This window comes from Dama dama, chromosome 6 (genome assembly GCF_033118175.1).
Source record: "Dama dama isolate Ldn47 chromosome 6, ASM3311817v1, whole genome shotgun sequence".
NCBI lineage: Eukaryota > Metazoa > Chordata > Mammalia > Artiodactyla > Cervidae > Dama > Dama dama.
Genome location: NC_083686.1, coordinates 8,596,148 through 8,740,326, shown reverse-complemented (window position 1 = coordinate 8,740,326; position 144,179 = coordinate 8,596,148). Strand labels below are relative to the sequence as shown.

The 144,179-nt window shown below is 38.8% G+C and overlaps 1 protein-coding gene across 2 annotated transcripts; it reads right to left on the bottom strand.

Moving 5' to 3' along the window:
* Positions 1-26,254: 26,254 nt before the first annotated feature.
* On the bottom strand, positions 26,255-114,847 carry RAB28 (RAB28, member RAS oncogene family). 2 transcript variants are annotated; one of them, XM_061145505.1, is made up of 7 exons: positions 114,559-114,847; positions 109,903-109,999; positions 104,762-104,850; positions 91,511-91,640; positions 41,600-41,703; positions 36,514-36,591; positions 26,255-27,196 (listed from the first exon to the last, which is right to left on the bottom strand). In XM_061145505.1, exons 1-7 carry the CDS (start codon positions 114,631-114,633, stop codon positions 27,104-27,106), a joined length of 666 nt encoding a protein of 221 aa, XP_061001488.1. In that variant the 5' UTR covers positions 114,634-114,847; the 3' UTR covers positions 26,255-27,103. The 2 variants fall into 2 exon arrangements, with proteins under 2 accessions (XP_061001488.1, XP_061001489.1); XM_061145506.1 differs by lacking the exon at positions 26,255-27,196 and adding an exon at positions 28,441-28,545.
* Positions 114,848-144,179: the final 29,332 nt, after the last annotated feature.

Genomic DNA, 144,179 nt, shown 5'->3' with positions numbered 1-144,179 from the left:
TTTATTTAATAGAATAAATAACAAATATAATTTATATTATTTATATATAATATATATTTAATTATGATACATAAATTATACACTATAGCTGCTTTTTAAAAAGTATATATAAAAGTATATATATAGGGCTTCCCTGATAGCTCAGTTGGTAAAGGATCCACCTGCAATGCAGGAGACTTCAGTTCAATTCCTGGGTGGGAAGATCCCCTGGAGAAGGGATAGACTACCCACTCCAGCATTCTTGGGCTTCCCTTGTGGCTTAGCTGGTAAAGAATCCACCTGCAATGCAGGAGACCTAGGTTCAATCCCTGTGTTGGGAAGATCCCCTGGAAAAGGGAAAGGCTAGAGGGTCGCAAAGAGTCATACATGACTGAGCAACTTTCACTTTCACTTTATATATATATATATATATAAGTTCATATATACACATATATGAACAGAGAAAAATATTTTAAGATTAAAATTCCCAAATACATGGGCAAATTCTGATTGGAGGGATGAAATGTAGATCTTGCAATTTGAAGCACGGAGATACCATTGTGCTAGAATCATCTCCAGAGGAAAACGAGTGAATGAATAACTGAGCCAAAATACAGTGTTTTTCTCTTCGAAACAATGTAATGGGGTCCCAGTCTGAGCCTCACCTGTGCCTACCCTGAGTTTTACTCACAGCTGGCAAGGGGGACCCCGTGAGACTTATTTTCATAAGGGAGAGTGAGAAGAGTACCCTGGCGGGGAAAATCTTGAGTTCCTTACATGAGCTTGACCACAGAGCAATGTACCCTCAGCCGTGGTGGGTCTGGGTACAGCTCACACTGTGGATCAGACAGCCCTGAGGTCCTGTACACAGCATCTGAGTCTGACTTGTGATCAGGGGCCGTCATACGAAAGCAAATACAATTTAGAAGAATGGGACATGCTACTTGTAAGGTACCCGCAACTCTGAAGCCAGCAGCTGAGGCATCATTTGGTCAAGGTGTGTTTGAGGCCAGTTTCATCAGCCTCAAGCAGGCACTGGCAGGTACCTTTGACAAGCTTTGACAAGCGAAGCCCGGAAACCATATTGCCGTCGAGATCAAGACTGGGAGAGGAATGAAGTTAAAGCCACACAACTCCAAAAGGGCGAGTTCTTAGAGGACAGAAGATGGACTGCCTTCTCGGGATCCTCAGAACCCTGTGGAAGGCTTTGAGGGTCCCTGGAGGCTGGAGGTTCTCCCCACTCCACTCCCACCCTGCCCTGACCCCTGCAGTGAGACTGAGATTCTCTGTTTTTTTATGTTCTATAGCATTCTGTACAGAGAGCCACCCACTTTCTCCAAGATGATATGGCTTGGGCAGCAAAAGTGCCAGCGAGGTAGGCTAGATGGCTCTTTGCCCGACAGTGGTCAGAAGATAATTAGAACATGGACTTCCTGGGTTCTTCCATTTCAGGCCCTCTGCCCAAGTTGACATTATAGATTCAAACTGGACCAGAGGCCAAGTTTCCAACTCTCCTTTCTCTAGATTCCCCCTTTCTAAAACAATGCAACACCGTTAGCATGGATGCCTTTGAATGGAAATATCCAGTGATTGTCAAGGTGATGAAATGAGATTGGAATATCCCAGAGACAAATCTACATGAATGACGCTTGAAAATTCATTCACCTGAGATGAGGGAAGGAGGGGCAGACCCGTTAACCAGGGACTGACTCTAAATATCACAGTTCACTGCTCCCTGGTCTGTTATCCAAAAATCTGTACGACTCAACAACAGAATCCAAACAACTTGGTTTAAAAGGGGGCAAAGGATATGAATTGGTATTTTCCCCAAAGAAGACACACAAATAGCCAATGAGCCCATGAAAAGATGCTCAACATCACTGATCATTAGGGAAATGCACATCAAAACCACAATGGGATACCATTTCATAGCAGATGGATGGATAAACAAAATAGGGTATATCAATGGAATATCATTTGACCAGAAAAAAAGGAATGAAATTCTGATGCATATTATAACAGAGATGAAACTTAAAGACACTGCATGTGTGCTAAGACGCTTCAGTCATGTCCGACTCTGTGTGACTCAATGGACCGTAGCCCGCCAGGCTTCACCATCCATGAAATTCTCCAGGCAAGAATACTAGAGTGGATTGCCAAGCTTTCCTCCAGGGGATTTTCCTGACCCAGGGGTTGAATGCACGTCTTTCACATCTCCTGCATCGGCAGACAGGTTCCTTACCACTAGCACAGCCTGGGAAACCCACTTGAAGACATTGTGTTGCGTGAAATGTCAGATACTGAAGGACAAATAGTGCATGACTCCACTTCTACAAGATCCTGAGGGTGGTCAGATTCATAGAAATAGGAGGAGAATGGTGGTGGCCAGAGGTTGAGGTGGGGCAGGGAAACAGAGAACTATTGTTATTTTTTGTTGCTTGTTTACCTGCTTTTTTTTAAATTTCTTTTTAATTGAAGCATAATTGTTTTACAATGCTGTGTTGGTTTCTGCCATACAACAATGTGAATCAGCCATAAGTATACATATGTCCCCTCACTCTTGAAGCTCCCTCCCACCCCCTACCCTTCTAAGTTATCTTAGAGCACAGAGTCAAGCTGCCTGTGTGAAACAGCAATTTCCCGCTATCTATTTTCACCCCTGGAGAAGGAAATGGCAAGGAGTAACATAAGGAAGGACTGACGTTGAAGCTGAAATTCGAGTACTTTGGCCACCTGATGTGAAGAGCTGACTCATTGGAAAAGACCCTGATGCTGGGAAAGATTGAGGGCAGGAGGAGAAGGGGACAACAGAGGATGAGGTGGTTGGATGGCATCACCGACTCAATGGACATGAGTTTGGGTTAGCTACAGGAGTTGGTGATGGACAGGGAGGCCTGGCGTGCGGAGGTTCATGGGGTCGCAAAGAGTCATGACTGAGCGACTGAACTGAACTGAACTGAACTGAATGTATATGCTTCAGTGCTGCTCTCTCAAGGCGTCCCACCCTCTCCCTCCCCTCTGGGTCCGTAAGGCTGTTTTCTATGTCTGTGTCTCTATTCCTGCCCTGCAAATAGGTTCATCAGTAACATCTTTCTAGATTCCATATACATGCATTAATATGTGATATTTGTTTTTCTCTTTCTGACTTCACTCTGTATAGCAGGCTCTAGGTTCCTCCCCCTCACTTCTAGAAAGGAGAACTATGGTTTAATGGGAACAGAGTTTCCTTTCGGGAAACTAGGAAAGTTCTGAAGATGGATGGTCATGATAGCTGAACAACACTATCAATAGACTCTTTGCCACTGAACTGTGTACTTAAAAATGATTAGCATGGTCAATTTTACGTTGTGGATGTTTAACCACAATTTTTAAAAAAGCGAGTCTGTCCTCGCCACACTCTCCAATGTCTCTGAATAAAGCTCACGCATTCAGGTTGAGCGTCTCTGGCTCTCGCTGGCCCCACACCATTTGCTAAGACGGATGCCCTGTCACCAGGGAGAGGCTTCAATCACCGCACTGAACAAATCTGACTCACTGAAAGCTCCCATTGCTGACGTGTCTAAGTGGATTCACGAGATCCTGGGGACATGCGTTTGTGTGAACTCCAGGAGTTGGTGATGGACAGGGAAGCCTGGCGTGCTGCAGTCCATGGGGTCGCAAAGGGTCGGACACGACTGAGCAACTGAGCTGAACTGGGCGACCCAGGCTACCCCCGCGTGGCAGAGGACAAAGGACAAAGACAAATTGGACCTCGGGGTCCAAACGGTAAACTCCCGATGTCTCAAATGGCTGGAGGAGCCCTAAGAGGCACGGAGCCCGTGGCAGGGGCCCGCGTGTCCTCAGCCCCCTCCCGGGGAGGCTGGCTTCGTTTCTGTAGCACATGCGGTTTACAGAAGGAGAAACAGCAGCACCCAAACCACACCGCTCCATATGCATGCGAAGCCCTTGTTTAGGGAGGCTCAAAAGGGAAGTTCTCAGTCTATAATATCTCTTCCCTGCAAATTCCTTCCGGGCCTCCTGCGGGCTCAGCACTATATAGAGATGTCAAGTGTTTATCCAAGTGGCCTCCTGCTTTCTGTGGCTCAGCCTATCTTTCTGAATGTGGCTTCTCCCTTCCCTGCCCCCTCTGAATGTTCTGGCTTCCCCTGGAAGCCCATAGCTGATTTTCTAGCTTTTCTCTTGCTCGCTCGTTCTTCTGGTTTTCAAATCGATCCTTATTTCACCTGCTTGGCCAAAGGAAGCATCTGTTGCTCCTACTTAAGTCACATCTGACTCTCTGTGACTCCATGGGCTGTAGCCTGCCAGGCTCCTCTGTCCATGGGATTCTCCAGGCAACGATATACTGGAGTGGGTTGGATGCCTTCCTCCAAGGGATCTTTCTGACCCAGGGATCGAACTCCAGTCTCTTGCATTAGCAGGCGGATTCTTTACCACTGAGCCACCAGGGAAGCTCCCACATACATGCATAAAGGTCAGCAAAATGACACAATCAGGACTGAGGAAGAAAGGGAGAGAGAAAATACTTAAGATGTATGAGTTAACACTGCCTCCGTAGCTGAGCTTCAGAGAGAGGGATGCATTCTTATACCAGTTCTCGGTGCCAAGACGAAGATGCCTAGAAGTTTCTAAGGGAAACAGTGCTTTTGAAGACAGTCAGTTCTGAAATGTCTTACTTTACGAAAGGGGCACTGAGAGAATTCCCCGGCACTCTAGTGGTTAGGACTTCGCACTGTCACTGCCAAGGGCCCAGGTTCGATCCCTGGTCAGGGAACTGAAATTACACAAGCCACGTGGCCAAGGAAAAGGGACATCGACTTAGTGAGACATGGTCAGCACTTTCCTGCGATATGAAGATTTCCATTTGGCTTTGCTGTGCTGCCACGCTTACTGCTTCTCTATTGGTGGGGAGAATAGAAGCCGTTTTCTCTTGGCTTCTGTTCTGTTTGCAGTTCTTCCAGGGGACTTCCCTGATGGTCCGGTGGCTAAGGATCTGGGCTCCTGATGCAGGGACCAGGGTTCAATCTCTGGTCAGGGAACTAGATCCCACATGCCACAATTAGGACTCAGCACAGCCAAATTAATTAATTTAACAGAGTCCCTCCACAAATTTGAGTCAGTGCTAATTAGGTGGTTGGACCTAGAGTTTATTACCCAGAGTGAAGTTAAGTCAGAAAGAGAAAAATAACGTATATTAATGCATATATATATAATATATATATATATTACCTTTAATATGGTAAGCCCACCAACAACCAATTTAGGATAGTACTCTATTTAAAAAAAAAAAAAATTCCATTGAGTCAAGGGAGACTGCGAGGTGTCCTACCCCCTGAACAGAACCATCTGGGTATTTGCTGGTCATCTCCCCGTGTGGCAGACAACATTGGTTGGCCGTCACATTCCAATGGTCACTTCCAGTCCCTTACTGCCTTATCCTGGAGAAGGAAATCACAACCCACTCCAGTAATTCTTGCCTGGAGAATCCCCTGGACGGAAGAGACTCAAGGGCTGCAGTCCATGGGGTCGCAAAGAGTCAGACACTACTGAGTGACTAGGCAACTGCCTTATCCACATTTTCTGGCCTGCCTTGAACTAGGGATGCCCTTGGGACAGTCCAGCTGTGGCCAGCAGGTGATAGGAAATTGTCCCTGGGGAAGGTGTATAGGGTAGACATAAAAATGGTCCCCAAAGTCATTCATGTCCTGAACACTGGGACTTGTGAATGCTTCCTCCTCTGGCAAAAAAATAGATTTTTCAGATGAGATTAAGGCAAGGATTTTGAAATGGGGTAATTATTCAGGATTATCCAATAGGCCCAATGCTACTGCAAGGGTCCTTACAAGTGAGAGAGGGAGGCATAGAATCAGAGAAGGAGATGTGACAACATCAGAGGCAGAGTGACATGATGAGGGACACACCAGGCCCTGCTAGAGGGGTTCACAAGCCAGGGGATGCAGGTCGCCTCAAGGAGCTGGAAGAATCCAGGAAACAGATTCTCCCCCAGAGTCTCCAGAAAAAAAAAGAATGCAGCCCTGCCCAGACTTTGACCTTGGCCCACTGGGAATCCTTTTGGAATTCTGGTCTCTAAACTTGTGCTGTTTTAACCATTGCTATTTTGGTGTTAAGTTTGTGACAGTTTGTTACAGCAATAATTCGGAACTATATAGTGTCTCTTCACAAACATGCTTCACTCTCTCCTTCCCCCTTCTTGCTCCATGGGATGTGGATACGGGGTCCGGTGGGATGGCAGCCTTCCTGTAGTCTTGCAGTAACATCCATGAGGATGAAGGTCTCATGCTTGGGCCAGCAGAGTCTAGGTCTCCGAAGGCTTCACCAAGCCACCAGCCCTGGGCTGCCCACCCCTAAACTTCATGTCACATTAAGACAAACAAAATACGACATGTTTAAGTCACTATAGTAGGACTTTGTGTGCTGGAGCTGACTTAACCAGCTCCTGAGAGGGAATTATTAAATATTTTACAAGTCTTTAAGTATTTTTGCAATATTTTAAATATTGTACAAGTTTTAGGGGCTTCGCTGATAGCTCAGTTGGTAAAGAATCCGCCTGCAATGCAGGAGACCCCAGTTCGATTCCTGGGTCAGGAAGATCTGCTGGAGAAGGAATAGGCTACCCACTCCAGTATTCTTGGGCTTCCCTGGTGGCTAGGCTGGTAAAGAATCCACCTGCAATGTGGGAGACCTGGGTTGGATCCCTGGGTTGGGAAGATCCCCTGGAGAAGGGAAAGGGTACCCACTCTAGTATTCTGGCCTGGAGAATTCCATGGATTGTATAGTCCATGGGGTTGCAAAGAGTCAGACATAGCTGAATGACTTTCACTCACTTAAAGTTTTACTACTCTCTATGCTCCTGAGACTATATCCCTCTGTTTATCTCGCAATTCTATATTATATACACAGTATATACTGTACTAGATACTATAAATCTTCACAACTCCATACCAAGTTCCATCACACTGGTAGCTTAAAATCAGCCTTGGTGGGTGTATTTCCACTATGAAAAACAGCAAACACTACAAATTGGGGTTTCACTTTTTCCCAGAGTCAATTGTTAGTCATATACTGATCTGCCACTGGTTTTGTGTCTCTGCAGCCAAATACATTTCCAATTGATGTGTCCCTAAGGGTTTTTAATGCTGCTTGTCCTAAAAGAAGAGCTACCACTTGTCAGCTCAAATTATATTTGTAGGAAACTGGATTCTCCTTTTAAATAAAGATTTAGGTACCAGGCACTGTGCTAGACAGGCTCTTTCTCACTCTACCTTATATAATCTTTCTCGTATCCCTGAAAAGTAGATCTTATAAGCCCATTTCACACACGAGGAGACCAAAGCTCAAGGGAAGAAGGGATTTGACAAGGATCCTTGTCCAGTGAGGGGCCGAGAGAGGATTTGAACACCCTTTCGAGTGACCCAGAATCTGTATTCATCATTCTACAGCTCAGTGTGGTTCAAACATAGCAGACACTGAATAAATATTTGTTGAATTATTGAAACAAGTGTTAATTCTTCCTTCCAGATAGGTGGGGACCCAAGATGCTGGACTCACGTGTAAGGCGGCTTTCACATCATATGTGCAAAAGACATTGGCACCAGGAAACTTTTCCTGAACATCAAAGAGAGCCCTGAAACACTTATGGTTAGAAGATTGAGTTTCAGGAAAGTATTAAATTTATGTTTTTTCGAACAGCATCACCGGGGGAGGCACCAGTGGTTACAGCTCCCTCATCTTGAAATAGACACAGAGTAATTTCCTCCTTTGCTGGTTGTCAGCCTGGCTCCCAATCATTGCCCCCAGAGCTGGCAGAATTTCAATGACTCTAAAATTAATCTGTGGGGCAGAGAGATTGTCCCATGCCTTGAAATTCTGGGAGCTTTGCTGTGGTCTTAAAGTCAGGGCCTGGGATGGAAAGTCAGCAGGTCAAAGGTGAAATTTCAGTTCTTGGCCAAGCTGGGCACTTTGGACAATCCTGTGGACACATTTTTCCTCCAGCCCCAGAAATTCTTCTGAGCCAGGCTGATCGAGTAACTAACATAGAATTGCTAGGCACATACATGGGATTTTTAACTTAATTTTTTTCAACATTTATTTCAATTCCTATGGTAGACATATGTGAACAGATAAAACAATGGGATGTGGAGTGGGAAAGACATGGACAGACTGGTATGATTGCACAGAACCCAGGGTGTCGAAGTACAGTGAGGTGGGGAGGGAGAGATCAGGAAAGGTTTTTTGAGGTACTGATGCCTGAGGTTAGGTTTAAAGAACAAATGGAACTAGGTAAGTGAGAAATCAGCATAGGGGACCACAAGCACGGGGAGTCATGCACCTAAAAAACAAGGCGGCTAAACTACAAGCAGCTCAGAGCTCGAAAGCAAGATACGGAATGGCAGAGAAACAGGGTGAGCAAGCTTGCCAGGACACACGGGATATCACACGGATATCTGTAGAGTATCTGCAGTCTACTCCAGACACCAGAAGCCCTGGAAGTTTTAACCAGAGAGTGATATAACCCTGTTTGTGTTCAGGAGCAATCTTAAAGGCCCCAGGATTCATGAAAAGCTTCTTGCAAAAGAATCAGTAGGGGATGAGCTCCAAGGGTGGAGCCATGCTGAGAAAGCAGACGGTCAGCATAAAGGTTCAGAAACATTCATCGAAAAAAATCACAGGACATAGAGACTGAGGTTAGAGCTAGTCCAGGAAAACCCCTGAGGTTCTAGCCAGAGCAACTAGCTGGATGATAACACCCTAAACTAAACACAGGCACCAGAGCAGGTGTGGGTCAGAGAGTGAGTTATAGCCTGAGTTCAGTATGAGTTGTGCGTGTGTTATCCAAGTTGAGTTGTCCAACAGCCAATGTCTTCGAAGAACAGTGGGCTTTATTCATCTATGAATCCAATGTAGGGCAAATCCTGGCATGCATAAAACTCTTGACATGTATTTGTAAATGGAAAGGATGGAAACCTAAATGAAGCTTAGGAGAGGAGTTTAACATAGGAATAGAGGTTTGATTCCCCAATGGTGCTAGTGGTAAAGAATTCCCCTGCCAGTGCAGGAGACACGAGATCCACAGGTTCAGTCCTTGGATTGGGAAGATCCCCTGGAGAAGGAAATGGCAACCTACACCAGTATTCTTGCCTAGAAAATTCCATGGGCAGAGGAGTCTGGTGGACTGCAAAGAGTAGGACATGGCTGTGAATGCATGCACACACACCCAAAGAGGTTTGATGGGGTTAGCAACTTACTGAGAGTGGTTTAAACTGAGAAATAATGAAATTCCAGAGAATGAAAGAGCTTCTAAAGTGATAAGAGGAGAAGGCCAAGAATGAGATCCTTGGGAGCTCCAAGAAGCAAAGGATGAGCAAGACAGACGAGTGCAAGCAGATGGAGACTGGGGGATGCAGAGAGTTTGCAGGGGGGAAGGAGACAGACATCCTGGAGGCCAAGGAAGTCAGGAGGACACGCAAGGTCATAAAGATACACCCTGAGAAAGGTCCATGGGATTCATGTGGGGGCCTCTGCAAGGGCAACTACCAAAGACTGAGAACAAGACAGGATAATGGGGGAGGAAGAGGGTAATTAAAGGTCAATGAATCAGCCTCTTAAAAACTTCCAGAAGTTGACCATGACCCTGGTGAAAGATGGGACCGACCACTCAGGTATAAATGGGGCTTGAGACAAAAATCAAGTTCATTGTAGAAAAACACAAAGGTATAAATACGTCTTGCATTCCTGAGTTTGTGCCATGAACATTATCTGCTAATTTGGGTGAGAAGGTAGTAGTTGAGTCAGCTGGCAAGTGTGGAAGGAGATGACAAGACAAACCTTCTGTCCCATTTCTGGTCTGATAATCTCGTTTTAAAACCAGTCAACAGAGGCCCGGAGAGATGAAACAAATCATTCACAGAAGACCAGAACTCAGGTCTTCTAAGTCTCAGACCCACACGGCCTCCTGAAAGTTTGGTTACGGTTTCACCAAAAACAACAGAATAGGAAGGCTGTGTTCTGGGTTAGAATTGCTGACTAAAAAGTAAAGTCACAACCTGAAAGTAGAAAGTTATTTTATTTGGTGGGAATGTTTAGGCCAGGAGGCAGCATCCCAGGAGCTCTGAGAAAGCTGCTCCAAGGAGACTGGAGGGGGAGTCAGGCTGTATACAAGTTTGCAACAAAGGGAGCAGGCAGTCTGAGCATCAGAGGTCAGGGAACAAGCTAAGGAATTCAGCATTCTCTGTATAGGAAGGTGCAAGCCTCTGGGCTCACTGAATCCATTCCTTTCACATGCTGCTCAGCTATCTGGGGCCAATCCTGCCTGTTTCCTTGTTCACCTTGCTTCTTGCATTTCCCAAGCTCCTCAGCAATCACCATCAGGGGTGGCAGCATCTGCTGGATTACAGTTTGGGGAGTTCTCATTCACATTTGGAGGCCAGAAATCGCTGATGGCTGAGACATTTCTTGTTTATTGATATGGCAGGAGATAATTTCATTTCACAGACTGAACCAAAGTGTTGAAGCTGAGCCATTTTCCCAACATGCAGTTGCTTGAGGGAAGAGTCATCATGCAAAAGGCAAAACCAAGTCTCCACATTTCATCTGAATCCTTAGTTATGTCTGATGACACATAACCAGTGTCTCCTAACTGGTTGGCCTGAGAGATGTCCATCTAGAGAGTAGCCTTATATCAGCTCTGGCTCAAGCCGCAAGGTCCCAGGCTGAGACAATCAACTAATAGCTTCAGCCCTGTGGCCACTCCAAAATCTTCAACAAGGCTCATTCTTTTTTTGGTTATTGTTTTGTTGTTTTTGATAATCTGAATGACCAAGTATATATTTCTTTTTTATAAAAATTCTATTGGAGTATAGTTTATTTACAATGTTGCATTAGCTTCAGGTTCAACAGAGCTCATTTTTAAGGTGGGATAGCCTGTGAGAATCTCTGCCAATAAGCCTACCTGGAACCTTTGATCCGAGTGACATGGGGTCATTGTCTAATCTAACTTATTGTGTTGCTTTAAAACTTCTTTGGCTTCAGGTGACTGAAACGGACCTTGAACCAGGCATGTATGCACGTTTCTTATAAGGATGCTAGGTCTCATGCAAGCACAGTATTTGGATTCCAGGACATACCGAAACCAGGGGTTTGAATGCCATTAAAAATCCTGCCTCCATCTTTTATTCCTGAGCCACTGTGCCATTCCTAAATTCAGGAATCCTAAAGAAGGAACTCACTGGTCTGTCTGGTCTGTCCAGGACCTCACCGCTGAGACTGACTTGGCTAGAAAAGGTGAGTCCCAATAGTATCTCTGCCTCAGCTTCCATTTAAGGAGGAAAAGACGGGCACCAAATATGGCTCTCGTGGTAAAGAATCTGCCTGCCAATGCAGGAGACTTAAGAGACGTGGGTTCAGTCTGTAGGTTGGCAAGATCCCCTGGGGGAAGGCGTGGCAACCCACTCCAGTATTCTTGCCTGGAGAATCCCATGGACAGAGGAGCCTGGCGGGCTATGGCCCACAGGGTCACAAAGAGGTGGACATGACTGAAGTGACTTAGCACACAGGCATGCAAGTGCTGGTCTCAGTATTTGGTAAGTGCAGGGCTCTCTACTAGGTTCTCGGAGAGACGAAGCAAGGTCAACGAAGAGCTGGAGAAGAACCAGATTTCTCCATAAGGAGCCTCCCACTCTGGAAGGGAAAATGAGGTAAGACAGCCTAGGCACCGCCTCTGTCATGCTGCCCGAGAGAATGGAGTTCCATCCTGCACAGGACTTGGGTTCTGAAGTTAGCAAGCCTGGCAAGAGAGGTCTACAGTCAAACACATGGGCCCTAGTTCCTTGAATCACACCCAACACAGTAAGATGCACGTGGCACAGGGGATAAGCAGACCAACACTGACTTAGACAACTCAGATCCGTATTGCCTACCTCTCACTCCAGGGTACGTGCTCACTGTGTAGACGGGCAGGCAGAATCACCCGCGTTGTAGATCACCATCTCCCTTCTTCACCGGCTCTTTTACCAAGTTTGTGGAGTTATATCTATGGAGGTTAAGCTCCCATAGGATGTGATTCAGCAGCTTACTGGAACCACACGGCATCCAGCTGAGAAGCAGGAGCCAAGCCCAGTGTCCTCTGAGTATTCAGCCCACGATCGCATCCTTACACCAGGAAAACTCCTAGAATTACTTCATCCCCATTCTCTGAGCCTTTAAAAACAATGGAGGTCCACACCTTCTCCTTGGAGAGCCCTTGTCCCCAGTGGAAAAGCACAGAGCTCTGCTTATTTGGGTCCACGTGTGTAGGATTGGGTTGGGGTCAGCTGGGCTGGGTCAGCTGGGCTGGGAGGTCATCTGGATAAGCACAGGGGTACACTGATCCCAGGGCTGCTGGTGGAAAGCCATTCATTTTCCCAGTTGTATATGCTCTAACGGGCTTATCAAAGAGACGTTTACAAATGGGGAGCCTTGCCATTTCTAACAGATTAACTGTAATATATTGATTCAGTGACCTGACAACCCATTTCCATGAAATGCCGGTTTACACTTGACTCTTTTCCTGGCCGGTAGGCAGATAAAGAGGCCACCAGGTTGACAGGGAGGAGGCTGGACAGGCCCAGAGCTCCCATTAAGCAGTTAGGCCTGGGCTCTGCAGCCTCTGATATGCCTCGGATCCAGCCAGAACTCACACCTCACTCTTTCCTACGTGGTCTCCGAAACCTTCCACCCAACTCTGCCTAGGGCACCGTTCTGACCCACTCTGTGCCAAGCCTCTGATCCAAACAACACAGAGGAACATTGCTCTTGTTGCTTTGGTCAAGTATTCAGGTCACAACCACGTTGGACAGGCCAAAAGGGCCCCGGGGTGGGGCCCGTTATATTTTCTGGTCTGGAAAAGGAAAATCTGGCCTCCGGGGACATTAGCCAGCATGTACTGAGCCCTCACCTGTTTCAGTAGTTCTCACCGCCTGGCCGTCTTGTAACCTCAAAACTTCTCCAAGAGGTCAGTAGTATTCTCTTCATTGTCTGGGTAATGAGACTCAGAGAGATGAAGCTAATTAAACTGATGCAAATTGCAAGTGGTAGAATTGGAGTTCTCCGGTCTGTCAGATTGTATTTTTTTCTAATACCATGTGGCCTCATCCAGATATTCTGCCTGGACCTGTGTTGGCAGATGCATTTGGACATCTACCGCAGTCCCATTTCCAGAACTGAAGTTGGCTCAGATGTCCTATGACCGTGTGCTTCACTGAAGACCAGGATGCTCTGTCCCACAGGGAGAGACCTGGAGAGTCTGAGCCAATGATTCTCAACCCTAGGTGTTTATCAGAGCTCTTTGGAATGCACACATACACACACACATACACACAATGTGTGTGTGCACAACAGGGCCCCAACTGAGCCCAATTAAATCAGTCTCCAAGTGTAGAACCTGAACATCTGTTTATCTTGATATTTTAAAGGCTCCCCAACTCAATCTCAGCCAGAGTTGAGAATCACTGGCCTGAACCGTTCCCCTTAGCACTGGTCTGGGATGAGTGTCTGGTAATAACTCTAGCCAACAAAGGGGATGAGAAATAGTCTGGAAGGCTGAGCTTTGAGAAAATTTTTCTTCTTTATTTAAAAGGGGCATGTGGGTCAATAGGTCCCCTTTGCGCTTTCTGACCTTTGGATTTTGTGCTGTAAAGCTGTGATACCTGGTGTTATTGCAGCCATTTTGTGACCACAAGGGAGCCAGCCTAACAGACAATAGGCTGAGAATGGCTAAGAAGAAAGGTAAGAATTTGAGAACTCAGTGGCAACTTTCAGCAACTTAAATAACCTCAGGATCACCTAGCCCTGAGAATTCTTATTGTGAGAGGTGACCACTATTCTTAATTTTTATGACACTTTTAAATTGTATATTCTGTTGCATGTATGCATGAGTGCTAAGTCACTTTAGTTGTGTCCAGCTCTGTGCAAACCTATGGACTGCAGCCCACCGAGCTCCTCTGTCCATGAGATTCTCTAGGCAAGAATAATGGAGTGGGTTGCCATGCCCTTCTCCAGGGGATCTTCCAGATCCAGGGATGCAACCTGTGTCTCTTATGTCTACCTGCATTGGCAGGTGGGTTCTTTACCACTCGTGCCACCTGGGAAGCCAGGATATTCTGTTGCTTGCAGCCAAAAGGATCTCAACAGATAACACCCACTAATGAGCTTCACTTGCCTACTGCCTGACCTATTTCTAACAGGGGCAGAAGTACCTCAGCAGCTGGGGTCCATCAGACAGTAAGGCCTAAACTCAGTCTTGCCGCCCAAAGGACTAATAACTGGAGTGAGTGCTGGGCGTGTCATTAAACAGTTAGTTACCATGAGAGCCGTTCCAATAATAACCATGACATTTATTACGCACTTACTTCATGCCAGGAACTGTGCAAAGTGCTATAAGTATGTCATCTCATTCCATCCTTAAAATTACCCAGCGAGATAAGTTTTGTTATCTGTGTTTTACACATTAAGAGCCAGAGACCCAGAGAAGCTGAGGAATTTGACCAAGTTTGCATAGCCAGAGAGTGGCAGAGACAGGCTGCTAACCCCAATCTGTCAGGCTCTCAAGATTTCCCTTCGTTCCAGGAGACCATGTTGTTTCATTTCCCTGTGACTTATGATGTTCTGTGTGCTCACACATTCACTGAAGTGCTTAACGATGCGAATAAAAGGCATTCATCATTGTAATCCCTAATGGAGATAACAGAAATATTAGCAAAGGCTGAAGTGAAAACAGTTCAAGTGAGGCCTAATTTTTTACAAGGCCAAGGAATAATTTACTTTATCACGGCAAAGAATTTTATTTGACAAATGCACACTTTATCATCTCTGGTCTGCTGAAAATGTAAGTTTACATTTTTCCTAGCCATAAAATTAAAATAATTTTGGCTCCAAAAACTTAAGACGAAATCCCATTCTAGGTTCAAGCATTTCCCTGGAAATTTAAGTGCTAAACATGGAGCATGAATAAGCACCCATTCCCGTCAGGCAGGGCAGAGCCTGGAGTCAATGCCCCACGCAGGGTTCAAATCCTGGTTCTGCCTCCTGCTGATGGGTAATATTGGACTACACACGTCACTTTTCCATCTCAGCTTTCTCACCTGGAAGGTGAGGATCACAACTCCCACTGCAGGCCTGAGACAAGGGCTAAATTAGACGCCCTAAAGACCCCGATGCTGGGAAAGATTGAGGGCGGGAGGAGAAGGGGACGACAGAGGATGAGGTAATTGGATGGCATCACCAGCTCAATGGACATGAGTTTGGGTGGACTCCGGGAGTTGGTGATGGACAGGGAGGCCTGACATGCTGCAGTCCATGGGGTCGCAAAGAGTCTGACATGACTGAGCGACTGAACTGAACTGAAGAAACTGTGCGGCAAAGGAGATGTGCTGTAAAGCTCAGCTGTTATGAAAACATGTACAGAGTGGCCGAGGATGGGACCCGGGACGGAGTCGCCTCTCAATGACTCTTTGTTGCCTTCGCTCTGTCTTCCTGCTCTTGCTTCTCATCAACAGCACTCTTCAGGGGCAGGCCTTCAGAGAGAGCACGAGAAAAACTAGACCGGGTCCCCTCTGTTCCTGGTGGCGGGAGGGGTAGTGAGATGGTACCCACGTCTTGGTCCACTCAGCTTCTTGTCAGCATTTACAGCATCATCCCTACACCCTGACCCCAACACAGGGCAGCCAGCCAACCTGGGAGTGGGCCACCTGCCAACTTGGAAGACAAATCTGAGAAAGTGTCAGAGGATTGGGATATGGGACAGAACAGGGGATAGAGGCGCAATGAGAGGGAATGGGTAAGTTAGCTCAAGAGCCAAGAGTTTGGGGGAAGCTGGAAAGAGATGATCCCCTGCCCTCAAGAGAGGAACAAATGGTGGTGGAGGCGGGGGCCGGATTTCAAGAGAATCTGGACTCCCAGTGGGACAAGCAAAACAGGGGCCTCAGCAAGACATTACCTAACTTGGGGGTTTTTATTGTTGTTTAGTTGCTAAGTCGTGTCCAACTCTTTGCAACCCCATGGACTGTAGCCCAGCAGGCTTCTCTGTCCATGGGATTTCCCAGGCAAGAATACTGGAGTGGGTTTCCATTTCCTTCTCCAGAGCATCTTCCCGACCCAGGGATCAAACCCGGGTCTCCCACGTTGCAGGCAAATTCTTTTACCAACTGAGCCACCAGGGAAGCCCCAGGTTTGGCTATATCCAAAACCGGACCCCAAGTCACACTGAGAAAAGCAGACAGAAGAGGCCAATAGTTCATGCACATGTTTGGCACTGTTATAAGTTTTTGAGGTCTGTCCCCCCCATAATTAGAGTCTTGTTTCAGCCCCATGGAGTTAGTTCTCAGGGCACTTTCCGTGGTTATCATCCCCATTTTACAGATCTGCAAACAGAAGCCTCAAAGCTGGCAATATGTCACCTAAGGGAGAAGCAGATACACAGAGAGAAGTGTGTGTGCATGCTCAGTCACTTGTTGCGACCCCATGGACTGTAGCCCACCAGGCTCCTCTATCCATGGGATTTTCCAGGCAAGAATACTGGAATGGGTTGCCATTTCCTCCTCCAGGGCCCTGCATTGGGGGGGTGGAGCCCCCAAATTAGTATTTTTTTTTTTTAAACTTTCCAGGTGACTCTGATGACAACAGGCTTGGAAACCACTGATCGCATCTCACAAATTCACTTCAGATAAAGAAACGGAGCCTGACAGAGGAGAGGAATTAGCCCACGGTCACACAGCGAAGTCGGTTGCAGAGACAAAGTCAGTCTCTGGGTCGGCAGTCTCCAGGACAGAGCTCCTCCCAGCTCACCCACTGGGTTGTTTCGTTGCTCATGACAACCTACAACAGAGATAGGTTTCATTCATTCAATAAACCTTTATTGAGTGCTTCTTCAGCGCCAGGCGCCAGGGAGAGACAAACAACAGGAGTCTTGGCCTCAGAATCCTGGGTGGCCTGGGGGTGCCATGAGCTCAGAGCTGGTGCTTCTAGCGCAGGGGCTCCGGTGTAGCTACGGTCAGATGGATTCATGTCCACGTCCAAGCAAAAGGCACAAGACGGCTTGGCAACTGCTGCTTGGTGGGGGGCTAGGAGGGCGGAGGGAGTTGCAGGGGGAAGGCGTGAGGCTTCAGACAGAGGAAGAGAGAGAAAAATAAGGAAAACAAAGGCTCCTTTTATGGAAGGTGGGTTACTTTTGTTTTAATAAGCCACTTGTGTGCTGTGACTTTATTCAAGTTAGAATAAACGATGGTGAACTCAAGATTTCTAAGGTTATTTACTGGGCGTATAAGAAGCAATGTGACATGACTGAAATATGTTAAGACCAAAATAGAGGCACCAGGAAAACATCTCTGCAGGACGAGTCTTCACGACCACAGAGATGGCGCATCTGCCATGGCTCACGGCTGTTGGTGAAAATCGGTCCACAGCAGGGCCAGGCAGAGGGCTGAACAGGTCAGCGAAATCCCTACATCTGCACGAGGAATTTACTATCTCTAATGCTGCCAAGGCCACGGGGAGGTGAACACTTTCATTCGCCATCAACAGGATAAAGTGGTACAATATTTCTGAAGTGCGGTTTGGCAAATTTAAAAAATATATACATAAAATACCTTCAAACTACCCTTTGAACCAGCTATTCTACTTCTAGGAATTTACCTCAAGGATAAATATATAAAGGAAAACATTGAAAAGGCTGTTCGACAAAGCATACATTATAAAAATAGTGAAAATTTTGGGGGAAAATGCCCATAGATTGCAGAAGGACTAGATAATCAATATCCACAATCTATGGCTATTTCCCCTGCCCCACGTTTTCACTATTATTAAGGCTTCCCTGGTGGCTCAGATGGTAAAGAATCTGCCTGCAATGTGGGAGACCCGGGTTGAACCCCTACATGGGGAAGATCCCCTGGAGAAGGGAATGGCTACCCACTCCAGTATTCTTGCCCGGGAAATCCCATGGACAGAGAAGCCTGGTAGGCTACAGTCCACGGGGTCACGAAGAGTCAGATATAACTGAGCAATTTCCATTTTCTTCTTTTCTACACTTGAAAACTCTGAAGCCATTAAAAATGACGATGTCCATTTGTTTATGGATTTGGAAAATGTCTGTTATCACTTTTATTGAGAAAAGCAAATTTCAAAATGAATTAATATAGTGCATTTTAAATATAGCTCCTGAACATGTGCATTTATGCATATTCGGAAGATTATTTTTCACCAAAATGTCAACAATAATGAGCAGGGTGGGGGTGATTTTAATTTCTTTATTTTCCTCTGCATTAAGTATTTTATAATGTTTCTACAGTAAGAACAATTGATAGAGCTATTTTCGTTTGGAGATTAAAACATTTGAAGAAACTAGGCTAATTCCAACTTGATTTAATAGAGATTGCAAATATTCATTCATTCTTTATTTTTACAGGCTCCTCTCTGTTAATATACATTCATGTAATTTGTTTATATATTCAGGCATGAAAACAGTTTGTTCATTCACTTGAAACTGTTTAATAAGCAACTATTACGAATGGGGGTACAGGGCTGGTATAATACTGAATGAGGGGGATAACATGACCTGGGTTTGGATCGCTGTTCCACCACTCCCCAGGTATACAGCCTTAGGATATTAACCTGCCCTGAGTCCCAGTTTCCCTGTCTATCAGAGGTAACACAAGTACCCATGGTATTAGTCACCTATTACTATAAAGCAAACTACTCCAAGACTTAGTGGCTTAAAACAACAATAATGATTTATTATCTCACAGTTTCTACAGACCAGGAACTTGGGGGGACTTCGGCTGGGTGCTTCTAGCTGGAGGTATCTGCCAAAGTTGCAGTCAGATAAAGCCAGAGGGTTCGCTTCCGAGCCGACCGCATCCGAGGGCTGGCAAATTGATGGCGAGGATCACAGGGGCCGTCTTGAAGGCTGAGTAACCCATCCATCAAAGGTGGAGATGTTTATAAAGGGCTCGGTGTATCTTCACTGCGTTCTTTATAAGCCAGAGTGACGATAACCGGACATATAACTGTACTCCCAAAGGAGCCCTGCGAACCGGCCCAGAGACTTTAAGCGGTTTGACCAGTCATACAGGCAGTGGGTTTCTGAGCCAGGAGAAGCAGCACGTTTTCTAACTCATCTTTGCTAGGGTTTCTAACTCTTTCCCTACAGGAAATCCCAGTGGAGCCACAGCAGTGAGCAACCACTTGCTGTAACAGAACAAAGCTGGTTACCAGGGTTGAAGATGAACAGACGTCTCAGAAGGAAGGACACGGAAGCTGCGAGAGGATTCTGAGTATCTAGCTGAGGAAGTCATTTTCCTTTGATGGAAAAGGTCACGAGGAGCCATGGGGAGTTTGGAACAAGAGTGACTTAACTCAAGCCCCTGCGTCAAGTTCAGCAGCCTGTTGGAACATTCCCGGCATCGGGGGATGAAGGCAGCAGTGGCAAAGGGTGCCCACGAGACACCGTGGCCAGGTGTCCTATCCACGTGCAACCTGTGGATGCAGGTTAAGGAAGGATGAAGGAGGCCGGCTCACAAGGCTGAGGTGAGATGGCTCCTGAGCCAGTGCATGCACATGGCGACAATAAACGCCTCCCTCACCCTCATCACCCGCCCTGCCTCTGCTTTAATCCACAGCGCTGGAGGCCGAAGAACATTCAGCACGATCTGGAAGCAGGGTTTTAAAGCAAAGAGTCTTTCCTCTCATTTCTGGCTCTCCAAAGTGGCAAACTGACAAAATGAAGGACCAGACAGGATGCGATGAATGTGGTTCCGAGTTCGGCCCCGAGGCCCTGCTCTACTGAAAGGCTGGCTTCCCAGGGATGGAGGTGCTGAAAGAGTTGTCAGTTGTCTCCCTCAAGGCCGTGCGGCTGAGCATCACTTCCCTGTGCAATCTGTCTGAGCACCCCCTCACCCGGCCTGGAGGAAGAGAGCTGCTCTCAGCACCCTGCCCACCATTTACCATGATGGACCCTCTCCTGAGACCCGGGAGGGTGCCCTGCTAACCTGAGGGCGGAGACCGCATCCCTAGGCATCTCAGTCCCTAGGGCCTCAGTCCCTAGGGCCTGAACACCGCTTCAGCTCCCTGAGAAAGCTTGACAAGTAATTTTTTCTCCCAATTTCATCAGCTTCACATCCAGACACTGAGGGTGTGATCCCAAGGGCTGAATCCCCCCATCAATAGGGCTGCCATTCATCTTACAGGTCTTACAGATTCAATCATCCATTTTCTAGGATAATAAAGTGATCTGTTCTAACAAAACAGTGTGACAATCTTCTAAAGGAGGGAAATAAAGTCATGTGAGAAAGGAACATTTTTTTCTAGTTGGCGCAATGATTCTACACCCACTGGCAATGGTCTTATCCATACACAGGTTTTATTTGGCCAATGTAACTTTAAAAATGGGATTGGGGTGGTTCTAGATGGGCACATGCTCTCCAAATCATCTCCCACTCCCTACTGTCTTCTACTCTTAACTGCTTTGTATTACTTATCTACTAGCCCCTGATGCCATATGCATTTGCAATGCTGAAACATGATATAACACTTCATAATGCATAAAGCAGATGTTTGCAAAGTTCTTTCTTGTGCTGGATCAAAATCCTTTCTATAGCTTCTAACTACCTCTCCTATATCTAGAGTCCTATACGTTCCATATTGGAAGTTAAACCTTTTCCTAAAGCAGTTATTTCATCAATTTGGAAACCATCAGCAGAGTCTCTGAGGCCTTCTCTTTTCCATGGTAAGCCCACTGTCTTTCTTCATCTGTTTCTTAGGACACCATAATCATAAAGCACCTTCTTAAAGAGGGGCTTCCCAGGTGGCGCAATGGTAAAGAACCTGCCTGCCAATCAATGCAAGATGATGCAGGAGACGTGGGTTCGATCCCTGGGTTGGAAAGAGCCCCTGGAGAAGGAAATGGCAACCCACTCTAGTATTCTTGCCTGGAAAATCCCATGGACAGAGGAGCCTGGCGGGCTACACTCCATGGGGTTGCAAAGAGTCAGACACGACTGAACATGCATGCATCTGAAAAGAGGGGCACTCATAAGAGGAAAAAAAGTAACGCAGGCATGCTCTCATCTCTTGCAATCCAAAAACCAGCTTCAGCACTAGGATCACTTGGCAGCTTGTTACAGACGCAGAGCCTCAAATTCTGCCCTAGACTTACTGAATCAGTATTCTTCAGCTGATGTGCACAGACAGGCTCGGAGAACAGAGCCTCTTTCTGAATTGACATAGCCTAAGATCACATGGGTCAGCGTATGGACACCAGTGGGGAAGGAAGGGTGGGGTGAGTCGGAAGGTGGGGACTGACATATCCACACTGCTGTGTGTAAAATGGGTGACTAATGAGACGCTGCTGCAGGGCACAGGGGACTCTGTCTGCTCAGCGCTCTGCGGGGCCTGAACGGGAAGGAAGTCCAACAACAAGGGGACACACGGACACAGACAGATGATTCACTTTGCTGTACAGCGGAAAGCAACACAACATCGTAAAGCAACTCGACTGCAATAGAAATTAGTAAAAAGGAGATCCGTCCTGAGTGTTCATCGGAAGGACTGATGTTGAAGCTGAATCTCCAATACGTTGGCCACCTGATGCGAAGAGCTGACTTATTCAAAAAGGCCACCTGAGGCTGGGAAGGATTGAGGGCAGGAGGAGAAGGGGACGACAGAGGATGAGATGGTTGGATGGCATCACCGACTCGATGGACATGAGTTTGGGTAGGCTCTGGGAGTTGGTGATGGACAGAGAGGCCTGGTGTGCTGCGGTCCATGGGGTTGCAAAGAGTCAGACACAATTGAGTGACTGAACTGAACTGAAAAAGATTACATGATTCAATCTTTCAAAAGGCAGTTATATTGTTGACCCTGAGTCCTGTTATCTGAAATCCAATTTTTTCACTCACTAAGCCGTATCTTCCTATGTATTAACAGTTTTATAGAAGCATTTAACAGTCTAATTACATGTTGATGAGTTATACATGTGCCTAGATGAAGATCTTAAGGAACAAACACAGATCACGTTCATCTTTGTTGCTTTTGTCAAGCGAGTGTACTCTCCTCGGTCGTGGCTTGTCTCAACAAAAATTTGAAGCGACAGACATTAAAGCCCTTGGTGCGTCACAGCTCTGGGACAGTGTTATAGCTCCCTCAGTTTTATTTAGAAAATAAAGGAAAATACATCCTTAAGGCGTGGGGGCATGCCAACCCAAAAGATGTGAAGAGGAGAGAGAGAGAGAGTGCGCGCAGGCATGCAGGAAAGAGAGAGAGACAGACCCCTGGCCCGTTGGTTCCTCTTTATATGTTTTTCCTCCCCCTGGGCCTGCTCTATGTAAATTGGGCCAGCCAGGAGTGCTGTTTGTTCTACCCGAGGTCCTCAGTCTGCTCCTCGGACCTTCCTTTGTTCTATCTTCACAGGCTTTTCCCTTCCTTGTCCATTGACCCACCGCCATTTTGGACTCCCGTTTCCTATTCTAACTACCTAACACTTTTACGTAAGAAGTAACAGAAAAAATGAACTAACATTGCCCCAAGAAGGACAAAGGAAACGCTTCGTGGCATGGCGTGACCTGGAGCTCAGTGTGGGGGCCTGGGGCGCTCCCCACTTCTCACCTCGCCCCCTCAGCCCTGCACTTGGGCAGGGTCACCCTTTGTATCCTCCAGACGGCTGTCAGCGTGGCTCAGGGGCTACAGCTTTCTCCTTCGAGCCCAGCGGGCAAAGCGTCGTGTGCAGACTTCAGGCAATGAAAGCTTTCTTGTTTCTCTTTTGTTTTTCAGAAACTTCAGCAAAGTCCTCTCCAGTTTCATTAGCTCTGATGGAATTAACCACTCACTTCTGGGCCAATCACTGAGGCCAAGAGAAATGAATATCCTAATAGGGTTAGGCCAACGAGAAGGCACTCCCTAGGGCCCTGGGAACTGAAAATGGAGGAGGGGCTCCACCAGAAAACGAGAAGTGGATGCTGGGGAGGCGGCCGACAGATGTCGGCCACGATGCTCCATGGATCTGCATTTCCATTTCCTCTGAGTCCTGCGAGCGTTTTCTCAGGATGTCCAGCACTGCAGCCATCACCAGCATGGGTTATGGCCAGAAAACGTTTCTATTTCTAAACGACACACACACATTATTATGCCCCATCACATTGTTTCAGTGATCAACTTTAAAGGGCCCTGGCTTACCTCCTCCTGGAATAATAAAGCAGTCACAGGAGGGGCTCTTTGGGCCACTCCAAAAACCACTCCGGAGTGGTTTGCCACACATAATAGAGGGTGCACTTGAAAGACAGCATCCAATGACCGGTTCTGGCTGAAAACTTTTGTGTTTTCAAAAAGTTCAATAAGCACCAGAAGTGACCACAATGTGTTTGAAACTTTATAGCATGCGTCTTAAGGAGACAAAGTGCCTAAAACTAGATGGAAAGACTTGTAATTTTTTAAATTAAAAAGTGTGGACAGGAGAGGTAACAGTCAAAGTAAAATAAGCATCAATTCAATGTTTCTGTTTCAAAAATAAAACCCGAGGTATGGGGAAAATTGTAATATGGAATTCAGAAATCTGCTTTGGCCCTGTATTCTATGGCATGTTCACTGTGCCTGCTCTCCTTGAGCCAAACGGGTCTCACTTAGGCTTAGAGGGGAGAGACAGAAGACCAAGGAGATCAAATGCAGGGAAGGCATTTTTCCGTCCTCACCTCAGTGATCAGAGGGCAAATATACCCACTAGCCTCAAACCAGTCAATCCTAAAGGAAATCAACCTTGAATATTCATTGGAAAGGTTGATGCTCAAGTTGAAGCTCCAGTACTCTGGCCACTGACACGAAGAACCAACTCATTGGAAAAGACCCTGATGCTGGGAAAGTTTGAAAGCAAAAGAAGAGGGAGGCAGAGGATGAGATGGTTAGATGGCCTCATCGACTCAATGGCCATGAACTTGAAAGCAAACTTCAGGAGACAGTGGAGGACAAGGAAGCCTGGCATGCTGCAGTCCATGGGGTGGCAGAGTTGGACACAACTTAGGAACTGATTATCAGCCTCTCTCGACATGCATTGCTTGAAGGTCTAGATGGTCAGTGTGAGAAAGTGGGGGGACCAGCGTTGGCCATCACCACTTCTCCAAAGAGCAACATAACACCCAGGCCTGGTCAAGCCCCAGGAAGGCCAGCTGCGTGATCTTTGCCAATGGAAGGTAACCTAGTTTGGTACTTGGCCTGGTCCAACCTACCTCAGAAATGGTTTGTGTGGATCCTGACCCTAACACTTACTGGAGGAGGGGCTTGGTATAATCACTCACTCCCCACTTCCACATCCTCACATGCACAAAAGGAACTGTGATACCCCTTCTCATGACTGGTGTGCAAATAAAACAGCTCCTGTGACAAGTTATTGGATGTGTACCAGACAGAGCAAGCCCACGAAGGCCATTCAGTCCCATTCAGTGCTCTGACTTTAAAACACACAACTCAAGTATTTTGGTCTGATCACGGATCTTTTGTCTTTTCTGTCTCCTCCAGATGCCTGCACCATCACATATGATTGTTAAGTCACACATTTTAGTACTACACTAATTGAGACTAAAAAAGAAAAAAAAACCCACTTTTGTAAATCCTCAAATTTTTCACATAGGTATATAAATAACATGAAATGATCAAAAGGGCGTGGTCTCACCCTTTACTGAATGTAAAGCCTTGGGCAAGTTTAGTTCAATAGTAGACTTCAATCAGTCGTAGCTTTAAAACAGTAGCAATGACAACAAACATCTCTCCTATTAGATGGTAAGGTCCCTGAGGGTTGAAATCTTTTATCTGACTTCATATTCTCCTGAAGGTCCTAGCAGACTGACCGGAATATATTAGATGCTGAAAGGAAGGATAAATTGAACTGTCTTTAAGGGCATGCCACCTTGAAAAAGAGCTTCAAAGATTGTTTAGTTGCTATAAAATGAATACAGAAACTAGAGAAAAAGTGAACTCACTGCCTAATAAATACAGCAGTCACAATTTTTACATTTCATAAATTTCCAACCACTCTTGAAAAAGTGTCTCCCCAGCTGAGAGACAGAAGATCTCCTATGGAATCTACCTCTGTGAGTCCATGACTTCTGGCAAGTTCCTTTTCTTTTTCTTAAATATGATTATACTGGAGCAGCCCCCACACGGAGGGCTGGGGCGGCAAGGAACATCAGAAGCAGTCCTGCTCGCCCAGCGCCAGAATCCACAGGGGCTTCCCCACCTCTGGCAGGTTTCTTTTTCTTTCCAGACTTTAGTTTCTTTAGCCACACAAGATGGAAGTAACACGTTTTCTAAAACCTGTTAGTTGTAAAATCAGATGTCCAAAATTTCTCCACACCCCTCTGGCAGGTCTCCTATGAGTAAGGTGCCCTGACAGGCTCTCCTGAAGGATGTGAGACCAAAAGAGAGATCTGTTCTCCAATAAGCTTATGGCCTATGAACAATAGAACACAAGGACACAAAAAACCGTGACCCCAGGCAGGAAGGGGGTAATGGCCGTCCGGGAGGTGCTCACATGGAATTTGCAGCTGTGGGCACAGCAATGGTTTTGCAGAGGGGCAGCGTTCATGCTGTTTCGATGTGGCCAACACAGAGCACCCACATGCCAGGCACTGTGCCCGAGCACAAAAAACACGAGTGTTACCAGGCCACCTGCCTTCACAGTGCCTGAAGGCTGACGGCAGAGGGAGACACTCGGAGAGGGTGGGGGAATTCCAGGCAGACAGGAAGGCAGCGTGTCCCAAAGCACCCAGGTGTGGCCGTGCCTCCGCGGGCACAGTGGGAGGCTGTGCCGGAAGAGCAGCCTGAGCAAAGCAGGGGGAGGGTGCGGCTGGCATGGAGCCCCTGAGCGTCAGGCTTTGGGGTCTGGACGTTCATCACGTCAGCTAAGCCCCCTAACAGCGCTACCCACCTACCAACTGAACGTGGGTCGTGTGCCCAGTCATGTCCGACTCTCTGCGACCCCTCTGTCCGTGGGGTTCTCCAGGCAAGAACACTGGAGCGGGGTGCCATTTCTTCCTCCAGGGGATCCTCCCTGGCCCAGACTGAACCCCTGTCTCCCGTGTCTCCTGCGTTGCAGCTGGATTCTTTACCCGCTGAGCCACTGGGGAAGTCCTAACCAACTCTAAGTGACTGAATGTTTATTAAACTTCACACAACCATTGAGTTGTATCCAACTATACTTTTTCTGTAACGAAAGGGAACGTGGCTGAAAGAAAATTCTCCCCCGAAGGTAATTTAAATAAATTTATTTGCAAGAGAAAAGTATCTGCCTGTCAGGTGCATTGTGCAATGATCCACAAAGATCCAACAACAGTCACAGCTCATTCTGGGAGGACTCTCACACAGCCTGTAGGAGCAAGTCCGCATTGGAGCATCAGAATCACAAAACCATCTAACCAGAGTATTACACAAGACATAATGACCATGATACAATAATAAAAATACACTATCAAATACTCACTACTTCGTGAGCTACAGCTAAAATATAAACAAGTTAGGCTCTTTCTTAAAAAAAATGAAGAAAATATTTCTATTACAGCTTTATTTCAAGATTTTCAGTTAGATACTGCTTTATATATTTTCACTCACAAGAGATAGCAAAAGAATCCTTTCTTAAGTATCGGTAGATAAAATATATGACTCGTTCAGATGTCTGCACTCTGAAGCGTACTTTGCCAGGTATGAGTTCAGATAAGAGAATGGAACTGTGCTGCAGCAAAATCCTGGCTGATGATCAAGACCCGGATAGTCTTCATATTTGTTTAAAAAAAAATTTACATACGGACAAAAGAAGTGAGGCCATAAGACAGCCAACATTATTCTTTCTCGATGGAGCAGTCTGATTCCAGAGAATGGGCTTTCCAAGCTGAATTCAAAGTGTGTGGTCCCGAAGTTGAATTCTTTCCAGTCCAAGGAGCTGCCGGTGGCTGAAGCAACACGCAATGATGAAGCGAGTTGAGCAGAAAGTGTTTAACTGAACTACAGAGATGGTCACTGATAAAACAAGTTCCTAGAGGTCCTTGGGGCCCACACAGAGGTGAAGGGCAGTCAGAACTATCAATACAAAAGAAAAACGTGCTCACTGAACTGCACACATAGAGCTTCTAGTAGGGTTAACAGTTCTTGACATGGGTTCCTGGTTGTAGTTTACAATATCTGCCTTCACCACTCTCTGTCATAAAAGAAAACAGAGTTATTATCAGGACATCAGAACATTTAGAAAGAGCTCCTTAAAGTATATTTTTATTTTCTGAACTTTTGTGAACTCCTGATGATAGACATCATAAATGAAGCAGAAGCTGATATTAAAAGAATCAGCCAGAACCAACTCATGTCAAGCTGGGATTTTCTTTTTTTGGGGGGGGTGGGGGGGGGGGAAGCGGAGGGAGGGTTGGCTTTGTTAAGGATGTAATAGCAATTTTTTTACTTAGTCTCTCTGGTTTTATGACATCTATGAAGTTATCACAAGTCTAATAAAAAAACTGGCAAATCAATATGAAAAACTAAATCTCGGTTATAATTTAAAGCAAAGGATTTAAAATTAATCATTACAAGTTTTGATTCATAGATAAGGCCTCATCATTTCAAAGTAAAAAATATTATTTATTAATATTTCCATATACTATTATACTCAGGCATAACTGTTTTAAAAATGTTTATCAATTTGTGAGTTAGTGAGAAGAAATAAAAATGTTAAAAAGAAGTCACATATAAAGAAGAAATGTTTTGAGCAGAACTTTTCCAATTTTTAAAACTTTTCTCCCAAATCCCTGACTTACTTCCAAATTGCTCACTATTGGGTCATGAATAACGACTCTAACAAAATATAGAATAATGAGAAACTTATATTACCTCACATTCATGTGTTTAAAATAATTTAAATCAAAAGACACTTTTAACTCTTCCTTCCTTCCCTCTAATACAAACTTCAAAGAATATTTTAAACAATGAATTTAGCGACATGCCCTAACAATCTTCTTTAAGTAATAATTTAAGGGAAAACAAATCCTGAACTGTTTTCAACTCTTACTAAGTCTGCACACATAAGCAGACAAAGAAGGGTAATTCAAGGCAAACTTTAAAAATACTCTTTCAATTACCAGGCTATTTCAGGAGAAAACAGTAAGGAGAGAATAATGAAATAACTGCTTCAATTCTCCACTTCACTGCACATGTAATAAACACAACCATAAAGACAAATACATTTGAAAGTAAATGAAATGTTATTTTAATTTGTTTCCAATTCCTTAAGTCGTAAGTCTGGCAAAGGATCAATTTTTCAAAGTTCCAGAATAGGACTCATGCAATATTAATTCCCAAGAATGTACAATAAATCTTTGAATTTTTTATTCATAAAGAACAAGATAACATTCACCATTTCTCCCCACCCTCCTCCCCCAAATTGCAATAGTTGATCGATTAATACCTGCACTACTGTACTGAACAGATTCTGCTCTGAGCAGAGTTGGTATGTTGGTTATCTTCTTCCGAGTACTTCACTATTTCTGCCCTGACAATACGCTGTCAATTCCGTATAACATAAACAAGATGCAGAAGAAAGGGGGGGGGGGGGGGAAGAAAAAAGTGGAAAGTGTGTTCAATGACTGAAAATAGATGGGAACACCAAAGTAGAAAAAGAAATACGCACATAAATTTAAACAAGCCACAAAAGAAATAGCAGAATATATGCATATAAAAGGAAAGAAAACGAACAAAGATTCAAGAAACATTACAATTCTATTTAATTATTGAAATGGACATGTCTACTGAGCCTCACAGAAAAGCTGTGGGCTCTATTTTTGATATCACAATTACATGTAATACATATAATGCCCAGTATTTCAGCGAAGAATTTGGGGGCTTTTCTCTACTAACGTGCAGCAGAAGTACTCATTCAATTTCCTTTTACAAACATTACCGAGCATCTACCATGGGCCAGTCACTCTACACTGGGAACAAATAGTGAACTGCACAGGATTTGTTCATAAGTTGCTGTGGGAAGGGAACATGCACACAGCTAACCATCATACCAGGTAAGAAATTTACTAGTGGATTTATAATATGTGTGGGAACAAAGAGTGGTTCATTTTCTTTGAAGGTAGGGAGAGGATGCACAAATCAGAGGAAGCTGCATGTCATTTAGGGTTTTTATATCTAATCATATTCATTATTGTCAAAGACTTCCTTTTGATGGTCACTTCCCCAGCTCTCACAGCCCTAACCTCCATGTTTTGAAATTTCATACAGAAAAAAGATCAAAATATATTTTTTATAGTTAAAAAACATACCATATTTTAAGCATGACAGCTGATGTTTTCAAATAAAGAATTCTGCTAAGTAACAGATCAAAACTAGTTAGATTTTTTGATTACTATAACCCTTAAGATGAGAAGACCACACAAAATAAATATGACAGAGATAACTACACTCCCCAAATTTTTTAGACTTGGAACTATACCCACTTTTAATGAGTTCAAATATTTTATTTTGGAAAGATCTTCCTTCATCATAGCATCTATTAATTAGCACATAGAGAAAAACATATTAATCAGGCTGCTGCTTGTGATAATGTTTATAAAGCCTGGATAAACAACTGAAAGTAAATGAACAGGACACTAAGGTGTATTAGCCTTGGACAGGCTCTGCTCCAGTTCTCCAGCAAGCAGTATTAACTTCTGGACAAGACTCATGATTTACTAGGCACTCAGCCTGATGCTATCACAGGAGCGTTGCCAACTGCCACATGACGTATGAGGGGGGTGCATCAGTGGCCGGTTGAACACCATCATCTGGCCTCCCCAAACCTAACTGCTTCATGCCAAACTATGGGTTACAATAAAGAGAAGGGATTTTCATAATCAGCAAGCAACTCATTAATCCTCCAAAATGATGGTTTAAACCCTATCTTATAAACACAACCAGGTCACTGACCTGTGGTCAAGACACTCTGGTCAAAGTACTGACTAGCATAAACGACTTGGATTTTCACCACTGATTCTCATCAAATTAATTAAGAGCTAACAAGGCAACATCTTTCTTGAGGGCCTTGGTTGTTTGACATAAAGCTCTGTACAAAATTTCTGAACTGGAAGCCAGAATCAAAGTGCTACATGTTCAGGGCTTTGCTTTCTCTGAGTAAGTAAAGCATAGTTTCTATGATATAAACTTCATGGTAGGGGACTTCACAGTAGTTGCTTGTTTACAAATCATTCAATCGTTGATGTTTTCAGAGAAAAGTGTTACCTACAAAACACCAGTCTTTCTGTTTGGAGCTACAGAGTAAACTCAATTGTTCTCTGCTATTAGTCAAGTGAACGAAAACAATGCAGTGGCCCTAAGCGAAAGGGAGCTGTGTGGTTGAACACCAGCTTAACCCCTGTTTTGTCAGAGTTGTCAGAGTCAGATACTAGAGCTGAAAGTGATAGCTCTCCATTAGGGTAAGCAAGAAAGCAACTTAGGAGTTGAAGTGGTAAGGTATAAGCAGTAGAGATGGACTCGGGAAAGATAAATCTGGTTAATTCTGCAACTGTGCTCTAATCCAGATAGTAGAAACATATAAACTTATAAAAGTCAGAGTTGTTCACCCTCAGGATAGAGAGAAAACATACTCTGACAGCTAAAACACCTGTCACTATCACTCATTCAAAGCAAACCACTATTCCAGGTACTAGAAACATTCCAACAAACAATCATGATCTCTCTTTTTTTTGAGATGCATTAAGAGTCTAGCAAGGAAAACAAATGCATAAATTATTAAAGAATACTATGATTGATACAAATTCAATGTGAATTCAACAAATTCAAGATTATAGGTTACCACTCAAAGCACAGATATAGCATTTTTTAAAAGCATGGTACCGTGCACACAGTAGGAGCTTAAAGAAAGCGACTCTCCTTTTCCTTCCATGTAATGGCATACACATACACTGTATAATATGTCATCATAGGCTGTCAGTAACAGTCGCAACTCTGGGCAAGTTACTTCACCTCTTTGGTCTTCACTCTCCTAATCTATAAAACACAAGGTTTATCTATGTGGCCGCTAAGATCCCACTTGGTTTTGAAACTATATGAAAAAAAAAATTTAAAAAGTGAATAGAAAAAGAAAAAAAATGGAATATGATCTGACATAGGGCTTAACAATATTTTTTTGGAACTTTCTCCTCAGGCAAGGGAAGCAACCATCAACAAAATGGGTGATGGTTATGAAACCCAGTGAAAGGCCACATTAAATAATCATTAACTGATGAAAAGGCCCCCTGCAGAATGAGAGAAGACATTTGCAGACAATACAATGAAGAGTTAACACACAAACATATAAAGAATGCATACAGCTCAGCGTCAAACACAAAACAACAGAGAAACAATTAAAAATGTTCAGAGAACTGAAACAGGCATTTTTTCCACATAAGACATACAGATGGCCAAAAAACACATGAAAAAGATGCTCAACACTTCTAACCATTGAGAAAATACAAATCAAAACCACAATGAGGTATCACTTCATACTTGTTAGAGTAACTACTGTCAAAAAGACGAGAAATAACACGTGTTGGCAAGAATGTGTAGAGAAAGGAGCCCTCCTAGACTGCTGTGGGAATGCAAACTGGCGCACCCACTATGGGGAACACTGTGGAGGCTCCCCAAAAAACTAAAAATAGAAATACTATATAATCCAGTAATTCCATTCCTGGGTATATATCTGAGGAAAACAAAAACACTAATCTGAAAAGATATATGCACCCCAATGTTCATAGCAGTATTAATTATAATAAACAAGATACGGAAGTCATGTGTGGTCATCAGCACAAAATGGGTAAGAAAGACGTGATACACACACACAATGGAATATACTCAGCCATAAAAAGAGTGAAATGTTGCCGTTTGCAACAACAGGGACAGACTTGGAGGTTGTTATGTTTCGGGAAATAAGTCAGATAGAGGAAAAATAAATAGTGTGTCTTCAGTTATACGCAGAATCTAAAAAATAAAACAAATAAAGTAATTAAATATAACAAAACAGAAACAGCTTCACAGATATGGAGAACAAACTAGTGGTTACCAGCGGGTAGAGAGAAGAGAAAAAGGGAAAGATAGGGGAAGCGGATTAAGAGGTACAACCTACTAGGGATAAAATAAATAAAATACAAGGATATAAAGTACAGCTACCATTTTTAAGAACTTTATATGAAGTATAATCTATAAAAATATAGGATCACTAAAACTAACACATACCTAGTTCAAAGCAAACAAAGTCATAATTTTATTAACTGGCCAGTGAAAATGTCACTAATAGGGAATTATAAAAAATGGACCTAGAGCATACTCGACCTATCGGTCTGCCCTCACGCAATCTGGGAGCTCCCTGCGCTCCTCCCTCGGGATAAGGACTGTAACTTACTCATCTCTGTCTCCCCAGATTCTAGTGCCCTGGCACAAAGATCCTCAAGACACATCTGCTGTCTTTGTAAACTGCATTCCTTCTTTCTTCCTTGAACAGCTTGTAAAATGTGTTGATAACTCATTTTATATGACTCTCAAATGGGAATAATATAGGTTAAAACTAAAATAGCAGAATCTCTTTAAATAATCAGTGAATGGAACTAAGACTAAGGCCTTATTATAAATATTTGTCACAAACAAATTACTATAGCATCAATTTCCATATGACTGTTGAGTCTACAATCTAGCTTCTTCTGTATAAAATAATACAAAACACTTTATCACCCTGTGACACTGAGTTCCTTCAGGACTCTTTCGAATGACGTAAAACCACAGAACGCTGGTGCACAGGCTCTCTCTCTCCCCCTTCCTTTCTACCCTACTCCTCCACTTTCTGTATATAAATAATATATAGAAGCAAAGAAGTTCAGATTACCTCAACTACTTTGCTTTTAAATGAACTTTCAGAGACATCAAATGGCCAATAGGTACATGAAAAGATGCTCAACATCACTAATCAACAAATTAAAACTACAATGAGATATCACCTCCCACCTGTTAAAATGGCTGTCCTCAAGAATATAAGAGATGCTGGAGAGGATGTGGAAAAAAGGAGACCCGTATGCACCAAAAGAGAATGTAAATTAGCGCAGCCCCTGGAAACCAGTGTGGAGTTTCCTCAAAAAGTTAAAACCAGAACTACCATACCATCCAGCAATTCCATTCCTGAGTATTTATCTGAAGATATATTGTATGCCCATTCATGTTCATTACAGTGTTATTTACAATAAGCAAAATATGGCAACAGCAAAGTGCCTGCTGATAGGTGAATAAAGAAAATGTGGAATATAAATATATGTACACACACACACAATGTGATATTATTCAGCCATGAGAAATAACAGTCTGCCATTTGTGAGAATATGGATGGACTTCAAGTACATTGTGCAAAATGAGATGAAGCAGACAGAAAATGGCAAGAAGTGTATGATACTACTTACACATGAAATTTTAAAAAGCCAGAATTGCAAAAAAAAAAAAAAAAAAAGAATAAAATGGTTGTTCCCAGAGGATGAGGGGATAGGAAAGATGTCTTTTAAAGGGTACAAACTTACCATTATTAGGAAATAAGTCCTAGAAATAATGCACAGTACAGTGAATACAGAAAGCAATATTGTTTTATAATCATCAAACTTGCTAAGGGATTATAACTTAATTATTTCAACTACTAACAAAGATACTTATGTAACATGATAGAGATACTAATTACTGCTATAATGGCAAAATCATATTACTATATATAAGATATCAAATTAACATGTTATATACTTTAAATTTACATGTTTTGTGCCAAATACATTTCAATAAAAAATAATACTGTGCTCAAGATAGCTTGCCAGTATGTTCTCAGAAACATCTTTTAAAAATAATGAACTTTCAAAAATGTTTCCTCCCACTGAGAAAACTGTGAAATACATAATTAATTGGCAAAGGCACCAAATTCACTGGTCTAAGAAATGGAGAATGAGGTTTCCCAACACAAAGGCTCTGACAGACACAGTGAAGGAGGGCTTAGCAGCTTGAATTCATCTTCAAATGAATGCATTCAAAGTAAAGACCAACAAGTTGAAAAGAGAACTAAACTTCATGGCTGAAGAAGCTGGGGTGCACTTACAAACAATGTGGGGTGCACAGGGAGGGTGAGGAGGTCTGGAGTTAACACATCTGACACGGATTTAGTTAAAACGTGCCTAGCTGTTAAGTCCATCTCTAAAAGTCCAAATAGTAACTTTCTGTCTCTTGTGACTAAGAGTGAGCTAAAAAATGAACAAAGCGTCCCTAGAGTTCTGCCTTTTAGCAGTGCCCCAGTCACTCCACCTCCCTGGAGACACCCTAGAACCTGGGCACTGCTGGGGGCTCGGCGAGCACAGACCCCCCTGTCCGCGGGGCCGTCAGCGCTGCACCGCACACCTTCTCCTCTAGAGGCGCTCACCACTGGGTCTCCCGATTTCCATGCCTCCAGTTGAGAAACCACAACGTGATCTGGGATGACTTCTCCCTTTTATACTGATTCTTCTGTGAAATGTCTCTTACATCCATCCCTTCCCTTCCACCCGATTCCGGTCCTTATTACACGAGGGCAGTAACCCAGTCTCCGTGCTTCAACCTCTCTGGCACCCATCCACACACACACACAAATCCCATTAGATTAATTCCATCTAAAAACCACTTTTGTTTATTTCCCTGCTTAAAATTATTTTCCACTGTCAATATGTGAGATTAAAATTTATCAACTTGGCATTCGTAAGTCTCCATAATCTTTCCTCAAATTTCCTTCACACTCCAACACAAATTGGTCATTTATTTTAACCAAACAGCTCTTCTCTTCCCAAAACACAATCTAAACTTTTCAACTTGTTTGTGCCAGCTTCTTTTTCAACTCCGCACTCCAAACCACCCCGTAAATCTTTGCCCAGTATGGTACAGTGGAAACATTAGGGGCACTGCCATCAGACAGACCTGAATTCAAATCCTGGGTCCACCACTGCCCAGCTGCAGATAAGCAGATCGAGTTACTTAACCTCTCTGCAGTCTCAGTTTTCCAACCATAAAATGATGAAGTGCTACCTGCCCCAGAGTTATTGTAAGGATTAAATGATATAACAGTAGCTGGCACGTTTATTAATTTTCTTCACTGCATCTTAAACTCTTAAATCTCCTCTGGATCCACCAGTAAACCACACTTGTATGATCAATTAATCACTTATGATCATCTGAAAATCATTTACGGACTACCTAGTTAACCAGGCACAAACATCATTTAGAAAGCGAAGCTACAAAGCAGAGGAATCATGTAACTTCTTGGATCTGCCAAGTTCTGTACAGTCAAGCAAATCAGTGATTTCTCTTCTTGTATCCATCCTCCTAGGCCAAAATCAAGTAACTACTTTGTGTCTGGGAACAATTTATAAGGCACAAATAGTTAAACACTGTGTCTGGCCACAGTAAGTGCTGAAATGTTTTTTGAATAGTGAGAAGTAAAGGTAGATTTCCAGGGTTCCAAATATTTTAATGAAGCTCTAGAAACAGCCATATCAGCATAACAATTTTCAATTGATATTTGCTCAAATTGTCTAAAAACATGCACACATGCACACACAAAGAGTGACCATGAAAAGAAGACACAGAATTAACTCAAAAAGAATTAAAGAAAAATTTAAGGATGGAGAAAGATCATTATACCTTTGTAACTTCACAAAGCAGGGAAAAAGTGGAGGGGGTCGAGGGAAAATGTAATTTATCAATATATGTTGCTTCTAAGCAAACCACTTTTGAAGTCTGATTTTAAACTACAGGCTCTTGCTCTGATTTTTTATTCAATCGAACATGTGAAGTAGTATGCTACTGTATCTTTAAACAGCTGACTATTGGTATTCATGTTTATTTCTTAGTCTAACAGAACTGCCTAGGAATAGCGGAAGAATTCAGAAATCCTCAATAATTAATACCATTATTAAGTTAACAACAAAATAACATCAAGAATTAATATTACAATGCAGGATATTTTACAGAAGAACAGAGAGCAACACTTTTTTTTTATACTGTTTCACCAAAGCAAATATAGAAAATGCCAAATAGGGTAAACTCTTACTACTTAAGACTAAAATTTAATAAATAGTTGGGATTTTATATAAAACATAAAAAGGATATTATACAGTAATCATGGAAGAAGAACTTAAATAAAGAAATACAAAATAATATGGTCAGTTCCTTAGGCATTATTTAACTGCTGATGAAATTTTTATTACATTAATCTCATTTTTCCAACAAAAAAGGACAAAATGAGGTTTCAAGGGTATCATCATTTGGCAAAAAGTTAACATCCTCCATCTTCTGCAATAAACACTGACTCATACACACAATCTATTTTTAAGGCTGTTAAGGATATGTACATAGAATGCATAAATGTAAAACGATTTGGAGTGAAAATTAATGTCTATTAAGAAATAAATTATTTTTTTAAAGTATACAGTTCAATATAATCACCTGTGACTGTTCTATTTCTGCTTTGTTTAACTTGATTCCAAGGATTTCAGCAGCAACTTTCTGAAAACACAGGAAGACCTGCATAACAAAAACAGGTTTAAATGATTTAAAACAGGCATGCCTAAGTTACCTTCAAACAAATTGAACTTTCTAAAAAATGATAAACAGCAAGAGCTGCAAAAAATACGATGTACCAGGTTATTCCAAAAATAGCTCTATTTGTCAAATACAGCAACATTTTAAGTATAATACTTTTTTAAATGATTAAACCATAATTTGAAAATTCATACACTTCACTGAACTGGTCTAAATTTATATATTTATCCTGAAAAACGTACACTTTTAAAGAGTTAACATAATTAATTACAGCTACCACATTAAAAAAAAAAGACTCCTAGCCAAATAATAAAGTGCTGTAAGTCCTGAAGAAAATGAAAGTGATATACTTTATTACCTGGGTAAAGTTTTTCACTGCCAATTTTACACTGATCTTTTCATATGGCATTAGCCTATATTGAAAGGTCTTACTTTCCACTCTTTCATCATCTCTAAGGTTATGATCAATTTTAATAAATTCTCTCTGGAGCAAAAAACTTAGTAGCCTTTACTGTATTTTGTCAAACAGAAAAGTAGCAGTATAGGGCTTCCCTGATAGCCTGCAATGCAGGAGATCCCAGTTTGATTCCTGGATCAGGATGATCCACTGGAGAAGGGACAGGCTACCCACTCCAGTATTCTTGGGCTTCCCTTGTGGCTCATCCGGTAAAGAATCCACCTGCAATGTGGGAGACCTGGGTGCAATCCCTTGGTTGGGAAGATCCCCTAGAGAAGGGAGAGGCTACCTACTTCAGTATTCTGGCCTGGAGAATTCCATGGACTGAACCATACAGTCCACGAGGTCACAGAGTCGGACACTACTGAGTGACCTTTGACTTTGACTTTCACTTTCATAATCCAGTATCATGAAACAAAAATCTGCAAAGACTTCTAACATCCTTTCATATATAGATAGCTTATACGGGGTCCACTATGATTCCTGGAGCTCCAATCCAATCTTTCCTTGTCTTCATATCTTGTCTTTGCTCCCTAAATATCCTAGTTTATTCTGACCCCTACTTACTGGCTTTTGTCATTTGTACCCCAAAGGGCATTACATATTATAGTTCACTGATGGTCAATGTTCAAGGAGAAACAGGAAAGCTAGTGTGGTGAAATGGACAGAAAAGGAGGGCTGTAAAAGAAAAACAGCAGAGAGACTCAGTTCAGTTCAGTTCAGTTCAGTTGCAGAGTGACTAAGAGTATACAAATCAGGTAAGATCTGGTGGGCTCTCATGGGGAGGACTTTGGCTTTCATTCACTCTGAGTGAAACGGAGGGTAGCTTGATGTGACTTCTGTTTTAACAAGGTCAATCTGCTTGTTGTACTGAATATTCACTATAGAAGATCAGGGGTGAAAAAGAGAAACTGGCAAGAACACGAAGGAAAGAGATGATGGAGGCCTGAAACAAAGTGGCAGCAGTGGCAGGAAGAGTCGCCAGGTTCCGGCACATTGGGAAAGCAGAGCCAACAGGGCTTGGTGAGAGCTGCGGTGTGTCAAAGACGGGCGTCAAGGACGACTGCAAAATTCTCCTGGTCTCAGCAACCGGTAGGGAATCTACCATTTATTGAGGTGGAGAAGACTGAAAAAGATTTGAGGAAGAAATAACAAGAGTTCAGTTCTGGACGTGAATCTTGAATTAAACTGGGACTGATTCTTAAGACACTTAAGTAGGAGTGCTGGGGTATATGAGTCTGCAGTTCAGGGAAGAGGTCTGGCCAAAGCCAAGAGACTAGAGGAGGTCACAAAGGGAATTAAGTTTAAAAAAAGAGAACTATCCAAGGACTGTGCCTAGGGCAATTCAATGAAGGAATCAGCAAAGGCGATAAGAGAGTAGTTAGCAAGGTAGGAGGGAAACCAGAAGATGTAGTATTCTGGAAACTAAGTGAACAAAGTTATTTCAAAGAGGAGCGAGTGATCAACTATTTTATATGCTGCAACTAAATCAAGTAAGATGAGGACTAAGAACTGGACACCGAATTTAGCAAAAAGGAGGCCACTGATGATCTTAATAAGAGCATTTTGGGGTGAAATATTAGGGACAAAAGTCTGACTGGAACCATTCAAGCCAAACCAGGAGGACAGAACTGGAGATAGTTCTTTGGAAACATTCCACTGGTAAGTAGCTTGTGTAAGTAAGAAAAGAGCTAAGGATGTGGGATCAAGCATTTTCTTGTATTTAAGAGAAGTCATAACATTTCATGTCCTGATAGAATAATCCAGTACATGCAGAAAAAACGATGCAGGAGTGAGAATTCTAGGCCGTGTTTGTTACTAGGCAAAGAGACATGGGACTAATGCACAATGGAAGAGTTGAGCCTAGCTACGAGCAGAGACCGCTCAACCCACAGGAATCTCAGAGGAGACAGAGACATGGGAATGGACAGTGGGTGGGAAGGAAAGTTGGGGCAGACGAGGTGGCAAGAGTATGTGAAAGTTGTCTTCCCTTTGTTTCAATATTTTTTTATAAAATAAGAAACAAGGGAATCAGCGAAGAGAATGGATGATAAAGGTTTGAAGATTTGAGAAGATAAGCTATTGTAACAAGCATCTAGGTGAAGGAGAGAGACCATGGCCTAAGGACATAATTACTAAGCAGCATTAAGGCCCACTTGAGGTGAGTTGACTGTGGACTCTAAGTGAAACCTCCAACATGCCTCTGGGCTTTTTTCTGTCATGTTCAAATACATGAGTGCAATCACATGAAGGGGTGTGGTCAAGGTTTAGTCAAATAAGTCAGATAAAGTGACTGAGGGGAAAGGGAATTGACAGAGTATTGCATGGTAATGATTTTGACTGACCATGAGTAAGGAAGAAAGGAAAATGAGGACATGAAAGGTCAGGGGCAAGTGTTAGGATCAATGTCATGCAGGCCCTGCTGGGGCTGCAGACTGACTGGACTAGGGCATTCCAGCTGGTCAGTGATTAGCATGCCTGATACTGAGATATGAGATGACAGAAGGGCTACAGTAATCTGTAATGACAGAGCATGGCGGTGCATGGCTGAGGCGGGGTGGTGAGCAAAGATACTGACACCACTAAGAATTATGACAAAGGTAGTATCAGAGAAAGTACAGTAAGACCGGAGATCAACTTCTCAAGCAGTGAAGGGAAGTAACCTGTGATCGGAGATGACATAAAGTGATTTCACAAGAACAAACCATTTCAAAATTACATTTAAAAAGAAAACAATGAGGATTTTTAAAGGTCGTTCAACATAAGTACACAAAAAAGACTAAGTGGTTAAACACAAGCTAAAATACTGGAAGTTAAAATAATTCTAAAATGACAAAGAGACCCTCAGGAAGATAAGTGACAGGAAAAGCCCAATCCATGGATGGGTTTATCAAGGAGTACTGACACTGTATACATTTTTAAAGTAAGTAGGTGTCCCACATTAGCATTATCCTGGGTAAAGGGTTCTAATACATCACATTTTTAAATAAGTTTGATTCCTCAAAAGATTAAATACCTTTTATATTATTCAGTATTTACCCTAAGCATAAAAACCATCAGTGAAATCATACAGAAAAAACATCAAAAAGATTAAACCACAGAAAAATTCAAACATCCTTTGGTTGAAAATGTCAAGAAAATTAACGATCAAACAAAAATCTGGGCAGTGGAAAGAGAATATTTGCAAAAATTATGACAAATGGCTGTTATGTTATCCCTAACACAAAAATGGTCATAGAAAATTTTAAAAAGCAATAAAAACATAATAAACAGGTAATAAGCAGAAAATTAACAATAAATAAATTTATAAAAGTATATAATAAATATTACAAACAGATAATAAGCAGAAAGTAGGTAATAAAATTTTAAAAATTTTAACCTCAATAGCAGTCAAAGAAATTTAAATTTAAATAGTAAAATACCTTTTAATCTCTTGTCTACCAAACTGACAAAGATTTAAAAATAAATAAATAAATTCTGAATGTTAAAAAAGATTATAGTGATATGGCACTCATACAATGCTGATAGTGTAAATTAACTTAGGCTTTCTGGTGGTAATTTGGCAAATGGTTTCAATTGTCTTCCAAGGAAATAATCAAAACTTACAAAATTTTACATTAGAAATTTTGCAAAATTTTACAATGTCCTGAACTTGGAAATAATCTATATATCCAACAATAGGGACCCAGTTGAATAAATCTATAAACATTTATTTAATGGATTATTAAATCTAGTGGGTTTTTAATCTACATAGTAATATTAAGTGACATGAGAAAATTTTCTACAGATAAACATATTAAATAAAAAAATAAAAAATTATTTCTATATTATGATCTCAATTTTTAAAAAAATAAACATTTAGCATGGTATATGGTGAACCTTGGAATGTCAATCCTTAGGTTTACAAATCCTACCTCCACCACTTATTCTGTGTACCCTGAACCCCCGCAATATAACCTAAGATTATTCTATAAAACAGAGATAATTACTTATGATTGCTGGAAAATAAATCTGACTTATATGTGAAGATATTTTGGACTAATTTAAAAATATTTTAACATTATTCTAACCTTATTTAAATGGTTATGGTGATTTACAGAATAAGCATCCAATCAAATACAAAATAATTAATTAATTAACAACTAAACAGAGATAATCAAAGTAGTACATGCCCTTCACAAAGTAGGCACTCAGTAAACGCAGCCCACTAGCTGTGGTAGCAGCAGCATCAGAAAACGAAACTATCCTGTGAGGTTATGACTGATCATCTCTGGATGCTGAGATTATGAGTGATTTATATTCTTTTTAGCTTTTGTATTTTAATTCCCTAAAAGAACCATGAAATTATGTTAAATAAATTATAAGAGGAGTATCAATAGAATAAGCATGTTGTATATAACCTAAGATATTTTATGTCTTCAATAGGAATTAATTTAATCTAAAAGTTAAGTAATGGAAGTATACTTCCTATGAATATTAGTAAATAAAAGTAAAGCATCACTTATAATATTCAGCATTCATTATCTTACTTACAGAGTCTCCTGTCTTTGCTGAGACAAAGTGGCTAGTAAAACCATTTTCCTGGCAAAATTTCAAGTGTTTTTCAGGTTTTACTGTTCTCATATGTTCCAAATCAACTAGAAAGGTGAACAAAAACAGAGAACAAAATTCAATAATAAAGTCAATCAATAAATATTTAACAAGTTTAAATGTGACTTTTTTTCTGATATTATACCCCAGCTTAGACACTAGCTGTGTAATTTGGGGCAAGTCTTTTAATCTCTTTATGCTTCAGTGTCTAAATCTAAAAGCTGGGAAAAACAAATGGACCTATCATATACAAAGTTCTTTGGGAATTAATCCATGTTTAGTGCACAATGGGGCTTCCCTGGTGGCTCAGCTGGTAAAGAATCCAACTGCAATGCAGGAGACCTGGGTTTGATCCCTGGGTTGGGAAGATCCCCCTGGAGAAGGGAAAGGCTACCCACTCCAGTATTCTGGCCTGGAGAATTCCACGGACTGTATAGTCAATGGGGTCACAAAGAGTCAGACACTACTGAGCAACTTTCACTTTCACACACAATGACTAGCACATGTTAAGTGCCAGAAAACTAAAAGCTATCATTCCTATTATCTATATAGTTTGAGGCACATTTGATGATACTCAAAAATATGCATTAGCATAATGCATTTAAACATAATGATTAATTGTAACATATACTTACCACAGCATATTTGGTTTGAAAGTTTAATTACTTTAATATATTAATTACAATAGTTCTGGAATCTCTATAAACTTTAATGTTACAAGCACATTATTAATTTTCTGCCGAAAATTATCAATATTTCATTGTCTACTTACTTTATTTACAGTTACAGCTTAATTTCACAAAGACATAGCTCATTTGCCTTCCAATTCTAAAAGTATCCATTTTGAAAGCAGTAATGGGCCAGGATATATTTTCTTGAATAGTGGTAGGTGCTTTAAAGCAAAGCACAGTACTCATATCCAATACTGGTTTTATCTAACACAGTCTAATTTTTTCAAATGTGATCTTTTATTGAACAGTTTCTCTTTTTACAACACTACAAACCCTATAAGGGTGTTGATTCAATGCCGTCAAATTATAAGGCAAATATATTCACAGGATTTAAGGACAACTAGGCTCTTTGAGTCAATATAGGAAAAAAAACCTTAAACTGATTTCCTGAGGAAGGGACCCAACTGACTTGTAAAAACTTGTAAATTTGCAAATCTAGTAAGCTTACATAATAGTGGCAATTGATTATCAACTAAAAAATGTTCTCATACTACGTAAAAGGCTTTATTTGAAATTACATTGAAGGTCTTTAGTTTGTAAGCTCAAGAAATCTTTCTCTAGGAGATTTTTGATCTACTGGGGGATTCCTAAGCCCCATTTATACTGCTTAGCTTGAATAATATGCACCTTTTTTCTTTTCTGGCCACAACTTGCTGTTCCTTAAACATCACTGAGACTTTATTTATAAGAAGAGGCCAAAAAATGTCCAGATACCACAGGCATCAATTTGTTGACGACTAAAATACTAAGCTATTAGCACTGACATCTGAACATCTAGTTTACCATAATATTGAAGTTAGAATACTTTCCTAATTCAACAAGAGTAAGAACAAATCATGTCACTAGGAAAATTCCCCAGTGAAATCACTGTCCAATTAAAAAAATAAAGTCTGTCATTCAACATGTATGTGCATTTTGTCTTTTCTAATGGAACAGTCTGCCACAGTTGTGTCTTTTCTTCCTTTCTTTCTTCTCTCCCTTCTCCACCTGCCCTACCAGATAACTCCTCAACTATTTACGTAGATAAACTACTATAAATTTATCTATATAGCACTGGGGGATTTACTAGCCAAAAGGTTTCTTCCTAACAAAGATAATCATTAGAGACTAATAATTATCACTAATCAATTGATAAAAAAATTATTCAATAAATATTTATTGAGTATTTATTATATACCAAGCACTATGGTAGGCAGTGAGAACCCAAAGAGGAAAAAGATACAATCCAGGTTCTAAAAAAATTACCACCACTATTGGGAATATAAAAGACTGTTAAGAAACATAAAAGTTATTTTAAATAACCAAGATTCTGAGAATGACACAGCAGATATAGAAAAGGCCCTCGCAGAATTTGACCATTGTTTTCCTCTGCTGTGTTAGAATTTAGTGAGCAAAATTTAAAAGGCCTTAATTACTAGAGTTTGTTGTTGTTGTTCAGTCACTAAGCTGTATCTGACTCTTCTGCAACCCCAAGGACTGTAGCCTCCAGGCTCCTCTGTCCATGGGATTACCCCGGCAACCATACTGGACTGGGTTGCCATTTCCTTCTCCAGGGGATCTTCCTGACCCAAGGATCAAACCCACGTCTCCTGCACTGGCAGGTGGATTCTTTATTGCTAAGCCACCAGGAAAGCCCTAGTTACTAGAGTACTTCATTCTAAATAATCCACAAATAAATAAATTCTGACAATGCAACTACAGTGAGATACTGGTAAATTCTTTCATTTCTTCAATTTCTGAAAGCATCATTAAAATTATTATCCAGTATTCATCTAGCATACATGTGGTAACAATCTTACTGCTATGATTTAATTTCCCTTATATCCTCAGTGCAGGGGTCCCCAACCTTTTTGGCACTAGGGACCAGTTTCTTGGAAGACAGTTTTTCCATGACCAATTCAAGCGCAGTAGGGTTCTCACTCCTATGAGAATTTAATGCCCGTCGCTCATCTGACAGGAGGTAATGCAAGCAACGGGGAATGGCTGTAAAGCCAGATGAAGCTTCGCTCGCTCAGCGGCTTGCTGCTCATCTCCTGCTGTACGGCCCGGTTGCTAACAGGCCAAAGACTGGTACCAGTCCATGGCCCAGGGGCTGGGGACCCTGCTTCAGTGAACCAGTGTTTTATTTTTTTTTAATAAAATACTTCCTCTTATTATTTTTTTATTTTAATACAGCTAGTTCCTGTATTTTATTTTTGAAAACGGAATTAAAAATCTCCCAATAGCATTAATACATAAAGATTTCTCAAACATTCAGAAAAATAATTATCAAAAGGACATAAAAAATGTCACTAACCAGAGACAACTACTGTTAACATTTTGGTGTATATCCTTCCAGTATCTAAACAACTGAAGGACATGGGCATTCACATTCCAATATGCAACTTCCTTTCAGCGCTACCATACTATACCCTGCTTAAAGTATGCTTAACAATTTCAATGGATAACCAGTTTACTCATTCAATGAGTATTTGAGTGCCTACTATGGTTAAGCACAGAGAAAGAAACGGCAACCCACTCCAGTATTCCTGCCTGGAGAATTCCATGGACAGAGGAGCCTGGCGGGCTACAGTCTATGGGGTCGCAAAGAGTCGGACACGACTGAGCGACTGACACACACACAGACACGGCTAGGCGCTGTCCTAAGAGCTGCACACGTAACAGTGACCTTACATCTTAATTCAGAGACACAGACCAACAAGTAAATTACAGAGTATTGCAAATGTTGATATATCTGATTGAAAAAAAAATAAAGCATGCATGAGAGGAATTACTCTTTCAAACAGGTAGGTCAAAGACCCTTAAGGTGAAGACCACACCACATTCAAAGAAAAGCCAGGAGGCCAGAGTGGCTGATAAGTTAGCAAGAGATGGAAACGGCAGGAAATGAAGTTTAAAAAGCCAGGAACTCTATAGGTCACTGAAAGAGAGGTGCAAAGCTAGTGTGAGGTTTGTAAGGGAAAAAAATTTTAAAGATGCACTCTGACTTATAGTTTAAAAGGCTGGGGCTGCTGAATAAACTGTTGTTTGTTGTTTTAGTCACCAAGTCCTGTCCAACTCTTTCACGACCCCATGGACTGACCATCAGGTTCCGCTGTCCATGGGATTTCTCAGGCTAGAATACGGGAGTGGGTTGCCATTTCCTTCTCCAGGGGATCTTTTCAGCCCAAGGATCAAACCTGCATCACCTGCACTGCAGGTGGATTCTTCACTGCTGAGCTACTGGGGAATAAACTGTAATTAAATGTAAAGCAGAGAAGCCACTGAGAAGATTATAGTAAAAATCTAGGAAAGAGAAGATGGTAGTTTGGACAAGGGTGGGACCAAGAAAGATGGTAAAAAGTAGGGCAGATTCTTAACATATTTTTGGGAATAAAAAGTGAGAAAGTACTAATGGATTTGACATGGATGTATAAGATAAAGAGAAATCACTTGAAGATAGCTTAACCTGGATTTTAAATGAAACAGTGTATTGTAGGTGTTGTTCCAGGCACACCCAGCTGCATGGATGGAGGTGCTGAGCAGATAAAGATTTGCAGTTAAGTAGTGCTGGAGTTTTCCCAATCATGTACAATTACTGAAAAGAAGGGCAGGTAATTGAAGATAAAAAATGTTAAGGAGTAGATTATATTAAAAAGAACATGGAATTTAAGTTAGGTAAGAAGGGGGATCAGGAAAATGAAAATTGATAAGATCAAGCAATGTTAAAGTCTTAAGTGGGTTTAAAAGTTACTGGAATTGGGTTACCAAAGATGAGAGATAACAGACAAACTGGAACACATGAAACTGATAATTGATATTATGGAGACAGTAAGTCTTCAGAATAACTATGTATACCTATGGATGATTCATGTTGAGGTGGGACAGAAAACAACAAAACTCTGTAAAGCAATTATCCTTCAACAAAAAAATAAATTAAAAAAAAAAACTATGTTAGTGTTGGTAGGTGGCAACATTATAGCAAATGATGAATTCAAGGAACTGAGAGACCAAAGTATTAAAAGGATAATCTGTATGCAATTAAAATTGCTAATCAGGATAGCAGTAGTAATGAACCAACATCTTTAAGAATTCAAGGTAGTGAGTGATTCAGGGTTTGGCTGATAATGCCAACAAATATAAGTAGCAGGATGTATAATCATATAGCTTGATAGTCAAATCTAAGGGTTTTTAGGCAAGATGAAGAAGAATGATCTGGAAAGAGCAATAACAAGAAGGTCACTACCCACCCTCCAGTACTAGTGATAAGGCAGATACAGGAGGGGATGCCAACATTTGAAAGAGTTTCAGGAGATGGCAGCACTGTCCTTACAGGAGAGCTAAGTGACAGAAGTAGTTTAAAAACTTCAGTTCAAGAGAGGTGTTGAGAGTATAGGAATTTTACTGATATCTTATTTGTAAGTTCCTGAAGACCCAATAGAAGAATCTCAGAAGTTAAGAAAGGGCAGAAACTGGGGTCTGAAAAGTGAAGGACAGGACTGTATAGGATAAGAATGGAGGAAGTAAATCAATAATTACAATGTCAAAGGCTTTCTTGTGTAGCTGACATAAATGGAGATTAAACAAACGAGAGGAAAAAATTCCAAGACGGTGTCAGACAGACAAGAAAATCCAAATTTTTCACTGTCAAAACCAACTGTTCCCTGCCGCCACCCCCTCCCAAAATCCCTTAGCTCACTCACCTTAACCTGGAAATTAAAATGGAAAGAAAGAAAATAAGCTATCAAGATACTAAATCTATCTGCCATATTCTTAAAAATCACATGGTACATGAGATGGAAATCTTAGAAGCCAATTGACTTTGGCTAACAATAATAATTTGGATAAGAAGTTGGAAAGCTGTTTGAAAAATTAATATGTACAGTTTTTACTATAATTCATGGCAAATTGATGGGGAAACAGGGCCTGACTTTATTTTTGGGGGCTCCAAAATCACTGCAGATGGTGACTGCAGCCATTAAATTAAAAGATGTTTACTCCTTGGAAGCAAAGTTATGACCAACCTAGAGAGCATATTAAAAAGCTGAGACATTACTTTGCCAACAAAGGTCCGTCTAGTCAAGGCTACGGTCTTTCCAGTGGTCATGTATGGATGTTAGAGTTGGACTATAAAGAAAGTTGAGCACTGAAGAATTGATGCTTTTGAACTGTGGTGTTGGAGAAGACTCTTGAGAGTCCCTTGGACTGCAAGGAGATCCAACCAGTCCATCCCAAAGCAGATGAGTCCTGGGTGTTCATTGGAAGGACTGATGTTGAAGCTGAAACTCCAATACTTTGGCCACCTGATGCAAAGAGCTGACTCATTTGAAAAGATCCTGATGCTGGGAAAGATTGAGGGCAGGAGGAGAAGGGGACAACAGAGGATGAGATGATTGGATGGCATCACTGACTCAATGGACATGAGTTTGGGTGGGCTCCAGAAGTTGGTGATGGACAGGGAGGCCTGGTGTACTACAGTCCATGGGGTTGCAAAGAGTCGGACATGACTGAGTGACTGAACTAAGCTGAACTGATCACTACCAGTCTTGACCCCTAGTGTGATAGTCCTTACTTTCCTTTTTCACAGTATCCTATGAAGCCATCTGTTGAAAACGGCAGTTTCAGAAAAATGGAAGGAGTCTGGGTTTCTGAAAGGGAGATGAGCCACTGATAAGCAGTACCAGGGTTTGGGCTTTATGTAAGTAAGAAATATATTGTTATTGTGTTAAGATATTGAAACTCCAGGGACTGTCTGTTATAGCATTTAGCATTACCTTAACTAATACAGACTGTTGGTTGGAGGTGTTTAGTTGCTGAGTCATATCCAACTCTTTTGCTGTAGCCCTCCAGGCTCTTCTGTCCATGGAATTTCCCAGGCAAGAATACTGGAATGGGCTGCCATTTCCTTCTCCAGGGGATCTTCCCGACTCAGGGATTGAACAGATTCTTTACCACTAATTACCTTAACTAATATAAAATGTAGATTTTCATCACTCTTGTTAACAATAAATCTCTTCCTGAGTATATATTGGGTCTTGAGTTATTAACTAATGAAAATTTGAAGTTATAATTAGTGAGATCAGCACTCACTAATTATACCCAGCATTACAATCGTCTCTTAGATTCTGGTTATGTCATATTCAACTAAATAGTTTAAAATTACATTAAACTTAATTATAAATTGAAAGGCAATTACATTTTTAGTTACCACGGAAACAAATACAAACCAAACATAAATCACTGGAGAAATGTTCCTTCTTCTGCCATTAAATGGTTCAAGTAATACGTACATGGAAAACAGTATGAAAACAAAAGTGCATTCTCCTTTTGCTAATATAATACATTTTGCTGGAAGATACAAAATATCTGAAAAATTATCAAGTCATGACCAATCTTGTTTCATTCATATCCACGTTCTTAGGTTATTTTAAAGCAAATCAAAGCCATGTCATTTCAACCATAAATATTTTATGGTAAATTCTTAAGGTGCTTTCTTTTGGTTTTACTGAAGAACAAAGCTTTGATTTAGAAGCAACACATGAGAATTCTGAATCTAAAGCTGTCACTTTCATCCTTCATTTGGTCCTGCTGATTCCAATGGGACACTAATCCCCTAAACTGATGTGATGGTTCAAAATTTACTTATTTAGATAACTTTCAGGATAAAGTGGCCTTTATATTAGGATACAGAAACAGATTTTGATGAGTAACAGAAAGTGAATGGTGTTTAATAAACAATACACAGTCTTGATAAAAATGACATTATGTCAAATATCATCATAAAGTAAGTGTCATTACAGCAATATTTTTCATATCCCAATAGATGATCTTTGTTACTATTTTACTATCTGGAGTGGTAGATTATATATAAACATTAGTCTCAATAAAAGAAATAACTTTTCTGAACTTCTCAAATGTTTGCAATATGGCAAAAATAGAAGAAACCATGGTTCTTCAATAATTCACGGTTTACTTGGAAAGGATGTAGGATATGGTAGTAAAGAATACAGTCTGCAGAGCCAAACTGCCTGGGCTTGATGCCTGGTTCTGTTTCTGTTTGCGGAACCTTGAACAACCAATCTCTCTCAGGTGGCTCATGCAACGGCAACAACAATAGTACCTACCACATAATATTAATACGTAACAGATAAAATGACTAAATACATATAAAGCACATAGAACAATGACTGGTACATAGCAAGGTACACAGTATGTGAAGTGAAGTTAAAGTCAGTCAGTCGTGTCCAACTCTTTGCGGCCCCAAGGACTGTAGCCTGCCAGGCTCCTCTGTCCATGGGATTCTCCAGGCAATGATACTGGAGTGGGTATCCATTTCCTTCTCCAGGGGATCTTCCTGACCCAGGGGTCAAACCCAAGTCTCCTGCATTGCAGGCAGACTCTTTACTGTCTGAGCTACAAACTGGCATATAGTAAGTACTACTGTCATTAATCTATTTATTCATGAACTATTTATCCAGGGCCTTCCAAGTGCTAACTGCTAGGAAGGCTGAGAGGAACACATGCGGAAAGATATTATACAATGAAATTCTAAGACCAAGAGAACAACAGTGGTCTGTATAAATAAGGTACAACAGGAGTAATAGAGAACAGTTCTAAGATTGCACAGGGGGACAAGAAAGATTTCACAAGAGATGATGGTGCTTCAGATAACTCCTGAAGGATGAGGAAAAATTACCCAGACAACCTTGGAAACAGAGGAGACACACATTCTTTACCAAGGAATGTGTGCAAAAGCATCTGAAGAACCTGGCTTCCAAGAGATGGTAAAATCAGCAGGGCTGGGGCATAAGGGTCTTCTATAGGATACTAAGAGGTTCATATATGTGTAGATAACAAATATACCACTACACTTTCATTTATCTTACCTCAAGTATTCCAGTCGACGTGAGCAAAAATATAAGCAATGAAAGGAAATCCTACAGGTGATGATATACACTGGAAAACCTTCAACTCTCCCTTGCTGGACTCAAAATATTTCTATTAACTACACAGTAACAACTTTTATTTCTAATTTCAGAGACTATTCAAAAGAAAATTGCAAATGATAAGTTTTAACTCCTACAGATTTCCAGAATATGACATGTTTTTTTCTGTTCAGGCATCTTGTATACATAAATAGTTGCCATTATCATGTTATAACTTTAAAAATAGAAGATGGCAAAGTTTATACTTATACACAGAGTCGTTAGTAATTACACTGCATATTAATCAACCTAAAGATGATTCAGATTATCTATGCAGTTGTAAAAATCACAGGCTACCAAAAAAATAGTTCAAGTACTCCTTTAAAAGAAAACAACACCTTACAATTCATTTACCTATTATGTCAAGTATTATGCCAAGTGTAAGCAATAAATTAGAGAACAAAATAGACACTATCCTTATTCTCACATTCAGGAGGGAGAAAGACTGAAACAAGTAAACAAATACATAAACAAGTCAACGTAACAATTATAATCAGAAATTGTGTGTGGGGAGGTGGGGTTGTTGAGCGGATAGAGAGTAACAGAGTGACAAGAAGCAAGACAGCAACTATGACCATTTTATAAGGTTGCCATGAAAGATCTCTTTGGCCTGGATCTGAAAGATAAGAATAAGCCAACCAGGTTAGGAGGAAGTTGGGAGAAAAAAATGTTTCTGTCACTGGGACACAATGTAAAAGAGGAAAATGAGCACAACCGATAAGAATAAGCCAACCAGGTTAGGAGGAAGTTGGGAGAAAAAAATGTTTCTGTCACTGGGACACAATGTAAAAGAGGAAAATGAGCACAACCGAGGCAAACAAGCATACTGAGCGCATGTGGGTATGTGTGGTGTAGCACATAGACATCACTCAGACACGGCAAAGCAAAGGCCCTGGAGGGCTGGACGCAAGGGTACAACGTGATCTCTGCATTTCAGAAACATTTACTCTGGCTACTAAGAGGAGAAGGGAGTCGGAAGGGCAAAACAGATGCAGAGAAACAACTTCAGGAGACTTCTGAAGAACCTCAAATCCATTTCAAAATTTACAGAATGCTTAGGGGCCCCGTAACAATCTTGACAGACAGGTAAAGCATTAACTAACTTCACACACAAGACACTGAGGTTCAGAGTGACTGAACCAAAGTCCCATTGCTAGTCATCTGTAGCACGAGAGAGAACCAAACCATCCCGTTCCAAATCCAGTCAGTGTCTCACAAAGAAGAAGGAACCTCAGTTTTGGGGATGATCATGTAACAGGCTTTTATTCAGAGTTTTAACTAAAAGAATAAAGGCATCAAACTTTAAACGCTCACTACAGTAAAAATGTGAACTATTATATACCTGGTTATTGCTTATTAGTACTTTAAAAGTATTCATTAATAACAGTAAATCATAAAACTGATCCCATTAGCATTATAAAATAAGACACTCTGCCTTAGCACTTGATTATATAAAGTCCTTTACAAAGTACTTGCAGCTGTACACACAAGTTGTGAAATTACATAATGTTTAAAAATGATCCATCATGATTAGCCCACACATGACAAGTAAAATACCCTTAATAATTTATTAAATTTGATTTACATGTGCTTAAAATTATGTATATATTTTGACTTCTAATATACACACACTAATGCTAATAAGCCAAGTATATGACAACTTCTCTTTTTTAGTCCTATTTGTTTACTGGCATCCAGGCATCCACGTTCAGGATCTCCACTGCATCTACTTACAGGATTGTTGATGTAATGAACAGAAGAGCCTCCCAAGATACAGTCCCAAATGTAACAAATAGCCTAAAAACTATATATCAAATGTACAATAATCAGAGCTACTAATCAAACTAAATCATATAAAACTTTAAGCAAAATTTTAAAATCACAAGTTTCTATATTGCTTTATATTGGCCTAAGATATTTCTATTTTCCTAAATACTCACTGTTCAACATCCTGTAAGAACATATTCTATAATGAATATGACTTTTTCATTCAAACCAGAATGTATTACTTCATGTTTTTTAAAAAAGTGAAAGTACTGTATGATGCTAACTTATTACATTATTGTCTGTTCCCTATTAATAGAAAGAAAGCATTAAAAGCATAAACTATTTATGCTTCTTAGTCCATATACAATGGCAAAAACAATATTCTCTGTGAAGTTATTGCAAAATATGTTGCTTCCTAACTTGAAGAAGCAAAATACAGATACAGCACTTGTATGGATTTTCACAGTAATTTTTAGGTTATCAAGGAAACATCTAGAGTGTTGATCTGGTTATACTCAATTCAAACAAACTACTTGTCACATTAACTACCTCCAGGAAGTTACTCCAAACACAAAATAAACTGTTTATGCCCCTACTCAGATAGATAACATGACAGATTGTTATTAGTTGAAGACAGATGAAATACATTAATTTGATTGTGAGCATATGTTTAATTTTACCCTGCCATGCACACTCTCTAATGCTGTCTTTCTGTGATGACATAGTAAATCATACTGTATTAGAAGAATTGCTAACACAAGAAAATAAAAAATTACCAGAATTTGACTTTGGAGATTCTTAAACCAAACTTCTTAAAAAATGTAACTGCCTGAAACTGGGTTCCACAAATACATAAAGAAAAAAGGTGTCATCAAAGAAATTAATTTTTACTATAAATAGTAAAAAAAGACCTCAATGCAGTTTAACATTTTTCTTACATACTACTTTTTATAATTTCTTTGTGAAATGCCTCTTCCCTCCCTTCCCCATTTCTACTGTTTATAATGTTTATCCTATTAATGTGTGTGTTTTCTATAAGAAGGACATCTGCTATATTTTTTCCAGTGTTTGTTTCCCTTAGGTTAGGATTTTCCTTTTCATGATGCATTAGATTCACAGAAATTAGGATTTTATGAAATCAAATACACCGAGAAAATAAGCTCATTATTACTTAAGCTACCTTTCTTGGTTCTTTTATAAGCAGCTAAAAACAAAAATAAATTTTTTTAAAAAGCACAGAACTCAATAGCCACTCAAAAATATTTGTTGAATAAAGATAAATATTTTGGGGGCTCTCCTGGTGGCTCAGTGGTAAAGAATCTGCCTGCCAAGGCAGGAGACACCAATCGCATCCCTGATCCAGGAAGATCCTGCATGCGCCCAAGCCCGTGGCCCACAGCCACCCAGCCTGTGCTCCGGAGCCCAGGCGCCGCGCAGCGGAGGCCACACGCCGCGACTCCCGGGGCCCGTGCTCCGCAACAGGAGCCACCACGACGAGAGGCTCGTGCCCCGAACCAGGGAGCAGCCCCCGCGCGCCACAACCAGAGAAAAGTCCGCAGAGCAACAAGCACCCAGCACGACGAAAAATCCACAAACGGTTTTTTAAAAAAAAGAAAAAACAAAAACATTTTTAGACTTTTTAAAACAAATACAAAATATCAAAGGTGTCTAAACTAGTATGTATTCTTCCATTTTATAGGAATACTATACAGGACTGAAAAGCCGAGCTAGAGTCTCACACCACAATTAATAATGAGTATCACAAATGTGTTGAGCAAAACAGAAAGACATTAAGAAATACACATAAATGACAACATTCATGTGAAATTTTAAAATGAAAAAATTAGCTATCAGTGAAGAATACACAGACGATGAAACTAAGAAGAACAGCACGGAAAACGTTAGGACAAAGGATAGTAGTTAACTCTGAAGGAAGAGAAAGGACTGATAAAGGCACCTGGTTGGCTTCTAGGGTGCTTGGCAATGTTCTACTTCATGACCCAGGAACAGCTAGTCTTTAAACTACACATATATATATATATATACTTTTCTGTATGTATATATTCATTATATTAAAAAGTCTAATAAAATTACACTAATATGACAATCTTCTCTTCAAACTGAATTTTTCATATTATCATAAAGAAGGGTCACTGCTGCAAAAATATTCATGGTTTTCACAATTTTCCTTTATTGTGAAATAATAAAGGACTTCTTTAGTCCCTTAGTTATCAAATCATACTCTTTCAACCTCTCTATATATGTCATGAATCTTGTGGATTTTCTCTTCAATAATTTATTACCTGACTCCTCCAGATCCTTCAGTTGTCAATTATTTTTGATTCTAGTAATTCTCTAATATTTTTATAGATTCTCTATATTGCTATAAGATTTGCCTAATTACTTTGCATTGTATTTCTATTGTATAGTCACATACATATCTACAACCAGACCTACAAGGACTCTTAGGGGATAATGATAAATACCACTTACTCTGTAGAGTCACCAGAACACTAATAGCAGGCAGAATCGAGAGGGCAGGAAGGAGAGTATGTAAAAATTCATATTATTTCAACTTTAGTATCAAATTTAGTATTTCAAATTTAGTATCATTAACTGAACTAGCTAAATTCTCTCTGGTAATGGGTAATGGATAACCACCTCTCCTCTGACTTCAGGTTAAAATGTAATAATAGGTCTAAATGGGAACATAATACCATGGAGTAAGCAACTCTTTCTGTATTTGTGACGGTTTATAACTTTTATTGCCCATTGACTCTTCTTATTTTGAGTCATGTTTCAGGCAGTCTCCATAGTAATTCTTACTGCAGAATCTTATACTGGCCAGTATTACATAGGTTTATTTGCAAAGATCAACATGATAGCTAAATAGTATAGCAAGGTCCCAGTTCACTTATGTCTTTCATTTAAAAAAAAAAAAATGCACTTCTTTTTTTGCATGAAAAAAAAAAAAAAAAGTGTATTTGTCTTTCCTAGATACCAGTATAGCCTGGGATCTTGCAAGAATCAGAGGAAATAGTAAGAACTGCTTCAATTGGCAATTATACTACGGTTATTTAATTATTTCTTATATTTTCCTCTCTTTTCTAACTGCCCTCAATGACCATGTATTAGATCCACTGGGAGAGGGGGAATGATAAAACATGACTTAAAATCACAACAAAAAGTAAACAGTAAAGACAAAACTGCCCAATAGCAACAGAATCCAGAGTAATAAGAATAGTTAACATTTATATAGCACCAAAGTGTTTTACAGGCACATTACACATATTAAATTATTTAATCCTCACAGTAACCACTAGCTGACAGATGAGAAAATAACGCATAGAGAGGATAAATGACTTATATAAGGACACATTTTCAGGAAGGAGAGGAGCCAGAACTTAAGGCCCTCGCACTCCATCTCCAGAGTGTGCATTCTTAACTCAGCTTTCTCCTCAGGCAGGACAATCTTCTACAACTGTCGTTTTCCCCATGACGCTGTTTCATTCATGTTATCCCAGGTGGAACACTTCATTCACTTTCATTGCCATATAACATATCTTTGTATGAACATACCACAATTTATATATCTTTTCTCCAAGTGGACACTCAAATTGCTTCCAATTACTAGCTATTATTGACAGTGAAGCAGCATGACACCTGATACATATGTATAGCAGTCTGTTTAAGATATAAAACTGTTGAATCCTAGGGTCTATGAATGTTCAACTTTACAGAATAATGGCAAATAATTTTCAAAGTCATTGTATCAATTTACAATCCACCCAGCAATGAACATGAATTCCTGCAGATTCATATTATGTTTCTGTCACTTCTTAGGCTTTTTGATGTGTACGTTATTACTTATGGGGCTTCCCTGGGGGCACAAGAGGTAAAGAATCTGGCTGCAATGCAGGAAACCCAGGTTCAATCCCTGGGTCAGGAAGATCCCCTGGAAAAGGGAATGATAACCCACTCCAGTATTCTTGTCTAGAGAATCCCATGGACAGAGCAGCCTGGCAGGCTACAGTCCATGGGGTCGCAAAGAGTCGGACACGACCGAGTGACTTCACACACACACACACACACACACACACACATTACTTACCTGTAGTCTTATTTTGCATTTCCTTGATTAGTGATTATTTTCAAATGTCTTTGGGCCGATTTTTCCTAGGGAATTTCTCCTCATGTTTTATGTCCCTTTTTCTACTAAGTTGTCTTTCTTATAGATTTGCAAAAGTATATTAATATTTTTTTCAGTTATTTGGGGTACACATACCTTGTCCCAGTTTGTGATCTTTTTGAATTATTTAATGTGTCACTTGATAGAAACAAACATGTTTATCTTATGTGGTTGATATAGTCAACATTTAAATTTAGCAAAAAATCTTTCCACATCCCAAGGTATGAAAGATATTCTTTCATTTTTTTCTTCTAAAAAAGTTGTGAGATTTATATTACAGTCTTTAACCTGTTTGGAACTGTGTATGAGAGTAATATACGCACCGTTTTCTTTTTCTCCATAAAAACAAACTATTCCAGGACTACTTACTAAATATATCAACCTTTTAAATGATCAAACTAGTCAATCCTGAAGGATTGACTGAATATTCATTGGAAGGACTGATGTTGAAGACCCAATACTTTGGCCAGCCAGTGCAAAGAGCCAACTCATTGGAAAAGACCCTGATGCTGCGAAAGATTGAGGGCAGGAGGAGACTGGAGCGACAAAGGATGAGATGGTTGGATGGCACGGCACCGACTCAATGCACGAGTTTGAGCAGACTCTGGGAGACAGTGAAGGGAAGTCTGGTGTGGTGCAGTTTATCGGGTCACAAAGAGTCGGACATGACTTAGCGACTGAACAATAAATCCTTTCAGAAGATATTCAATATCACTTCCATTATAATATCAAAGTTCTCTTTACATGAGAGTTTGTTTCTAGCATTTCCAGTCTATTTTCTTGAGTGAATTTCTCAATGTATTTACTACAAGCTGTCTATAAAAATTTTTATCACAACATAGCAAAGGGTCCTCACTTTGTAATTCAGGAACATATTAACTATCCTTGGCCCTTTTTTCCACCCATATACACATTAGAGTCATTTAGTTTAAATACCACACATAAATAGCATTGGGTTTTAAAATTATGCTGAATCAGTAAACCAATTTGAGATGAAATGTTAGTTTTATAATATTGAGTCTTTGTATCCTTGAACACGGGAGTTATCTTTTATTTGGGTCTTATATCTACACCTTATATTAAAATGTATACTTTTCTCAACACAGGGATTTCTGAAGTAGTTATTCATATTATCTTAGAATTTTGCAGTTTTATTTCTTCCTTTTTAATCTGTATGTCATATATCTTTTTTTTTTTTTTTTACTGTTTTACAATAGCTAGGACTTCAAGAAGGATGTTGAATATGGTGAACAGTGAAAGTGAACATCCTTGCCTTGCACCTGGTCTTAGTAGGAAAGAATTCAATCATTTGCTATCAAGTATGATGTAACTGTAGGTTTTTCATAGATGCCATTTATCAGGTTGAAGAAGTCAATCCTCATGCCTAGTTTGCTCATTTTTTTTTAATACCATGAATGGATGTTAAATTTCATCAAATGCTTTTTATGCATTTATTGAGATCATTATATGCCTTTTCTTCTTAAGCCTATTGATATAGTAAATTATATTAATTGATTCTGAATGCTAAAATAGCCTTGTATTTCTATGATAAATACCACTCTGTCGTGATGTAGTATCCTTTTTATATACTGCTAAATTCAATTCATTAATGTTTTGTTAAGAATTTTCTATGTCTATGTCCATGAGGGATATTACTCTGCAGTCACTTTGTCTTTTCCTGGGCTTAGTATCAGATTAACACTGCTGTCACAAAATGAGTTCAGAAGCGTTCCATCCTCTTTGGTATTCTGATAGGGTTTACATACAATTGGCATTATTTCTTTTATGTGTGTTTGGCAGAATTCACTAGTAAAACCATCTGGGCCTGTAGTTTTCTTTGTAGGAACATTTTAAATTATGGATTCAGTTTTGTTTTGTTTTTCATAAATATAATATTCAGGTTATCTATTTCTTCTTGAGTAAACTCTGGTAATTTATATCTTTTTTTTTCCATTTATTTTTATTAGTTGGAGGCTAATTACTTTACAATATTGTAGTGGTTTTTGCCATACATTGACATGAATCAGCCACGGATTTACATGTATTCCCCATCCTGCTCCCCCCTCCCACCTCCCTCTCTACCTGATCCCTCTGTGTCTTCCCAGTGCACCAGCCCTGAGCACTTGTCTCATACATCCAACCTGGGCTGGTGATCTGTTTCACCCTTGACAGTATACTTGTTTCAATGCTGTTCTCTCTGACCATCCCACCCTCGCCTTCTCCCACAGAGTCTAACAGTCTGTTCTGTACATCTGTGTCTCTTTTTCTGTTTTGCATATAGGATTATCATTACCATCTTTTTAAATTCCATATATATGTGTTAATATACTGTATTGGTCTTTATTTTTCTGGCTTACTTCACTCTGTATAATGGGCTCCAGTTTCATCCATCTCACTAGAACTGATTCAAATGAATTCTTTTTAATGGCTGAGTAATATTCCGTAGTGTATATGTACCACATCTTTCTTATCCATTCGTCTGCTGATGGGCATCTAGGTTGCTTCCATGTGCTGGCTATTATAAACAGTGCTGCGATGAACATTGGGGTGCAAGTGTCTCTTTCAGATCTGGTTTCCTCAGTGTGTATGCCCAGAAGTGGGATTGCTGGGTCATATGGCAGTTCTATTTCACGTTTTTTAAGGAATCTCCACACTGTTCTCCATAGTGGCTGTACTAATTTGCATTCCCACCAACAGTGTAAGAGGGTTCCCTTTTCTCCACACCCTCTCCAGCATTTATTGCTTGTAGACTTTTGGATAGCAGCCATTCTGACTGGCGTGTAATGTACCTCATTGAGGTTTTGATTTGCATTTCTCTGATAATGAGTGATGTTGAACATCTTTTCATGTGTTTGTTAGCCATCTGTATATCTTTAAAGGAATTTGCTCATTTAATTTAAATTGTTGTTTATAGAAATAAAACTTCTTGGTATATTCCCCATTCTCCTTTTAATATCCACAGAATTTATGACAAATTCTCCTCTTTCATTCCTGATACTGTAATTTGTATCTTCTCTCTCTTTTTTATGGTCAGTTTGGCTAGAGGTTTATCCAATTTTATCAATCTTTTCAAAGGATCTTTTGATTTCATTGATTTCTCTACTGTCTTTTATTTCTGGTTTTAACTTTACATTTTCCTTTCTTCTGTTTGCTTTAGATTTAGTTTGCTCTTCATTTTCTATTTTCTTGAGATGAAAGCTTGGGTTACGGACTTTGAGGAATTTTTTTTTTTTTTCAAATGTAAGCATTCAGTAACACTAAACATTTCTCTCTAAACAACTACTGCAGCTGCATCCCACAAATTTTTATATGCAGTGCTTTCATTTTTATTCAATTCAAAATATTTAATTTTCTATGACTTCCTCATTGATTCATAGGTTATTTAGAAGTGAGTTGTTTAATTTCCAAATAACTGGAGATATTACAAATATCTTTATGTGATTGGTTCCTAATTTAATTCCATTACTGTCAGAGAATATATTCGATTCTTTTCAATTTGTTTTTATAGGGCAGAATACGGCCTTGTTTCATATACAACTGAAAGCAATGTGTATTCTGCTGTTGTCAGAGTAAATGTACTGTAAACGTCAGTTAGATCTGGCTGACTGATGTTCACGTGGTGCTCACGTCTCTACATCCATAACTAATTATTTCCTACCTGCCCTATCAGTAGTGAGAGGAGCACTGAAGTCCCAGCTGCAACGGTAGATCTGTCTATTACTCTTCTCTGCTCAATCAATTTCTTTCTGTCGGTGGCTTTATATATGTTTAGGATTGTGATGGCTTTTTATTGAATTGACCCTTTGATCATTATTGTAATACTCTTCTTTATCCCTGCTAAATTCCTTGTTTCTGGTATTAACAAAACTACTTCAACTTTCTTTTGATTAGGGTTTATAGAACTTATCTTTTCTCATCCTTTTACTTTTAACCTATCTGAATCTTCATATATAAAGTAGGTTTCTTATAGACAGGATATGGCTGGGTCTTGCTTTTCTACCCATTCTGACTATCTCTATAGTTTAATTGGTGTATTTAGACCAGGTGTTGGCAAACATTCTCTATAAAGGGCCAGACAGTAAATATTTCAGGCTTTGCAGGTCATATGCTCTTTACAGCAGCTACTCCACTCTGCCGCTGTGGTGAAAAAGCAGGCACAGACAAGATGTAAACAGATGAGTGTGGCTCTATTCCAATAAAACTATTTATGGACACTAAAATTTGATTTTCATATAATTTTCAGGTGTCAGAAAATATTACCCTTCTTTTGATTTTCTTCCAACCATTTAAAGATGTAAAAACCATTCTCAGGTAGTTGGCCATACAAAAAAGCGGCATAAGCTGCAGTTTGCTGACCCTTGCTCTACACCACTGCTCAAATCATTCTTCTGCTTAAAATCCCTGAGGGACTTTCTATAGCTCTTAGGAGAAAGTCCAAACTCGTTAAAATATAGTCTCCGTTTCTCAACTCTTCCTGCCTTACACCCTATGCTACAGCTACAACAAAACGCTGTAAATTTCCCTTAATATTTCAGACTATACCCCAGCTTCGGAGGCTTTATTCCTTCTTTCACTTGTTCCTGACCTGCTGTTTCCTGTCCTCCTCCGTACGGCACTCCTGCGTGTCCCTTAAGAGTCTGCGTGAGCGCCTGTACGCCAAGGTCACCGTGCGGGACAGCACTATCGTGCCAGCTGCAATACCACTGCACTAAGAATGTCAAAGGCCTCGTTAATGAACGGATGACCGAATGAGCACTAAAATATCCTAAGAGGAAACCGAATGGCTCCCAACAGTAAGAACAAAGTCAAATTCTAACAGGTAGTTATGTTTTCATGTTCATCAAAACACATGTTAACCAAACTGATTAGAGAAAAGATTCTTCAATTCTCACAAAAACTGAAAGCATTTTCTTAATTATAAAATATCTCTTAAACTTTAGTATTAAACTGTAATGTAGCAAACTCTCAGAAGATGGTGCCAGCCTTATATGTCAATAAGCCAAGAAATAATAAATAATAAGACAATGGATTTTAAAAAATGCTTCCTCTTAAAATAAAAGGAGCTATTTAAGAAAAATCACAAGTACAGATAATTCCTAACAGAAAAACGTTTCAAAAGAGGAAAACATCATTCCTGAACCTAAGACTAAACATAAAACTTCATCAATTTTCACCACTTCTTATCAAAATATAGAATAGCTGTCAGTAATCTTCAAAGGTTAAAAAAAAAAGATCTGAGGGAAAGAGTGAGTTTAAGTGCAAGCCCAGAAAACATTCATCTCCACTGAATTTAATTCATCTTAATGAATTCAGTTCACAGTTTCTATATATTAGCATATCCAATTACAACTCTCTATATACATGGCAGGGGTAGGGAAGAAGTAGGAATAAAGAAGAAACTAAAAGTATACAACAATTTTTGGTATTCAATTTTAAGTCAATGTCTTAATTACATAAGTGATAAATTTTAAATAATTCAGTGTGCTAATACTTGAATACGAGATATAAATACATGGAAATAAGTGTTTTTTAAAAACCATATCAAGGATAAACTTATACTTTACAAAATTATTTCACCAATATTTAATAATATATTTATTAAAATGTAATAATATTTTTGAATGTCTCCATTTGGCAAAATTCATTCAACAATTATTTATTTCATAGTCCTTTATATATGTCTCAGAAAAAAATAAAGCATTATAAGAAAATCTCAATTGGGGCCAAGGTGGCATCAATTAACTTGAACGGTTAAATAATTATGTCTACTGCCAACAAAAAACATCAACCTCAAAAATAAAAAATATACTGATAATAAACAAACATCTTGAAAACAAAAGATACACATATCAACTCCAATGAAGAATCACATGTCACTGAAATAGGTCATCAAACTTTAAAGTTGCCAAAAAGAAAGGGGTAAAGCCCTTACATCATAACCGATCACATCATATTGCATGTCTAGAGCACATGTGAAAACAGGTCTCAAGGCTGGCTGTCAAACACCTCTCACTGCGCCTCTGCCGCAGTGCTGATTTAAACTAACACTTCTGTCTCACTCTATGCAAAAACTTCTTTGGGTTTTTGGTATACTCCCAGCTCACTGTTTTAAGTGGGTCTTTATGGTAAAAAGACTTCAGCTGTTTTTAAAAGACTGTTACAACTGTTTAAACATTTTTAAAACTAATACTTAAGCATGATAAGGATTTTTAAATCCAAACTATCAAAGGTTTGAAATGCCACTGATACACTGAAGAAGTATTACAAATGAGAATACACAGTAGCATTAGAAACAAAAAATAAAGAAAAGGTGCCAAGAATAGAAGAGGAACAGAAAAATTTCTGGAAGATAAACTGGTAGAAATAACTCTCCAAATATGGGATCTAATACTAAAAATTTGTGAACCCTAGAATAGGTAAGGTGTATCAACTGGGGTTCAATCAATGAGGCAGAACAGTATAGATGATAAGAAGAAAGATTTATTACAGAGGTCAGACTGCAAAATTGGGGGAGCTGCTGAGCAACAGGTACAGGCTGCTGCCCCCACATCCGGTCTTGAGCCTGATGTCACGACGCTGTAGATCCGCCAGACCAGCAGTCAGGAAGGGAACTGGATAAAGAGCAAGGACAAACTGGAACCTGCCAGGATAAGCAGAACTGATAAGGAGAAATGAAGTCTGCAAGAACAAACTGGAACCTGTGAGGATGACAGTAATGACAAACCAAACTCGCATGTGTCCCTCACCAACCCAAGCCTGATGCCAAGGGTGACCAAAAGGAGAAACGCACACCCTTCTCCAGGGAGCTGCAGACGCAGGGCAAGCACTCAGAGATACTGAAGGGGGAGCCTGACAGGTGCTGCAGGAGCTACAGGTCCCCCTGCCATCCCACACCTACCAGGGGAGCAAGCAAACCAGCGACAGGGTGTGAGAGCTCACAGCGCCTGGTCCATAGCACTGACCCTCAGAGAGCCACAGAGCATGCCTGCCACTTCACTTCTCTCCTACAGCTTTTCCACAAAATGTCTTTTGTAACCAGCGCTAACTGACCAGTACAGGAAAGGAAATTTTGGAAATGTATTTCCAGTTTAGCCAAGCTGACCTAGGACAATGCCACCAGAGAAACAGCAGTGCACTCACATAACCTTAAACTGCCACAAGGTATAAAGAGAGAAAGGAAGAACAGTTGGTACAGAGTGGTAAACTCCTCTAAGTCAGTCCAATAATTCCTAACATCTACAGTGGACAGGGGTCTCTGATATTGCCTATCTATAGTTAGAAGCCTGACTGTCAATATACTGCTGCTAAGCCGCTTCAGTCGTGTCCGACTCTGTGTGACCCCACAGACAGCAGCCCACCAGGCTCCCCTGTCCCTGGGATTCTCCAGGCAAGAACACTGGAGTGGGTTGCCATTTCCTTCTCCAATGCATGACAGTGAAAAGTGAAACTGAAGTCACTCAGTCGTCTCCGACTCTTAGCGACCCCATGGACTGCAGCCTACCAGGCTCCTCCATCCATGGAATTTTCCAGGCAAGAGTACTGGGTCAATATGCTACCAATACTCTAAAGTCAGGGTGAAATATATTGCAAATCCTGAAGGTTGTCCTCACCTTCAAGATAAGAACTACTAAGAAAATCCAGTAATGACCTTCATCATGAATTTTAAAACCTAGATCAGCTACTGTGTGTGTGCTTAGTCACTCAGTCGTGTCCAACTCTTTGCGATCCCATGGACAGAGGAGCCTTCCGCCAGGCTCCTCCCTCCATGGGATTCTCCAGGCAAGAATACTGGAGTGGGCTGCCATTTCCTCTTCCAGGGGATCTTCCCAACCCCAGGATTGAACCCAGGTCTCCTGCACTGCAGGCAGATTCTTTACCGTCTGAGCCACCAGGGAAGCCCACAAATCAGCTACCAATCAGCTACTAATACTACTCAATTTTACATTCATATTTAAATAGGAACAAGCAAGAGTCTACAGGTCTTAACAAATCAAGAGCATGAATGGGAGGACATAGAGCTGTTAACCCTCAGGAAAACAGCCAATATTGGAAATGAAGGACAATGAAAAAAAATGCAAGCATCCCATTCTTGTCATGACCACTGTCTTCCCACTTTGGCAGTAGAGGGTACGGCAGTGGCAACAGCGGCTGCTGAGTCCGAGGCTTCAGCTTTGTACTTGTAGCAATGGCCACAGCAGGATCTGGAGGGCAGGGAGGAAGGCTGGGGCTCGTCTGGGATGATGATGTTCAATATTTTTATAAGGATAAAGGTTATGCAGGGGTGTGACCTGACAAAGTCAACATATGCTACACTTAAGACTTTTTTCATTTCACTGTAAGAAAATTTTACCACACCCCACCCCAAACTTGACCTCTAAGTAATGATATGTATAATGAAAGTGTTTAGATATAAAAGGTACTATCTACAACTAATTTTGAATGCATCAAAATACAGATGAACTGCTAGACTGACAGAGGGATGGACAGATATGTGATCAAGCAAACAAAACAGAATATTCATTGCAAACCCCAGATCAGGGTCAATAAACCACATATGGCATGTGGGTTAAAACTGGTCTGCCACCTGTTCTTAGGGCCCATGAGCTAAGAACAGTTTTCATATTTTGAAAAAAGCTGAAAATAAATGAAAAGAATAATTTCTGACATAAGAAATACAAAATTCAAATTTTAGTATCTATAAATAAAGCACAGTCACACTCATTCATTCATAAACTGTTCATGGCTGGAAAAGCGCCACAACGGGACAGTTCAATAGTTTGTGACAGATGCTATATGTCTTGCCAAGCCTAAAATATTTACTATCTGGCTCTTTTCAGAAAAAGTCTGTCAAGTTTTTCCTCTAGACAGTGAGTATATAGGTGTTTATCATAAAGTTCAACTTCCCTGTTTGTTAAAAATTTTTATAAGAATGTTAAAAAAAAAACAAATAATCATAAACTAATTCAACAGAGGCCCATTGGGAGGAGAAGGGTCAACCACTTTTGAGTATGGCAATCAGATTTTCTAAATCCTACCTGCAAGAAGTCACGTGCTGGGAATCACAAAAAGGTGAGAAAACTACCACCAAGACTGTAGCCTTGGAGACATGCCCTGTCCATTAAAAACTGGCCTAGTAACATTCTACGCACCAGCCAGTGAAAATGTCAAGGAAGCTTGACATCATGTGAAGTCTTAGGTCAAAGAAAGAAAAGTTTTTCAAAAATCCATGAGAAATCAAAACATCAAGCCTTCCCCTATTCTCACTCACAGCTGAAAACTGATATCAGTTTCCAAGGACTGCTGGAACCAAACCACCACAAAATAGGTGGCTTAAGATAATAGAAAAGAATTCTCTTGGAGTTCGGAGGCAAGAAATCATAAATCAAAGTATTGGCAGGACCAAACTCCCTCTGAAGGCTCTTGGGAAGAATCCTTTCTTGCCGCTTTTTGGCCTCTTATGGTTACTAGCAAACCTTGGGAAAGCTTGTGGCTCCCTGACTCCAATCTCTGACTCTATCTTTACATGACTTTCCTCCCTAAGTGTCTCTGTCTCTGTCTGAATTTCTCTGTCCTTGTAAGGATACCAGTCATTGGATTTACAGATAACGCTAATCAAGTACAACTCATCTTAATTTGCTTACATCTGCAAAGACTGTATTTTCAAATAAGGTCATACTCACAGATTCTGGAGGTCAAGATTTCAAAATATTTTGTTAGGGGAAAAGAATTTAAACCACCAGGACTATGCTTCCCCATTTCACTGAGAAATTAGAAATAGTCAAGAGACATTCTACATGTCGCCAGATCTACACATCAAATACAGTATCGGCAGATGTCTATATTCCTATTGTTGAGTTGCTCAGTCATGCCCAACTCTTTCTGACCCCATGAACCGCACGCAGCACGCCAGACTTTCTTTTCCTTCACTACCTCTTGGAGTTTGCTCAAACTCATGTCCATTGAGTTGGTGATGCCATCCAAGCATCTCATCCTCTTTTGCCTCCTTCTTCTGCCCTCAATCTTTCCCAGCATCAGGGTCTTTTTCACTGAGTAAGCTCTTTGCATCATGTGGCCAAAGTATTGGAGCTTCAGCATCAGTCCTTCCAATGAATATTCAAGACTGATTCCTTTTAGGACTGACTGGTTTGATCTCCTTGCTGACCAAGGGACTCTCAAGTGACTAGTACAGCAACACAATTCAAAAGCATCAACTCTTCAGTGCTCAGCCTTCTTTTTTTTTTTTTTTTTTAATATTTATTCATTTATTTGGCTGCACCAGGTCTTAGTTGCAGCATGTGGGATCCAGTTCCCTGACCAGGGATCGAACCTGGGCCCCCTGCATTGGGAGCTCAGAGTCTTAACCACCGGGCCAACAGGGAAGTCCCAGTCCTCAGCCTTCTTTATGGTCCAACTCTCACAACCATACATGACTACTGGAAAAAACATAGGTTTGACTATAAGGACTTCTGTCAGCAGAGTGATGTCTCTGCTTTTTAATATGGTCTCTAGATTTGTCATAGCTTTTTTCCAAGGAGCAAGTGTCTTTCATTTCATAGCTGCACTCGCCATCCACAGTAATTCTGGAGGCCAAGAAAATAAAATCTGTCACAGACTCCATTTGTTCCCCTCTATTTGTGATGAAGTGATGGGACCAGATGCCATGATCTCAGTTCCTTTCATGTTGAGTTTTAAGCCAGTTTTTTCACTCTTCTTATTCACCCTCATCAAGAGGCTCTTTAGTTTCTCTTCCCTTTCTGCCATTACAGTGATATCATCCGCACATCTGAGGTTGTTGATATTTCTTCTGGCAATCTTGATTCCAGCTTGTGAGTCATCCAGCTTGGCATTTCGCATGATGTACTCTACATATAAGTTAAATAAGCAGGGTGACAATATATATCCTTGATGTACTCCTTTCCCAATCTGGAACCAGTCTGTTGTTCCCATGTGCAGCTCCTTCTTATCCTACATACAGGTTTCTCAGGAGACAGGTAAGGTTGTCTAGTATGCCCATCTCTTTAAGAATTTTCCACAGTTTGTTACACACACAGTCAAAGGCACTGACCACAAAGTAGTTAATGAAACAGATGTTTTTGTGGAAATTGCTTTTTCTATGATCCAATGGATGTTGGCAATTTGATCTCTGGCTCCTCTGCCTTTTCTAAATCCAGCTCATTTTCCACTGTCATATCTTTTTGCCTTTTCATACTGTGTATGGGGTTCTCCAAGCAAGTGCTGCACTCAATATGCCAGCAAATTTGGAAAACTCAGCAGGGGCCACAGGAGTGGAAACGGTTAGTTTTCACTCCAATCCCAAAGAAAGGCAATGCCAAAGAAAGCTCAAACTACCACCCAACTATACTCTTCTCACACGCTAGCAAAATAACAAAACTCTATATCGAGGCTTCAACAGTATGTGAACCAAGAACTTCCAGATGTTTAAGCTGGATTTAGAAAAGGCAGAGGAACCAGAGATCAAATTGCCAACATCCACTGGTGCACAGAAAAGCAAGAGAGTTCCAGAAAAACATCTACTTCTGTTTCAAGGACTAAAGCCTTTGACTGTGTGGATCACAAAACTGTGGAAAATTCTTCATGAGATGGGAATACCAGACCACCTTACCTGCCTCCTGAGAAATCTGTATGCCAATCAAGAAGCAACAGTTAGAATCAGAGAGGGAACATAGGACTGATCCCAAATTGGGAAAGGAGTACAACAAGAATATATACTGTCACCCTGCTTGTTTAACTTATATGCAGAGTACATCATGCAAAATGCCAAACTGGATGACTCAAAGCTGGAATCAAGATTGCAGGGAGGAATATCAATAACCTCAGATATTCATAAGACACCACCCTTATGGCAGAGAGCAAAGAGGAACTAAAGAGCCTCTTGATGAAAGTGAAAGAGGAGAGTGAAAAAGCTGGCTTAAAACTCAACATTAAGATCACGGCAACCAGTCCCATCACTTCATGGCACATAGATGGGGAGACAGTGGAAACAGCGATAGACTTTATTTTCTTGGGCTCCAAAATCACTGTAGATGGTGACTGCAGCCATGAAATGAAAAGAAGCTTGCTCCTTGGAAGAAAAGCCGTGACAAATCTAGACAGAACATTAAAAAGGAGAGACCTTACTTTGCCAACAGAGGTCCATACAGTCCAAGCTATGGTTTTTCCAGTAGTCATGTATGGATGTGAGAGTTGGACCATAAAGAAAGCTGGGTGCCAAGGAACTGATACTTTTGAACTGTGGTGTTGAAGAAGACTCTTGAGTCTCTTGGACTGCAAGGAGATCAAACCAGTCCATCCTAAAGGAAATCAGTCCTGAATATTCACTGGAAGGACTGATGCTGAAGCTGAAGCTCCAATACTTTGGCCACCTGACTCGAAGAGCTGACTCCTTAGAAAAGCCCCTGATGCTGGGAAAGACTGAAGGTAGGAGGAGAAGGGGATGACAGAGGATGAGATGGTTGGATGGCATCACTGACTCGATGGAAGTGAGTTTGAGGGAGCTCTGGGAGTTGTTGATGGACAGGGAGGCCTGGCGTGCTGCAGTTCTTGGGGTCATAAAGAGTCGGACACAGCTGAGCAACTGAACTGAACTGAATGAACTTGCCATTCCGTTCTCCAGTCAACCATGTTTTGTCAGAACTCTCCAACGTGACTGGTCCATCTTGGGTGGCCCTGCATGGCAAGGCTCATAGCTTCAATGAGTTACATAAGGCTATGACCCATATGATCATTTTGGTTAGCTTTCTGTGATTTTGGTTTTCGTTCTGCTCTTTCGTTCTGCTTCCCAAATAAAATCCCCTGGTATAAATCTAACAAATCATGTATATGATCTATATCTTACAAAGGAACTGTACATGTAGAGAAAAACTACAAAACTCTGATAAAATCAAAGAAAAACTAAATAAATGATGATGATATATTATTCCATGCTCATGGATAAGAACAGTCATTATTTTTAAGATGTGAGTTCTATTCAACTTGATCTACAGATTCAAAGAAATCCTAATCAAAATTCTAACAAGTGATTTTGTGGATATTGACAAACTCATTCTAAAGTTATATGGAGTGGCAGGAGGCCCAAAGTAGCCAAAACTATACTGAAACAGAAAAACAGGGTACTGACACTACCCAACCTCTGTACTTGCTATAAAGCTTCAATAATCAAGACCATGTGGTATTGCAAAGGAAAGACAAATATATCAATGCAACAGAGTTGAGAGACCAAAAATAGACCACATAAATACAGCCAACTGATTTCTAACAAAGAAGTAAAGGTAATACAATGGAGGTAATAAGTAATAAGGTAATAAGTCTTTTCAACTACTGGTGCTAGAAAAACTGGATAGCCATAGGCAAAAAAGAAAAAAGAAAAATCCAGACACAGACCTTACACCCTCCACAGAAATTAACCCCAAAAGGATCATAGAACTATTTGTAAAATTCAAAACTATAAAACTCTAAAAGATAAAAGAAAAAAAACCTAGATGACCTTGGGTATGGTGATACCTTTTCATATACAACACCAAAGGCACAATTCATGAGAGAAAAAGCTGATAAAGCTTTGTTAAAATTAAGAACTATTCTGGGAAAGAAGATGATGTCCAAAGAATCAGAAGACAAGCCAGACCTCACCAAAGGAGACACACAAATGGCAAATGGCATATGAACGGATGTTCCACATCATACTATCAATCAGGGAAATGGAAAAGAAAACAACAATGAAATGACATAACCTACTGGAATGGAATACTGACAACACCAAATCTTAGCGAGGATGTAGAGTGCAAGGAACTCTCAGACAGTGCTGGTAAAAATGGAAACTGATACAGCACTTTTGGAGGACAGCATGACAGTATTTCACACAAGTAAATATATTCTTACTATATGATCCAGCAATTGCACTTCTAAATGACTTGAAAATATGGCCACACAAAACTCTGCACATCAATGTTTACAGCAGTTTTATTTATAACTGCCAAAACTTATAAGCAACCAAGATGCCCTTTAGTAGGTGAATGAATAAATAAACTGCACTAAAAAGAAATGAGCTATTAAGCCATGAAAAAGTCATGGAGGAGCTATAAATACACATACTAAGTGAAAGAAGACAATATGAAAAAGCTACACACTACTTGATTCAAACTACTAATATATAATATTATGGAAAAGGCAAACTATGGAGACAGTAAAAAGACCAGTGGTTGCCAGGAGTTGCAGGGAGGGGACACATAGGGGGGAGCACAGAGGATTTCTAGGACAGTAAATACACTCGGTATGCTATCATAATGATGGATATGCATGCCATCATATACTTGTCCAAACCTTCAGAATGTGTAACAACTAGAGTGATTCAGAATGTAAACTGTGGACTCTGGATGATTATAATAACATGTTCATCAAATGTAACAAAAGAACCGCTTCCAGGGGCTTATTAATGAGGCAGGGCTATGCATGTTGAGGAGTAGGGGTAATATGAGAAATCTCTGTACCTTGCCCTCAATTTTGTTGTGAACCTTAAACTACTTGAAAAAAATAAAAGTCCTAATAATTTTTTTTTTTAATTTTTAAATATCAGCAAGCAGGCAGTAGGTTTTGGTTTTAAGCTCCCTTAGCTACTACTAAAATTAAGGACTGAACCTCATATAAAACTATGTCAACAAATCTGTTTTCCTCAAATACTTTAATCCTCCATGGTAATTTAACACAGATTTTTCTATCTCAGAAACCTCAACACTAGCAAAGTCAATCTCCAGCATCAGGAAAAGCACTCAAGATTCTACTTTAGAGTGCTCTGTGTGTGTGTGTATGTGTGTGCACACGTGCCTGTGTGTGTATGCAAAAGACCAGGAGGAATTCTGAGAAAAAGCCAAATTTGGCCCATATATATTGTTTCAAGATCTTAATAAATTCAGCATTATTGGAGAATTAATAGAAACTTTTAACCTCTGACAAAGTTCTTGGCTTTTACAGGTTCTAGCAATTTCAGGGATTCTGTTCAACTGTTCTTTTTTTTTTTTTAACACATGCACATGGAGTTCTGTGGCAAGAAAGACAGTAGAGTAGTTATACTCTGGAGCAGCATCAGTTCTAAACAACACACAAGTGATTATCCTCAGAGGATTATCACTTTGAGGTACCACTCCCCTTCCATTCCCTCTCAACATTTGCTTGTAGTAATACTATAGCAGTGAAATAACGAAGAAAAATAAAGCTTAGATTTAACTTCAGATTTGATTTAAAATGTCACATTGACAATTTTAAATTTTATGACAATCATATTACCAATTTATTATCTCTGGGGATTATCTTGAGATAATGTTCAACCTGAACAGTTCAAACAGTGCACCTGATTGTTTAGTTTCAGTCTAGAGAATCCCTCTTGACATTCCTATATTTCTTAAATTTGAAAAAAGTCAACAGAAAACCATTAGCTCAAAAAGAGGTAAAATAGCCAATCTTTTGGAATTAAGTCAAATATATTCAGTTTTTTTTTTTTAAGTGAATTCACTTGAATGTTAGATATAGGCATACCTCATTTCACTGCATTTCACTTTACTGTGCTTCGCAGGTACTGCATTTTCTAAAAATTAAAAGTTGAGGGAAAACTGCATTGAGCAAGTCTATCGGTACCATTCATCCAACAGCATTTGCTCACTTTGGGTTTTGTGTCACATTTTGGCAATTCTCACAATATTTCAACCTTTTTCATTTTTACTATGTTAGTGAAAAGTGAAAGTGAAAGTAGCTCAGTTGTGCCCGACTCTTTGTGACCCTATGGACTATATATACAGTCCATGGAATTTTCCAGGCCAGAATACTAGAGAGGGTAGCCTTTCCCTTCTTCAGGGGATCTTCCCAACCCAGTTATTCAACTGGGGTCTCCTGCATTGCAGGCAGATTCTTTACCAACTGAGCCATCAGGGAAGCTCATTATGATGACCCATAATCAGTAATCTTCAATGTCACTATTGTAATTGTTTTGGAGCATCGCTGGTGGTTCAGATGATAAAGAACCTGCCTGCAATTCAGAAGACCAGGGTTCAATCCCTGGGTTGGGAAGAGCCCCTGGAGAAGAGCAAACGGCAACCCACTTAGTACTCTTGCCTGTAGAATCCAATGTACAGAGGAGTCTGGCAGGCTACCGTCCATGGGGTCTCAAAGAGTCAGACACGACTGAACAACTAACAGTATCAGTATCACAAACTGAGCCCATATAAGATTGCAAATTACTCTGGTGAACATACAAATGATAAAAAACCAAAACAGCCTCACTGCTAACATGAAGAAAGTTGTATTTTTAAAAATTTCATTAAAGTATAATTGATTTACAATGTTGTGTTTAATTTCTACTGGACAACAAAGTGACTCAGTTATATACACATATTCTTTTTCATATTGTTTCCCATTATGGTCTATCACAGGACATTAAATATAGTTCCCTGTGCTATACAGTAGAACTTTGTTGTTTATCCACCCTACAAATAATAGTTTGCATCTGTTAACCCCAAATTCCCCATTCTTTCCTCTCGTTGCAACCATAAGTCTGTTCGCCATATCTGTAAGTCTGTTTTTATTTTGTAGATATGTTCACTTGTGCCATATATTAGATTCCACATATAAGAGATATCATATACGATATTTCTGACTTTCTGACTTATTTCAGTTAGCATGATAATCTCTAGGTCCATCCATGTTGTTGCAAATGGCATTTTTCCATTCTTTTTAATGGCGGAGTAATATTCTATTGTGTGTGTAGAATGTACACATATATACACACACGCGTACCACGTCTTCTTTATCCATTCATCTGTCGATGGACATTTAGCTTGAGTCCATGTCACAGTTCAGTTCAGTCACTCAGTCGTGTCCGACTCTTTGTGGCCCCATGGACTGCAGCACACCAGGCTTCCCTGTCCATCAACAACTCCCAGAGCTCCCTCAAACTCACTTCCATCGAGTCAGTGATGCCATCCAACCATCTCATCCTCTGTCATCCCCTTCTCCTCCTGCCTTCAATCTTTCCCAGCATCAGGGTCTTTTCCAATGAGTCAGTTCTTCGCATCAGGTAACCAAAGTATTGGAGCTTCAGCTTCAACATCAGTCCTTCCAATGAATATTCAGGGCTGATTTCCTTTAGGATGGACTGGTTTGATCTCCTTGCAGCCCAAGGGACTCTCAAGTCTTCTCCAACACGACAGTTCAAAAGTATCAGTTCTTCGGTGTTCAGCTTTCTTTATGGTCCAACTCTCACATTCATACATGATTACTGGAAAAACCACAGCTTGGCCTATATGGACCTCTGTCGGCAAAGTAAGGTCTCTGCTTTTTAATATGCTGTCTAGGTTGATCATTGCTTTTCTTCCAAGGAGCAAGCATCTTTTAATTTCATGGCTGCAGTCACCATCTGCAGTGATTTTGGAGCCCAAGAAAATAAAGTCTGTCACTGTTTCCATTGTTTCCCCATCTCTTTGCCTTGAAGTGATGGGACCGGATGCCATGACCTTAGTTTTTTGAATATTGAGTTTCAAGCCAGCTTTTTCACTCTCCTCTTTCACTTCCATCAAGAGGCTCCTTAGTTCCTTTTCACTTTCTGCCATAAGGGTGGTATCATCTGCATATCTGAGGTTATTGATATTTCTCCCGGCAATCTTGATTCCAGTCTGTGCTTCATCTAGTCTGGCATTTTGCATGATGTACTCTGCATGTAAGTTAAACAAGCAGGGTGACAATATATAGCCTTGAAGTACTCCTTTCCCAATCTGGAACCAGTCCTTTGTTCCATGTCTTGTTCTAACTGTTGCTTCTTGATTGGCATACATATTTCTCAGGAGGCAAGTAAGGTGGGCTGGTATTAAGAGAATCAACTCCTAGGCAGGTTGATAAGAAGGCCCAGGTCCCCAAGGAGGAGAGAGGGGTCTGGGGCTCTTGAAGAGGAGATAGGGTTCTGGATTCTCAAGGAGGAGGAAAGGACAAATGTCTTTTTTTTCCTCTACATTCCTTAGTCACATAAAACACTTTTTTTTCTTAAACCTGGAACTGATGATTACATAACCAACAACTCAGTTTAAACTCTGTACTAAGGATTATATAACAACCTATCCTGCTTGAGGATAGTTTCTTCTTCCTGAAAACCTTCTGGCTAATCCTGTTATCTTAAAATGTAAATTATGGGAGTGGGTCTAGTAAGGTCTTTACAACCTTGAGACAGTCTTTTGATTTATTGTAATAACTAATTTAAAAAGTATATAACTCCCTTGCTTAGACTAGTGAGGGGGGCATTCTCCATCTCCCCTCTGATGTCTATGTCAGAAGCTTTCTCTGGCCCTTTTCATATTTTAGTAAAACTCTGCTACACAAAAGCTCTTGAGTGATCAAGCCTGATCCCTGGTCCCAAAGCTAAATCTTCTTCTTCAGAGATCACAAATCCGATACCATTCACTGTAAGCTATCAGTATTCCCATCTCTGGAAGAATTTTCCAGTGTGTTGTGATCCACACAGTCAAAGGCTTTGGTGTAGTCAATAAAGCAGATGCTTTTCTGGAATTCTCTTGCTTTTTCTATGATCCAAATTCCCTCATAGCTCAGTTGGTAAAGAATCTGCCTGCAATGTAGGAGACCCGGGTTTGATTCCTGGGTTGGGAAGATCCCCTGGAGAAGGAAATGGCAATCCACTCCAGTATTCTTACCTGGAGAATCCCATGGACAGAGGAGCCTGGCAGGCTATAGTCCATCGGGTCGCAAAGAGTCGGACACGACTTAGCAATTAAACCACCACCACCAACGAATGTTGGCAATTTGATCTCTGGTTCCTCTGCCTTTTCGAAAACGAGCTTGAACATCTGGAAGTTCTCAGTTCATGTACTCTTGAAGCCTAGCTTGGGGATTTTTGAACATTACTTTGCTAGCGTGTGAGATGAGTACAGTTGTGTGGTAGTTTGAACATTCTTTGGCATTGGCTTTCTTTGGGATTGGAATGGAAACTGATCTTTCCAGTCCTGTGGCCACTGCTGAGTTTTCCGAATTTGCTGGTATATTAAGTGCAGCACTTTCACAGCATCATCGTTTAGGATTTGAAATAGCTCAGCTGGAATTCCATCAGCTCACCTCATTTTGTTCATAGTGATGCTTCCTAAGGACCACTTTACTTCGCATTCCAAGATGTCTGGCTCTAGGTGAGTGATCACACCATCGTGGTTATCTGGGTCATTAAGATCTTTTTTGTATAGTTCTTCTGTGTATTCTTGCCACCTCTTCTTACTATCTTCTGCTTCTGTTAGGTCCATGCCATTTCTGTCCTTTATTGTGCCCATCTTTGCATGAAATGTTCTCTTGGTACCACTAATTTTCTTGAAGAGATCTCTGGTCTTTCCCATTCTATTGTTTTCCTCTATTTCTTTGCATTGATCATGCCTGGGCTACTGTAAATAGTGCTGCTATGAGCACAGGTGTACATGTATCCTTCAAACTATAGTTCTGAGTATGGACTATACTCAGGAGTGGGACTGTTGGATCATATATTAACACTATTACTAGTTTTCTGAGGGACCTCCATACCGTTTTCTGTAGTGGCTGCACCAATTTACATTACCACCAACAGTGTAAGAGGGTTCCCTTTTCTCCACACCCGCTCCAGCATTTATTATTTGTAGACCTTTTTGTAATGAACATTCTAACTGACAGACATAGTACCTCATGGTAGCTTTTTAAAATAACCTTTTACTACTTTTTTAAAATTTTTATTTTATATACTTGATTTACAATGTTATGTTAGTTTTGCTAAGTCATGTCAGTTGTGTCCAACTCTGTGCGACCCCGTAGACGGCAGCCCACCAGGCTCCCCTGTTCCTGGGATTCTCCAGGCAAGAACATGGAGTGGGGTGCCAATGCCTTCTCTGTGTGTTAGTTTTAGGTGTACAACAAACGGATTCTGTCATACATAAACAATAAAGTTTTTTAGATTCTTTTCCCATTTAGGTTATTACAAAATAGAGTAGAGCTTCCTGTGCTAGACAGTATGTCTTTATCTCTTTTGTATATTATATACATATATATACACACACACATATATATATGCTAAGTCTGAACTCCTAATTTATCTCCCCCCACCCCAATTCTTCCCCTTTCGTAACCATAAGTTTGTTTTCTAAGTCTTTGAGTCTGTTTCTGTTTTCTAAGTAAGTCCATTTGTATCGGTTTTTTTATTCCACATATAAGTGATATTATATGATGTTTGTCTCTCTCTCTGTCTCACTTACCTCACTCAGTACAATCATCTCCAGGTCCACCAGTGTTGCTGCATTATTTCATTCCTTTTTATGAATGGCATTATTTCATTCTTTTTTATGGCTGAGTAGTATTCCACTGTACATCTGTACCTCACTGTAGTTTTGACTTGCGCTACTTTAGTAATTAGCAATAATGAGCATCTTTTCATGTGCCTACTGGCCATCTCCAAGTCTTCTTTGGAAAAATGTCTATTTAGGTCTTCTGTCTACTTCTCGATTGGGTTTGTTTTTTTTTTTTCTTATTGAATTGTAGGAGTTGTTTGTATATTTTGGAAATTAAGCCTTGTCAGTCACATCATTTGCAAACATTTTCCTGATACAGAGGTCAATATAGAAAATGATCCAGCTGTAACATTCCTGTAAGTCAAAGCAAAATCCAAAACAAGGCACTCTCTTCAACTAAGGAAGGCTGAGAGAGGTGAGGAAGCTGCAGAAAAAACGTTTGGAGCTAACAAAAGTTGATTAATAAAATCCAGAGAAAGAAGCCATCTCCATGGAGATGGAGCCATGCTCCATCAACATGAAAGCACAAGGAGAACCAGCAAGTGCTCACAGAGAATTTGTAGGAAGTTGCAAGAAGAAGATGGAGCTACGTTAACTGATGAAGGTGACAACACTAAACAATCCAATTTGACTGGTGACCTTATAAGAGGAAACTCGAATACAGACATGCACAAAGGAAAGACCATGTGAGGACAAAGCCATTTACAAACCAACCCTGCAGATACCCTGATCTCAGACTTACAGCCTCTAGAAGTAAGAAAGTTAATTTCTGTTGTTTAAACCACCCAGCTTGAGGAACTTTGTTATGGCAGCCCTGGCAAGCTAATACAGGCTCTAATATTGTTCAGTAATTTAGATCCTCCTAGCATGGGAACAAACACCAAATATGGACATGGAACTCATACTGCAAGAAACTCGAAAATGAGTTCATAGGAGATTTTTGTTTGTTTGTTTTTAAAGCCAACATTTAGATCTTATGTCCATTTTCTGAACAGGTTGTTTTTTTCTTTTACATTGAGCTGCATGAGCTCTCTGTATTTTTAGAGATTAATCCCTTGTCAGTTGTTTCATTTGCAGATATTTTTTCCCTTTCTGTGGGTTGTCATTTTGTTTTGTTGATGGTTTTGTTTGCCATGCAAAAGTTTTTAAGTTTAAATAGGCCTTATTTGTTTATTTTTGTTTTTATTTCCATTAGTCCAGGAGGTCTCCAAAAAAGACATGCAGATGGCCAAAAATCACAAGATGCTCAACATCACTAATTATTAAAGAAATGTAAATCAAAACTACAATGAGGTATCACCTCACACTGGTCAGAATAGCCATTATCAAAAAATCTACACACAAATGCTAGAGAGGGTGTGGAGAAAGGGAACCCTCCTAAACTGTGAGTGGGAATGTAAATTGGTACAGCCACTATGGAGAACAGTATGGAGGTTTCTTAAAAACTGAAAACAGAACTATCATATGATCTAGCGATTCCACTACTGGGCATATATCCAGAGAAGACATTAATTCAAAAAAGATACACACACCACAATGTTCACTGCACCATTATTTACAACAGCTAAGACATGAAGCAACCTCAATGTCCATCAACAGAGGAGTGGATAAAGATGTAGTACATACAGTAGTACAAAAAATGGAGTATTACTCAGCAATAAAAAAAAAGAGGGAAATAATGCCATTTGCAGCAACACAAATGGACCTGGAGACTGACATACTGAGTGAATTAAGTGAAACAAAGACAAATATCTTATGATACTGCTTATATGTGGAATCTTAAAAAAAATAAATGGAACTTATTTATAAAACAGAAAATAGAGTCACAGATGTAGAAAACAAAGCTATGGTCACCAGGAGAGAAAGGGGGGCTAGGGATAACTTGGGAGACTAGGACTGACATATACACACTACTACATATAAAACAGGTAACTAATAAGAACCCACTGTATAACCCAGGGAACTCTACTCAATACTCTGCCATGACCTATATGGGGAAAGAATCTTTAAAAACTGTGTGTGTACATACATATGTATGTATAACTGATTCACTCTGCTATACAGCCGAAAATAACACATTGTAAATCAACTATACTTCAATAAAAATAAATAAATTTAAAAAAAGATTTTAAGCCAACATTAAATTCCAAATGGAGAGATACCCTTGACTTGGCTCAAGACTTACCCATAACAAGATGTATCCAAAACTAACAGTTTTGCAAAGATTTAGTTTGAATTCCACATTCCTCTTAATTCTTTCCCTCCCACTGATAAAGCAGAGCTAAGTAATACCTTGTTTTTCTTTTGTACTTTTTGCCCATTATGTTAACCTTACTTCCACAACAAGACAAGTCTCCTGAAGGCTGGAATCATGATATATGTGCCCAGGAAGCAGCCATGTGCTCACAAAAAGAACTTGTTACTTTATGGACTGACTGTACTAAATGTTACATTAAGTTTGCTATTATCTTTCTATGCTGCTTAATTTTAAGGTATTCCAAATTAGAAAGAACTCAGAACATGTCTTTAACACATATATAGAATCACACAGATTTTAAAGCATCGTACAAGAATTAGTTTGTTGTTGTTGTTTAGTTGCTAAGTCATGTCCAATTCTTTTCTGACCCCATGGACTGCAGTCCTCTAGGTTCCTCTATCCATGGGATTTCCCAGACAAGAATACTAGAATGGGCTGCCATTTCCTTCTCCAGGGGATCTTCCTGACCCAGGGATCAAACCCTCATTTTCTGCATTGGCAGGTAGATTCTTTAAAACTGAGCCACCAAGGAAGCCCCACAAGAATTACCTAATTTAGCCTAATTAACTGTCTAATTAATCACTTAAAGTAACTATTAGAGACATACAGACCACAATATTTATTCTTATTTTTTCCATTGTTAGCAAAATACATCTTTTACAGTATACAGTAGCTAATCTTAACCATTCCCTGAATGATAATGAGAATGTATTTTCACAGTAGCAATTGGTGACATTTCAATAAATCAATGTACTGCAGTGATACCTAAATAAAAGCTTATTTCACTATAATGATGCTTCCAGGCTTCCCTCAAGTCAGGTGGTTACTTGCAGTTAATGATCTGTGACATGCCACACAAGTAGTCCTAAAAAGACTTATTATCCACCTCATGTGCAACAATATTTGCTTTATGGATGGCTAAATGAATGAAGACATTCAATGCAACTGTAAAAGTAAAATCAAAAGAAAACTTACAAGTAACATGTTTTCTTTAAGTAAAAGGGCTGTGACCATTTTCCATTAATACTTAACCTTTTGCTGGAGCAGTGTAACCCCATATAATACTCAGATCCATGAAGTCCAAGAGTTGTTCTGGGTTAATGCTAATTAACTGCCCCCAATCAAAAGAGCAGTAACTTTCCAAAATTGTGAGATCATCAGCCTTTATTGCTGACGTCAAAGTCACAAAGCTAAAAGGAGACAAATATGCTTTATACATAAATTAAGAGTATGTTTTTCAACTGAATTTACATACACCTACATAACACAAACACTCCAAGAAAAGAATTATTATGCTGCACACAAAATTTGCTAATCTCAAACAATACACTATCTTTTATAGCTGCCAAACTTTGTAAGCATTCAAATGTTTACCATTTATAATTTTATTTCATTTACTAGACTCGGCTTTTGTCCACCATATGTCCACTGTGGATTAACTATTCCCTTAGGCACAATTAAGGCCTTTCCATTTGTTGTAAGAAGAGCTAAGTATGAAGGACACAGCCAGAAATAACATTTATACCTCAACCAAAAACAGAAGAACATTCAAACTCAAACGATGGTTTATGTAGCATCTTTTTTTATTAGACTCATGTCTACAAAGCAAAATAAACTTGAGATAAAAAATCATGGCAACTGTACACCAGCTTTCACCATTCAGATTGAATATCAAAATTATAATACCTCTATCCTGAATTTAAATATTTTTGCAGAAAAAAATGTACTTCTAAACTACAAGTGAAGGGTGGCTTCCAAACAATAATTATAACCAAAACTTTAATAATTATTTGAAATACACTCAAAGACATTTCACAAAACTTTTGATGTTTTTGATTTTTAAATCCTTAAGTTAAAAAGCTACATGGATTGAGCAATATCTCTTCCCATTACCCATAACTAAAAGACAGGATTCTGAGAGGCAGTGGGAAATAGAATGACAACAACTAACACATACAGCACCTATTAAACATCAGGCATGATTCCAGGAGTTTTGTTTGTATTTAATTCTTTTAACAATCTCCTTATAAGGTAGGTGGTATTGTCACTTCTGTTTTACAGATGACAAAACTGAGGTAGAAGAGGGTGAATACCTTCCCATGGTCACAGGTTTAAATAAGTAAGCCCATATCTGACCTAAATGATCTTACTTAAAAGTCTTTGTCCTTGACCACTACTCCTTCTGCCTTTATAATAAAGATATTAAAGTGCTACAACACACTACAAAATAAATATCAATAAGGGGAAATAAATACAACTTCTTATTTTTTAAAATTAAAATTTTGAATGAAAATTAAGCAATTAGAGCTTAGAGTTTAGTTTTCAAAAGAACTATGTGTGTAATACAAAAGAATTTTTACATGATCTTATGTAACAGTAAGTCATAAGCACCAAGTCAAGCTGTTATTAAATGCCTCTTCCAAATGAAAAACCTAGCCTCATAGTTTTACAAAAGCTAGGGAAAAAAAAAAGTATTATTTTTTCTCTTTATCATCTCAAAAGTTCCATAATTCCATCCCTTATTGAGGTTGAGAATTAATAATTTTGCAGTCATTCATAACAAGTATTAGTATTTATTGAGCACTTCCTGTGGCCAGGGATTGAACTGGATCCTAGAGAGACGGCAGTGAACAAGACAGTCTGTGCCTTCATGGAGCTTTAGTCACAGAACACCTGCATGATTCCAAAGGGAAAAACTAAACAAACTTTGCTCTAAAAGAAGGTGATACTTTTTCAGAAAAATGGCACAGTTTAAAAAGCAAAAAACACTAATAAGTATTAAAATCAAGGGAGAAACTATCCAGTATTCTGTTCTACCTAGTCCTTTTCTATCTATTTCCCTCAACCCTCTATAAAGAGAACTGGGAAAGTTCTCACACACACCCTTCATGTTCTACTTTTTCACTTAATGAGAATCAATACAACAAACTGAAGAGTAAGGAGATGACATTTAAAACTATATCTAAAGTCAGAAGGCATTTTTTAAAAAATTTAAACATTCATTTTATATCATCAGGTGTTTACACAACTCCCTCCCTCCACGTCTGTCTCTCTCTTTTCCAACGAGCATAAAGCATACTGTACTACCTTCCCTCCTTTAATGTGAGTCTTCACTCACATTCCCTCCCACTGCTACCCCATTCATCGACTCCCTCGCTCAGGGGCATTACATATACAGGTTGCCTCCATTCACTGTCTACAATTCATTTCCTTCCCTTCTCTCTGGAACTCACTCCACTCAGCTTTCAGTCCCACAACTCCAGCGAACCTACTTGCCGAGGTCAGCACCAGCTGCCTCCGTAATGCTTAATCCAGCCATCCTCAGACCTGCTCTGCTCATCACTCCTCTCTCCTTAAAAATCCTGTACATTTGGCTCCCAGGACACTTCACTCTCCTGATCTTCCTCCTACCTTTAATGGCCACACTTTAATTCCCTTGCTAATCTCTCTTCACTTTCCCAACTTCAAAACATGACTTACTTCAAGAACTAATCTTTTGACCTCTTTTCTTTTTATACTCATTCTATGTAAAGTTCATCCAGTCTCACAGATTTAAATATCATCAATATGGTGCTGACTCCCAGACTTTTATCTCTAGTCTTCATCTTGTTACTGAATGATAGACTCATATATCTAACTCCTAAACATCTCTACAAAGAGGCTTAATAAGTACATCAAACCTAACATGTCCAAAACCAATCTTCTCCAAATATGCTCATCCAACACTCTTCCTCATCTCAGTAAACTGAACTTTAACCTTCCAGATGCTAAGACCAAAAATTTTGGCATTATATGGCTTCTTCTCCCCTCTACTCCATAACCAATCTACGAAAATATCCATCAATATCTTCCAAATCTATCCAGAAGTCAACCACTTCTCATGGATGCTAAAGTCACTTTAGTCATGTCCAACTCTTTGTGACCCTATGGACTGTAGCCTGTCAGGCTCTTCTGTCCATGGGATTCTCCAGGCAAGAATGATGCAGTAGGTTGCCATGCCCTCCTCCAGGGGATCTTCTTGACCCAGAGACTAAACCTGTGCCCTTGAGGTCTCCTGCATTGGCAAGTGGCTTCTTTACCACTAGGGCCACCTGGGACTTCACCATTATCACTCCTCCTCACCTGGATTGTCAAAAAGTTTCTATTTACCTTGCTTCCACTTTCACCCACTATGGTATATTCTCAAAATAGGAATTGTAGTGATCCTTTCAAGTTGAATCACTTCAATCGCCTCAAACCCCTCAGTGGCTTTTCATCTCATGCAAACAACAGTCAGAGTCCTTACAACGGCCAAAAGTCTTTCCTGATCTGTCCAGCCCTTCTCTATTAGCGCACTTCAAGCCTATGCTAGTCTTTCAGTTACTGTTCCTCATACACAGCTACACACACAGCTACCAACTCTCCCCACCTCCCTGTCTCCTTCTCCTTCTCTCCCCCATGTACACACATGCATGCCTCCTCACAGTTTCTAAGAGAAAAAGCAACAACCAAATACTTCAGGGAGGCCTTTGCACCTACTCTTTCCCTTTACCTGGATAACTCTTCTGCCAGGGATCTATGTGGCACTCTCTCTCATCTCTGCTATGCCTCTGCTCAAATGTCATCTTCTCAGACTTTCCCTGACTACCATATTCAAAATCTTAGCACTCTCTTCTAAGAATTCCCTTTTCTCCTTTCCTGCTCTATGTATCTACACAACACAATGCCATTTAATATATTATGTATTTTACTTATTTATTTATTGCCTATCTTCCTCTACTGGAACACCTAGACAGGTATAGGCTCAATGACAATTTGCTGAATGAATGAAATAAATGAATAAGAAAAGATATAAGAAAGCAGACAAAGAAAATAACTGCTGAATTGCTTTACTTACTACAGAAACTAGACATTCATATGAAATTTTAGAAAATGTTACAGAAAATGAAAACTAAATTCTAAACTCAAGAACAAATTTCAGTTAAAAAGAAATGCTTCTTTAAATCAAGCTCCCTGGCTTCAGATTATACTACAAAGCTATAGTAATCAAAACAGCATGGTACTAGCACAAAAAGAGACACATAGATCAATGGAACAAAAGAGACAGCTAAGAATTCAACACTAAGATTTATCGTTACTGTTGTTTTAGGTATATGTATCTATTCATGTATATGGAAAATGGATACTTAATAATTGAATGATAAAATGAGCCTAAAAAATCATCTCTCCAAGGATAAGACAGGATTTCAATTACATGTAAAGTTAAACTCTCTTAAAATTGTACGGCAACAAATATGTTCAATTAATGAGACGTATCATCTAAATACAGTTAGGGTCATCATATTTTAGGAATAGAAGGTGCTTATGATTGTCTGGTACAATCCCCTCATCTAGTACATGAGGATCATCATAAGTGAATAAATTGCCAAGGGAATGAAGTTAGAAGACAGTGATAGCAGCAGAACAAAGTTTTCTGATCCCCACTCTGTATTCTTTTAATGTACATGGGGTTTATTACATAATCACTGCAAATGTAAAGCAAATTATTAAGGGGGCCTAAATTACATTGATGAAAATCTCAAATCTCCTTTTTACAAAAAAATCTGTTTTTATAGCTGCATTCTTTTATTTAATACTTAATTTAATTTTAGTAATTAAATTTTCTTCTAAAAATTAAATTCAAAGATTCATCATAAAAGAAACAAAAGATGGATTATGCTTTCTTTACCATTTAATAAACTTTCTATATAATGACAATGAAAGATAGACAGAAATTATATAAACAGATGGCTATGCCCAAAATCCTTACACAGCTTCTCCCAAACAATACAAAACCCCATAAGGCAGAGGCCAACACAATACTGTAAAGCAATTATCCTCCAATTAAAAAAAAAGAAAAAAACAAAACCACAAAGTCCTTAAACTTCCCAAGTAAACCATCATACTGCCAAAATGGTTTAAAGCAGGCCATCTAAAAAAAAAAGTAAGTATGAAATGACATAATAACTGTAACAACTGTCAAGTGAAAAATGTTTCTTGTGAGTATTATGAAAAAGCACTCATATGACATTTTCTGCCCCCCAATATATCAGTCATAATACCAGTCTAAATTCAAGCTTATGCATTTATTTGAGGAAACTACTCTATCAAGTAAACTTGAAATATTATCAAAATGTTCTTAAAAGTACAGTAGTAGTGTGAAGTATCACATAAAGGAAAGCTATAAGTGTTTATATTAAAATACTCTCACTCTTTAAAAAGATGGTAATGATAACCCTATATGCAAAACAGAAAAAGAGACACAGATGTACAGAACAGACTTTTGGACTCTGTGGGAGAAGACAAGGGTGGGATGTTCTGAGAGAACAGCATTGAAACAAGTATACTATCAAGGGTGAAACAGATCACCGGCCCAGGTTGGATGCATGAGACAAGTGCTCAGGGCTGGTGCACTGGGAAGACCCAGAGGGATGGGAAGGGGAGGGAGGCGGGAGGGGGGATCGGGATGGGGAACACATGTAAATCCATGGCTGATTCATGTCAATGTATGGCAAAAACCACTACAACATTGTAAAGTAATTAGCCTCCAACTAATAAAAACAAATGGGAAAAAAAAAAAAAACTCTCAATACACAGAATACTGATGCTACCAGTGTCAGAATAAGACACTATCATCCTCCTCCAGTAAGTACATAATCATAGCTCTATTTAACAAATTTACATGTAAACAGAGGAAAAGGCAATATACATATAAAGCCACAGAAACAGAAATGTTAGATCCATCTGAAAAAGACACTTGGATCTGATACCTTGGGGTTACTATTACTGGAACAAAAAGAACCAAAGTATTAAATGGATAAAGAGCAGACTTTTAATTTAGACTGTATAAACAGAATGAACTTTTCAAATCCTCAAAAGAGCTTTTGTTTATGCTTTATAAATTGTAAACTCTTACACAAATTTGTAATAATAACTCATTTGTTCACTTTGTTATACTATTATAGATGACAATTTTTATAGAAGTTAATATTAATCCTTCAAAACAGGAATCAAAGTAAATGTTACTTACTTCATAGTTTCACATTTCCATTCTCCAGATAAAATAAGAACATTTCTGAAGACTCAAAAGAGTCACAGTATAGTCAACTATTTTCATGTAAATTCCCATGAAGTTTAGAACTGGACTTATAACCTTCTCTTATGCTCCTCTATTACTAAGAATAAAGAATAGTCTCTAAAAGCCTTGTGATAATTTTATTGAGAAGATCAGCAAAATTTTCAACTTAAAATTTACTTGTTTTACTAATACATTTCCATGGAGTTCAGGGAACACAACTTACAGGGTACATTAAAATGTAACCTTTGAACCTCACAGTGTAAAACATCACTTCCTGGGCAGAGATAGTACTCCAAGAACAATCAATCACTGTTAAGAAGAATATACACTCAACATTGTTAATTAGTGTAGATGCACTCTTCTCTATGCCCTCATCTGTCATGAAGATTGTTTAAAAATCTGAGTTATTAGTCTTTATTTGGGAAAGGATCTGTTTAATATCTTTAAGAGTAGAAATCATTCATCCATTCACTCTATACTGGAGCATGATAATTCCTACTCCCAATACAAGTTACTGATAGCCACCACCCCTCCACTAACTAAGAAGCTATAAATCAGGAAGGGGGCAGCTCCTATGCAACCCTGTTAATTTCTGTTTACAATCTATCCAACCGAGAATGTTAGCTAGTCAAGGGAGAAATGAGGTGATGGATCAGATAGTAGGAAAACATAACAGCTTGGAGATAGAAAATAAGAAAATGACAAATTAAAATGTCATGTGGTTATAAAACATGGATTGAATATAAAATTTATCTTTAAAAAAATTAATATTCCTGATGTTCATTTCATTTTAATTTGAACCTTCCCTGAAACACTAAAAGAAAAACTAAAATTGTATTTGAGCGCAGATTATGATTTTTAAATTAAACACACAAATTTTTAATCTATAAATTAAAAGTTCAAAGTGTACAGTTCTACCAATATGTAAAAGTTTAAAAAATGAAGCAAAAATCTGAATTTTTTAACATTTATTTAATCTAAAATCATGACAGAAAATCTATGATATTTTATCTCAAACATGATCCAGCATAATATAACCTCGATGTGTTTCCAAAGAAACTCTGATATTATTTACCAGAGTGGAATTCAGTAGGGCAGTTGGGTCTGAAGGCCATCTAACAGATTCCCTGTATCTACATATGTATTTTTCCTCATTAAGAAACCATTTTCCCTGAATAACATATCCCGGGCCATAAACACTTCTAATTTCAACAGTCTTCATGAAAAGGCTTTTATTCATTCATTCAGTATTCATTCATTCAGGCACTGTTGTAAGTGATGGGATCCTTAGCTTTCACAGAGTTTAGACAGACAAGAAACAAACGAGAAATGATACCAGATGACAATGAGACTAGGCAGATAACTGAAACAGAACATCCTTTAGATTTCATTGGTGGAGGAAGGCAACTCTGAGGTGATGACATTTAAGATGAGTTACAAATGACAAAATGCAGCCAGCCAAGCAAAGGCCAGAGGAAAAGTCCATCAAGCAGAAGAAACCCTAAAGTCCAAATTAACTTGGAATGTTATAGGAACAGAAAAAAAGACAGATGTGCCTTACACATACAGTGGACAAGGGAGCATTTAGTAGAAAATGAGTCTGAGAGGTAAGTAGGAGCCAGATTACCTTGTGCTTGAGAAACCAAGTAAGGAGCTTGGATCTCATTCTAAGTGTGATGAGAAGGCACTAGAGGACTTTAAGCAGGAAAGTCATATAACATGATTTGCTGTTTGGGAGCTGAACTGTAGGAGAACAAAGCTAGGAGCAGGAAGAACAGTTAGGAAGCTAGTGCCACAGTTCACATGAAAGATGGTCGGGTCCACTTGTAACAAGCTTGTAGTAAGTGGAGATAAACTGAAAATCCCTAGGCTCTGCAGTTCAGGCTCTGGTCAAATGAGAGCGCCCCGATGCTGGGACAGCAAGACCTTCAAGGCCAGGAAACCAGGGTCTAGGCCTGGTGCATTTGGCTCCCCAAATCGTAGAAGTTATCCTAGATGGTAATATAATTGCTTCCAGGTGCTTATGTGGCTATACTCATTGTAGCCTATGAGACATCTCACTGCACTTGCAGCTGCAAACATCATCAAACTTCAACCGAACGTCCATAAAACACACAGAATAAGTAGATGACTTACCCTCTTTCCCATTCTGAAAGTTACTACTTCCAAACGATTTTTTTTAATCTCACTAGGGAAAAGTAAGGCCTTCCATGGAAATTTAAACATAATTGTATTTATTAATCCCAACAACCAAACAAAGCAAAAGAAGGTCAAATTTGTAGAAAACTTGAAGATGGTATAGAAAAAGAATATAATTAAGACCCAGGTTAGCAGGTCCCAAACACTGCTTAAGCATTCTCTTGGGTTCTACTTTTGTGCAAAATAATAATGGCTACCTGAATACACATAGCTGGCACTCGAGAATGTCTGCTGAATGAACTGCCCTACCCAACACATAGTACGAGAACTATTCAGCTTCAAATGTCTTCCCACCGTATTTCTTTCGCTTTGCTTTCAGTATCTACAGCCTTTGCTTTTAACTGAGGAAATTCAATGTCAATAGATCTACTCTAAAAGAAATGTTAAAGGAAGTTCTTCAAAGAGAAAGAATCTGCTATCAGACTCTTGGATGTATACAGATAAATAAAAGTGCTGGCAATGTAATACGTAAAGGTAAAATAAAATGTGTGTGTGCTGTGTGTGCTAAGCTGCTTCAGTTGTGTCTGACTCTGTGCAACCCTATAGACTGTAGCCTGCCAGGCTCCTCTGTCCATGGGATTCTCTAAGCAAGAATACTGCGGTGGGCTGCACTGCCCTCCTCCAGGGGATCTTCCCTACCCAGGGATTGAACCTGTATCTCTTTCGTCTCCTGCATTGCCAGGCGGGTTCCTTACCACTAGTGCCACCTGGGAAGCCCAAATAAAGTGCACCTTTTTCTTATTTGTAATTGTTCTGAAAGCTAAATGATTATTTAAAGCAAAAGTTGTTTGCAGAACATTTAAAAATATGTCTGACAATAATAACACAAAGGATTGGGGAAGATTAAACAATACTACACATGAAGAGGGATACTATTATTTGAAGGTAGAGTAATCAAGGATATATATTGAATATTCTGGGCTTCCCTGATAGCTTAGTTGGTAAAGAATCTGCCTGCAGTGCAGGAGACCCCAGTTTGATTCCTGGGTCAGGAAGATCCACTGGAGAAGGGATAGGCCACCCAGTCCAAAATTCTAAAGAAACAACTAAAAATATAATACATGAATATAGAATATGTATAATAAGTTAATAAGTGAGATAAAATGGAATAATAAGCAATCAATTAACCAAGGAAGAAAAAGAGGAGAAAAAAGAAGCAATAGATTGAACAAATATGACACTCATGTGATGAATGAAAAATGTGGGACAGAACAACTGCAAGTGTCTTATCATCTGGAACATTCTATGAATCTGGGAGCTGCTTCCTTGGCTTGGAAGATTTCCAGTGTTCATGAGGCCTTTGATATAGAAACTCTTAATAAAATCTCTTTAACTAGCATAGCATTGATTAAAAAAAATCTTTGCTTTTTAATATAATTATACCTCCCCAAAAAGAAAATACTACTATAATGTAATGCCTTACCTCTTAGAAACAAATTGTAAGATCATTCACTACATGAACATATTGATCATATGAAACTGAGCCAGTGACAGATAATAGCAAACAATATCCAGATAAATGTTCATCTCTAATCACTTAATTTTATATATATATATAATATTCTGTGTGACTGAATACTCTGTTACATGATCTCATTCTCAAACAGAGTATTAGTAATATAAGTACAAGAAAAGGATTAAGCCAAAAGTAAAAAAATTCTTTTGATTTTCATGCTCTTAAATCTCAAACGTAACACTGTAACAGTTTTTTGCATAAGTTCATATAACTTACATAAATGTTTGTTTTTAAAACTCAGAATGGCATCACCAGCATAGTCCAATAGCCCATCTAGTCTGACGAACGAAGCCCATCTAGTCTACAAACCAGTGATGGAGGCCTCAAAGGATACATAAACACATAACATACTGTATATAATTGTGCACCACCACACCATTACTCCAGATGTAGTTAGATTATGTCCTGAAAAAATGAAAACAAATCCCAACTCCCATCACTTCCCTACTCTGTAATTTCCCAAAAGGTGATAGGAAACCTCCAATAAAGCACAAATTTAACTATAATATATGCCAATGCTTTGGTGACATGACAAATGACTAACAAATGATCTTCTAAAATGAAAAGCTGTACTCAGAAATAGAACCTAAACTCATCAAAACCTATGATTTGTAAAATGAGTTTTCAATGAGTTGAAAATCATCTGATTCACTTAGTTAGATCTATAAAATAAATGAGCAAAATTTAATTAAAGCTTAATAAAAACTGTTTTCATCCATTTTGTGATATGTTATACTGTTTCTAGAAAGCAGTATAAAATTTATATTTTTAACTCTTCAGAGAAATTATATTCACACCTGTTTTGTAATGGTTTTAAAGCAAGGCTTGATTTATTAAATGTTCATCTAAGTGTGCAAAACCACATAATGAAGAAACCATGGTTTGGTCTTTCAGGAAGTACTATTTCCCAAACAATTATAAGCCCCCCCAAAAATGCACTATATTTTTAAAGACTTCTGGAGGAGAAAATTCTCTTGGTAGTATACTTGGGTACTGATTTAACAACACTTATAGTCAGGAAACAGTTTCTGACCTGAATCCTCCATGGTATAATTTAAATTCATTTTCTTTTTCTCTGACCTCAAATAAGTTGTAGAAGATTGGGTCATATCATATCTATTTGAAAACTCTTATTAAGGTCTCCTTTTCCAGGGTAAATGCACTGCAGGACTATGAACCAAGTAACAATCCTGTACTGAATTCAGTCTTATAATTCTTACATGCTGTATATCATAGCCCAAGAGACAGATTTCAAAAATTAACCATCATTTCTACAAAGCACCACTCCTTCCCCACAATAATATACTTTCTCAAGAAAAAAAAAAGTCATAATGTAAAAACAAACCTCAAAAATTTAGAAAAAGAAAGTCTGTGAGCGATGAGGGCAAGGAATAATACACACAGAATTCCATGCAGACACTGCTTCCTTTCCCGGAACAGGGTACCATTTAATGAAATGTATCTCTCAAAATCTCTGGGGCAGAACTAAGGTTGCAGTGCAATATCATAAAAATCTGCAGCTGTGCTGCCGTTCTTAATAGTCCACGCTGCATCCTTAGACCACAGGAAGCCAATCTACACACACTGTCAGAACACAACTTACCTTAACAAGGAACCGGCCAAAGCAGCAGAGCAGTTACGACAGGTCAAGCATCAAAACTGTTACTGAAAAGACTGTACACATCTTTATGAATTTTCTCAACGTGCTCACTCCAGAAAAGCTGCTTTTCCAAAAAAGCTACTCGCGTTTCCAAACATCATTTCTTTTAGGGATAAAAACTATAGGATAAGCAAATAAATTTACTACATATAAATAAACATTTATAACTTACTTTTATTGCCCACCAAGGCAACCAGGGGCTGAGTTTCTGACTCCTCACTCACTTTCTTCACCACAGAATACCAATCTTCTAAATTCTCAAAGCTTTGATAATTTGTAACATCATATACCAAGAGGACTCCCTGTCACAAAAGAGTTACAGAACATTTGTAATATACTACTTTAAAAAATATTAATATTAAATATTTATAAGTAATAGATATGTTGAGTATAAAAAATATAAGCAAGGACTGTTTGTATCTGACTTTAATTCTGTTATTAGCAGACAGATAACACTGAATGTTTTCATTCAAGATGTTAAGATACAAAGCAAGATAAAGAATGATTATATCAAATTTTAAGTGGGTTCCCAATAAGATATCTGGGATATGCTTGATAAGTTTCAATAAATGTTAAGAAAATCTTATTACAGAGGTAGAAAAAACTGCAAGGTCTACAATTCTGCCTGTCACTTTCATGAGGTCAAACTTTTAAACCTTTTAATAAATAACCATCTGCTGCTGCTCTTTTAAAATATTTTCAAAAATGGAGATCCCATGACATCCCTTGATAGTCAATTTCAGCGTTTAACACAATTTTCTTTAAATGAAATAAGTCGATTTCCTCTTTCGGTCCTCTGTGCATTAGGAGAACAACATGAGAGTATCCTCCTTATAATAACCCTTCATGTACTTGAAGATAGTTAAGTAACTCCTTCACCATCTTCTTTCCAGAATAAACAAACTCAATTCCTTAAACTTGCCTCAAAGGACCTATTTTCTATCCTTTTAATCATAGTTGTTGGTTCTTCCCAAGGCATGCTACATATAGTTTTTTGACATCCTCTTTAAAATGAGCAATGTAAAACTGGACATGGTACTGTAATAAGAGTCTGAACAAAGCCAAATATAACAGAGGGATTGCTTCCTGTCTCTTATATATCATATTCCTTTTAATACATCCCATTATTTTGTGTGGGAAGGAGAAGAAGTATGTACACACACAAAAATAACACTGCTACATTCTTGATTCTCATCCAATTTGTGGTCAAACACTTAATACAAAGCTCTGCATATATAAGTCTGGACCCTAATGGCATTTATGTCTCCTTCTTCTTAAGTTATAATCATAAATGTTGACAACTTCTTACACCTATTATGTACCAGAAAGATATCTGGATCTTTTCATTCCTCCTCACAAAAAATCATGCAAGACTGGTATTATCCTCATTTTCACTAATAAACACAAGGTCACAGGGAGCCAGAATTTGAATCAAGGACTGACTATAAAGTCCACTCATTTACTCTATAAACATTTGTCAGTCAGCTATATGCAAGGCACTGTGCTGGGTACTAGGGACATAAATTCCAGCTTCAAGGACTCACAGCCCTGCAACAAAGCCAGACAAACAGACAAGTATATAACACAAAACTCATCAGCAATGGTATGCTGGTAAATATTAATTAACCAGCTTGAGGCATGGTAAGGAGAAGAAAGGATGAGAGAGGGTTATTTGTAGCATTTGCCAATTTCTGTAGTGTAAATACTCTCCTGTGGTCATTTAAAATCTATCAACGTCACTTCACCAAACAGAGCTGGGTAGGATATCACCACACAGCATTTCCACTATACAGGTACACTTGATACACTAGATATAAATAACATTAAGGGCACAAACAACAGAAATATATAGTAAAATAATCAGTAAGTGATACATTTTGATCATATAAATCTTTGTTTTTAATATAATTCATGAGTTTATATATATATACATATATATATATATATTTTGTAATCACTAATGTATTCAACAATCGGCTCAAAAAAATTCCTAAAAATTTAACAGCTGACTCTCCCGATCCAGACCTAGCTCACTACCATTGTGACCTTGCAGTACTGTGCTCCTTTTTCTCCCAGTTTTATCATCAAATAGTTGACATACATCACTGTACAAGTGTAAGGCATACAGCATGAATTTACATATATTGCACGCTCATTCGTTAAACTTCATTGGCTCCCCCAAGTCACTTAGCTTCTCTGGGTCTCAGGTTATTTGCCTAAACACTCTCTATGATCCTTTTTCAGTTTAATGACTCTATAATCTTTATGCAAAATCATGTGTCTGATTTATTTTACTAATTTACAAACCTATTTCTATATTCCTAAATGCTTTGAAATACTGTTCAGCACAGAATTATTTGAAACAATAAGCATAATTCCACTTTTCTTATTAAAAATAACGTCCCAGAAACAGCCTCTGAACAAAGCTACTACTCAATCCACTGACTCCACCTCCAGTTGACATGAGTGATACAATGTATTATACTTAAAAGAGCTCTGCCCTGGAAGTCAGATCAGCTTTGGATTATAGTCCTGGCCCTACTAGCATCTACTGATCTTGGGGAATGCTTCTGTCGTCCACCTTTATAATACCTGTCATGATTAAGTGAAGTAATAAAAACAGACTTATTTTAAAAATAAGATACTACACAATCACTGGGAACTTTTTTTATTATTATTCTGAATGAATATGAATCATTTTCAAGGTAACTTTGAGGTAGCTTTCACTCTCATAAACTGAGCTTTGACCTATTTGTTGTATAGTCACTAAGTCCAACTCTTTGTGACCCCATGAACTAAAGCACACCAGGCTTCCCTGCCCTTCACTATCTCCCCGAGTTTTCTCAAATTCATGTCTGTTGAGTAGGTGATGCCATCTAACCATCTCATACTCTGTGGCCCCCTTCTCCTCTTGTCCCCAAGCTTTCCCAGTGTCAGGATCTTTTCCAATGAAATGCTCTTCACCTTAGGTGGCCAAACTTCGGGAGCTTCAGCTTCAACATCAGTCTTTCCAACGATTATTCAGGGCTGATTTCCTTTACAATTGACTGGTTTGATATACTTGCAGTCCAGGGAACCCTCAAGAGTCTTCTCCAACACCACAATTTGAAAGCATCAATTCTTTGGTATTCAGCCTTCTTTACGGTCCAACTCTCACATCTGTACGTGACTACTGGAAAAACCATAGCTTTGACTGTATGGACCTTTGTCAGCAAAGTGATGTCTCTGCTTTTTAACACACTGACTACGTTTGTCAGCTTTCCTTCCAAGGAGCAAGCATCTTTTAATTTCATGGCTGCAGTCACCATCTGCAGTGATTTTGAGCTATGGTGCCTCTTAAACCTGGACATTTTTAGAACTCTTCTGGGTCAATATCTGAACATAATAGAATATATGCAAATAAAACATGGCCAGCATCTTTTGATAATCTGTACTAGACCAGAGCCAAAGAATAAAACTATAACTGATCTAGACTAGGAGTTGGTAAACTATGGCCCCAAGGTCAAATTCAGCTCATAGCCTATATTTTGCAAATAAAGTTTTATTGAAGCATAGTCACACTCACTTGTTTAAGTTTTATCAATGGCTGCTTTTGTACTATGATGGCAGAGTTGTGTAGCCACAACAAAGAAAGTCTGACCTGTAAAACCTAAAATATTTTCTATCTAGTTCCTTAAGGAAGTTTGCCAATTTCTCATCTAAACTGATGTATCCCAATATTCTCCAATCAGCAATACCTATTAATTGGTCCAGGACTCATAAGAAAGATAGAAAAATAAACACCTTTCCATTAATCTAGCAACCCAAATATCTATCGGTTCATATATTCCTTTTTCAGTCACTAACAAAAAATTATGACTTTTATCTTTGCTACTAACATGACAACTTTGCACCAGTTTTGAATTACAACAATGTGGTGAAAAACTGAGAAAGGAAAATGAGAAAGCCAAAGACAGTAAAGCAAAAGAAGTTCTAGGACTTTAGGTTTGAGTTCAGACATGTAAAGAGTTTGGAAGTCATCACATTTGTCCTTACATTAAGAAAAAAGCTGGACAAACAGAAAATCAAAGACTTTTTTTGGAAAAAACGGAGAGCTGAGTTTGTAGGGCAAACTGACATCCTGAAATCTGGAGAAAGAGGAGTGAATCCAGAGAGTCACCATCAAAAACCTGCTTACCTGGAACAAAAGTCACTAGAACCAGTAAATAGTAGACTTACTTGAACAGTAATTTTGACAAACCGCTGAAGGCTGGTCATGGTCTAGCCTGAGGATCAGAAACTCCTGGGAGACATAGTTTTTGGGATACCCTCATACTTTCATGGGTTTTACCTACCGGTGAAGAATCAAGAAAAATACCCTCATAGCTCTGGTAGAAGGAAACAGAAAGTAACCACTGTAAAATATGCCCAGAGCACTGTCCCAAAAAACGCACACTCTCCAGGAAAAAAAGCTTAATCAGAGTCTTCTAGCACAAGCATTTTCCAACTTCAGCCCCTTCTAGCCCACCTATCTCACATAAATGAGAAAAGCTAAAAGATACCTTTTCATAGGTCACAGCCCAAGGACACAAATTCTTAAGTCACACAAGGCTGTGACTTAATCATAAGAGTACAGAATGTTTCCCTCCCTCCATACTTCACCACATATCAATAGGGCTCCAGGATAAGAGTGGAAGATTACATTTGAAAGAACTGCAAGATACAAACTCCAACTAAGGAAGAATTCAAGATGTACAAAAAGACGGGGGAAGGAAAAAAAGGACACTAAAAGAATTTAATGTCTCTGGCATTTAAAGCTTCAGTAAGCATTCAACACAGACCAACTCCTGGCCAAATTAAGATAAAGCCTCAAATTACTAAAAGGCTATTTATTTGAACTCTTATCCCAAAGAAAGGCAATCCCAAAGAATGTTCGTTCAAACTACCACACAATTGTACTCAACTCACAGGCTAGCAAAGTAATGCTCAAAATTCTCCAAGCTCGGCTTCAACAGTATGTGAACTGAGAACTTCCAGATGTTCAAGCTGGATTTAGAAAAGGCAGAGGAACCAGAAATCAAATTGCCAACATCTGTCAGATCACAGAAAAAGCAAGAGAATTCCAGAAAAAAACCTACTTCTGCTTTATTAACTATGCCAAAGCCTTTGACTGTGTGGATCACAACAAACTGTGGAAAATTCTGAAAGAGATGGGAATACCAGACCACCTTACCTGACTCCTGAGAAATGTGTATGCAGGTCAAGAAGCAACAGTTAGAACTGGACATGGAACAACAGACTGGTTCCAAATGGGGAAAGGAGTACATCAAGGCTATATATTGTCACCTTGCTTATTTAACTTATATGCAGAATACATCATGCAAAATGTTGGGCTAAATGAAGCACAAGCTGAATCAAGATTGCCAGGTCAAGTATCAATAACCTCAGATATGCAGATGATACCACCCTTATGGCAGAAAATGAAGAGGAACTAAAGAGCCTCTTGATGAAAGTGAAAGAGGAAAAAAAAAAAGAAAGTGAAAGAGCAGAGTGAAAAAGCTGGCTTAAAACTCAACATTCGAAAAAACGAAGATCATGGCATCTGGTCCCATCACTTCATGGCAAAGAGATGGGGAGACAATGGAAACAGTGACTGACTTTACTTTCTTGGCCTCCAAAATCACTGCAGATGATGACAGCAGCCATGAAATTAAAAGAAGCTTGCTCCTTGGAAGAAAAGGTATAACAAAGTTAGACAGCATATTAAAAAGCAGAGACATTACTTTATCTACAGAGGTCTGTCTAGTCAAAGCTATGATTTTCCCAGTAGTCATGTATGGATGTGAGAGTTGGACCATAAAGAAAGCTGAGTGCCGAAGAACTGATACTTTTGAACTGTGGTGTTGGAGAAGACTCTTGAGAGTCCCTTGGACTGCAAGGAGATCCAACCAGTCCATCCTAAAGGATATCAGTCCTGAATATTCATTGGAAGGACTGATGCTAAAGCTGAAACTCCAATACTTTGGCCACCGGATACAAAGAACTGACTCATTGGAAAAGCCCCTGATGCTGGGAAAGATTGAAGGCAGAAGGAGAAGGGGATGACAGAGGATGAGATGGTTGGACAGCATCACTGACTCGATGGACATGAGTTTGAGGAAGCTCCAGGAGTTGGTGATGCACGGGGAAGCTTGGCGTGCTGCAGTCCCTGGGGTCTCAAAGAGTCAGACACGACTGATCGACTGAACTGAACTGAATACTCCATACATCTTGTCTAGTTTTCAACAAAAAATTAGAAGGCATACTAAAGGGCAGTTTGAAGAGAAAAGCAAGCATTAGAACCCGAGTCAAACATGAGACAGATTTCAGGATGATCAGAGCAGGAATTTAAAATAATTGTCAATAATATTTTAAAGACTCTAATGGAAAAGATAGAAAACATGAAAGAACAGGTGAGTAAAGTACACAAAGAGATGGAAACTCGAAAGAATAATTAAAAGGAAATGCCAGATATCAAAAATACTATAACAGAAATAAGACCACTGATGGGCTCATCAGTAGACTAGACACAACCTGGGAAAGAATCAGCAGATTTGAACATAACAGAAACTAACAAAACTAAAATGAAAAGAGAAAAAAGAACGAAGAAAATAGAATATCAAAGAACTGTGGGACAACTCTGAATGTGTATCATACATGAGACTAGAATATCAGAAAGAGAAGATGGAACTTAAGAAATATTTGAAGTAATAATAGCCAAGAAATTGCCAAAATTAATTAGACACAAAACCACAGATCCAAGAAACTCAGAAAACACCAAGTTGTATAAATACAAAAATATCTACACCTAGGCACATCATACACTTAAGACTCCATAAAACAAAAAACAAAGAGAAAATCTTGAGAAAAGGTAGAAGGTGGAAGCTGAGGGGAACGAGGGGATACCCTATCTGTAGAAGAACAAGGATAAGAATTATACAGAATTTCTCATCTGAAACCACACAAGTAAGGGAAGAATGAAGTGAAATATTTAAAGCACTGAAAGGAAGAAAAGGACAAATCTAAAATTTCAAATATAAGATTATCTTTCATAACTAAGGAAGAAAAAAGACTTAGACAAAAATTGAGAGAATTCACAGCCAAAAGACTTGCCTAGGAAGAAATGTTAAAAGAGGTTCTTCAAGAAGAAGGAAATGATACACATCAGAAACTCAGTTCCATATAAAGAAAGGAAGCATATCAGAAAAGGAACAAGAAAAGGTAAAATAAAATCATTTACTTGTCTTATTGTTAATTAATCTAAAATGTAACTATTTAACAACAGTAATAATGTATTGAGTGATTATATTATAGCATATGAAATGAAAGACACTGATGTCATCAGGGACAGGAGAGATGAACTGAGAATATTCTTCTATGAAATATTTTACGGACTGCACAGGAAGCAATGTAATATTGTATGAAAGTGGACTTAGATTAGTTTAAAATGCATATGTAAACTCTAGAGCAATTACTTTAAAAAGAATGCTTAAGTATAATTGACAGGCTAAGAGAAGAGAGAAAGTGCTCAACTAAAACGAGAAAAGACAGAAAGAGAAAGGAGGGGAGGGGAACAAGCACAAGGTCAGAAGACAAACATGGAAGCTATGAACTCAACTATGTCAATCAATACTTTAATGTGAACGGTCTAAATCTACCAATTAAAAGACGTTTTCAAGGACACAAACGCTTAAGTCACACAAGGCTGTGACTTAATCATAAGAGCAGAGAATGTTTCCCCTCCTCCATACTTCACCACACACCAAAAGGCCCCCAGTATGAGTAGAAGGCTGGATTTGAAAGAGCTGCAAGACACAAACTCCAAAAAACCAAGACTCAACTGTATGTTGCCTACAGGAAACACACTTTAAAAATAGAGATACAGGTTAAAAGTTAAGGGATAAAGAAACATCATGTAACACTAGCAAAAAGAAAGCTGCAGTAGCTATATAAATTTCAGACAAAGCAGACCTCAGAATAAGGGAAATCATGAGGTATAAAGATCGGCGTAATGATAAAGGGGTTAATTCTCCAAGAAGACATAATAATCCTTTGTGTATATACACTTAACAACAGAATATCAAAATATGGAGGCCAAAACTGACAGAACTGTATGGAATTCAAAACCCACAGATCCATTAGTACAGTTGGAGATACCAATACCTCTTTTTCATTAATTGATACACCAAGCAAGCAGAAAGTCAGAAAGTTGACCTGAACAACACTAACAATCAGCTTTATCTAATCTCGTCATTTATAAAACAGTCCATCCAACAGCATTAAAATGTATACTCTTCTCAAGTTTATATGAAACATTCATCAAACATTCACATTCTAGGCCATAAAACATACTTAACAAAATTTATAAGAATAGAAATCATACCAAGCATGTTCTTAGATTACAATGGAATTAAACTAGAAATCAATAATAGAAAGATAGCTGGGAAAACTCAAAATATTTGGAAATTAAACATACTTCTAAATAACACATGGGTCAAAAAAAAGAAGTCCCAGGAGATGCTTAAAATATCTTACATAAAATACAACTTATCAAAACTTGAAGATACAGCAAAAACAGTGCTTAGAAGAAAATATAGAGCACTGAACATGATACATATATCTTGTGACATATATATCACGAGAAGAAACATAAAAAATCTAAGCTTCCACTTTAGGAAACTAAGAGAAAAGAGGAATTTAAACAGTGCAAACCGAAGAAAAAATAATAAAAATTAGAGCAGAGATCAATGAAATTGAAAAGATGAAAACAATAGAGAAAATTAACAAAAGCAAAAGCTGATAACCTCTAGCCAGGCTAACCAAAAAGAGAGAGAGAGAGACTGAGAAAGAGACACAAATTAATGAGGGGTCATGACTGACTCCCATAGACATTAAAAGAATAATGAAGGAATAATATGAACAACTTCATGGCCAAAAATTTGAAAACACAGATGAAATGAACCAATTCTTTGAAACACACAAACTGCCAAAACTCATACAAGCTGCCATAGACTCCCAGAGCTTCTACCCACCAGCTTCAGCACACCAAAGCCAGACCTCTAAGTACTCACCTCTTTGGGAGCCTATAATACAAGCACCTCAAAGCCCCGAATCTCTCACCACATCAATCAATCCAGCCTTTTTCCAGAAAACTATCAGAAAGTACAACTCCCTCAGAAATGCAACACATTTCGGCAACAACTGAAGTCTGAGAAGAATCTCCAGGGAACTGCTGGAAATAACTGTCTCTTGGCAACCTTGCAGCCATCTAAACCCTCCACCATGTCTCATGTCCCTGATACTCTCTTCTATCAAACATCTGTCCACCACTGATCCTTCTGCTATGTATGCCTTCATCCCTATCCTGCCCTGTGCTTCCTCTTCCTAATTTACCCTCCAAATGCTCCTCTTCTTTCCAAATCTTTCTGCCATGACTTTAGGAAATCAGACTCTTCAGTTTAAGCAATCCTTCTACATCTTAATAAACTCTTCATAAAAATTTCCTCTATTTTCCTCTATCTTAACTTCACCATTGTCAAAAAAAACTCTTCTCTTTATAAACCTTAAGACTTTTAGTAGATAACTACATAATATTAGCTAGCACTTTATTTTCATCTGCTTCACTTATCACTATACCAAATAAGTATGATTAGTCAGTAAATCAAATGGACACCATTTTCAAAGGAATAACCAATAGCAGTCTTGAAGTAACAGACACTGTGGCAGCACTTACCAGTATTATAAGGTATTTTAAAACTTAGTTCTAAAATTTAATAGATACAATATATACAACTTAATGAAAGGTTCCTCATTCCCAAAAAACAGGTATTTTTTCTTGCTTATTTGTACAACAAATAATCTACTTTAGATTTTAATTAAATATAGAAATGAGTTAAATCATATAGATTATACTAGTCATAACAACATATATTTTACTGTATAAGTACAACCTGTAAGAAGGAACACTAATGCGAAAGGACTGTAAATATAATCAGTTACAAGCTGGCAAACATCCAACTAAAACAAAATTCAAAGCACATGACAGCGGAGTCTCAGGGAGCCCACCTTCGAGATCTCCTGTCCCCCCAGCTGTCATACAAGCACCACGTCCTTCTGTTGGTGGTTAAGAAGGTAGCTCATCTGCGTGGGGCACTGGCACACAATAGCAGTTATGTTCTACCTCACAAACGACTACACTTCATTGAGTTTATACTCAGTAGAGCAGTGTTTGCAAACCACTTAGATTCCAGGGCGGAAAGAGCTACAAAAACGAAACATCCAGTCCTTCTCTGAGGTTTGTTATTAGCCTCTGTTAGCCACAGGTTACAGGGCACTAAACACTATGTGCTGTGTGTTTGCTTGCAACCACTATGAAAAATAGCCTATAATATCTTTCTGACAACTCCTAGAAAATTTTAAGTTAATTTAAAATCAGGGAATTTAACTGGGACATACTTCAATTCTTAGAACTAGTTTTTGACAAAATACCTCACAAGTTCTTTCTTGGATATCAATTCGATTTTGTTTTAACCAACACTATCCAACACACTATCACTAAAATTCAGTGCTACTGGTTGAGAAAAAGTAAAGACGGTAAAAAGTGAAGAAGGTAAAACAATCAGTTTGATTTGACTATAAGTTAATTCCTAGCCTACAAACAAACTTCTTCCTGGATGATAAGAAATGCTTTAAAAAAAACAGATTCATAGCTTAATAGCCCAATTATGTATAATTCTTTCCATACACATTACATAAGTTACAGAACCTAGAAAAAAACCCTAAATAATACATTATACCGATGTCCTCAAAACAGCTTGTCAAAACATTTCTCAAAGATTTCTACCCTACAGCATGTGCACAAAAATCTGAAGTATTCATTAGATGGGCAATATACAGCATCTACAATGATTCTAGACACAAATCTACTTTGAAGAATAGTTATATAATTATATAACATTATTAAACACTATTAAAATGTTTATGAAAGCATTGTTTTTAAAAGTAACATTTCCCCCAATTTATAGTAGAGAACTGCAGTCAGAGCTTCTCTGGTCTGTGTAAAAAAGTTTACATATATTTTAACAAAAGAAACTACTGTACTTTATTGCATTTTTACATAGCATTTAACTTAGGATCTCTAGAAAGCAGAAAAAATTGATGACAATTCATTTTATCATGTCAGAATTCCTACTTTCCTGGCATGATTTCATGAAAATGTTCATGTACTTCCTAGAAATACTTTACTGCATTGTTTTAATAAACCAAGGTATATGCTTTACAGAGATTATAATATATAAACAATGTAAGGCACTGTCAAAAAGGAAAATCAACAACTACCTTCAAAATAGAAATCTCATGTGACATTTGCTTTCTCCCAAAATACGAATTACATTAGAAATGAATACAGACATTTTTACTAAACTCAACTATTCTCAAAGATAATGGAAGTTTTTAAAATTTCTACAAATTTGCTCATTAATGTCTGCTGACTTTAAGCAGCTACATAATAGCATAAAACACACACTGTAAAGAACTATAAAGATTTGAGAGGATGGTCACACAGCATTGTAAATGTACTAAATATCACTGATTATACACTTTGAAAATGTTTGTTTTTATACTATGTGAATTTCATACCAATATTAATCTTATATAATAATTTTATAATATTAATAAACTTTAAATTCCTATAAATCAAATAACAAATTTGATAAATTTTAACCAACACTAAATATATCAAATTTTTAAGTGATGTGGAGTAAGGTAAAATTAAGAGAGTCTAATCCACACACATTATATTCCCCTAATTTTTAAATGAAAAAAAATTTATTAATTGAATGTTATATTATTTACTCTGAGATATATTAAAAATTTCCCATTCACCACTAACTCTAGATATATCTATGAACCATAAAAAGTTATTCTATTTTACATTCAGAGTCAAATATCATTAGACGCTTGACTAACCTAGTTCTCATTTTTTAAAATCAAATATGTATCCATGTAGATAGATTTTAATGGAGCAAAGAGAAAAGAAACTCATTTTCAAATCCTATTTTACCAACTAGGTGAATGAAACAAGGACTGTGGCTTCCCACAAACCTCTGCCCAATAATTTTTCTTTACCTTACTATCTACTTTAAACATAATCAGTTTAAAACAGAAAGAAACAACAATAAAAAAGCCAGACACAAAAACTTGAGACATATTTTTTAAGAGGAAAATGAACAGGCATAAAATATTAAGTCATATGGTCACAGGTGAAACTTCTTTCAGGAGACAAAGAATATGTAGAAAAGGCGAAGAGGAGTCCTAAAAGCCTAGTCTACATATCAACAATGCAAACTCACAGCTCGAGGGCCTTCAGACATGATCAAGAACCATGTGAGCCTCAGCCTTCTCTGCATATTTTAGAAAATAACTCAGAATCTATTTTCCATCCAAAATTAAGGCAATGGTATTTGTTAAACATCAAACTTCATATAGAAGAGTGCTTAATACTCTGCCTTCATTTTCTAGATTCATTTTTTTAAGAGCAACACAGTTCCACATAACCAAGTTATGATTCTCCACTTAAAGCATCAACCTCCAACAAAGAACTAAATGAGACTCATGACTATTACCCCCCAATACCTCATGATGATATGAAAGATACAAACTAACTCAAAGTGAAGGAAAAAGTAAAAAAAACAGCATATCAATAATTAAGTACATTAATTACTACTATGTATATTTTCTATTAGCATAATTTAATTTTAAAATCTATATATCTATATAAGCTCATGTTGCCAAAGAATTTTTGTTATATAATTATTCAAGTAGTTTTTCTCTACACAGACTTTCTTCTGAAAAGACACTACATATGACTATCATGTTAAAAAACTGTATGTGCTTCATATATATAATTAGTTATACTTAGTTTTCTGATACAATATATCTATTAAATTTGAACACTTATAAATATTTAATAAACTAATTCATAGCATAGAAAATATATACATATATATGCTTTTTGTCCTTACAATTTAAAATGAAATTAAATTTTCCTGTCTAGTAATTTTCATTCTATTCATATATTCTGTAAGTGGTGAATATGACCAAAATCAGTTACTAAATATCAAAATATCATTTATTACTACATATATTAAACTTCTGACAGTAATATTAGTAATACAACTAGCATATGAAAGCTATTAAGATTTACCCAGTTCCCTGACCCAAATCATTCTAAACACGACTTTGGGGGAGGATGAAATCAAAGGATTAGCACAAATGTAAAATCAGTCTCCCTACATACGATATAAAAATCAAGGTAGAAAGAGCATGTGTGTGTGTATGTACCTGCCTATGTGCTTGTAAGGGGAGTATATTCAGTATCGGAATAATCATAGAATTAATTTCATACCTGTGCTCCATAGATATATTTATCCAACATCTTGCCTCCTATTGTCTGCCCTCCTATGTCCCAGACTTGAAGAGTAACATTCAAGCTTCCTAGAATATAAAACGGAATATAAAAATAAGAAAAACAGGAACAATATAACAACTGAATACGGTTTCAAAGAACATTAAGTCACAGTGATAAACTCTGAACCTAATGTGCATGTTTATTCTGCATGTTCACATAACTGGAATTGTGAAATAATGCTGTCAAAAGAGATGAATAGTGGGGAATTTAGGTTTACACTTTACCCCAGTTCCATGCAACCACATTTATAATCACCTTCAAAACAAAAGAAAATACATAAAGTTTTAATTCACAAACGACTTAAACCTTAAAATGTTTTTTCTTATACAGAGACTAAAACAATAAAGCAGTTGAATGTGGAGTAAGATATAGATTTTAAAAATTAAAATTGAACTTTACCTTATTGCATATAATGAATTTTGCTGTAACTTCTAAACTCTACAGGTTCTAAATAAAACTCACAAGTTACCAACAGACTACAAAAATGGTCTCAAGGTTTCAATTCGAATGAAGTTTTAAATTTGAAGTTCAGCTACTATATACAATAGTGAACATAATTTTAAAATTACATGTTTTCAAATTTAACTTAGAAAATATAAACATTTTCACAGCCATATTCAGAACTGATGTAGGATACATACCCAGGATATCACAAATTATTATGATGCATTTATATCTGTTCAAAGCATTCCATGAAACTAATTATAATATGTGCTTCAAAGCACTCATAAAATAGAGCAAATCTATTTGATGATTTAACAAATCTCTTCCCCATACAAACATTATAAAAGCATTCTAAATTACTAAAAGGCAATCTTTAAAATTCTTTTGTCCATTTTGCAAAATATTTACTTGATAAAAAATTTATAAGACGTTTTTCTCTATTATCAATGCAATTAGTGACTAAACAACAAAATTTAAAGACCAAGTTCAATATGCTTTGTAATTTAACATTTCAGACTGTTTCTCCTAATAAAACTATGCTGTTTTCTCCAAAGGTGGACAGAATCTCAATCAGCACCTTCAAAATGAGCTCCCACACCAAAAATGTATCTTTCTGAATGATTTGCAAATCAGGAAAACTCAAAATCTTAGATACTAAAAGACCAGACTCACTTCAAAAACAAACCAAAAAATGTTATATAGATATGAATTTTTATACCAATGCAAAACACTAAAATTGGAGAACGTTAGTCACACCATTCAACTTAGCAACTGGAAAGAAAGTACACCACTAGATTAACCAATCAACTTTTACCCTTAACTCTAACTTTTGTAGGGTCTGTATTACAATCTTTCCATTATCTGGATGTAGTTCTGTTCCATCTGCCAACCTGCAGGATTTACATGAGGAACTTCCATTAGCATTAATGAGAGCTACTGAAGTTTATCACCCGTCATCTTTCCCACATATACACACTTTCAACGCTCACAGAGTAATGACTGAAGTGTTCTTAGAGCTCTACAAATACAAAAACCAAAACGTCACAGACGAAGACTCACCCAACAACTTGTATAAAGCCAGTATCTTAAAAAGCTAAATGTTTAAGAAATTTTAAGAAAATTTAATTAAGAAAATTAAGTTCTAGAAAATTAAGAAATCTAAATTCAAAATTCACTGTCCTACAATGCTGTCTCAAATTAAGCAGGGGAGAAAGGGCTGGTTGACACTAGAAGCATGTCATATAGTTTCAGGAGCCTCTAGATAAACAGGCAGTACTCCATTCATTTTACTAACAAAACTCTTTAGTTATGTTTACTTCAAAAACCAATCCTCAACAGTGTTAACTTTTTAAAGCTTTTAGGCAGCACTTAATAAAGGGCATTTAATACCATTTTCTTCAAGGTCAATAAACTTAACTTCATATCAAGAAATACGAAGCTTTTTTCCTTTACATTCTGATATTTAGACCCTATCCTATCTATAACTTTAGAAATATCATCCTAAATACATACTTTCAAATTCTGACAACATAATTTCAAGACTTGTATTCCTGCATTGAGGGAATATTTGTTAAATCCATACCTTTCCAAATAAATACTATTTGTTGTTCTTGGCTTGTTTTTCTTTAATATACACATTCTAGTGCCTCAGATAAAAACAGCTGTGTATTACTAATAAGCCACTAATATACAACACTAACCAAAAAACAAACAACTTTTCTTGTTACAGCTTCAACAAATGATATTAACTTCATGGTTATTTCATGTATCTAAAATGTATTTTCAACTTCCACATTTGAATTTTAGGCTTATTAACACATAAAAATAAATCAGAGTTCCTCCTATTTGGGAAACAAAATAATACAGAATTCAAATTAATATTACCTTTAGTTCTAACAAGCAAAAACATATGAAGTCTTCTAGTATATTTTCAAAATGACAAGCCTATAAAACTATATAAGAATTTTCAAATAATCAACATTGCAAAAATTTTAAAAACCAAGAATCCATTAAAATAAATTTCTAACTAATAAAGAATGTTAAGGAGGAAACTGTCAGCAATCTAATCCTAAATGCAAAATGCTACTACTGCTCCTCTGTAAGAAATGACATTTAACTAGAGAAAAAAAATAAATGAGGTGACAAAATACAGGTAAGTTGCTTTTGGTATGAATCAAAGCCACCAAGAGGATTCAACAGTGACCTTGTAAAAGTACACTTGGTGCCTTGGTTAACCTTACTTAAAGTGCTGCATAGTCAAGATGGAACTAAAAACACAAGTCTGCCCACTTCTTGTACTAAAGACTTAGAAATCCTTTTCACAGTAGAACGCTGTTTACTGGACTGTACCCACAAGCTTCCTGAAAGTATTTTGACTAACGCTCTTAAGAAGCTCTATCAGCAGAATCTCTGACTAACAGATACACTATTTTAAGCAGTAAAATCTGCACAGTGGTTGCATCCAGACTATACAGCATACCAGATCATGAAATATACTAACATGGATGAGTATTTGCAAAGTAATGACCTTGAAAACTTGCATGAAGAGAATGTCAATAGATGGACAGGAGGTATTACACCTCTAACGATCTGAACGGATAGACATCTCACTAGAATACTAACAAATACTAGATTTGCCTCCTGTGCTGCTATACCATAAATTTAATAATGCTGCCTATAATTATTCAGCAAATGATACAAATATTAATCACTGGGCACAATGAATTAAACTATACAAAGGGTATACTATAAACCTTTATTCATCTTATTTCTTAATATACCTATTAATATCAAATCAAGCTACAGCTTTTTCCTTCTAATATTTATATAATAATTTTAAATCCACTAAACAGAATAAAACCAACTGCTTTTATATAAAAAAAAGTTTTTTCTGGAATTCTGCCCATCAAAATAAAAGCTTAATCAGGAAAATTAAAATATACATTCAATAAGAGTATGCACTTCCTAGTGTCACTTCTTTAACCTAAGTACTTTCTACTCTAAAATATATTATAAATTTGGATTTCAAAAATAATACTTTTTACAAAGTCAGCCAAATTCAAAACTGGCTGGTACTGTGCAAAGAACTAGAAATCATCAACATGTATTACACATATAAAATGTTTAGAATCAGCCTTAAAATGTTTTTAATGTCTGAATAGGTGCTTGCTCCTTTACTTAAGTCTTTGAACTGAAAAATCAGAAAAATTAAACAATATTCATAATACAGAAAGTTAGTGCTTCTGCTAGTTAGCACTGAAACAAAATAGTAATTAAATACATACTGAGGTTCTCTGTGTAGAGCTGGCATCTCTGAAGAAACTGTTGTGAAATAAGTTTTCACTAAATATATTATCTGATTTCTACATGTATTCTGCTAGTGATTGGGGTAAATATTCTATTATATCAGCATTAACCTATGCATAAGCTAATAATAAAAAGATTTTCAGTTTTTAATACATACAAAAATACAAATGAAACAAAATACACACATGTTTCTCATTAAACCTCTTTCTGAACAATAACTTAGTAATGGATAATTGGAATTCTTTTCTGAAGCTATATCTTCTTATTTATTTTTCATTGGTAGTTAAGTAACAACCATCAAAACATAAGAGTATATTACTAGTGAGATATGCAGAATACCTTCAATTACCAAGAGTTTTCATTAGCTGTTCTAAAACATTCATAGAGTTGTCTGATAGATGGAGTATTTGAAAGACTAAAATATTTCAATAATATTAGAATTTATTAAACCCCTTCCCACTATATCAGTCACGTTCCAGTATATGAATCTGACACTACACTTGCAACTGTTTTTATTCAAATGTGTTTCCTCAGAGAGGACAGAGAGATGGACTGGTTTATGAAGTCAATCAAGACAGACTGCTTTTAATAAAATACTTTAAACACATAATTTAAGCACAAGTGAATGGACAGAGCATTTTAAAGCCCCAATTGTTCAGAAACTAACTTAAAACAGAAACCACTCTTTTTTTGTTATTATTTCCCTGTATTTCCCACAAAATGTGCTGCAACTGGCATCTAAATAGTTTCTTTGCATGGTGAACTGAAACATCTTGAATGCTCAAACTGTATTTTTATGAGTGCCTAGGGACCCTAAATTTTAGTGGTCTATTAAATGCCAGCAATTTCATGCTGCCTTGCATAAAACAGCATTCACATATTAGAGCACAGAAGTTCCATAGCTACATTATACTTCTGTTCCAACTTTCTCTCAAACAAAAAACTGAAGCAGAGGCTAATCAAAATAACATTTAAAAAAATAATCCTTTCCAGTCTTCTCACATTTAGTTTATACAATATCTGTTGATAATTATATGGCATTTGATTTTGTTTTTAAGGTTAGAATTTTATAAGCAACTATTGTTTATCCTCAAAAAATGTGCAACGGTCAAAAACAGTGTAGAGTGGGGAGTATATAAACTTTTTCCTTACACACATGGACAGTATGTCTTCACGATAGATGCTGATGAAAGAACCTCCCTAACACACGTTTACTGATTACATATATTTTCACAATGAAACAGTACCCAAATGTTACACACTTCTGCTTATGTCTCTTATCGTCAGATATGAACAACTTTCTATGTTAAGACATTTTAGTCTCTTACCTGGCAATGTTATTCTTCTCAAAAAGAAATCCAATCCCATAGTTTGTTTGTACTGTTTCCCAAAAGTTTCTTGAGCAAAACAGGTAACTAAGGAGGTCTAAAAAATTGATGCACAGAATATCAAAATTAATGTCTTTGGCTTTAGAAATGTAAACAAAATCACTACTATATCTTATTAAGTAATCTTAATATTTATACTCCAATTATACCAACAAGTAACTTTAAGCAGTTCTAATCAATTACAAGGGGAAGAGGGACTTTTCATTCCACCAGGTACATTTCACTTGCCAACCAGCTATCAGTGGCGACAACACACTAATCAGCTAAATCTCTTTAAATCTCTTTACATCTCCTGACTGTCAACCTCCTATTCCTTGCTAGAAATTAGAATTTCTATTTATCAACAGAGAAAACTAAAACAACATGATTAAAGATCTGAATCTTATATGTCCCTATATATCAGTTCAACACAACTTTCACAGATGTTTCATTTCTGAGGTCAAACATCTGAGTAGTTTGTGTCTTCAGCTAATAAGTAGTAGAACTAATTAAGGAAAGGAGAACCTGTTTATACAATTTCTTTTTTTCCCCTAAGAAACGTGTCTAATTTTTCTCTGCATTAAAAATGGCAAATGAAAATGATTCTATAGAACTGATAATATGTATCTTTTAAATTAAGAAGTTGAAATTTGTAAGATTAATATTAAGCAGGCAAAAATAAATATATTCCATTCAAGAACTAGAAAGCTTAACAGTCTCAAGAATATTATAGCTAGAACAAACATATATCTACATTTTTTAAATAATTCAATATAGATCTACATTTGTAAAATAATAATTCAAAGTTACATTCAAAACTCTTGAGTTTCTTTACAGTACCATTTCTTACCAACGCAAACAAATAATTAATCATTCTAGTGAAATAACTCAAAAGCTCCTTAAACATTGGTAATGCACTATTTATTCGTAAACATTCCCTAAAAGAAGAGAAACGGAACATCATGAAGCTTTTCTGCTCTTCAAGACAGATTCTCAAAATTAAAGAAAAATAACCCTTTTTTATTTTAAAAGTAAAATTAGATGTCAACTCCTAAAATAATGAAACCTAAAATTTGCAAGATAGCTTATTATAATTATGACATAAGTGCAAAAGAGAACTGGGTCAAACTTTCTTTCAAAAAATCCTAAAATTCCTTTGACATAAGAACCATATTTTTCAGATAAATGGCAATTTGCACACACTAATTCCAATTCATTTAATATTTAAATAATCAGCATTTGTAAGAAATTGCTAAAATATTTGGTCAAGTATATATTGAGCACCTTAAGAAAGATGTTCTGCTACACTCTGAGAAATAAACTTACTATACCAAAATGAAAATTTATTTGGCTTCCTTGATAATATAAAAACTGAGATATCAGAAGAAAAAAAAAGTAAGCATTCCTTTTTAAAGCCTTTTTTTTATTTAGCCTTGTTTATGCCAGTGAACTCATTTAACTTAGAGCACAAAACTATCTATGAAGAAGCTAAGGGTTCTAAAGAAAAATAATTAACACTACTTATACTATTACAGATATTTCAAAATGTTTACTATATGGATGGTTGAAACACTTTCATAAGTCTAAGAGAAATTCAAGGCACATGTAACTTCAGCAGAGTTTCTTTTCCTAAAAATAGGACTTCTGGATTTTGAAAGCCCTACCCTCACACTTTTGAGACATATAAAACTAGAATTTTCAACTGGAATAAAGTATGATCTGTCAAAAGTGTAGGTCATTAGGAACAACGAATATTTTTTTTTTTAGGAACGAATATTAAAATGGGTTCTTACATCATCTCCAGACATCTTACTACAAAAATTAAAGAGGAGCATCTGAATCAGCGGGAAAGAGGCACTTCCTCTCCAATTATCTAGACATTATGCTATCTGTCTCATATGATAATTTCTCAGAAATCATTGTAGAAATATCTTTCTTAAACAATTATGAAGTGAGCAACCATCTATCAAATCTGTAACTCTTTTTCTGATTCTTTATAGTTTTTTTTTTTTTTTGGTTTGGTCAACTTTTGCTAACAATTTTTAAACATACTACCTTTACTAATACTGAAAAGACACCATAAGAGGATATTTTGTCTCAAAAAAAAAATCTTAATATATAATAAAACTCAAAGTATGAATCAAAGGAATCAAAACAGGAAAAAAAATAGAAAAATGTGTTAATGGAAGGAGGTGCCAAACTTCTCTTGCATAAACTGTCAGTGGTCATCGCAACACTCTATTGCTTTTGTAAGGGTGTATAAAAATGTCCTGATTAGAACTAGCAAAAAAAAAAAAAACTGATGCTAGAAAAAATGGACAGAAGTTAAATCAGGATACAAGTAAGAATGAAAGAGAGGCTGAAATCATAAAAGAAAAAGACAGTAAAAGAAACAGAATGGGAATGTTGGTAGCTGCCAATAATCTGAAAACTGAATATGGCATGGGAAAAAATAGCAGCTTGATATACATGAACAATGAAAAAAAAGGTAAGATGTCTGATGCTGGCATCCAGAAATTTCTGGGAGAAAAAAAAATCTTTACAATTTTAAAACAGATGAGTCAAGATGACAAAGACTAAAAGAACACCAGTATCCTTTGGAGCAGAATAATATTTCTAATTCCATAATATAGAATGAAAAAAATACACTTTGTCACACATCAGACAGCATTTTAGACAGATGTGAAAAGTAATAATTATTCACACTAAATTAGCAAAAAGAGGACAATACATGACAAGCTAGATGAAAAACCTAGGTAGAAAGTTATGAACAAATTTCAATTAAGAAATACATGCATGATAACAGATGAGTAATGGGGGAAAAAATTAACAAAAATTTAAAGAATTATGATAGAATATAGGATAATGGACAATTTTTGTCTTTTTTTGAGGTGTATTAGTATTATAGTCATTATCATTTTAAACAGGAAATAAACTTTTATGAGTTGACGATTAAAAAAAAATTTAGTAAGTGGAAAATTAGAAAGCATTCAAAAGAAAATACAGATGAGAAAAATTATAAAAATAGAACTTAAAGTTTTTATTGAGTGTGTTAGAAACAATGTTGACTTATTTAAAACAATTCATCCACTCAAAAACTTGTTGTAAACTTACAAAAAGTAATATAATTAATATTTGACTAAGAAAAGTGATCCCACGTTCTTTTCTTCCTCAAAACGTTTAACAGTAATCAGAGCATATCAAATTGTTTCTCAAGACTAAAAATCAGTAACAAAGTATCACGCATGGCAAGAAAGAAATGAACAGAAGTCTCCAAACTCTGCCTATGAATGACACCTTTCCCTAGGAACTGAAATCTCAGCACGAAAGAGGCGAACAGCTGTGCAGTGCCCACTGCCAAGGGAAGACGTACTGAGCAGTGGTTACCACAGAAACCAGGATGCAAACTACACCAAGCACACGGAAACATCGAGTGGAAAACTGAACACTGGTAACAATAATAAACCTGCGTTTCTGGAGCCTCTGGTTGGGAAAAGGGACGGGAGAAGAAAGGAGACAAACTTTAGCAGTATGCCCAGAGACAGCGTTGGCGCCACTGACAGAAGCGACAGGTGTGAAGGTTCCTTGGGCAGAGGCTCTGCTCTTTATTTGGGGGGGCGGGGCGGATCCAGAATCCTTCAAGATCTTACGGATGGTCTTCAAAGAGCAAGGACCGGGGCAATGTTTACTCCATTTCAGGAGCTCCACAACCCTGGGTTAAAGACCCCTGCCTCGGAGGTAAAGGGGACTTGGCTCTCGCACTCACTTTATTCAATCAACTGTCATCACAGGACAGATTTTAAGGCAAGGATGCCATCTGTCATGCCAACAGCCCTGCCCTCAGCACCCAGGCCACAAGAGGAGCTCGAGAGATATTTATTGAATGAATGTTTGTGTTGACAGGTGCTGTGCTGGGGAACAGAGATGAACAGGTATGGTGCTCTAAGACAGCAACTAACGTTTACTGCGCGCACTTCGTGTGCTGCAAGCTGCATGTAGATGTTTACATTCCCTGTGGATTCGCACACTTCACCCCTCCGAAGCGACCCCTATCAACATACCCAACCTACAGATGAAGCATAAATAGGGACAGCAATTTGCCCTCTAGTGACCCAAGAGATGGGAGCCCCAATTCTCTCACCCAGGGAGCCTGATTCAAGAATCAAGTTCTTGGGAGCTCCCAGTGCAGCGGAGGCATCAGAAACGGTAAATGGGGTGGGGGGAAGGCGCAAAGTGTGACCTGGACTAAAGGAAAAACAGGTAAGATGTTTTGGCAGATCCTTGCTAGTCCTCAGAGGCAAGAAGCTGGAAAGCTTCCCAGGGAGGCGATGCTGGCTCAGGTCTTGAAGAGAAGTAGGAGTTCGCGATCCAGGCAGGGATTAGGAAATGACTTCTTTTTTTTCCTAAGGGAGTTGGACAGCTCTCGTCGGACTTCAAGCATCTAATTTGTGTCGGGCCCCAAGCCACCTCCAGGCGGGCCTGAGCCCAGACGCCCCGGCACTCGCGGAAATAAGGCGACGCCCGGGGGGACGGGGAGGAGGAGGAGGTTTGAAGGGCGCCGGGGCCGCGCCGGGATTCCTTGCAGGCCTGGCACGGCGGGCGCACCAGAGGACTGACCTTCCCGGAGGTGCCGTCCCCCAGCACGACGATTTTCAGTTGCCGTTCCAGGCTCTCCTCCTCAGAGTCCGACATGGTGTCCCAGGAACGAGGCCCGCCTCCCCTCCCTCCCACCGACCCCACCCCCGCGAAATAGAAGGAGGAAGGGAAAGAGAGGGATCTCCGGGGGCGGGGGAGAGGAGGAAGGCCGGCAGCGGGGACAGGACTCGGTGTCTCAGAGGCAGATGGAGGTAGCCGGGGAGCTCACTCGCCGAACGCCATCTTGCCCGCCGCCCCGCCCCTTGAACCCGGTCCCACCCACCCCCCCCCACCGCGCTACGTCGGGCGCACAGTCCCGCCCCCACCGCGCGCTACGTCAGGCGCGCGGCCGCGCCTCTGCGCCAAGCCGTGCAGACCGCGAGCCTCCCTGGCGGGCCCGCCTAAGTGCCGGCCTGGGCCAAGGGGGCCTTCGAACCGGGCAGGCGAGACGAGGCACTACCCCTCGCAGGGACCGTTAGCGATATGAAGAGAAAAAAAAAAAAAAGAGTATAATTTAAACTATGTAGAAAAAGCAGGAGCAGAGTAGCGCATAGACGGTCTGTGAAATCCCCCTGTTTCCATCATCTCCCCCGGTGGCGATCCCTAAAACGAATGGTTTAGCCTGACTAGGCGGGTGGGCGGGGTGACACCGAGGCTGCGATCCGCGGTTGCCATGGGAGCCCGGACCCGGAAACGAGGCGGCGGGGCGGGGCCTGTCTCTGGGCGCCCGGGACGCCGGTTGCCAGTAGGAGCGCGCGCAGGGAAGGAGGGGCCTCGGAGCCGGGTGAGTCCTGAGGGTCGCGCGCCGGTAAGAACTGCGGTGCCGCCGAGGAACAAGCGATGGCTAAGAAAGTGTAACTGCCGCGGGGCGATGCTGCGAGAGTGAAATGTCGGCTTGGCGCTGCCTTCTCGTTTTTCACTCCTCTCAGACCCTGCGTTTTCTTAACCAAACGGCGGGATCCGATGGTTCCTTCACGAAGTGGTTAAGCTGGAGCCGCAGTTCTCAAAGTGTGGTCCGGGTACCCTGTGGGGTCCCAATAAAGTCAAAACTACTTTCCTCATAATTCCTTTTTCTTTCCTTTTTCACGTTCATGTGCTCACAAATATACCTAGAAGTTTTCCAGAGGTTGCATAATCTGTATGGCATCACCACTGAGAGCTAAAGGGGCAAACGTTTCTCGGTATCCATTTCAATGCAATAATGAGAGTTATAACAACATAAAAACTCTTTAGGGGGTCCACAATAATTCTTAAGAGTGTAAAGGGAGCCCTTGAGCCCCAAAATTTTAAGAACTGCTATTCTGGATGTTCGCAGTCCAGTAGGGTAGGTAAAAAACATAATTGAGCATTTCAACATAGATAAATTACACAATATTAATGCCAGCCTACTGTCTCCTTGTTAATTACTTTTCATGGATTATCACGTTCACTTCTCATGGGAGCCCTATAAATTAGGTAGAATTATCTCATTTTACAGAATAGGAGGCTTAAGTCATAAAAAGCTTAGCTCAGAGGCAGTAGTTCTCAAAGAATATGGGAATTCAAATGGGAAAGCAGTAAAGAGTAAGGAATTACTCATGCTGTCAGCGGAACTGAAGTTCTAATCACAGACCCTCACTCACTATAGGTGTGACCTTGAGCCTCAATTTCCTTATCTATAAAAGAGAAAAAATAAATAAATAAATAAAAGAGAGGCACCACCTTTTTCATAGGATTGAGAATTAAAGTAACCACTGCAAAGTAACATAGTACAATGGCTGGCATATAATAAGCACTCAGTAGTAATGGGTATCACCCTCCGTGATATCATTAGATATGGTCCGTATTGAAGTGTCACTGCTTTCTACTCATGTTACCTTAAACCCAGGGCTCCATTGTAGAGCCTCAGTCCCTTCACCTGTAGATAGAACCATCCACAATAGTCACTACCCAGTTGCTATTAGTCCCCAACTCTTTCCCTTCTCCGCTCCACCACCATCACCACCAACTGTCTACATCACTAGGTGTGTTCATGAAAATTAGAAGAAAAAGGTAAGTGGAAAAGCTCTGCAAAGTCCTTTGTAAATGTTAGGTTGAGGGATCTGTTTCTGATGAGGACAAATTTAACCCCTGCTTGTCCATGATGTCTGCTAACGTGGCTGCAATTGGCTTTCCCACTCATACCTAATGGAAATGGTTATATGACCCAGTCTGACCAATGAGACAGAAGGATATCCTTTGGGAGACATCTAGGAAAGATTTTCCCCTCTGATTTAAAAAAAGAAGAAGAAGAAAAGAGATGCAGAAGGCAGGCTCTCCCCACCCCCTTCCTTTGCTGTCATACTTGGGTAAAGACATAATGCTTGGAATTGCTACAGTAGTCTTCACTCTACCTTCCAGGCTTCTTATTTTGTGGAATAATGCTAAGATACTTAAGTGATGTATTCTATTACTTGCACACAAAAAATATCTCAACCAGCACCAATACTTTGGTTAAAACCTGATTTAGTTAAGGCCCTTGGACTGATTTTGCTCAAACTTGCCATTTTCTAGTCACCAGTTTCCTAGACAACTGCTTTGTTGGAGAGACATCATTTATATGGGATATGGATTCATCCCTCAGACAGTATTGCTGCACTTAACAAAAAACTGTACTCTTTTAGTGACCATATTTACACATCAGTGGCAAAATTACAAGTTGCAAATTAGATTTAAAGACTTGAAGCCATATACGTGTGTGTGTGAAAAAATATTTCTCCTGTGTGGAAGACCATGCTAGCTAGCGCCAAAAGCTTCGGTAGGGTGCCTTACCATTCTAAAGAGAAACAGAGCTGATCCACAGGAAAGAACTTCCCTTTGGAGCCTCTGTAAATGCACACAACAGGGTCACACACTAAGAGAATCTTTCTAAGTGGTCTGAAAACTAATATATTAAACAAATGTTTAGAGAGGTGTTCTAGAAATTTCAAAAAAAAAAAAAAAAAACAGGTTCTTTAGATTAGAAGAAGTAAAAGTAGTTATACAACATAAATTTGTTTGCTATCTGTAAAATTGCCTTCCCACTAAATTTTAAGATATCTTTTCTAATATCCCTTACAGATGACAAACCAAACTTTGTTGTATATAGCCTGATTCAAGGAGTTTACAGTCTCATGAAGCAACTTGGACTTTGGACAGATTTGTTGCTGTTCAGTTGCTCAGTCATGTTTGACTCTTTGCAACCCCATGGACTGCAGAATGCCAAGCTTCCCTGTCCTTCACTATCTCCTGGAGCTTGCTCAAACTCAGGTGATGCCATCCAATCATCTCGTCCTCTGTCATCCCCTTCTCCTCCTGCCTTCAATCTTTCCCGGCATCAGGTGGCCAATGTATGGGAGCTTCAGCTTCAGCATCAGTCCTCCCAATGTATATTCAGGATTGATTTCCTTTAGGATCAACTGTTTTGATCTCCTTGCACTCCAAGGGACTGGTTATTAGTATATTCTTTCTGAGATGAGCTGAAGTCTCTCACTAAGAATTCCAACCAATCATATTGAGTATGACTTCTGGAATAAGACAGAACTTTCCAATTCTAAAGAAAACTCTTCAAATTGATTTCCTGGGAAAGACTGAGGGCAGGAGAAGAAGGGAGCAACAGAGAATGAGATGGTTGGATGGCATCATCGACTCAATGGACATGAATTCGAGCAAATTCCAGGAGATGGTGAAGTACAGAGAAGCCTGGTGTGCTGCAGTGCATGGGCTCACAAAGTGTCGTACATGGCTGAGCAACTGAACAACAACAAAGAGTATTACTGATCAGTGGGGAAAATATAGTGTCACTCATGGTGTTATTTTTTAAAACTCAAAGTCCACCTCCTCCTTTATTCCAAAATAAATTCCACATGAAATTAAGTATATTTTTAATGAATCCATAACAAACCAGAAAATTAGGTACATATTTATAGCCTGGAGTGGAAATAATTCATATAGGCATGGCATGAAGTTCAGTCAAAAAATTAAATACTTAGGTGTACATAAAATTTTAAACACTCATGTGGCAAAAAATACCATTAGGATCATAGAAGCTTCCACAAAAAATTAGATTAGATGAGGAAAATTAGAAATGTTACACATATTTTAAATCTATTTGACACTATCAGAGAATTACCAAGTTATGCCATGGGTAATTATGGAGCTCAGAGGAAGGAAGCTCAAAGATCAAAAACAAGCATTGAGGCCCACTCTCCCCAGGAGGTACCTGCTGATTCAAGACTAGAGTCAAGAGAGAAAATAAATAGCACTTTAACAGTCTCATAGAGCTGGGAGAATAAGGGGCAAACAATGAAGGTCAGGACTTCCCTGGTGGTCCAGGAGTTAAAATCCACCTTCCAACACAGAAGACCTGGATTCAATCCCTGGTCAGGGAACTAAGATCCCACATGCCACAGTGCAACTAAGTGTACCACAGCTACTGAGTTTGCATGCTCTAGAGTCTGTGCTCCACAACGAGAGAAGCCGGCGTGCTGCAACTAGAGAAGAGCCAGCAAGGAAGACCCAGTGAAGCCAAATTTTTTTAAAAAATAAACAAGGAGGACTTCCCTGGTGGCAAAACTGATAGAGAATCTACCTGCCAATGCAGGGGACATGGGTTCAGTCCCTGGGGCAAGAAGATTCCACATGCCTCAGAGCAGCTAAGCCTGTGCACCACAACTACTGAAGCCTGTGCACCCTATAGTCATTGAGCCGCAACTATTGAGCCCGAGTGCTTCAACTACTAATGCGCAAGCACCCAGCGCCTGTGCTCCACAACTAGAGAAGCCACCTCAATGAGAAGCCCTTGCACGACAAGAAAGAGTAGACCCCACTCACCAGCAAATGGAGAAAGCCCTCACAAAGCAGTGAAGACCCAGTGCAACCAAAAATAAACTAAAACTATGAAATAGAAACAGTGAAGGTCAAAGCACATCACAAAGGAGGAACATTTGTAAACCAGTCCCCATTCTTCGGGTTAAGAAGGTCCTGAAAAGCTATATCTTAAGAGTTAGGGTGGATGAACGGGAAATAGATCACCTCCAAAGAAACTGAAGCCAATTTTTGTGTTACCTCGATTCCTCATTGAACTGAGATGCTGATGTCCCTGAGTACTAGAAACAAAGCTCTGTTCTCTCTGTAGGAGGGTCAAAAGATCTCTACAATTTCTCACTATCAATATCTAGCACTCAATCAAAAACTTTGTAGCCAAAAATCAAGAGAAGCTGTGAACAACAGAAGTAACCGACAGACATCCAGATAATGGACACATAAAATATGGTTGTTAAATAGCTGATATGTGAAAGGATTTGTATAACAAGATATAGAATTTGGTCAGGGAAGTTGAAAATGTAAAGGAGAACCAAATGGAAAGTAGCAATAAAAAATATAATAACAGAAATAATCCCAATGAGTAAGTTTAATAGCAGATTAGACACAGTTGAAGAGAAAAATAATAAGGCAGAAGATAACTCAGAAGAAAATAAATGAAGGACACAAACACAGTGGGCAGAAATTACCGAAAACACCATAAAAGATATACAGAATATTTTTAAAATATATAACTGGAGTTCCAAGAGATAATTTTTTTCTTGATGCATCAAAAAGGTGGCACCCCAGAGCAATGAAAAATGGACTCTCTTTTCAGTGAATAATCTTCGGTCAGCTGGATATTTATATAGAACAAAAATGAACTTTAGCTTGTACTCTACACCATATTCACATAGCAACTCCAAGCATTTTATAAAGCTAAGTTTAAAAATAAGAAAGGTTTTAGAAGATAACTTAGAAAAAAACATTTTCATAATCTTGGGGTAGGCAAAGACTTCTTAAAAAAATGCAAAAGAAACCAATCAACTGTTAAAGGAAAGGCTGATTAAATGAGTTATACTAAAATTTTAAAACTCTGCTCATCAAAAAACATCTTTAAGGAAATGAAAAATGAAAACCCTACAGTGGAAGAAGATATTTTCATTTCGTATAACTCATAAGGGAATTGTATCTAGAATTGATAAGGTTTACACAAGAGTCAGACATGACTTAGGAACTAAGCAACAACAACCGAGTTCAAAAAGAAAGAGACACAAATAAATCAACAGAACATTAGACATGAAGCTTGAATAGACATTCCAAAAAATAGCCAATAACATGAAAAAAGTCTTAACTTCACTAATAATCAGATAAATGTAAAGGAAAACCACAATGAGCTACCACTGTACCCTCACCAGAATAAAATTGCAAAGACAGACATTGCCAAGTGTTGAAAATGTGGAGCATTCTATGCACTGCTGGTTTAAGCATAAATTTCTGTAACTCCTTCAGCAACCTGTTAGGCATCAGGTACTAAAGTTAGACTATATGACCTTCTTGTTGTTTTTCAGCCACTCGGTCATGTCCAACTCTTTGTGACCCCATGAACTGCAACATGCCAGGCTTCATATCCTTCAATATCTCCCAGAGTTTGCTTAAACTTCTGTCCATTGAGTTGATGATGCCATCCAACCATCTCATCCTCTGTTGCCCCCTTCTCCTCCTGCCTTCAATCTTTCCCAGCATCAGGGACTTTTCCAATGAGTTGGCTCTTTGCATCAGGTGGCCAAAGTATTGGAGGTTCAGATTGAGCATCAGTCCTTCCAATGAATAGTCAGGGTTGATTTCCTTTAGGATTGGTTTGATCTCCTTGCAGTCCAAGAGACTCTCAAGAGTCTTCTCCAGCACCATGATTCAAAGGCATCAATTCTTTGGCATACAACCTTCTTTATGGTCCAACTCTCATATCCGTATAGGACTACTGGAAAAACCATAGCGTTGACTATACAGACCTTTGTCGGCAAAATGATGTCTCTGCTTTTTAATACACTGACTAGGTTTGGGGTGACAGAGGATGAGATGGTTGGATAGCATCACTGACTCAATGGATATGAGTTTGAGCAAACTCCAGAAAATAGTGAAGGACAAGGAAGCCGGGTGTGCTACAGTCCATGGGCTCTCAAAGAGTCAGAAACGACTTAGCAACCAAGCAACAATTAGGTTTGTCATAGCTTTCCTTCCAAACAGCAAGTGTCTTTTGATTTCATGGTTACAGTCACCATCTGTAGTGATTCTGAGGCCCAAGAAAATGAAATCTGTCACTGTTTTGACTTTCTCCCTTTCTTTTTGCCGTGAAGTGGTCAGACTGGATGCCATGATCTTAGTTTTTTTAATGTTGAGTTTTAAGGCATCTTTTTCACTCTCCTCATTCATCCTCACTAAGAGACTCTTTAGTTCCTCTTCACTTATAGTCCAATAACTTCATTTCTTAGTATCTGTCCAATTAGTTCAGTCACTCAGTTGTGTCCAATTCTTTGCGACCTCATGGACTGCAGCACGCCAGGCTTCCCTGTCCATCACCAACTCCCAGAGCTTGCTCAGACTCATGTCCAGCGAGTCAGTGATGCCATCCAATCATCTCATCCTCTGTCATCCCCTTCTCTATGCAGTCAAGATGCATCTAAAGACATGCACAAGAATGTTCATTACAGCATTATTCACAGTGCTCCAAAACTGGAAGATATCCAGATGTCCATCAACCACTGAATTGTGACATATTCATATAATGAGATATCACGCAGCAATGAAAATGAATAAATTGCTACAATATGGAAGAATTTAATCAATACGATATGGAATGAAAGAATCCAGACACAAATGAGTACATCCTTCATGGTTCCATTTACATAAACTTGAAGAAAACCCCTGTGGTATTAGAAGTCAAAATAATGTTTACCTCTGGGGAGGAAGAAGTTGGTAATGATGAAGATCAAGGCACAAAAGAAGCGTTTAGAGTACTGGTATCCCTCTCTTTTTTTTACTTGGCTGGTGGTTTGCTTACTGGTTTGTCCACTTTCTCATACTTCGCTTAGGCATATTCTTTAAAATTACTGCAATTTTTTTGTATGTTATTCTTAAACTAAAATGACAAAGACAATGGGGAATTCCCCAGTGGTCCAGCGGTTAGGACTTCACACTCTCACTGCCTAGGGCCCAGGTTCTATCCTTGGTCAGGACACTAAAATCTCATAAGCTGCATGGCCCAGCCAAAAAAAAGTTACAAAGATACACATATATGGTTGATAGCAAATGCAGAATAATACTAAATCTAGAAGACTCTAAGCCAAGATATTTATAGCCTTTAATAGTAGCAAGATTATAGAAAACTATCATTTTCCATGTTATATATTTCTGTATTTTATGAAGTTTTTATAGTAAATGTGAATGTATGTTACAGCCAGAAAAGCAACATGCAAAAATACATCAACAGCAACAACAGAGTAAATAGTTACCTACAACCCTTTTCACAGTGGGCAGATGAGAACTTTATTGTGTGACAAGAAGATTCCACTAATATAGAAAACCTGTTAGTTTCATAATCATCTAAGAGCCTTTGTTTGAAAAGAAAAAAAAAAAAATCTTGTTTGTAAGAGAACCCCAGGCTGGTGTGTGAGCTGCAGATTCCCAGCTGTCCACAGTTCTGCCTCATTGCTTGGGGATGTGCTTCATTGATTGCTAAAGCAAAGCTCCAGACAAAACCCAAAATTTGTAAAGCAGGAGAGCTCTCAAATCACCTCCACAGCTGTGAAAACCAGACCTATCACTACCCACCAGTGAGTCTGTCACAGTTAAATAAGGTAATACGTGTTGAAACGTCCTAAAAAAGATGAGAAGTTGCAGTAGAAATGCAAAATACTACCCGGAACTTGAATGTGGGAGCTTTGGGGATGGGTATTTCCCTGGCCATCAAGAACTAGCATAGAGAACTCCATGAGTATTAGAGAAAATCTGAATTTCCAGATTCTATGCACTGGCAGCAGTACAGATATTCTCCAAGATATAATATCCTTTGCTTTGATCCCTTCAGAAACCTTGTTTTCCACAGCTCTCCTCTATATAGCATAACTACTTTACCTATAATCGCCCCTTAGCTGCATCATCTGGATTTCCAGTTTACCTATGTTTTTAAAATTAGGTTTCAGACATTCAGACAAGTAAGATGGTGTTATAAAACACCATCTTGCTTTAAGGATAGCATTTTCCAAAGGCAAGTTCTTTGGGACACTAGCTCCGTGAATTGCTTTTCGAATAAAGTTTGCAAACAGCTATAGCTACCCCACTTTTGGAACATGATGATGCACTTGAGCATAACAGACTCTGCTGCTGCTGCTGCTAAGTCGCTTCAGTCGTTCTGACTCTGTGAGACCCCATAGACGGCAGCCCACCAGGCTCCCCCGTCCCTGGGATTCTCCAGGCAAGAACACTGCAGTGGGTTGCCATTTCCTTCCTTTCCAATGCAGGAAAGTGAAAAGTGAAAGTGAAGTCGCTCAGTTGTGTCCGACTCTTAGCGACCCCATGGACTGCAGCCTACCAGGTTCCTCCGTCCATGGGATTTTCCAGGCAAAAGTACTGGAGTGGGTTGCCATTGCCTTCTCCATAACAGACTCTGAGAATATTGCAAAAAGTACTCTCTTTGGACTTTTTTAACCCCAAATTTCCCAAACTTATTTGAAGAAAGTTCTATTGTGCTGAGATTGCATAGAATTAATGTTGTATAAAACATTATTTCAGAAACTCTACAACTATAGACTTTCCTGATGGTCCAGTGGTTAAGACTTCGCCTTCTAATGCAGGGGGTGCACATTCAATACCTTGTTGAAGAGCTAAGATCCCACATGCCTCATGGCCAGAAACCAGAACATAAAACAGAAGCAATATTGTAATGAATTCAAAAAAGATTTTTAAAACTGTCCATATCAAACAAAATCCAAAACTAAAAAATTCCAATAGAGAAAGAAATCTTAAAAGCAGTTAAGCAAGTGATTTTCAATACTTAAATCTCCATTATACAAAATTCATATGAAAAAGATTTCAATTTCTCCTTCCATATGTGAAGACTTCAGTTTACTGATAAATGTTTTGATTCAGAACGTATTTAAAGTTTTCTCGGTGCCTTTGCAATTGTAACTCAAAGAAATTCGTATCGTAAGAACATGAAGATCTACTCAAGCAGAGTGTTAAAGCACTGGCCTAGAGTCAAAGAAATTTAATTTTCATTTGTGGTCAAGTGTATGGGCTTGAACAAGTAATTTAAATTCTATGAGTTTCGGCTTCCTCATCTATGAAACAGAGATTATAGTAATATTCTTTCTTCATAGGGTTTGTCAATATTATACATACATGCATTAAGGTAGGTATACAATGCAATATATGTATGTATACAATGGACCTAAAATTGGGCGAACTCTGGGAGATGGTGAGGGACAGGGAGGCCTGGCGTGCTGCAGTCCATGGGGTCGCAAAGAGCTGGACACGACTGAGCCACTGAACAACAATGCTTAGTACAACTGTGTTAGTAAATCTGTGTTAGGCCCTATTATTAAAGTGTCTTATTTTGATATTTTTTATTTACTGGACTTCCCTGGTGGCTCAGGCAGTAAAGAACCTGTGTGCAATGCAGGAGACCTGGGTTCAGTCCCTGGGTCGGGAAGATTCCCTGGAGAAGGGAATGGTTACCCACTCCAGTCTTCTTGCCTGGAGAATTCCATGGACACAGGAGCCTAGCGGGCTACCATCCTTGGGGTCGCAAAGAGCTGGACACGACTGAGCGGCTAACAGTTTCACTTTAAGCACATTAGGATATAAATATTCAAATGAGTTTTGCTGATAAATCAAAGTCAAGCTATACGGTTAAACCAGTGATGGTGATATTTTTAAAATATCTTTTTAGGAAGCTGAGTAAACAAGATAAACTTTCTGACTAAATATGGATAAATTAAAGTTTGGGGTGATACATGAGAAACATGTTTCTAAAAATACAACTGAATTCAGTAAAATGTGATAGAGTCCCTATATGGGAAAAGCCATGGGTTAATACTACATGCTGTGTGACCATTAAATTTTGAAAAACTAGTTTCCTGGAGAAGAGATTCTACCTCAAGTTTGAAATGTAGAAATCCTGCCTAGACGTGACTTTCCCAAGAAGAACCAACCCATGGTCTGGAGACCACATTCAGAGTTGAGGTCTGAGTCCAGCCTGGTGAAGATGCTAAATCCTCAAGCCTAGCCTCAACCAGGTTTCCTCCAAGCTCACAGCCATGACAACCTTAGTTATTGCGCTATGTTCACAAATATATTTGGTTCTACTTCTCTCTAGTTCTAAACTTCAAAAGCACCTCTTGGCGCTATCTCGCCTTCCCCCGGTGGCTCAGCGGTCAAGAATCTGCCTGCAGTGCAGAAGCTGAGGAGATGCAGGTTTCATCCCTGGGTCAGGAAGATCCGCTGGAGGAGGGCATAGCAACCCACTCCAGTATTCTTGCCTGGAGAATCCCATGGACAGAGGAGGCTGGTGGGCTACAGTCCATAGGGTCACAAAGAGTCGGAAATGACTGAAGTGACTTAGCACTCACAGAGCTATCTCTTGAAGTTGGCAGTAATTAAAATACATGTGACCCTTGGGGAAAAAAAAAAAAATCCTGCCTGCGTTTCCAGTCTGCTTTGCTGTTGCTGTTGTTTAGTCACTAAGTCATGTCCGACTCTTTGTGACCCCATGGACTGCAGCACTCCAGGCTCCTCTGTCACCCCTTTCTCCTCCTGCCCTCAATCTTTCCCAGCCTCAGAGTCTTTGCCAATGAGTTGGCTCTTCGAATCAGGTGGCCAGAGTATTGGAGCTTCAGCTTCAGCATCAGTCCTTCCAATAAATATTCAGGGTGATTTCCTTTCAGATTGACTGGTTTGATCTCCTTGCAGTCCAAGGGACTCATGAGAATCTTCTATAGCACCACAATTTGAAAGCATCAGTTCTTCAATGCACAGCCTTCTTTATGATCCAACTCTCACATTCATACATGACTACCGGTAAAACCGTAGCTTTGACTGTATGGACCTTTGTTGGCAAAGTGATGTCTCTGCTTTTTAACATGCTGTCTAGGTGTGTCATGACTTTTCTTTCAAGAAACCCATCTGAAAAATTTCAGACATGCCAGTCTCACACAATCAGGTGGACCAGTTTCATAAAGTTCATCTCTCTCTGTCTCATTACACACACACATATACACACTGTGTAATGGTTCTGTTTCTCTGCAAAAACCCTGACATGTGATGGAATTATGACTTCATTGGATTACTCATTTTTTAATTTATTTTTTAATTGAAGGATAATTGCTTTACAGAATTTTGTTGCTTTCTGCCAAATACCAACATGAATCAGCCATAGGTATACATATGTCCCCTCCCTGTTAAACCTCCCCTCCCATCTCCCTCCCCATCCCACCCCTAGGTTGTTACAGAGCCCCTGCTTGGGTTCCCTGGGTCATACAGCCAATTCCCATTGACTGTCTATTTTACACATGGTATTGTAAGTTTCCATGTTACTCTCTCCATTCATCTCACCCTTTCCTTCCTCACCGCCCCCATCATGTCCATAGGTGTGTGCTCTATGTCTGTTTCTCCACTGCTGCCCTGCAAATAAATTCATCAGTACCATCTTTCTAGATTCCATATATATGCATTAGTATATAATATTTATCTTTCTCTTTCTGACTTACACCACTCTATATAATATGGTCTATGGTTTACTCTTTATGCTACTTTTGCATATAAAAGAACTTCTCTTTTTTTGAGTGCCTGTTATGAACCAGATACTTTATGAGGAACGTGAATATACATGATCTTATTTCATCCTCATAATGATCCAGCAAGCTAAAAAAGTAGTAGATCTTAAATTATTATGGGCTTCCCCTTGTGGCTCAGGTGGTAAACAGTCTGCTTGCGATCAGGGAGACCCAGGTTCTATCCCTGGGTCAGGAAGATCCCCTGGAGAAGGGAATGGCTACCTACTCCAGTATTCTTGCCTGGAGAATCCCATGGACAGAGAAGCCTGGCAGGCTACAGTCTCTGAGTTTGCAAAGAGTCGGACATGGCTGAGTGGCTTTCACTTTCTTTCACTTTAAATTATTATAAATTGCAAATTATAAATTGCTTTACAGAATATAAGACCCTTAAGGGAGGAGGTAGAAACGTAGAAAAGCAAAGTAGGAAGTAAGGAAATTAAAAAAAAAAAAAAGATGGGAAAAAAATTATTCTGAAAACCCATTGTTATTTACTCAGGAAACATTTTGAGTTACCTTGGACTGAGCTTAAGTAGCTTTTTTCAGAGAAAGTTTAATTGTGTCATAGTGAAATATAGTACACCTTTACCTACTTACTCAACACTCTAATAACCCATGGCATAAATGTAAAAAATGTTTAAGGATAAATATTGGAAGAAATATAGAATAAAATGAGAGTCATAAAACATGAGTTTAATTTCAGCTCTACTTATTACTGGCTTGGAGGCCTTGGGTAAGTCTCAGTTTTGTTACCCATAAAATGGAAATAAGTATAAGCACCTCACAAGAGTACTTTGACCAAATTAAATGCCAATATTCTGAAGAACTCTTCAGACTATACCAGGAGTTACTCATTTTTGTTCATTTGAGCTTCCTAGCTATTATATCTTCATTTTTCCTACAGTTTACTTAATATGGCAGAAATAGACTTGAAGAAAGGCTAAATATTTGCTTCTAGCAGCTTTGCAAACTGTATAAAGTCCTCACAACATAAAACTAAAAACTTTCAAAAAATTACAGTGCTTTTCTTTAAAATGGAACTTTAAGAAATGAAAATTACAATCACTGAAATGAAAACCTTAGTGAATGGATTACATGGTAGTAATAGCAGTCCAAAATCAAGTCCAGTTGAAACAGCTCAGTAACTGGAAGATAGATATAAGAAATTACCCAGAATGTAACTCAAATATATCTGTAGATTTTTTTTTAATGAAAGAAGGATTAAGAAACATGGAAGATTAAAAAAAAAAAAAAAAAAGGTATAATACAGAGCTGGAGAAAGAAGAGAAGATGTGGAAGAATTCTACAAGGTTAAGCCCCGAACATTTTCCAAATTAATAAAAAACATTAAAATGCAGATAGGAAAACACAATATACTAAGTAGAATAACAGAAAGTGACACCTAGACTTATTGTGATAACACTTCATAATCTGACCAAAAAAATTTTCATATTTTATATACTAATCACAGACTTAAATTAGTTTGTTTTCCTGTAATCAGGAAAGTACAAAATAATGGTGTGTTACAATGATGCATTTAATTGTTACTTTTAAAGCTTTTGGAGTGTTTCTTGTGTTTCGTTACCTCTCCCCATCTCTGTATCAGGCCAATTCATGACTTGCTGGAACTCATACCACAAAGCATTTTTGCCAACTATTTATATTCTTTCCTTACTGAGGTAAAGTAAATCCCACACTTTCTCAGTGGGGTTAAGGTCAAGACTCAGAGGGGAGCCACTCCTTCCTAATTAGTTCCCCAGACTCCTCTTTTTTTCCCTTTTTAAATGGCCACAACAGTTTAGAAAAATGTTTGGAGTCATAATCCTCCTGATAAATGAATCCCTGATCAAGCAGCTGGTTTCCAGAAGGGACTCCTTGCTGTGCTGCAATTAAGTTGAAGCTGAACTCCAGTAGTTCAGGTCAAGCTGAAGTACTTGAGGGGACCATACCTGTCTCTGAGCTCTACCGTATAATATGCTAAGCTACGAGACTCCAGCTTCTTCTCTCCAAAACCCTCACCCAAAATATCAATTTTCTTAGTCAATGAGAAAAATGCTTATTGTTGGGAATGCATGGGAAGGTCCTCTACTGGTGATCTAAGGTAGCAGAAGATTCATGCTTTCAGAGAGTAATGAAATTTAATACCATCCTAGAAATCTTGAAAATAATTTTCTACTTATGCATAATGTACTTAATTTCTGAGTTGATGAATAGTCATGTGTTAATAGTGGTACCATATTATCTATCTGAGATTTTGCAGATTTAAGTCATTTTAAAGGGAAATATTTATTAAAAAAACAAAGTTATATCTCAGACTTAAAAAAGTATTGTACAGGAAATTACAAAAGGCTACATCCTGAATACTGTAAACAATCACACTTTAAAACACAGATACACACACACATGAATGCACACAGAACTGTTCATCTGAGCACATGCTCAATGTAGAAACTTCAGCTACTTTTATAGATTTATTTTCCCTCTCTGATTCTTCTAGGTTAATAAAAATGTTGCCCACATATGCCATGTGAAAGTACAGTCCTTTGTCTTGATTTCTGGGACAAATATTAATAAGTTTAGAAATGCAGATAACACCAGCCTAATGGTAGACAGCAAAGAAGAACTAAGGAGCCTCTGGATGTAGGTGAAAGAGAAGAGTGAAAAACCTGGCTTAAAACTCAACATTCAAAAAACTAAGATCATGACAAAAGATGGGGAGAAAATGGAAAGAGTAACAAACTTTATTTTCTAGGGCTCCAAAATCACTGAGGATGGTGACTGCAGCTATGAAATTGAAAGACAATTGCTCCTTGGAATTAAAGTTAGGACAAACCTAGATAACATACTAAAAAGCAGAGACATCACTTTGCCAACAAATGTCCATAAAGCCAAACTATGGTTTTTTCAGTAGTCATGTGTGGACGTGAGAGTCAGACCATAAAGAAAGCTGAGCGCTGAATAATTGATGCTTTTGATCTGTGGTGTTGAAGAAGACTCTTAAGAGTCCCTTGGACAACAAGCAGATCAAGCCAATCAATCCTAAAGAAAATCAACACTGAATATTCATTGGAAGGACTGATGCTGAAGCTGAAGCTCCAATACTCTGGCCACCTGATGTGAAGAGCCAACACATTGGAAAAGACCCTGATGCTGGGAAAGACTGAGGGCATAAGCAGGTGGCAGAGGATGAGATGGTTGGATGGTTTCATCAACTCAATGGACATGAGTTTGAGCAAACTCCAAGAGAAAGTGAAGAGAAGCCTGGAGGGTGTGCTGCATGCAGTCCATCAGGTTGCAAGAAGTTGGATACGACTGAATAACTGAACAACAACTGTCGATAATGTTATATCAACCACAAAACTGATTTGTATTTTTGTCGGAAGACAACTTAACTTCCTTGCTGTCAGTGCCTATAAGAAGAAACAGACCTTTCCATGTGACCACTGTGATGCCTTTACCTTAATTTCAGAAAAAAACTTTCCAATCTTTCCAGAAAAAAGAAAAACAAAACAACTCAGAGACATTTTGAAAGACAATGAGATTCATTGTGTGGAAAAAGATGATGGTCACCCATATTCCACTAAAGGACAAGAGACAGGCTCATAGAAGAGGTTTGCAAAAAAGAAAATAGAAAAAGAATTAACCAGGATATTATGAGTTTTCTAGAGGTGTTATAAGAAATTGCCCCAAGAGAAATGTATTAGTTTACAGTTCTGGAGGTCAGAAGTCCAAAATCAAAGTGTCCATAGAGCCATACTCCTTCTGAAGACTCTAGTGATGAATTCTTCTTTGCCTCTTCTAGCTTCTGGTGGCTCTAAGCATTCCTTGACTTGTGGATATCTGATATAGACAAGGAGGAGAAGACCTCCGTATGTCTCTTAGAAGGACTATTGTCATTGAATTGAGAGCTTTTCTAGTTAATCTAGGATGATCTTGTCTTGAGATGCCTAATGTAACTACATCTGTAAGGACACCTTTTCAAGTACGGTTTCATTGGCACGTTTCAGAGCTTAGGGCATAGACATATCTTTTTTAGAGGCCACCATTCAACCCACAACATCTATCAATCAAGCTCCTAGTTAAAATAGTTCTATAAGATTTTTATTGGAGGCAAGTTCCTTTACTATGTACATATAAGACTGAATAGATAGCATATAAAATAGAATTCAAGACATAGATCATGGTAAATCACAAGGTTAAAGCAGTAGGTAGAAATGAAACTATGGGCATAAATGGCTTCAGGTCTTGAAAAGACAAAAGAGGTTAACTCTTTTATGATTACAGAGAACAAAAGCACAATCCAAGAGTTCATATTTATTTATGATTTAGAAAAAAAGAAAATAAACCCTCTTATAAAATGAGAAATAGAAGGGAACTTTCTTACTCTGAGGCAAAATTACTCTGAAACATTACAATAAACATTAAAAATTTATAGTCAATTTATAATATTCTATTAATTTCAGGTATATAGCCTTGTGATTCAGTATTTTCACAGATTATACTCCATTAAAAGTTATTAGAAGCTATTACAAGACAAAGGCTGTAATTCCCTGTGCTACACACACTGCTGCTAATTTATTTTATACATAGTATAGTAGTTTTCATCTCTTAATCCCAAGCCCCTATTTGTTACTGTCCCTTTCTGTCTTCCTCTTTGGTAGACACTAGTTTGCTTCCTATTTCTGTGAGTTTGTTTCTGTTTTGCATTTATTTCATTTGTATTACCTGTTTGATTCCATGTATAAGTGATATCATATAGTATTGTCTTTTTGTGACTTATTTCACAAAGCATAATATTCTCTAGGTCCATCCACATTGCTGCAAATGGCAGGATTTTATTCTTTTAATGGCTGGATAATATTCCATTGTGTATGTCTTCTTTATTCACTCATCAGTTGATGGGAGCTTGGGTTGCTTCCATATCTTGCCTGTTATAAATAATGCTGCCATGAACACTGGGATGTATGTATCTTTTCAAATTAGTGGGGGTTTTTTTCTGGATATGTACTCAGGAGTGGCATTGCTGGATCATATGATAGTTCTATTTTCAGCTTTATGAGGAAGCTCCATACCATTTTCCATGATGATTTTATCAAGTTACATTCCTCAGTCAGTCAATTCAGTTACTCAGTCGTGTCCAACTGTTTGGGACCCCATGAACTGCAGTATGCCAGGCTTCCCTGTCCATCACCAACTCTTGGAGCTTGCTCAAACCCATGTCCTACCAACATTCCTACCAACAGTATATAAGGGCTCCCTTTTCTCCATACCTTCTACAGTATTTTTTACTTGATGATAGCCATTTACTTGATGATAGCCATTCTGACAGGTGTGAGGTGACATCTCACTGTTGTTTTGATTTCTCTGATAATTACGTTATTGAGCAGCTTTTAATGTGCTCATTAGTCATCCATATGCCTTCTTTGAAAAAATGTCTCTTCAGGTCTTCCACCCATTTTTCATTGATTCTTTTTTTTTTTTTTTTTTTTTGATGTCAGGTTGCATGAGCTGTTTATATATTTTGGACATTAGCCCCTAATAGGTCATATCCTTGGCTAATATTTTCTGCCATTCTGTGTGTTGTCTTTTCATTTTGTCATTGATTTCCTTTGCTGTACCAGAGCTTTTAATTAGGTTACATTTGTTATTTTTGTTATTTCTTTGCCTCAAGGGACAGATCCAGATAAATATTGCTGATTTATGTCAAAAAATGTTTTGCCTATGTTCTTTTGAAGGAGTTTATAGTTTCAAGTCTTAAATTCAGGTCTTTAATCCACTTTAAGTTTATTTTATGTATATTTTGAGTTTGAATATATGGTGTGAGAAAATGTTCTAATCTCATTGTTTTGCATGCAGCAGTCTAATTTTTCCCAGTACCACTTGTTGAAGAGACTGTCTTTTCTCCACTGTATATTCTTGCCTCCTTTGTCTTAATTGACTATAGATGTGTGGGTTTATTTCTGAGCTCTCTGTTCTGTCCCACTGGTCTTGTTGCTGTTCAGACACTAAGTTGTGTCTGACTCTTTGTGACCCCATGAGTCTATGTGTCTCTATTTTGTGCCCTTACCATGCTGTGTTGATTACTGTAACTTTGTAGTATAGTCTGAGGTCTGGGAGCAGGATACCTCCAGCTTTGTTCTTTTTTCTCAAGATTGCTTTGGTAATTAGTGGTCTTTTATGTTTCTATATGAACTTTAGGATTATTTGTTCTATATCTGTGGAAAAGGTTGTGTGTATTTTGATAGGGATAGCATTAAATCTATAGATTGCTCTGGGTAGTATGCCCATTTTGACAATATTAATTCTTCCAATCCAAGAGCACAGGATACCTTTTCACTTATTTGTACTACCATTAGTTTCCTTCATCAGTGTTTTATGGTGTTCAGAGTATAGCTCTTTCACATCTTAGATTAAATTTATTCCCAGGTATTTTATTCTTTTAGATGTGATTTTAAATGGAATTTTTTTTTTTTTTACTTTCTCTTCCTGAGAGTGTGTAGAACAGCAACAGATTTCTGTATATTAATTCGGCATCCTGCAACTTTACTGAATTCACTTCTAGTAGTTTTGGGGTGGAGATTTTGAGAGTTCCAATACAAAGTATTATACCAGCTGCAATTAGTGACAGTTTTACTTATCTTCCAATTTGGACGACTTTTTTCTTTTCTGATTACTGTGGCTAGGGCTTCTGATACAGTGTTAATATAGAAATGGTAGAAGTGGGCATCCTTGTCTTTTTCCTGAATTTAGAGGAAAGACTTTCAGCTTTTCATCATTGAATATGATGTTACTTTGGGTTTGTCACAAATGGCCATTATTATGTTGAGATATGTTCCCTTGATACCCACTTTGATGAACATTTTTATCACTTTGTATCTTTACAAATATTAAAAAGGAAATACAAAACTGTCTCTGCAGATGACACGATCATCAAAGTAAATCTTCTAGTAAACTCATAACACTAAAAAGTTCATTAAGGTTGCTGGTTACAACATTAACACACATACACATGGTATTTCTAAGCCAGCTAAATCAATTAGAAATTAAAAAGAAAAAAAACATTCACAAAGAAACACAAAAACTATGAGGTAATGAGACACGGAAAATGTTCAAAAATTTTGTTGATAAAATTGTAACACATCATTGAAGAAATAAATGAAGATATATATACTATATTCAGAGGTGAAAGGCAATATTTTTAAAGTTATTACTGTAAAATAGCCCCAAGTCTACATAAATCCTGTGCTGTGCTGTGGCTAGTCACTCAGTCGTGTCCAACTCTTTGCAACCCCATGGACTGTAAGCCCCCAAATACTTTTCAATTAAATTTGAAACAAGTATTAATGTGGTACTTGGCAAGATAACCCTGAATTTCCAAGTAATTTTGAAAAATATGAACAAGGCATGCAGCACTGTAGAGGTAAAGACACTGCTAGAATAGAATGGAGAATCCAGAAACAGACTTATACATGCGTGGAAATGCAGTATTTCAAGTCAGAGAAGAAAGGATGAACTATTTAGTAAATCATGCTTGGACTACTGGATATTCATTTGAAAAAAAATTTACATCCTACTGTATAAATAAAAATAATCTAGTGACTTCTCTGGTAGTCCAGTAGCCTTCCAATGCAGAGGACATGGGTTCCATCCCTGGTTAGGGAGCTAAGACTCCACATGCCACAGAGCAACTAAGCCCCCACATCACAACTACTGAACCTGCATGCTCCGGAGCCCAAGTGCCACAGTTAGACAGTCCATGCACCACAATGAAAGGAGGTCCCCCATGACACAACCAAGATACAACACAGCCAAATAAGTAAATATAAGTAAATATTTTATAAAATAATCTATAGTTGGGAAAATCAAAACTTATTGTTGTTTTAGATAAAGATATACAACATATAATTTGGAGTAGGAAAAGAGCTCTTGAGGAATAAAAACAAAACTACAAAAAAATATATATAATAATCCCCTTAAGATTAAAAACAAGCAAATGCTTTAGTTTAAAAAGAAAAAACACTGTAAATAAAGTTAAAAGGCATGCTCTGAGAGAAAACATATACCACTTATATAACTAATAAAATTCAAACTATGAATTTCACTTAAAATGAGTCTCCAGTCCTAGTGCTCCTAGGCACAGGGAAAAGACAAAACTAAATCATCCCTGGAAGAAGGCACCCTTATTCTGTGCTACAAAACATCACCACAACTAACTTTCCATGAAAAAATGAGCAGTTCACAAATATAACTAGGACAGAAGGAAATAAGACACTGTGAATGTGTGGATTCCACTTAAAGTGGATTAAAGACCTGAATTTAAGACATTTGACACAAATGAAAAAAGAATTTGTGAATAAGATAGTCTAGATGATAGTATCCAGAATGCAGAACAGAAAGAAAAAAAGGCGAAAAGTGTAAACTAAATATTGAGAGGCATAGGATAAAGTGAAATGGTTTATCAACCATCCAGTTTGAACTCCAGAACACGATGAAATAGAAAACAGGGCAGGTGTAATATTTTTATTGATAAGGGATGAGATTTTCCAAAAATTTATAAAATACCTTTATCCACAGCTTCAAGAATTGCAGTGAATCTCAAACAAGTTAAATAAAAACAAATCCATATCCAGATACACCCTGTGGATGTGCAGTTCAAAGACAAAGAAAGTATCTTTTTTTTTAGGTTATTACAGAATACTGAGCAGAGCCGTCTGTGCTGCCCAGTAGGTTCTTGCCGGTAGTCTACTTTAAATACGGCAGTGTGCACATGCCAACCCCAAATCTCAATCACAAACAGTGTGACCAAAAGTGTGTTAAAATGAGGTTATCATTAAAAGAGTGGCATATAGACTCTTGACTTCTCAACAGCCATAATAGAAGGCAAAAGACTAACAGATGGGTTCTTGAATGTTCTACAAGAAAACAACTGTTATGCTAGATTTCCATACACAGAAATAATATTGTGTACTGTACAAAGAAAGAGATAAATTAAGCCAACAAAAATGATTTACCACCATTAGACTTACTCTAAAGAAAACTTTAAAGCATGCACATGAGGCAGGAAAAATGACTTCATAAGGACTAACATGTAAGAAGAACAAAGAAAGCAATCAACCTGTGGGTAAACAAAGAAATACTGAATTTATAAGATATTAATAATAATAATATTCTATAGCATTTAAAAGGGTAGAACTAAAATACACTATAATAATAGCAAATAAATCTGGGAGAGAAAGGAATAAATGAAGCAAAATGGTCTAAAGTCATGATGAAATAGGGCTTATCCAAGGAATGCAAGGTTGGTTTGACACTATAAGATTAAATAATATAATATACTACCTTTAAAGATTAAAGAATAAAAAAATAAAGATTAAAGAATAAAAATTATGACCATCTCAGTAGATAAAGGAAAAGATTATAATTCAATAGAATCCAACATTCTTTCATGATTTAAAAAAAAATTATTTTAACAAATAGGAAATAGAAAGGAACTCCCTTGTTTTGAAAAAGAAATTTGGCTCAGATGGTAAAGCTACCTGCAATGTGTGAGACCTAGGTTTGATCCCTGGATTGGGAAGATCCCCTGGAGAAGGGAAAGATTACCCACTCCAGTATTCTTGTCTGGAGAATTCCATAGACAGAGGAGCCTGGCGGGCTACTGTCCATGGGGTTGCAAAGGGTCAGACATGACTGAGCAACTTTCACCACCAGCACCTATAGTAAATACTACACTTTGTGTTAAATAATTCAAAGCTTCCATTTGAGCTTAGAAAGAGGAGTCCCACTATCACTGATATTACTTACTGATGTACTAGCCATCCTAGTTGACACCATAACTTAAGAAGAAGTAATTATAATGATCAGAAATGAAGAAACAACAGTCATTATCTGGCATTGGTACAACCGTGTACAGTTGAAAATCCAAAAGAATCACAGATAAATTCTTAGTTCCCAGAGTCCATCTATATTCCCTCTTCTTTGGTTTCCTCCACTCTAAAGCCGCAACCAAGAGCCTCCCTTGCATCAAATCTCTTGCTTCATATTTCTTGCTTTAGGAAGAGTCTTTGTAAGTGTTCACCTGATTAGGTCAGACCAACCCAGGATAATCTATACTCTAAGTCACCTGTCTATTCTTTAATAGAAAAAAAAAAAAAGATAATCTATTCTTTAAGTCACCTGGGAGAGTCCCTTGGACTGCAAGGAGATCCAACCAGTCCATCCTAAAGGAAATCAGTCCTGAATATTCATTGGAAGAACTGATGTTGGAGATGAAACTCCAATACTTTGGCCAATTGATGCAAAGAACTGACTCATTTGAAAAGACCCTCATGCTGGGAAAGATTGAAGGCAGGAAGAGAAGAGGACAACAGAGGATGAGATGGTTGAATGGCATCACTGACTCAATGGACATGAGTTTGAGTAAATTCTGGGAGCTGGCAATGGACAGGGAGGCCTGGCGTGCTGCTGTCCATGGGGTTGCAGAGTCAAACACAACTGAGCGACTGAACTGAACTGAACTGAACTGAATCACCTGTGCCACATAACCTAACCAGGCATGGGATCGACTATCCCGTCATAGTCACATACAAGCTGCATCCATCAAGGGGTAGATATTTTGAGGACCATCTTAGAATTCTGCCTACCATACCAACTAACTCTTCAATTATTTAGGGCTAAGTCAGAGTATTGAATTTTCTGCTTCTTATTCATCTATTTGAGCTCATTTTATGGACTAGACTCTTTGATAGGCGATGCACATTAACTTACATAATTTCTAAACAACTCTGTGAAGTAGGTACTATTATAATCTCCATTTTACAGATGAAAATACTGAATTTTAGATGCATGATATAATTTTCCTAGGATTGTTCAGTCACTAAGTTTTGTCAGACACTGCAACTCCATGGACTGCAATATGCCAGTCTCCTCTGTCCTCTACTATCTCCCAGAGTTTGCTCAAATTCAGGTTCATTGGGTCAGTGATGCTATCTCATCGCTTCATCCTCTATGCCCTATTCTCCACTTGCTTTCAATCTTTCCCAGCATCGGGGTCTTTTCCGATGAGTCGTCAAGGGTTGTGCAGGCACGCTAAACTGCTTCAGTCTTGTCCGACTCTTTGCAACCCTATAGACGGTAGCTCACCAGGGTCCTCTGTCCATGGGATTCTCCAGGCAAGAACACTAGAATCAGTTGCCATTTCCTCCTCCAGGGGATCCTCCAGACCCAGCAATCCAACCTGTCTCATCTCCTGCGTTGGCAGGTAGATGCTTTCAGCAGAGGGAATGATACTCAATATTATGTAATAACTTATAAGGGGAAAGAATCTGAAAAAGTGTATATATATATATATATATAGTTTCACAGTTTCAGGTGTTACTGTGCTGTACAACTGAAACTAAAATTTTAAAATTTTTGAAAAGTAAAAAAAGAAAGAAAGAAATCATTCCTCTTATCCTCTAGCTGCCCATGCAAAGTGGAGTTATGGATTTATTTGTATAACAAACATTTATTTTTCTTTCTACTTTTTCCATTGTCAAAAGTTCTCTTTCACACATTTATCCTTGAGTTTGTAGGTTTTCTCGCACATCTTTCCTGCTGGCTATCACATTTGAGAAACTGTGGCTCAGTGGTAAAGAGTCCGCCTGCAATGCAGGACATGCAGGTTCAATCCCTGGGTCAGGAAGATCCCCTGAAGAAGGAAATGGCAACCCACTCCTGTATTCCTGCTTCAGTTCAGTTCAGTTCAGTTTAGTCACTCAGTCATGTCCAATTCTTTGCAACCCCATGGATTGCAGCACGCCAGGCTTCCCTGTCTACCACCAACTCACAGAGCTTGTTCAAACTCTTATCCATCGAGTCGCTGATGCCATCCAAGCATCTCATCTTCTGTTATCCCCTTCTCCTCCTGCCATCAGGGTCTTTTCCAAAGAGTCAGTTCTTTGCATCAGGTGGCCAAAGTATTGGAGTTTCAGCTCAACCTCAATCTTTCCAATGAATATCCAGGGCTGATTTCCTTTAGGATGGACTGGTTGGATCTCCTTGCAGTCCAAGGGACTCTCAAGAGTCTTCTCCAGCACCACAGTTCAAAAGTCGGGAACATCCCATAGACAGAGGAGCTTGGCAGGCTAGAGTTCATGGAGTCACAAAGAGTCGGACACAACTTAGTGACTAAACAACAACAATAATCTTTCTAATACAGCCTTCCAAACTACAGAGACAAAATGCAATCACTTTTAACAGCAAAATTATATTTGCATTTTAAAATAAAAATCTCAAGATATAGAATATAAAAATTTTAACTTTTAGTTTTATTTTGGTACCCCACTAAATTCATTTAACAACACAGTAATGAGTTGTGACCCACTATTCCAAATACTATCACAGCATAACAAATTACCACACACTAGGAATATAAAACAATCACCATTTTATTATGTCCGGGGATTCTGTTTATCAGGAATTTGGACAGGGCACAGCAGGCTTGTCTGTGTTTTGCAATAGCTGGAGCTACAGCTGGGAAGACTCAAATGACTGGGAGTCACACAAACGCCTTGGGTCTGGAGGGATCTGAAGCATTCTTCGCTCAATGTCTGGATCCTGTGCTAGGACAGCTTGAAGACTTGGCTCGGGTGAGACTGTCAACAGGAACATCTACATGTAGCCTCTCAATGTGTCTTGGGCTTCCCACAGGACAGTTCCGAGAGGGAGTACCCCAAGAAGGTGTGACTAGAAACAGGCATTCCCAAGTCCTAGACAGAAGCTGCAAAATATTTTCTGATGGAGCCTCAGTAGTCATGTGATGACACTCCTGCTGCATTATCTTGGTTACTGCAACTCACCAAGGCTAGCTGGATTCCATGGGAGGGGAATTACACTCCATCTACCAGTGGGAAAGCGGTAAAGAACACTGCAGAAGGGTACCTAGGATGGGAGACATTGTTGTAGCCCTCTTTTTGAAGATATGATCTACGATAGCCCCAGACTGAAGGGGAAAAAAAAAAAAAAACATCTACTGAATAATAAAAGATATATTTATACACTATCTGTTTTGTGTTGAATTCAGTTCGGTTCAGTTCAGTCCCTCAATGGTGTCTGACTCTTTGCGACCCTATGGACTGCAGCACGTCAGGCTTCCCTGTCCATCACCAACTCCCGGAGCTTACCCAAACTCATGTCCATCGAGTCGGTGATGCCATCCAACCATCTCATCCTCTGTCGTCCCCTTCTCCTCCCACCTTCAATCTTTCCCAGCATGAGGGTCTTTTCAAATGAGTCAGTTCTTCGCATCAGGTGGCCAAATAATAAAAAAAAAAGATATATTTATACACAATCTGTTTTGTGTTGAATTGTCCTCCTCTAGAAAGATATGTGGAACCCTATCCCCCAGCATTTATGAATGTGATCTGACTTGGAAATAGCCTTTACAGTTGAAACTGAGTTAAGACAAGGTCATCTTCATGAGCCTTGAATCCAGTAAAACCAATGTCCTTATTAGAAGAGGAAAGAAACACAGAGGGGAATACCTTGTGAAAACACAGAGAGAAGAAGGCTATGTGAAGAAGGCAGAGATTACAGTGATGTTGCCACAGGCCAAGGAATGCCTAGAGCCACCAAAAGCTGAAAGAGACAAAGAAAGATTCTCCTTTGGAGGCTTTAGTGGAAGCATGGCCCTGGAGACACCTTGATTTTGGACTTCTCAATTTCAGAACCATGAGAGAATAAATTTCTGTTGTCTTAAGCCACTCAGCCTGTGGCACTTTGTCACTGCACCCCTGGGAAACAAATACACAATGCTTCCATTTTTTATATTATACACACCATGCTACATTTTATGTTTTTCATTTATAAGTGCTCATACTTAATCATTTTTGAATGTAAAATTTGCTTTACTTCTACCTAGGATTTTCTTCATTTGAAGGCAAAAATTGTTGTCAGTTCACTTCCTGAATACTTTTTCCTGACAAACACTGGCTCTTCCTGTCCATATCTAGTTCTTTTCTCCAGTGATCTCTATGGGATTTTGTTAAATGGTTTTCTCTTGGCATTTTTAATTCTCCCACTCTAACTGTGATTAGTCATATTTGCATGGTTGCAAGTAACAAAATCAAGCTATATTCTTGTCCCACTCTGGAGAAAACTTCATATTCATCCCATTTTATAGCAGTTCAACTGAGCCAGTTCTACAGTTCTCTTCCCCAAAGGGCTATTATTTGCAATCCAACTTCTGACACCAATGTTCTTAGTTAAAACTCTTTTAATTGAGATATAATTGGTATATAACATCATATGAGTTTCAGGTGTACCACATGGTGATTCAATATTGTATTTATTATGAAATGATCACCCAGGTAAGTCTAGCTTACGTCCATCATCAGAATTAAAATCTTTTTTTCTTGCGATGAGAAGCTTTACATCTACTCTCTCCAGCTCAGTTCAATCGCTTAGTCATGTCCGATTCTTTGCAACCCCATGGACCACAGCACGCCAGGCTTCCCTGTCCAACCCCAACTCCTGGAGGTTGCTCAGACTCACGTCCATCAAGTCAGTGATGCCACCCAACCATCTCATCCTCTGTCATCCCCTTCTCCTCCTGCCTTCAATCTTTCCCAGCATCAGGGGCTTTTCCATTGAGTCAGTTTTTTGAATCAGATGGCCAAAGCATTGGAACTTCAGCATCAGTTCTTCCAATTAATATTCAGGACTGGTTTCCTTTAAGATTGACTGATTTGATCTCCTTGCAGTTCAAGGGACTCTCATGAGTCTTATACAACATCACAATTCAAAAGCATCAATTCTTTAGCACTCGGTTTTCTTTATGGTCAAACTCTCACATCCATACATGACTACTGGGAAAACCATAGCTTTGACTAGACAGACCTTTGTCAGCAAAGTAATGTCTCTGCTTTTTAATGTGCTGTCTAGGTTGGTCATCGCTTTTCTTCCAAGGAGCAAGCACCTTTTAGGTTCATGGCTGCAGTCACCATCTGCAGTAACCTTAGCAATTTTCAAGTAAACAATATAGTATTATTAACTATAATCACCATACTGTGTATTACATCTCTAGGATTTATTGAGTTTATAACTGGAAATGTGCTCCTTTGGACCCCCTTCACTCATTTCACCCACCCACTTGTCAACTTTGGCAATCTGTATCTCTCCTTCACAGATCATCAACCTTGTTGTGGCAAAGGAGCTTCCATAATTCAATGAAACTATGAGCATAGTTGTGCAGGGCCGCCCGAGATGGACAAGTCACAGTTCTGACAAAATGTGGTCCGGTGGAGGAGGGAATGGCAAACTGCTCCAGTATTACTGCTGTGAGAACACCATGAACAGTATGAAACGGCAAAAATAAACGACACCAAAAGATGAGCCCCCCCAGGTCATAAGGTGTTCAGTATGTTACTGGAAAAGAGCAGAGGGCAATTACTAATAGCTCCAGAAAAAGTGAAGCGGCTGGGCCAAAGCAGACATGAATTTGAGCAAACTCCAGGAGATAGTGAAGGACAGAGAAGCCTGGCATGCTGTAGTCCATGAGGTCACAAAAAATCAAACACAACTTAGCAACCAAACAACAAAAACAACAATCTGTGCTTTTGAGTGCTGTTCTTTTTTATTTATTCATTTTTTTAAGATTCCACATATAAGTGATATCTTTCAGTCTTTACTCACTCTCTCTGACTTATTTCACTTATCATAAAGCCTTCAATTTCCATTCATGTTGTCAGAAGTGGCAAAATTTCCTTTTTCGTATGGCTGAATAATATTCCACTATGTATGCATGTATATATATATATATATATACACACACACACACATATATCCATCTCACATCTTTTTTATCCATTCATCCCTTGGATAAGACACAGGTGGTTTTCATGTCTTGTTATGTTAAACAATGCTGCAGTGAACATGGGGATGGACACATCTTTTCAAGTTAGTGCTCTTGTTTTCTTCAAATAAATTCTCAGAAGTGGAAAACTCTTTTGGTTAAATTAGTAGACAGTAACTTGAACTAGGCTGAGTCACTTTTGCTACTGGGATACAGGAGTATCCTATAGAACCAAAGGATAAGAATGGAATTAAGTCCCACAGGAGGACTTTTAAGGAAGACCTAGAAATCCATAAGGAGGAGAGAGACTCTATCTCTCGTATTTATTTCTCTCTTGGCATATAATTTATTCCACCCCATTTAGCCTGGTATTCTCTGCTTTCTTGCCCCATCCTGGAAGACAGCCATGCCTCAGCCTTCAGGCTTGTGTGACTATAATTCTAATTATACACAGAGATTAATTCTCTGTCTCTGAAGCCCAATTTCAAATTACTAAGAGCATCTGACTGCTTTGGTTCAGTTCAGGGGTCCATTCCAGGTCTAACCAACAGGAGCTGGAGGGCAGGGTCGCAGACAGGGTCTTTGGCAGGGAAGGACATTCACCTAAGAAAGGGTGAGGGGAAGATGGCTTAAATTGAGTAGTTTATGGGAAACAACGGATCTCCCTTTAGACTTCCTTGTTCTTCAAATGTTATGTTTCAGCCTTCTTTCTACCCAGGCCACTCTTCTAACCTCTTTCTTCTAGGCAGCCCCCAGCTACCCTGGCTTCTTTTCCCTTCTTCCAAATTTCCCATAGACCTTTAGATTTCTCCTTCTTTCTCCTACATGCTCTTTGTGCCAGCCTACATCTGTATATTGGGGTTGAGTGTGGGGCAACAGGGGGGTTTGGAAATGAGTGCTTCATACTAATCAATGTACTGTCCCTAAAAGATAGTCTTATACCTGAAACTAACTCTAATGAACAAAATTCATCCATCCTTATTCATCTATTTATTTATTGACATTTATCTTCTTCCCCCAAACGACTTGAAGCAGTGCTCCTCTTCTCTACATCTTCCCCTTCATCCTTTCTTCCCTTTCTGTGCCTTTTCTTCTAGTACTAACTGCATGCAGGGCTTAGCCCTGAATGTTTAGACTGAGTC

Coding starts and splice junctions, on each gene's coding strand:
- RAB28 (XM_061145505.1), bottom strand. CDS start 114,633: ATGTCGGACTCTGAGGAGGAGAGCCTGGAACGGCAACTGAAAATCGTC. Junction 104,851..109,902: donor GAGAAGAATAACATTGCCAG/GTAAGAGACTAA, acceptor TTTATATTCTAG/GAAGCTTGAATGTTACTCTT. Junction 91,641..104,761: donor AATATATCTATGGAGCACAG/GTATGAAATTAA, acceptor CTTTTGTGACAG/GGAGTCCTCTTGGTATATGA.